Genomic DNA, 110490 nt, shown 5'->3' on the forward strand with positions numbered 1-110490 from the left:
TGATTCTCAAAGTATAATTCAGAGAATCCTGTGAGTCTCTAAAACTCTTTTAGAGGGTCTACAAATTGAAAATTACTTTTTATTTCTAACATGGCTTTTATTTATAAATATAACCCACATAAACAAAAACTTTGGACAGATCTTCAATAATTTTTTAATAGTTACAGAGAACAAAAATTTGAACTAGATAACCAGAGGTCCTTTTAACTCTAAGACTACACTCCTAAGATGTTGCCTTAAGCCCCGACAGATAAACTAAGCTATGGTTTTAATGGCAAAGAATGGTTTAATATCTTATCCCTCTTGGAGGAGAGTTACATTTAAAAGTTGCTTTTAATGATGACTCCAAGAAGTGACTAATAGTAAAAATTTTAGGTTCCTGAGACATGTTGGGGGACAAGGGAAATATCATAATAGCATAGATTTAGAACTGGAAGGAAGCTTAGGAAACACTTAATTCAATCTCCTTCTTTTACAGATGAGGAAACAGACTCAGGAAGGTAAGTGCCCAAAGACACACAGTAAGAGGCAGAGCCAGAAACCGAACCAATAATTCAAAATGTAGAGTCCTTTTCACTGCATTATGTAACCTTTATATATAAAGGTTATATATTATAACCTTTATATATAAATATATAATTATATATTTATATATAGGTAGCTCAGTGATGCAATAGGTGGAGTGTTAGACATGTGTTAAAATCTAACCTCAAATGCTAACCAAGTGATCCTGGACAAGTCACTTAAGCTTTCTGTCACAGTTTCTTCATCTGTAAAATAAGGGTAATAAGAGCACCTACCTCACAGGGTCATCATGAGGATAAAATAAGATAATATTTGTAAATTACTCTGCCATCCTTAAAGTGCTTTTAATATATTTATATAAATATTTCTTTATTTTAATTAATAAGTAATTTTTTATTTACATAGCAGTGTTTGAATAGCTCTTACTATGTGCCAGACACTATGCTAAATGCTTTACAACTATTTCTCATTTAATCCTCACAACTCTTGAGAGGTCGGTGCTACTAACTACTATTCCCATCTTACAAATGAGGACACTGAGGCAAACCTATTAAGTGACTTCCCCCAGGGTTACTCAGGTTTGAAGTAGAATATGAATTCAGATCTTTCTGACTCTAGGCCCCTCACTCCATTCCACTGGACTACCCAGTTTATGGGACTTCCCTCAAATCCTCAAGGCAATAACTAGTATTACTTAAAGGCAGTAATACATTCAAAAGGTTATTTGACTTGGAGTTAGGAGGCTTGCATTCCAGTAATAGTTATATCACCTTTTTTCAGCAGGACATTGGCAAAAAAGCCATCACCACCATGGATATGATTCTTCCCACATACAAAAAAGTGGTTGGAGTAGAGAGTCTCTGGGCCCTCTTTTCAGCTCTACAATCCTATATGATGTGGACAATGCTGCCTTGTAGCAATGAGATTGTAAAGTATTATCACAACTTAAAGATAGGATTCTTAGAAATGCCAAAGCTGTCATCTCCCCTCAATACTCAAAAGAGAGAGTATGTATGTAAAGGTATCCTCCTCTGAAAGATATAAACAAAGTCAGATAGTTATGTAAGTGACATGCAAATACCCATTTTATAAATGACATACAAACCTCCGATACTGCCCTGCCAAGTCTCCCAGATACTACCACAGAACCTATTATGAAAGGCCTTGGAACACCTTGAATCCTTTGGGTTTAAAAGCAAAGGAAAAGAGAGATTCTCAAAATAATAACACAGGAATATCTTAAAGGAGCTGCAGGTGGGAGCAATTTCACAGATTTATCTACCAAAATACCTTTTCCCAAATCATATCCCTCCTCTGTGTCTGTGTCTGTCACTATCTCTCTGTTTCTGTCTGTCTTTGTCCCCTCTTTGCCTCTGTCTCTATCTCTGTTTCTGCCTCTCTCTTTTTCTCTTCCTCTGTCTCTTTAAACAACTTTCTATTTCTGTCTACCTGGATTAAGGTATAAAAATTAATTACTTCAGTTACATTACCTTCTATCTATTTGTAAGTAATAGGTAAGATCTGCTGTATTAAAGGGAAGTGTGATTAGTGTGACAGGAGGAAATTATTTGGGATCATGGAACACTTTGGAAGGAATATAACAGTTTAGATAAGACATTCCTGCAGGTTTAGATCAAGATTAAAAAAAAAAAAAAAAGTTAATTTCTTTTTTTTTCTCGGCTTAAGGTGGATCTTAAAAAGAATTTTTAAATAGACAAAATTTATCTTGATCCTATCCCATCCCCATTAAAGATGGCATTGAAGAGAGAGAGAGGAATAAGGAAAGAGAATTGCACAGGGAGGTGGAGTGGGAGGTATTAACACTCGTGGACAACAAACTTGTTTTTGCTATAAAGCACTATTGGTTACCAGATCTATTTCAAAAGTAGTTCACATACATTAAGGGTTCATTCTTAAAATGAAGTCTGGGAATCTAGCATTATTTATACCTTTCTGACAATCAACTTACAAGTTTTTGAAAACTCAGTTGGAGATGATCTACACTAAATACTTCATTTTCCTCATCTGCAGAATGGAGCTAAAATCCCATAAACATGGAATAAGAGCTTATTAAAAAACAGGTCTCTATTATGTGTTGACAGATATAAGTCTGAGATATTTAAATATAACTGATATTTATTTCATATTTTATAAAACTTTAAGGTTTACAAAGTTCATTCTTTACTAAAGCCCTGCAAAGTAGACTGTATAAATATTTCATGTTCTATTTTGTAAATGGCTAATGAGAAATCAAGTAATTTGCCCAGGGTTATACAGAAATGTAAGTGAAGCCAAGACCCAAATGCAGAACTATTAATTCCAAAGAATTCTATCTAATATAATAGAACACTTTGGTTTCTGTTGGAGTTAAATATTCAAGAATACAGATGAAAGGAAAAACAACAACAATAATAAAAATAATAATATTTTGTATTTATATAATGCTTTGAAATTTGCAAAGCTTTTTGTAATTCTCATGACTTCTGTGAGGTAGTTGTTATTATAATTGTCATTTTATAAATAAGGAAACTGTAGCTCAGAAAAATTAAGAGATAGTAAATGTCTATGGCAGGATTTGAACCCAAGTCTTTTCTACCAAGACTAGAACTCTATCCACCATATTAATTTGCTATACCTACTTTATACTTTAAATGACATTTTTCTGAAAGATTAAGATGGACAGCAAAAATTCCTTAACCTGTAAAACTTAAAATCATTCCAGAAAACTTTGTTCATTAGATCTTCTGACTTAATTCTAAGCAATTGTTCATACACAGACAAATAAGACAAGACTTTTGTATAAGGCTAACAAACAGCTGTGCTGAGGTGTCTCAAGGACACTGTTCCAGCTATTCAACTATAAGGGAAGGTGGAGGGGGGGGGGGGGTGTAGAAGAAGATTAATTATCAGACCAAAGAGAAAGAAAGCTGCAATCAAATAAAAAGCAGAGGGAGGGAGTCTGGCTTTGTTTGTGGCAAAACATGGTGCATGGCTCCAGTTGAAAGAAAGGTCAGAAATCAATTCCAATGGATTTTCACTGTTCTTGAAATGAGTAAAAGAAATCTATCTTTTAGTCAAGACAAAAGAGTTATTTCTCCCTTCTTTCCCTACCCCTATCCTGGTTAGTTCATCCTCAACAATATACAATGATTTTAAAATGCTATGGATGTGTCCTTGAATTTGGGGGCTCTATATTGTTCTTCTGAAAAATGAAGCCAGATGATATATGAAGTTCCTTTCAGTACTAACAATTATACATTTGTGGAATGCTTATTACTCATCATGGTCACGGAATTTTAAGGCTAGAAAAGGCCTTGAAGGTAACCTTGTCCAATCCCTTCATTTTTCATTTGATGAAATGGAGATCCAGAGAGAAGTGACTTATCCAATAATATAGAACTAATAAGTAAAGTAGCAGACCTGGACTTCAGATTTAAGCTCTCTGATTCTAAATTCAATTTGTTATCCATAACATTGCCATGACCTGTTTCAGCATAACTAGGATGTGAAATTCAAGAACTCCTAGAATAGTGGTACCCCCCAAGCCACCTATCTGGCTATTAGCCAGACCTAGAATGCCATCCTCCTGGGAAACAAGCCCTATAGAGATGCAACCTGACCTGCTTCTGCAGGTGCTAATGCCCCACCTTTTCAGCAACCACAGCTATTATTGAAGCAGAAAAGAAAATTCTTGACATCAAAGTTTCTGGCACTGTCAAGTGGTTCAAAATCAGAACCAAATATTACTTTATAAGTAGAAAAAGACACTAGAGGAGATTCAAAAGCACCTGCACTGTTGTTATACACTGAAGGCTATGGACCCTTTTTAACTGACTGGAAGCAGAAACCACCTCTACATATTGTCTCTATTTTTATTTTTATTTAATTTTTTAACGTATAAAGAAAAAGACAAAATACACAAAATATTTATAACAAATATGCATAGTTAAGCAAAACAAATTCCTTCATTGGCTATATCCAAATTATTTCATTCTATACCCTGAGTCCATCACTTACCTCCCCGGTCAAGAAGTTCTATTAAAATGTGAGCTCCGTTTTTTCTATTTGTATTCCCAGAATATACAACAGTAATTTTCACCTAGTAAGGATTTAATAAATGTTTTTCATTCAATCATTCATTCATCTATCCAATGCATTCTCTGTTATTCTATGGTTTCATTCTATTCTATGCTCAACACTTAAATGTTTATTTTGTTTTCCCTCCCCTCTGAATTTTTTTTTACTCATTATTTTTCTCTAAGTAGTCATAAGCCTTTATGTGTTTAATTTGGGCAGTAGTTTGAAGAGCAGACAGATCATCATATCACGATATGTGACTTACTATTGGATTCTTGAGAAAATAAAATGCACCATAATCCCAGTACAGAATAATAATGTGTGTGTGGAAGGAGAGAGAGTGGGAGATAGAGGAGGGGAGAGAAGGGGGAAGATACTTTGATGTCCAGTGCAATATATTCTCTCTTTGTTTCTTCTGCCTTCACCTGGCCAGGAATAAGAGAGACTGTTGTAGGGAGCTTAGGACAAAGAAAGAGGAGTAAGAAATGATAGGAGAACAGTAGAAAAGGAACATGGATTGACTTGGGGGATAAGGAAGGAAGAGGAACAGGTGAGGTGAAAGTGGAAGGAGGAATGAGGAAAATACATTATAAGGTTTAGTGGAAAGAACAATGTTCATATATTCAGAAGAGTCTACTTCCCAATTACTGTCACTTAGAGGAAACTATGAGAGAGCAAGTTTCTTCCCCTCTCTGGGTCTCAGTTTGCTCATCTATAAAATGAAGGAATTGGATTAGATGACCCTTAGAGGTTGGATGAAAGGTCCCTTAACAGCTCAAATGATCATATTCTCCCACTCTCATAAAAGTCGTCTATGATCACAGGAAGTAGGCCTCCCATCAAGTTTCTATTGTTATAAATAGAGAGGATTGCAGTATTTGCTTTAGGAATCTTCTCCTCAAGGACCAATGTATCTATATTTTTTAAAATAAAATTTTCAAACCTATAATTTACATTTAAAACGAATTGCTTCTCCTGCCTATAACAGGTATGTCACCATCTCCTGGCTAGTTATGATTTTTGTAGTCCAAAAGAAATCACCATCTAATAGTTACTGATGGTTGTTTTTGGTTTGTGTTTTCTACCTCCCTTTGTTTCCCTTCCCTTTTTCAGCTAGTTAGCACTGGAAGCAATAATTATTCATAATCTAAACCATGCTTCTTTCCACCCTGCATGGAACATAAAGGTAGTATCCTAACTCAGACAATTCTCTGGATGTTCAGGTTTGGCTTTGAGTAAAGACAGATGATTTTTGAGGGGTGGAAGGGAGGGAGGGCAGAGAGAGGAATGCTTTTAATTTAGAAATTGCTGCCTAAACCTGGGCCCTAGCACTAGGAGCTCAGTTTTTGGATCACACCCTTTGCAAATGTTGAGACCTTAACTACCCCTTTGGAAGAAATAATTCATTAGAAGAACTCCTTACAAGTTCACATTTGCCATTTTTTATTTGCAATCGGTTGCTAAGGGCATAATATTGTTTTTCTGGTTCTATATCAAACATTAAACTCCTGCACTGTTGGCTTTGATGTGGAGTTTTTGAAAAGAGCTGTAGGGGGTTTGCATAAATGTTACCTGAGTGATCTCAGGATACCTGGAGGCCACAGAATTAAGATTCAAGATCTGAGCATTGGAAGCATTTGCTAATTCCTCCTTCTTTTGTCTGACTCTGTGTGAACTGTTGTACCTTGCTTTTATGTCCATACCTTGAGGTTTCCCCTGCTGGAATGCAAGGTTTATTATGGGTTTGTTCAATTTACTGTTTTGATTACATACTTGTTCTCTCTCACAGCCTCAGGACTTTAATATTATGTCAGCTACAGTTAACTGGTTGTGTTCTTATTTATTCCAGCAATAATTCAGCACAGAAGAGGTTAGATTTCCCCTCTCACAATTGAGACTCTTATCCTTGCAGATTTTTTTTTTCAAAAAACATCCTCTTATATATAGTTTTGAAGTCAACTGAGACAGAGTAAAACAACATAAAGACAGTTTAGCTCCACTAAAGAATCAGTTAACAACATCTAAGCAATCGTCTTCATTGGACTACTTTCTTATTAGCTGACCAGTCATGTCCAAGGATTTGGGATTTGTTTTTTTGTTTTTGTTTTTTGTGGGTTTTTTTTTTTTAAAACATACATTAATTGTTGATATCCTCATAGAGCACTGTGAAATTTAATTCAAAAGACCTAAGTTGGAATTTTTGGTTACCAGTGTAATAACAACAATAACATCATTTATATAGGGCTTTAAAGTTTACAAAGTGCTTTTAAAAGATTAAAGTTTACAAAATGCTTTTTTAAAAGATTTGATCCTCACAGTGTACCAGACACTGCTAAACAATTTACAAATATTATCTCATTTGATTCTCATAACAACCTTGGAAGGTAAGAGTCTATTATCTCCATTTATGGTTGAGGAAACTGAGGCAGGCAGAAGTGGAGTGACTTTCCCAGAATCACACACCTAGTCAGTTTCTAAGGATAGATTTGAATTCAGAACTTCTTGACTTCAAGACTAATACTCTTTCCACTTGCACCAACTAGCTTCCCCATACAAGCTATATGTGACCATGAAAATTCTGTTCTGATGCCTCATGTCAGGGAGGTGACCTTGAGTTCTTTAATGCTCTGCCAATTGAAACACAAGTTCTAACAGATCCTATCTAACAGAAAAGGCCTTGGGAAAAAAAAAAAAAAAAGGACACTATGGATCTGTTCTTAGAGTACTAGCCTAGCTAAATTAGGAAAGGCCAATCACTAAAGGACACAGGATGAAATAATAAACTTTTTCAAACAATTAGCCCCAAAGATCATCTACTAAGAAAGGGCTTTGATCTGTATTTATGATAAAAGCACAGAAACTTGGAGTATTGAAATAACCAAAGCAAGTCACTTAAATCCCTCAATTTCTTTATGTATAAAATGGGGATTTTTTTTCTCCGTCAATCAGTGAGTCAGTTAGTGAACAAACATTTACTATGTTGCCAGGCATTATACTACTTACTGAGGATAAAGAGGGTAAAAGCCAATTTCTGCTAGCAGTCTAATGGGGAGAGACAATTCACAAATAATTATTTACAAACACATTCACATAGGATAAATTGGATATAATCCTTCAGTAGAAGGAAGACACTAGAATTAAGGGGAAATAGCAAAGACTTCTTGAGGACTTGATTTTACATGGGATTTGAAGGAAGGCAGGAAACCTAGAGAGAAGAGATTAGTAGGAAGAGCATTAGAACAGTCAGTGAAAATGCCTGGAATTAGGAGATGGAATTTCTAGCTCAAGGAACATCAAAGAGACCAGTGCCACTAGATTGAAGGTTATATGGGAGGTAAGGAGACTGAAAAGGACAGGACAGGTTATGAAGGGCTTTAAACATCAGATGATTTTATATTTGATCTGGAAGTGAAATGGAGCTACTAGAAGTTTATTGAGAAGTTTATTGGGAGTATGATGCAGTCAGATCAAGTGGAGGATATATCGAAGTGGGGAGACATTTACAGCAAGGAGATCAACCAACAAGCTATTACAATAGTCCAGATCTGGAGCAATAGTGACCTATACCAGGATTGTGACAATATCAAATAACAGAAGGGGGATTATACAAGAGAAAGAGATGTGAGAGAGTAAGGGGGTAAGGATGACCACCGACATTGTGAATCTGGATAACTGGAAGTTTGGTAGTGTCTTCAACAATAATTCGGGAGTTAGAAAGAAGAGGGAAAGATAATGAGTTCAGTTTTGAACATATTGACTTAAAAATATCTAGGAGACATCCAGCTTGACACGTCTATTGGGCAATTAGAAATTTGAATCTGGAAGTTTGGAAAGAAGTTATGGCTGAATAAGTAGATCTGGGAAACATCAGTATAGACATGGTAATTGAAACCATGGGAGTTGATGAAATCACTAATTGAAATAACTGAAGAAAAAAAAAAAAGGACATTGGACAGAGTCCTAGGGGACATCCACCTTCAGTGAGCATATACTTGAACATCCAGCAAAGGAAACTAAGTAGGAGCAGTCAGACAGGTAGGAGGAGAAACTAGGAGGAGTTAGTCATGAAAACCTAGAGAGAAGAGGCTACCAAAGAGAAGAGAATTATCAACAATGTCAAAAGTTTCAGAAAGATCAAGAAGGTCAACAATTGAAAAAATGCCATTAGATTTGGCAATTAAGAAATCACTGGTAAATTTGCTTAGACAGAAGAGCAGTTCTGTATGATTCAAGGATATTAGGGGAACAAACAAAAGGATTTGGATTCCCCACTCTAAGTGGACCAAGTTCCAGCTATTCTTAAATATTCTAAACCTGAGTGTGTCATATGAGCCTTAATCACATGTCAATGGAATTCCTTTTCAAATCAAGGTCTGCACTCAAGGATATACTTCAGTCACTCTAGTTAACTCTATCTGTTTTTCCCCTTTCTCTCTCTGGGTAAAGGGCTTTCATCCCTTTCACTATTTCTCTCACAAAGTTGTTGTAATAATCGATGAGACATCATCAATAAGACAATGATGCAGGCTCATCCTGGCTCAAAGTCTTATTTGTCTCCTCTCTCTTCCCCGTAATAATAAAAATAAATGATATCTATAAAGCATTTTATGTATATTATCTTATTTGACCATCATAACAACCTAGTTGATGAAGTGATATAGGAATAGATATGAAGAGACAAGAGCTCAGAGAAATTGATTTTCATAAATAATGAATGCCAGAGGCAGAATCCAAACCTAGGTCTCTGCTAACACCAAGTCCAAAACTCTTTCCATTATACTATACTGATAATCAGTTGTAAGGTCTATGACCATAATACTGATAGGGGTTGAAGTCCCTTTAAGATTCCTTTCTAATTGCCCAACCCCCATTGCTGATCTTGATTCACAATTCCTTGTCAAAAAGCACCCTTTTGAATATCCGGGCCCAGCCCCCACTATCTGCTCAGCTTCCCCCCAGCCCCCACAAACTGTTTCTTCCCGCCAGAACTTAGGCACCACCCACAAAGCCCCTTTTAGGTATAAAAGAGCCAAGCCGGAGCAATCTCTTTGCAGGAGCCCTTCCCCCCAACACATGGTATCTTTCCAGCCATGTAAGGGTTCCTGCCCGCCTAGGGTCTTTCTAACTGAACTTTACTTCCAAATTTCTACAATAAACCTTTTATTTATAAATCTAAGTTTTGGGTCTGTAAATTCATTTACTGGGGACACTGCGCTTCATAGGATTATCTTACTATCTATGCGCCGACAAACGGGGTTTCCCCCTTTCCTTTCCCTCATCAATACCTCTCATATGTACTATACTCTTTTTTTTTTCTTTCTTTCTTTTTTTTTTTTTTTTTTTTTTTTGAGGCTGGGGTTAAGTGACTTGCCCAGGGTCACACAGCTAGGAAGTGTTAAGTGTCTGAGAACAGATTTGAACTCGGGTCCTCCTGAATTCAGGGCTGGTGCTCTATCCACTTCGCACCTAGCTGCCCCATCCTCTTTTTTTCACTAACAGTGCTCTGAGCAACCTATAGAATTGTATTTCCATATAGGTACAAGGACTTAGAGAAAGGTCACATCAGTTGACCAAGTTAGTTGTACAAAATAAGAAATTGAGCTTCTGAATTGATAAAGTGATAAAAATCATCCCAAAACAAGAAATGGGTTAAAGGTAACCGCACACATTGAGTGCACATGCTTAATGAATTATTTTAATTTCTTCCTAAAGGAAGAGTTTTCTGCCATTTTTTGAATATGGGTTGTATGATGAGGGAGGGGAAAGTCAAGGAGGAATAGGAATGCAATAGGAAGACCAAGAAATCTTTTAATTTGTCATCTCCAATGAGCTGTGAGAATTGAGGGCAAGAGATCCTCCCTGGTGAACTTCGCAGATGAGAGAGAATTCACAAATCCAAAGTTTGTGGCAAAAGGGGATTTATTTACACTAAGAAGACAGCTTTCTTTTTTTTTTTTTTTTTTTTTTGAGGCTGGGGTTAAGTGACTTGCCCAGGGTCACACAGCTAGGAAGTGTTAAGTGTCTGAGACCAGATTTGAACTTGGGTCCTCCTGAATTCAAGGCTGGTGGTCTATCCACCGCGCCACCTAGCTGCCCCAGAAGACAGCTTTCTTAGTCCTGTAGGACTATTGTAAAAATGGGTTTACACTGAGAAGAAAATATCTTCATCAGAAGGGCATTTAGTAAAGATTGGGGTTTCAGAGTCACCTTTCATTAGCCTCCTGAAGTCAAAGGCTTCTTTGAGCTTTGGCCCTGAGAAGGGGGGACAAACTCCTCAAGAATCTGAGAGATTTATTTTCAATTCCATTCAATTCAAAATTGAATGAAATTACTTATCTTGAATGGATGTGGCCCCTCCCAGAGGTCAGTAGAGTTTGAGACCCTGAATCATCCTTCCCCCACAGATTAAAGGGGACACAATTCACATCAGGGCCTTTCCAACCCTTCCTCTCAAAAGATCTCAGTTTATATTGATGAGGGTGAACCCTGAAACTGTGTCCTTTTTATCTGTAAAAGAAGGATGGTTAGGTTCTTAAGCTCTCCCCTGGGAAAAGCATACTTCCCAGACAACACTCTCCCCAAGTTAAGTGATTTTATTCAGTTGGAGATCTAGGCCTGATATTCTTATTGAGTGGCTCAAACCCCTAAGATAAGTGATCTCTTTTCAACTAGAAATCTAAGCCTGGGGCATTGACAAGATTGAAGGAATCTCATTCAATTTTGAATGGAAGTCTGAACCTCAGACTGATAATAAAAGACAACTCTGAACTCCAAATCTTTGCAGAAGTCTGAAACAAGATTATGTTTTGCCAGGAAGCTCTCTTCTTGGCAAAACTGCCTGCCAGGACTCTTGCCCACTGTGAAGACATTCTCTTCTCAGTGTTAACCTTTGTTATTTCCCTGATAGGACCTTTAGCTACTAAGAAATCTGTCTTCCTAGCAAAGCTAGCTTTTCAGTGCCAATAAAAATCCCCTCTTGCCACAAACAGATTTTGGGTTTGCAAAGCATTGGACCTACACTGACCAGAGGAGATACCCCACCCCTGTTCTCACATCTCTTCACTACCACTAGCCTCATCATTTCCAACTCATCAAAGTTATGCCAAATCCCTGAAATTAAATGTGCCCTATAAATCTGTCCATAGTTCTGGCCATTAAGGATGAATCCTTTTGGGTTAGTCCACCATGGCATTCTGCCTTATGGTATCTTGTTCCTTCTTTCTCCCCCACGCTTTATGGTGTTATTCTCCTTGTTATAGCTAACTCTTTAGAGTGCTAAATCCCTCTATGGATTTAGCCTGTCAATCAATGGCATATTCCCACCTCTTGGAGTATTTCCTTTCTCCTGGTTAATTGTGAGTTCCACTAGTGAACTTGTCTTTTCCATTGTTAATTGCTAAGACCCCTTTCTTTGCTAACTATATGCTCTCCCAAATCTATTTCCTATTTATTATATTTATTATATATTTATATTTATTTATATATTATATTTATTATATATTTCCTTATTTATTTATATCTATTGTATCTCTTCGTTTTGTCTGTAACTTCTCCTAAGTAAATGTCCCTTTTGGCAAAGAGAATGACCATTGTGAATTTTTCACATGACTGAACCCCAACATTTTGTGCCTACAACAGTCTCATCATTTGGTGATGAACCTCAAACACATCAATTGAATATGATTAAAAAGGACTAAAAACAAGTCTATGATAGTTCTGACACTATCCATAGAACCCTGTACAAATCAGTAAATCCCCAGGACACAGCATGGTGGAGTGGGAGGCCCGCTGGCTTCCAGTCAGACTCTGGGTTTAGTTCTTGGCTCTACTTCATCTTATCTGCGTGATCTTAGGCAAGTCATTTGGTTTGTTGGGTCTCAGTTTCACCAATTGTAAAAGGAGAGACAAAGAGAGGCTAGCTCTAACTCATTCGTGCTTCTTTTCTCATCATTTGTTGTGAGCATAGCATTATGGGAAAAAAACAGTTATTACTTTTATCATTCTGATACAAAGCCTTGCACATAGTAGGTGCTTAATAAGTACTTGTCTAATTGAATTGTAAGTAAAGAATCAGGAGGCTGGAGAAACAAAATAGCTGCTCCCAGGTAGAAGCAGAATTTCTCAATTCAGTAAGTCCTTTTACATAAGACAAATACTGAGCCATTGAATACTTTAGCAATCAGTTCAAAACTATAGACAGATAATAGAAAACTCTCTTTGGAAAACATTTCTCAAAGTGCTAAATGATTGAGAAATGAGCTAATAGTTAGTAATGGAGGTTGGCAATTCATTATTTAAAATTATAATTAAAAGACTATCAAATTGTTTTCTCTAAGGTGTAATGTCTGTGTCTAAATAAATACTTCTCTCTCTGTCTCTCCTTTTCTCTCTGTGTCTCTCTCTGTCTCTCTGTCTCTCTCTCTCTCTCTGTCTCTCTTTGTCTCTCTCTCTGTCTCTCTCTGTCTCTGTCTCTCTCTGTCTCTCTCTCTCTCTCTGTGTCTCTCTCTGTGTCTCTCTCTGTCTGTCTCTCTCTGTGTCTCTGTCTCTCTGTCTCTGTCTCTCTCTCTGTGTGTCTCTCTCTCACTCTGTCTCTCTCTGTGTCTCTGTCTCTCTGTCTCTGTCTCTCTCTCTGTCTCTCTGTCTCTGTCTCTCTCTCTGTGTGTGTCTGTGTGTGTGTGTCTCTCTGTGTCTCTCTGTCTGTCTCTCTGTCTGTCTCTCTGTGTGTCTCTCTCTGTGTGTCTCTCTCTCTCTGTCTCTGTGTCTCTCTCTCTCTGTCTCTGTCTCTGTGTCTCTCTCTCTGTGTGTCTCTGTCTCTGTCTCTATGTCTCTGTCTCTGTCTCTCTCTCTCTCTCTCTCTGTGTCTCTCTCTCTGTCTGTCTCTCTGTCTCTCTCTCTCTCTGTCTCTCTCTGTCTCTCTGTCTCTCTCTCTGTCTCTCTGTCTCTCTTTGTGTGTCTCTCTGTCTCTCTCTGTCTCTGTCTCTGTCTCTGTCTCTCTCTCTCTCTCTCTCTCTCTCTCTCTCTCTGACTCTACTTATCTCTGTCAGAGCCTCACCATTTTTCCTAAGGATTTAAGGAAATGACTACCCCAGCGACAAGAAATTTATATAAAACACAGTTCCAGCAGATGATTTTCCTTCCCAGAGGTTTTTAGTCCAGATGTTCCTATGACTAGGCAGAACGTTGAACGTAGTGAGTAAGGAACCATATTGGGTACAGCATTACTGGTTGTGAGACCATGGGCAGATCTCTCTCAAAAACTCTCTCTCTCTCATTTGTAAAATGAGAATAACGCTTGTTCCTGCTACCAGCATGGCTACACGCACACACACCCCATGGTGAGGGAAATCATTTGTAAATGTGTAACTCTTTAAAAATAAATGCTTAATTCCCTTGCTGTGGGAGGAAGTAGGCCCAAAGACCGTAAAGAACAGAGAACTCTGCTCACGGTGTACTTTTCTAGGTCGCTGGTGAGAAGACTGGGAACCGGGCCTCCCGACAGTCCCTCTCCATGCAGAAGCGCTTGCTCACACTATAATGCCTCACTCTGCTACGAGTTAAAGAGACAGAAAATTGCAGTCAAGGACCTCACCACTCTAATAGAAGAATTCTGCGCTGGGAATGCACATTAGGAAAAAGTCTAAATCTGAGGTCTCACTAACACAAAGAACTTTCGCTGGGGGGATCCATGCAATATCAATGCAAATAAGGCCTTTCTTTGCGATTTAGACTGAGGTGCCACTGAGAGATTAAAGTTGCACAGCCAGTATCAACCAAAGCTGGGATTTGCAGGAAAGGAAACAAACATTTATTAAGCACCTACTATTTGCCTTTATATTATCGCATTGGATTTTCACGACTCTGGAACATGGATGCTATTATTATTTTCTCCATTTTACAGGTGTGGAGACTGAGACTAAGGGATTAGTGCAGGAGGCTGGATTGGAACGCTAGGTTTACCGCTGCACCACCTAGCGGTCTCTAATACTTTGTAGCCAAAGTACCTCTGGTTCTGAGGCAGGCTCCTTTACCACCCACCACAGCAGTACGCTGTTAACACGCAGTACACCCGGCGTTCCCTGTGGCAGTCCCAACTTCGGCTTTTCCAAGTCAGACCACGCTTAACAAAATAGGGACTTGCACAAGTCGACTAATACAGGAATGTGAGCACGCATGCGCACACAGTTGTTCTCGGGCTCTCACGTTTCCTCTTTTCTCACCTGGGATTGGCTGGTAGGTTTTCCTTTCCTCACCTGCGATTGGTTGGTGTAGGGAAAGCAGCCTGGGGCAATTTTGTGGAGGCGTAAGAGAGCGAATGACTGGGAGCCCGTCGAATCCCGGCACCTGGGCTTCTCCGCTTCCCTTCTCCCTCTGCCCAGTGGTGCTGGATGGCGTTTGCGCCCATGGGCCCGGAGGCCTCCTTCTTCAGGGCTTTGGATCAGCACAGGGTCTCCCTGGTCGAATCCCTGAAGGAAGGCCGAGGGGAGGGCCCCCGCAAGGAGGCCTCGAGGTAGCGAACTAACGGGAAGTGTGGACGGGAGCTTTACCGCCAGCTTCAGCCCGTGGCCTCCCCAGCCATTATCTCCACCAGTCCATTTGACTTCGAAGGAAAGGGGGGAAAGTAGCCCCATCAGCTTTAGCTTTAGCCTTCCCTTAATTTATATTTTCACCCCAGAGGGAGAAACCGGCTCTAGCGTCTGTCAACTTCAGTCTGGAAAAAGCCACGTGGTGGCCTCTCTCCAAGTTCTGAAAGGCGCTCCTCTTCCCTTCGGGATGCAACATGTCTTCCCGCTACCTGGCGCCGCCTAGGTCCCCGTTACTGACCACTGAAACCTTACTGGGCTTTAGCATCACGTGGGAACACAGCTAATATGCGCTTGCATCTTTTTTAAACAGTGGGTTTTTTGTTTGTCTGCTTTTTTCTTTTTTTCCCTTTCTTTTTCCGGTGAGATAGTAAATTGCCTATGCATCAGTCCCTTTGGGGGTGTATATCTTGTTCAAAAACGAAATAAAGGGCAGCTAGTTGGTGTGGTGGATAGAGAAATCAGGAGGCCCTGAGTTCAAATGTGACCTCAGACACTTAACACTTCCTAGCTGTGTGACCCTGGGCAAGTCACTTCACCCCAGCCTCAGGAAAAAAAAAAAATAAATAAATGACCAATTCTAGATCATCCTAAAAGATCTTAAGCTGTATACTTATTTAAAAAGAAAGAAAAAAGTGACATTTCGGGAATTTGTTTGTTTAGATCAAAGGGAAAATGATGACTGAGAACCCCATAAGTGTGTTCTACTTTAATACTTAATAATGCTTTAAGTATTCTTGAAAGTTAAGACAGTGTTCATATGAAATAAAAATCTTTTTTTCCCCAGTGGCTGGGGTTAAGCTTGCCCAGGGTCACACAGCTAGGAAGTGTTAAGTATCTGAGACCAGATTTGAACTCCGGTCCTCCTGAATTCAGGGCTGGTGCTCTACCCACTGCGCCACCTAGCTGGCCCGAAATAAATATCTTTATAATGAAAATAATGGGGCACCTAAAGTTGGTTCGGTGTTACCTCCCTGTAGTATAACCATTATTTTTTGAAAAGCTTTGTTACTACCATTCACTATTGTATTTTCTTGGTTTATTAATGTCTCACACTACGTGGTATAAACAAGTAACTCTTCTAGGAGAAAACTTCCTAAAACAAAACAAAATGTCTATCAGAATAATTCAATTTTGAAAAGAATTAAAGGAGAGTGAGGGAGGGGGAAAGGAAACTCCTAGTTTTAAATTGTCAATTTACTTGATTTTAGAGATTAACATAACTTACTGGAAAATCATAATAGGTTTTTAAAAACTAGTTCTTCCCCAACCATTTTTCCTTTATTATAAAGACTTCTACAATTAATTTCCTAGAGCATACTTTCCCAGTGACAGGAATGAGGTTTTGTGTAGTTAGTCTGGAGTATATTTTATCCATTTTATAATTTCTTACTTTGGAAATTGAATTGATCTGATTTCTGGCCAAAGTCAGTGTAACATTTGAATGAAAATATCACTAGAATTTCAAAACAAATTTGTATTGGTAACAGAAGGTTGAAGCAAGCGAATTTCCTTGTCTAACAATTATAAATACATTCATCTTTCTTCTCAATGGTTTTGTCTGTGTACAAGTTAACACCTTGGTTATATCTATAGTTTTTCCATAATTTAATGGAAGAAATGCAAATACATATGCATATATATACACATATGTCAATATGTACATAGAGAATAATTTTTTTTTAATCCAAAATCCGGAGGTAATTTTTGAAATACTGTTGATTTAGGGGAATTTGATATGTTATTTGGGTTAAAGTAATTATTATAATTGCTATATTAAATCATTTGTTCATAATTTCAGTTCTGAGGTTCTTACATCTATAGAAAATATCATCCAAGACATCATCACAAGCCTGGCAAGAAATGAAGCACCATTTCTCACATTAGACAACAGATCAAATTGGGAAAATATCAAGTGGGCATTATTCATATTTGTTTTAAATCAGTATAAATGTCAATGCTAATATTGTTTTATTGAACTTTGTAATCAGGATGATCCTGTATTTTTTTAAATTAGAAAAATCAGCAACTCTCAAATTTATAGACTTACTCTACTAAATCACATTAGAGTATGAATGAAAGGACGTCTATATTTTATAATTCAATTGATTTATTTCAAACTTACCTTGTCCAAAACAGAACTCATTCTCTTTCCTACAAAAGCCTTTTTTTTAACTTTCCAGTTTATGGTGAGGGCCCAATCCTTTTTGCTCATGTTTTCAATTTTAGCATTATCTTGACCCCTACTTTCTCCCTCATGCCACATGTCCATAACAAATTTTGCCATTTTTCCTTCTACAACATCTCTGACATCTTTCCTTTCTCTCCATTGACATGGCCATCACCCTAGTTCATATCTTCATCTTCTCTCATAAGGATCATTATAAAAGCATACTAATTGGTCTATTTATTTCTTCTGTTTCTTCAGTTTATCTTCCATATATCTACCAAAGTGATTTTCTTACAATGCAGGTTCAACCATATCATTCTCTTAATAAAGTTGCCTCCAGGATCAAATAAAAATGCCTCAGTTTGATTTTGCAACCTAACTCCAACTTCATTCCTGTGTACTGGTTATCTTTTCCCTATTCCTGGAATATCATTTCCCTTTATTTCTACCTTTTTGAATCCTTTCTTTCAAAACTCTCTACATAATATTTTCCCAAAGGAGACTTTCCAGAGCCACTAAACTACTGGGTCACTCTTCCCTTATCTGATGATCTTGTATTTATTGTGTAGAAAAGAACAGAAAATGGATCTATAATCTTATTGATATAGGGAAATCCTAGGTAAACAAACTTCCTCTATAATGCGGAACAACACTTTCTCTGCTACTTAAGTGTTTTCAAGAATTAGCTAAGAGCTTTGAAAAGTTGTGACTTGCCCAAAGTCATATAGCCAGGGGCACAATAGTGAACTGAATGAAAGTCTTTCTCTTAAGGTCAGCTCTCTAGCTACTATGCCACACTATCTCACTCTGTCTGTCTCTCTGTCTTTATATACATATCTATAAGTCCATATATACAGATGTATTTATATGCATAGACATATATGTATATGTTGTCTCCTCAAAGAGAATGTAATCTTTTTGAGAATAATGTCTGTTCTATTTTTATTTGATTGATATATCAACAGAATAGGTAGCTCTTTTAGTGTAGTTCTTATAAATTTAAATCATTAATTTATTATATTAAATAATTTAAATTTATACCACATTTTAGAAGCAGCTTTGGTTCAGGATCTTTTTGTTTGTTTGTTTTGTTTTTTAACAGTATTGACACTTGGGCATGTTTTTACTGTGCTTGGTGTATTCTGCCACCTTTAGGACATATTTGGTATTTCAGTAAGGTAGCAATGCAAAAGTTCTGCATCGTGTAAAGAACAGTATTTTTCAGTTAACTATGGAAAGAAATTAACATACAATTTCAAAGTAAATATGATCATAAAATTAAAATATAAGGTACATAAGACATTTCATAATACTGTGTTTTCCCATGAAAGTAATTTTATGTAACTTTTTTTGGGAAATAAACTAATAAAGGTCTTTCCCACAAAGAATATATCTGGAATACACATTGAATTATGAAATATAAATTTAACATTAGAACACTTTTAGTGCTCATTTTGTAACTTAAGTTTTTTTTATAAAGTAGCACAATTCAGTATATTATTTGACATTTAAAAAAATTCCCCCCCACTTTGTTTTTCTTTTTTTAAAAAAATAAATTACTAGATTTGAAGATTCTGTGGGTCTACAGATGATACATCATTGTACCACCAAAAAAATCAAAAGTGATTCAGCACAATCAGCCCAAAGATTTGGTAAAATAAATATTTTCTTAGATTTTTAAGGTTAATGAATACATAAAATAGATTACATCTTTAATGTGTATTGTATTCTTTAATTTTAATTATTTTAATACACCATATTTTCTTGGAAGTAAATTTGTTACAATTTTGTGTTGCCAATAATTTTGATAGTAATGCTAGAATGAATATTCTTTCAGAATATACTATCCTGTAGAAAATAAGTTTCACAGATTTTTTTGTTTAAAAGTCAAGTGCTTTTAATCTGATTCTTGGGACAACTCTTATCCTTTATTCAATTCTTCTTTGGGAATGTATTTTAAAATGCTGTGGGAAATAATTATGGTGTTATATAATTTAAATTAACTTAGCAAATGATTGTTTTCTTTTAGGTTATTGCATTTTTCTTATTTGTATAGCTTTATTTTCTAAAGAAAGGCATTATAGTTTATGCTATTAATACATCCAATGAATTAGTAGTGGATAGAATGAATAATATGTGGGGTGATTTTCCTTTCCAGCTCTAATTCTTAAAATATTATCTATGATCTACAAATTAGTCCAGAGCGACACTTATGCAACCAAAAGGTAACTATATCATGATTATAAAACTACTCTTTAAAAAATAACATGAAGATTTGATTGAATTAAATATAGAACCACTATGTTCTTCACCTTGTGGATAACCTTTGGTAAAGATACAATTGTATGTCCTTTTGTTTAGAGTATTTAACTATTTCTGATGGCATGGTGATATATTTTATTCATGGAAATAGAATTATTGGTAATAAAACAAAAATATTTTTTCCATATGTTCATGTCTTTAAAGTATCTTCTCCTCTGAAGAAAATAAGGTTAATTAATTAAGGTATTTTATTTTCATAGAGACATATATTATACTGACATCCAACTTTTTGGTAACCAGAGTGTTGTGGACAACATAATCAATGATATTTCCTGTATGTTAAAAGTACCAAGGAGAAATCTGCATATTGTAAGTACTTTCTAAAATATTTTTTTCCTGCTTGACCAAAATATTTTATCCTGTAATATATATATATGTATATAAATATATATATATGTACATATATATATATATATATACATATATATATATGCAATATCTTAATTAGAATAAAAGTTTTCTCAAGTCTCATTTTCCTGTGATAGATTCTTTATCATATCTACATATAAAGGGATTAAAAATGTAATTTATGTTCATTATTCAAATATGTTTTCATTTAAAGGAGCACTTTTAACATATACTCTTGGTTATATTTTGGTTATATTTTATTCTCCAATTGAAGTATGAATTATCTATCCCATGAGAATTTATATGCTTGGTAATGTCCAAATACGTAATATTTTTACCTTTACTTCTTGAATTGCAATAGACATAAATATATTTCCTTCTATATTTTTAAAATTTCAAGATATATTTAATACATTTAACAGGCTTTTGAGTTTCTCATATACTCTTTTCTTATTCATTGTATAGTAAAATATTTGTTGACAATTACTAATTTCATAATAAAAAAGACAATTTAATAAATTGGAACCTTTCATTAAATATACATAGTATACATAGTATTACAGATGAACTCAGGGAACATTGATCAAATATGTTTAAATTTTATTTTTCTAGCTGTCTACTTCCAAGGGTCTAATTGCTGGTAATTTAAGCTATATTGAAGAAGACGGTACCAAAGTAAATTGTACCTGTGGTTCAACGGTATTTATCAGTAATGCCTTAACATATTTTTGTCACACTTTTGACAACATTTATATATATTTTTTTAACATTAAATAGTTTGTGTTATTTCAGATTGTAAGTATGTTCTTTTGAAATTTAAGATTTCAAACATAAAAGTGAAGGAGAAGATATGACTAGGTACTAGTATATTGTTTTATATATATTTATAATTTGTTTTGGTGAAATTCCAAATGTCAATGACAATGATAATATAATTTTTACCTTAATGTACATATATTATGTTTTTTTAAATGTGTTGTTTAAAGATAGAATGTTTCCATTTTTAGCATAAAATGTCATAATATCTTTATAATGTGTGGTAATATGCAGAAATACAATTTAACATTGTAACTATATTCTAGACTTTTAAAATGAAGAAAGCATATAACAGCAAGAAAAGGTCAATTTGCTAAATTGGAGGCATAGATAATGAAGTTAAATAGATTTCTTCATAAGAAATGAAGAATCTGTTCTACTTTGTGCCATTAGTTTCTGCTTTACCATCCATACTAGTCAAGATAGAAATAAATTATAAGTTCATATGGGAAATAATCTGAATCAAAGGTTTCATTTCCTAGTCAACTCTAAATCTCCTATGATTAATGTTTGGCCAGGAGTGGGAAATAGGAGAGTGGGAGTGGAGGGAATGATAACCATATAATTTTGTTTTTAATTACTAAATATGGGTATCATTACTTTTTATTCCAAATGACATTATATATATATAATAAATATATATATATATGTATATGCATTTAGGTAGTTGCTGTGCCATCTAATATCCAAGGAATTAGAAGTATCCTTTCAGTGGAGAATTAAGTTGAACTATTTTTAAATGCTTAAGAAAATAATGTTTTAAAAGTTCATTTTCATAAGCATTTTTAATCTAAGATTAAATTAGGAAAACTATGGTTGCTTCTGAATGTTTAATTATAACATTAATTTTTCAGTTGATTATTAAAATTGAATATTCTTGCTTTCATTTTACACGTAATTCTGCCTTAACATAGAAGATTTGGCTACAGATGCTAAGTTCCTACTAATTGTAGAAAAAGATGCAACATTCCAGCGACTTCTAGATGACAACTTTTGCAACAAACTATCTCCATGCATAATTATTACGGTATATTGATAGCTTTTTTTTTAAGTTTCAAGATTCTATTATGCAAAGCATTATAGAATGTTCTTAATATTCTTAAGAGATTTCTATAGTTTCCATAGTTTTGCATTATTTAAAGGATGTTTCCTCACATTCTATCTTATGTTATTCTTTTCTATATTTATGACTTATCATTGAAGTTGATTGGGAACTCTTTGGGAATGGGCACTGTAGTGTTTATAGCTTATCTCTAGAGGCTAGCAGTGTCTTGCATAGTGTAGGCGTTTAATAAATTTTTGTTAAATTTAATATGTTGAATAAATAGTTGTAATAGTAAACAGACATGTCCGTTTAAGAAATGCATTTATATTTTAGCAAAATTTTCTGTCAAAATACTTTCTTTGTCCTTTTTTGGTCTATATCCATGATATCATTGAAGTAGGAAACTACTGGAGAGTAAACTCCCTCAAATAAGGCAAGTTGACACCAACTCTGTAACTTTGCAAGTCTTTGTAGCTAGTTGGACTACTAAGGTATTAATTCACATGCTCAAGATGAGACAACCATTGTAGATCAGAAGCAAGATTTAAATCCAAGCTATCCTGACTTTGAAGCTGACCCTCATTTACTACTCCATACTGATTCTCATTTCTAACATATTGTCATAAGATTTACTACCACAATTTACTGTAATGAGTACCCATAGTGGATAGTCACTTTACCTTATTAAAGAAATGTGTGTTCTAGGTACAACATTCAGATTGCCAATATTGCACCATTTTCAACTTTGGCCATTTATGACAAGGTTACTACAAGCATATATTTTAGAAAGATTAGTACTATGAGATAGTTTTGATGCTCATTTCACTACTGAAATCATCGATATTGCCTTTTACTTACTGATACACATTTTATGTACTATAATATTTTAATATTAATCAATCAACATATATTTTACTGGGAAATAGCTATGGCCTAATATTAGGTGAGGCACTATGAGAATACAAAATAAATCAAGTGGCTAGATAGATAGAGAACTGGGCTTGGAATCAGGAAGATTCATGAGTTCAAATCTAGTGTCAGACACTTACTAGTTGTATGATCCTTGGTAAGTACTAAACTGTTTGCCTCAGTTCCTTATTTGTGAAATGAGCTAGAAAAGGAAATGGTAGACACTCAGGTATGGCAGTAGGATGGATAGGAAGAGGGAGAAATTGGTGGCAGAGAGGCCAATAAGGGGGCTGTTGAAGTAATCCAAATATAAATCCAATAAATCCAGATGAAGTCTTGAACTAACATGAGTATGGAAAAGAAGGGACAAATAACCAGTTGAGAGGAAAAACAAAAATTATGCCTAAGTTTTTAGCCTACATCACTGATAAAAAGAATAATGATGCCACTGAAAGACAAGAAAGTAAGAAAGGATGTTATTTGGAAGTAAAAGACATAAATTTAATGGTGAGAATAGTTAATTTGAGATGAAAGTTAAAAAAAAAAAGTACAAACATTAAATGGCTAGAGATAAATTAGAATTTAGATGAAAAGACAGGAATTCAGATTTAAAATTCAGTTAAAGTTTTCCCAACAAAGAAAGTAGAGTAAGAAGATGACAGAGTTGTAAAGACTATATCTTGAGAAAAATGAGCATAGAATAGTTAGATAAAGCATGGCCAGAGAAAGAATGAAAAGATAATTATAATTTATTCTTGGGGCTTATGTTACCTCAGGTAATATATTGTGCTATATGTAGGGTTATTAACCTGGGGTCTATGAATTTAAAAGATGCAACTCTATTTCAATATAGTTGGTTTTGTTTTCTATGTATTTTTATCTTATGCAATTAAAAACAGTATTCTGAGGAGACCAATCACATTAACCAGACTGACAAAAAAGATTAAGAACCCCTATTATAGAATATTGTGTCATTTTCATATGGTACATAATGCTATGTTTTTAATAGTTGATAAATATATCAATAATATGTAGAATTCTTAGAGTTATAAAGACTCTTAACAATCCTTTAGCATTTTGGTTCAGTAGCACATTTGCTTGTCAAGTCAATTCAAACTGCTATCTGTAAAAAGAATTCCATGAATCATAAAATATAATTAAAATGGCTTTCTTTAAACCACTGATAAAGTTTGGAACTTATTTCTTTGGCCTAATTTTACTTTTACTAATGGATATCTACATTTATTCTCAGGGCAAAGGAGTACCAGATTTGAACACAAGACTTCTAGTAAAGAAACTGTGGGATACATTTCATCTTCCTATTTTTACTCTTGTGGATGCTGATCCACATGGTAATTGACTGACTATATGAAAACAATAGTAATTCCACTATATTTACAACAGAGATTTTTTTCTCTACTGTTTTTGGGAAGTCTGTTCTCTTTAAATTAGTTCTTTGGAAAGAAACTTATTGATTTTAATTCTTAAATAGTAAAATAATTTATTAAATGCAGTTAAGGAGATAACAATAATTTGTGACAAGTCTTTATTGCTTTTTTCCTATTATATTCTGAGAATCAGATTATCAAATTGTCTTATGTATAATATCAATGAAAATAAATTTTAAACATGTATATACTAAATGAAATCTGAAAACATTGATTTTCAAAGTTAATTTTGTTTAACAGGCATAGAAATAATGTGCATCTATAAATATGGATCTATGGTAAGTATAGCAAGATATTTCCCTTACTGTTCTATTTCTTTACTAAAATAATATAATAGTCATACTAGATAATTTTTTTATTAATATAGAATCACTGATTTAAGCAAAAGCTAGGAAATATAGTAGCCAGCCTCATTGTAGGTTCCATGACTGAATCTATGTTTAATTTATTCTGATACTAGACACCACAGTAACCAGAACAACTATTATAGTATTACTATTAGACAAAAGATATTTTCCATTATCAGTATGATCTTGTGGGTCAGAGTTGTAGCAAGTTGGTAGGAGTACTATTTTCTGGTCACAATGGAGCTATTTGGAATCCCATTTCTTTTCTCTACAACCAAGAGGAAATTGCTACTTTTATCAAACTGTCTGTGTTGTTTTACTATTAGAACTACTGAGATTAAGAAAATTATCATATATAGTTTTACATTTATAGTATTTTTCTTCATATGACCAAATTTTAAAAAAATATACATTGATATGAAAAATTGATTAAGAAGAATCAAAGAAGGCAATAATAGGAGATGAAGTGAAAGAGGCTAGGTACACTGTCATATTGGTTTCTAGGGAAAGATTAATAGACTCAGAAATACTAAATACTATTCTTCGTAAATGGATTCTTAATTTAAAATTTTACTGCTACTTCTGATACTATTGCACATTTGAAGGTAGGAGAGGGAGCATGTAAAAGGTAAGAGCCATATAACATTACCAAGTCCTTCTAAATATCATAATAATATGGGCTTTTGAAATGAAAATAAGAGGCATCTATGTGATACAGTGGATAGACTGTGGAGTTAGGAGGACTTGAGTATTCAGACTCAAACACTAGCTGGCTAAGTCATTAACCTTAATTGTCTCCAAAAGAAAGGAAAGAAAAGAAAAGAAAGAAAATGGCAATGATGCTAATATTCTTTGAAACTTTGTCTTATTTTAACATATGCTTATTTTTTTATTTTAGTCCATGTCTTTTGAAGCTCATAATCTCACAGTTCCAACTATTAGATGGCTTGGTCTTCTTCCCTCTGACATTGAAAGGTTAGCAGTTTTAGCAGAAATGACCTTTTAAAAACAATGTATGTAACTGTAAACTGAATAAATCAATACAAGAAAATTTTTGAGAATTTTCCATTTTCATAGACTACTTTGAATTATTTTATATAATTTTGAATTAAACTGTTCATTACTTCAGATTTACTTAAATGTAATGTTTGTTAATAGAGTACTCTGATTGACTCACTACTTTACTTAATTTGAAAGTTAATCAGAACATTTGTTTTAGCACTATAAATTGAAAATCTAAAATGCATTAACACACTTACTATATGACATAAACTAAACTTAATTGAATGGTCATCAGTATAATTAATCATTATTTGCATAATTCTATATATGTAGAATTCCTAGGATATTGGTCTAAATGAGTATTGGCTCTATGTCATAATGTAGAAATTGCTTTTTTTTTTTTCCTACTAAATCCCTGATAAGAACTTGCTTTCTTGTGATTTCATTTTCTTATGGCAGCAGAATAAAGAAAAATACAAATAAATGATAAATTATAGATTATAATAATGGATTCAGGTAAATGAAGTTTCACTTTATTATGGCAGGGTTAATGGGTACCTGATATGTACTCTTTTAAAAAAGTGTTATACATGTGACTAACAAGCCACATATTGCTCACAACACTCCTAGGTGCTGCTAGAATCAGATTAAAATGTAGTTTCTATTTGATTTTAATGTTTTAGTAGATTACCAACAACAATATAGATCTCTATCTATCTATCTATCTATCTATCTATCTATCTATCTATCTATCAATCAAAACATATAGTTTCCTAAATCAAGATGCAGCCCTCAAGAATTCTTATCCATTGTTTAGGAGCCTTCAATGTCTGTTTGAGTTTGGCAATACTGCTCTATTGGATATATTTGGTATGTTCATCAGCAATCAAAGAATGCTTTCCCATATTTCCCTCTAAAAATACTGCTCTTCCCAGGGGAATGCATGCTGCAGTTTAGCAAGTTTAATTCTATCTCTTTATTTCTGAGCCTACAAATTTTTCAGGCACAACAATTATATCATATTTTGATTTTCCTCCTTTTTTTCCTCTTTTTCTTTTGCTTATCCCTTATTTTATTCAATAAATCAATATTCTACTTTGTATAACATGGAAAGGAATTCTTTTTATATATTTTTATTATTATTATAGCTTTTTATTGACAGATCATATGCATGGATAATTTTTGCAACATTGTCTCTTGGAAATTTTCCCCTCCCCCCTCTGGCAGTTAACATGTTAAAATGTTAAAGTGTGTCTTAGATATGATATACATACAGTATCTAATAGATGTGTGCAGATCCATACAGTTCTCTTGTTGCACAAGAAAGATAAGATTCAGAAGGTAAAAATAACCTGGGAAAAAAACCAAAAATGCAAGTAGTCCACATTCATTTCCCAGTGTTCCTTCTCTGGGTGTAGCTGATTCTGTCCATCATTGATCAATTGCAACTGAATTGGATCTTCTCTTTGTCGAAGATATCCACTTCCATCAGAATACATCCTCATACAGTATTGTTGTTGAATTTTATAATGATCTCCTGGTTCTGCTCATTTCATTTAGCATCAGTTCATGTAAGTCTCTCCAAGCCTCTCTGTATTCATCCTGCTGGTCATTTCTTACAGAGCAATAATATTCCATAACTTTCATATACCATTTACCCAACCATTCTCCAATTGATGGACATCCATTCATCTTCCAGTTTCTAGCCACTACAAAAAGGGCTGCCACAAATATTTTGGCACATACAGGTCCCTTTCCCTTCTTTAATATATCTTTGGGATATAAGTCCAGTAGTAATACTGCTGGATGAAAGGGTATATATAGTTTGATAACTTTTTGAGCATAATTCCAAATTGCTCTCCAGAATGGCTGGATCCATTCACAATTCCACCAACAATGCATCAATGTCCCAGTTTTCCCGCATCCCCTCCAACATTCGTCACTATCTTTTCCTGCCATCTTAGCCAATGTGACAGGTGTGTAATGGTATCTCAGAGTTGGCTTAATTTGCATTTCTCTGATCGATAATGATGTGGAACACCCTTTCATATGAGTAGAAATAGTTTCAATTTCATCATCTGAAAATTTTTCATATCCTTTGACCATTTATCAATTGGAAAATGGCTTGATTTCTTATTAATTAGAGTCAATTCTCTATATATTTTGGAAATGAGGCCTTATCAGAACCTTTAACTGTAAAAATGTTTTCCCAGTTTATTGCTTCCCTTATAATCTTGTTTGCATTAGTTTTGTTTGTACAAAAGCCTTTTAATTTGATTATATCAAAATTTTCTATTTTGTGGTCAATAATGATCTTTAGTTCTTCTTTGGTCATAAATTTCTTCCTCCTCCACAAGTCTGAGAGGCAAACTATTCTATGTTCCTCTAATTTATTTATAATCTCATTCTTTATGCCTAAATCATTTTGATCTTATCTTGGTGTACGGTTTTAAGTGTGGGTCCATGACTAGTTTCTGCCATATTAATTTCCAGTTTTCCCAGCAGTTTTTGTCAAATAGTGAATTCTTATCCTAAAAGTTGGGGTCTTTGGGTTTCTCAAAAACTATATTGCTATAGTTATTGACTATTTTGTCCTGTGAACCTAACCTACTCCACTGATCACCTAGTCTATTTCTTAGCCAATACCAAATGGTTTTGGTGATCGCTGCTTTATAATATAGTTTTAGATCAGATACAACTAGGCTATCTTCATTTGATTTTTTTTTTATTAGTTCCCTTGAAATTCTTGCTCTTTTGCTCTTCCATATGAATTTTGTTGTTATTTTTTCTAGGTGATTAAAATAGTTTTTTGGGAATCTGATTGGTATAGCACTAAATAAATAGATTAGTTTAGGCAGTATTGTCATTTTTATTATATTCACTCAGCCGATCCAAGAGCACTTAATATTTTTCTAATTGTTTAAATCTGACTTTACTTGTGTGGAAAGTGTTTTGTAGTTTTGTTCATATAATTCCTGACTTTCCCAAATATTTTATGCTATCAACAATATTTTTAATGGAATTTCTCTTTGTATCTCTTGCTGTTGGATTTTGTTGGTGATGTATAAAAATGCTGAGGATTTATGTGGATTTATTTTATATTTTGAAACTTTGCTAAAGTTGTGGATTATTTCTAATAGCTTTTTAGTAGAATTTCTGGGGTTCTCTAAGTATACCATCATATCATCTGCAAAGAGTGATAATTTGTTTTCCTCATTATCTACTCTAATTCCTTTAATCTCTTTCTCAACTCTTATTGCTGAAGCTAGCATTTCTAATACAATATTGAATAATAATGGTGATAGTGGGCAACCTTATTTAACTCCTGATCTTATTGGGAATGGTTCCAATTTAGCTCCATTACATATAATGCTTACTGATGATTTTAAATAGATACTCCTCACTATTTTAAGGAAAAGTCATGGACAGAAATTCTAAGGGAGATGCTACTTTGATTTCTATCCTCCTTCATACCAAAATTAATGGCTATTTATATGTTCAATTTTTAAAATTTATTTGGCCAAAAGTACGTTTTAATTAGAAACCATACATTGCTGGATTTTCCTTCCTAATTTTATCATTTATTATTTCTGGGTATCATACATTATTCCTTCAAAAAAATTTTAACCTTTTTTTCATAGATGCAAAATTTATTATTCTGGAGCTAACTTGATAATAATAAGCTTTTCTGAATTTGACTAGCCTAATCATCTGATAGAGATACAGTATCACAGAAGCAATAATATAGAAATAATACATGATACTATAAAAGAAATCCAGTTGTATCATAAATGTAAATCACAAAAATATTTTGCTTTTATTATTCTTTTAACCTATGCTTTTTTCCAGATTAAATATACCTAGAGGTACATTAATTCCACTGACTAAACGGGACCAAAGGAAACTTGATAGCATCCTGAAGAGACCTTATATTACATGCCAACCATTTTGGAAGAAAGAAGTAAAGAATCTATTTGATTATAAATTGAAATGTTTTGTGTTATATTTTAATGTATTTTTAGTCACTTCAATAGGAAGAAAAAGTTGCTGTATTCTGACATACAATATTTAGAAAATGTTGGCTGAGAAGGTTTTGTAAGCATCAACTAGATGTCACAATTGGTTTCTTTTAGGGAACTTTCAAAAATATTTTCTAATACTTGATGGATGACATTTTTATTTTAATTCCTTTAAAAATGCTGGTGGGAATGAAGATAATTTTTTTTCTTTATCTTGGTTATATAGAGCTTTAAAATAATATTTTGGAATTTTAAGGGCCTATTAAGGAACCCCAATCTGTCTAATTTTAAAAGGAATCATAGTTGAATTTTCCTTACATATTCTTTAGCTCCAAAAGTAATTGATAACTATTTCCCCCAGAAGAAATGCATATGTATATGTAGTTTGGCAAAAGATCAGGGAAAACTTAGAGGGAACAAATTATTGATATGTCATTGCTATATAATAAAGGTGTTTAATATGACTATTTTATATTTATCTACAGATGGAAATAATGGCAGAATTGAAAATGAAGGCAGAAATTCAAGCTTTGACATTTATTTCATCAGATTATCTTTCCCGAGTATACTTACCAAATAAATTACAATTTGGAGGATGGATATAAAACTAAGTAAATCTAATAAAACAACTAATTTATATATTTTGAGAAGGATACATTTTCTTGATAAAAAAGACAAATTGAAACAAGCTTGCACTTATTCAATAAGACACTTTTCATTTTCTTTAGACTTCTTTATCTTATTCAACTTCATAAATATTTATCTACATTTTGTGATAATGTTATATGGAGATTATATGATATAAAGAGAATTTCATCTACAATTCTGTTATTTTGACCATTGTTGAAGTTATTTGAACAAATAATCATTTTATATACATAGTCAAAATCTGAAGAAAAGATTTGTTCTTCATGTAACTATTTAAAAATTTTATTGATCATTTCATACAAAAAATAATTTTTCTAAGTATACTTCAAGTTTTTGCAAATTAATTGTAAAAGCTACAAGATACTTTCTGATTTAAAACTTTATTTATGGGGCAGCTAGGTGGCGCAATGAATAGAGCATCAGCCTTGAATTCAGGAGGACCTGAGTTCAAATTTGATCTCAGATACTTAACAATTCCTAGCTGTGTGACCCTGGGCAAGTCACTTAACCCCAGCCTCAGGGGAAAAAAAATTTAAAAAAAATAAAAACTTTATTTACCCTCTTATATAGAGGTTATAGCTTCATCAGAAAACCAGTGAAATCCAAAAAGAATACTATGATTAAATATCAGGGCATGAACGATTTGTTTTCTCATATAACATGTATTTTATTGAAAAAATATTATTTAGAAAACATTGAAGTTTATTAGCTTATCACCTGTTATGGGTCAGAACTCTGAACTTGAAACAAAGGATTCTTACAAGGTGCTAAATCAGTAGAATTGATAGAGAGACAATGGTTATCTAATTTAGCATGGTTCAGTATGATAGATTTAATCTTACAACAAATAATGGTTTTCTAGTGATATAATGATTGGTTTATACTCAGTGCAGATCATATAAGCTAAGAGCCTTAGCCAGGATTGATTTGGAGAGAGACAGAGGCAGAGAAGACAAAGGATTGGCAGCAGGAGTTTAAGCTCTCAGAACCAAGGGTAGAAATTCAATTCGATCTTCGATTTTCCTGGTGGCTGGCCTGACCTCCTGCATTTTCCCACTGAGACCAGTCTGGTCTGAAAGACTCTCCAAAAAGCTGCCCAACTCCAGGAAGGAGATAATAAAGGATCTGGACTATAAAAAGCTAATCGGGCCCCAGGAAAGGAGACAAGACTTTGAAAGAGATAATATAGGATTTGGACTTTAACCCTTGGCTACTAGTGTGGTGATTACTGAACTGAAAAGAAGGCTGCCCCAGAGACCCCCAGAAAACCCAAAAGAGACATTACAATCACCAACATTTGAGTGATCTAAATTACCCTTTAGTCTAATTTAAAACAATGAATAAATTAGGAAATCAGTACAAATTGTAAAAGTATCCATTCCTGCTATTTAGGAATGATAGTAGAGAAGTGATCACTACCTTTTGAATTTTGTGATAATGGAAAGGAAAATCAGGCATATTTTGATATGCATCCTCAATTTTGGGAAAACAGGTTTCAAAGGGTTCAGTGGAAAGATAGGCAGAATTCCATGAATTAATATTCTATAAGGGAAGTTCACTCAAGAGGAAAGGAAAACTCAAGAATGAAATTCTTGTGTGTGTGTGTAATGAAATTCTTAAGATAGAAAGGAAACAATTCCAATGAGGAGTAAAAAATAGAAATCATCTAAAGAATTTTATGTTGATGCAAAGACAAGTCATTGATCAATTTAGATTTTAAACATATATACATACATCAAAGGTAATATAATAAAATGGATAGAGAAATTGTCTCAGAGTCACGAAGACATAGATTCAAGTCCTGCCCCTGATATTTAATAGCAATTTGACTCTCAAAATCCCAGGCAACTCTTAAGACTATAAATTGCAGAATAAATGCTGACCTGATGATTAAGAGAATTTTCCTATCAACATTTCACAGGTTATATCAAGAAAAGATACAAGCAAGCATAAGTAGCAGAAGATGAACACAAAAAAGAGTCACAGTCCTATAGGAATACTACCAGGAGGCTAAAAACTTCAAATGAAATTAGGTTAACAAGGACCACACCTAAAGCATTCTGTTCAATTCTGGGTGCTATAGTTTGATAAACTGGAATGTGTCCAGATGAGAGCAATGAGAATTTTGAAGGACTTTCAGTCCTTACCATATGAAAGCTGTAAAGAAACTAGGGAAATTCAGACTGACCAAGAGACTTGTTGAGAGAACATAACTGTGTTTGAGTATTTGAAGGATCATCATGTAGAAGAGAGTTTAGTTTTGTTCTGCTCGACCCCGAAGACAAAGATCAGAAACAATGGATGGAAGTTGCAAAGAAGTAAATCTAAAGAATGTAAGGAAATTAGTTCCTTAATGTAAGGAAAACTTTCCTAAAAGAGAGTCTGGTTATAGACCAAACCATGATGGGAAGCAGTGGGCCCCAGTATATGAGGCTATTTAAGCAAAGGCTGTATTACCATTTATCTGTCACCTTTTTATGTATGCATTGTCTGAACTATATAGCCACTGAACACCCTTTCAAGTCTGAAATTCTAGAATTTTGTAATGGTTTTCAATCTTCAAAAATTTTTGTTTGCACATCCTTGAAAAATTAAAGACTGGATGAATTCACAAGTTTATTAACAATCCATTAATGTACTTGTTTTTCCACCCTGGTCCACATCACCATCACATACCTGGATTAATGTGATAGATGATTGTTCTGTTTGTTGGACTGTAAGATGGTCTCCCTGCCTCAAATCTCTTCCCACTCCACTTGAAACTCCACTTAAGCTGTTAAATAGGTCTTTCATTGACTTTCCCTGAGGCATAGAACTCTCTTTAACTCTTAGATTGGCTTACTTCAAGTCTTTATATTATAATTATACTTTATACTTATTCCTTTTAATACTAGCACCTTTCCCTTGTTAGTTCTCTCCAATTTATTTTGTATGTATCTTTTGTTTATATTTGTTTGCATGTTCTTATTCATTAAACTGTAAGCTCCATCTTTTGTCCTGTGCTTTGCACAATGCCTGGCACATAGTAGATAGTTAATAAATGCTAGCTGATTGACTGATTGACTGATTTGGAAGTTCTAGATTTTTACAATATTTCTGAGAGTTTTTATTTTGGTGGGTTTTTTTCAGCAGATGACCAGTGGCTTCTTCTTATTTTTACTTTATCCTCTGATTTTAAGATTTTATTTGAAATAAAAAGAATCAGGAATATAATTTTTTTCCCCCCTGAGGCTGGGGTTAAGTGACTTGCCCAGGGTCACACAGCTAGGAAGTGTTAAGTGTCTGAGACCAGATTTGAACTCCAGTCCTCCTGAATTCAAGGCTGGTGCTCTATCCACTGCACCACCTCGCTGCCCCATCAGGAATATAATTTATGCAACAATAACAATACTGTAAAGACGCCTACTCTGAAAAACTTATGAACTCTGATGAACTTTGCAGCATAATGACCAACCACAATTCCAAAGGATTCTAAATTAACAATTAGCCAACTATTCCCACATATATTTTACATTAAAGATGCAAAAACCATTCTTAGCTTGCAGGCCATACAAAATAGGTGATAGGACATATAATTGGTGATTTAGAACATATTTCATATGATTGTTCATAGCTTAGATTTTTTTCCTCTGATCTTTATTCTTTAATCATTTATCATTCAAAGAATCTTGTATTCTTTTAAACTTGAATCTTATATATCCTAGAAATGAAACCTTTTTAGGAGAAACTTGTTACAAAGATTCTTCCCCCATTTGCCACCTTCCTTTCTAATTTTAGCTGCATTCATTTTATTTCTTTGAAATCTTTTAAACTTCATGAATGAAAATTGGCTATTTTATCTTCTGTGACCTTCTGTCTCTTATTTGGTCATGAACTCTTGTCTTGTCCCTAGATCTGACAGGTAATTTCTTCCTTGCCCCTTTAATTTGTTATATCTAAGTCTTATACTCATATAGTATAATGTAAGATTGGTCATATCTATACCTATGCTTCCAGACTGTTTTCCATTTTCCCCAAGATTTCTTGTTGAAAAATGAGTTCTTCTAGTATGGAAGAAATTAGGTCTAGGCCCATACCTAACACCATATATCAAGATAAGCTATAAATGGGTTCATGATTTAGACATAAAGAGTGATATTATAAGCAAATTAGAAGAATATAGGATAGTTTACCTCTCAGATCTGTGGAGAAGGAAGGAATTTGTGTCCAAAGAAGAACAGGAACTCATAATTGAACACCAGATAGATAATTTTAATTATATTAAGTTAAAAACTTATTTTACAAGCAAAACTAATACAGACAAGATCAGAAGGGAAGCAAGAAATTGGGAAATCATTTTTACATTTAAGGGTTCTGATAAAGGCCTCATTTCTAAAATATATAGAAAATTGACTCAAATGTATAAGAATTCAAGCCATTCTCCAATTGATAACTGATTGAAGGATATGAACAATTTTCAGATGAAGAAATTAAAACTATTTCTAATCATTTGAGAAAGTGCTCTAAATCGCTATTGATTAAAGAAATGCAAATTAAAACACCCTGAGATACCACTACACACCTCTCAGATGGCTACAATAACAGGAAAAGATAATCATGCAATGTTGGAGGGGATGTGGGAAAACTGGGACATTGATACATTGTTGGTGGAATTGTGAATACATCCAGCCATTCTGGAGAGCAATTTGGAACTATGTTCAAAAAAAGTTATCAAACAGTGCACATTGTTTCTACTGGGTTTATATCCCAAAGAGATCTTAAAGGAAGGAGGGACTTACATGTGCAAAAATGTTTGTGGCACCTCTTTTTGTAGTGGCTAGAAACTGGAAACTGAATGGATGCCCATAAGTTGGAGAATGGCTGAATACATTATATTAATGTTATGGAACATTATTATTCTATAAGAAATTATCAGAAGGATAATTTTAGAGAGGCCTAGAGAGATTTACATGAACTGATGCTAAGCGAAATGAGCAGAACCAGGAGATCATTGTACATGGCAACATCAATATTATGACAATTATATATATGATAAATGTGACTCTTTCCAACACAATGCGATGATTGAGGCCCAATCCAATGATCTTGTGATGAAGAGAGCCATCTACATTCAGAGAGGAGATTGTGGGAACTGAATGTGGATCACAACATAACATTCTCACTCTTTTTGTTGTTTGTATTTTGTTGTCTTACTCATTTACTTTCTTTTTTTTTTTTTTCATTTGATTTCTCTTGTGCAGCAAGAGAATTGGTATAAATATGTTTTTGCATATTGGATTTAAGATATATTTTAACATATATTGGATTGCTTGCCATCTAGGGGAGAGGGAGGGGGGGAAGGAGAAAATCTGAAACACAAGGCTACGCAAGGGTCAATGTTGTCAAATTATCCATGATATGTTTCAAAAATAAAAAGCTTTAAAAAAATTTTTAAAAGTGAGTTCTTGCCCCAATTGTTGTAGATCATATATAAGAGTACTGTGCTCTTTTGCTTCTGTATATTGTATACTTAATCAGTTCCACTGATGAATCTATCTCTTGTCCAATAGCAAATTATTTTGATGATTGTAATATTCTCTCTAAAATGTAATGTTCACTTGTTGGGTTTTTCTTGGGGTCTCTGGGAGCAGCTTTCATTTCAGTTCTGTAATCACAAGTGCAACCAGTTATTAAAGTCCAAATCCTTTATTGTCTCCTTCAAAGTCTTATCTCCTTCATTTGGGGCTCACCTAATTTTCTGGAGGCCTATTTCTCTCCTTGGTTCCAAGAGTTTGAGCTCCTGCCTGCCTTCTCTAGCTTCTGAATCTCCCCGACTCCAAAGGTTTGTGTTTCAGCCTCCAGCCACTACAAAGTTGGATGATGGAATGAGTCTGTCTCAGCCTTTGAGAGCTTCTAGTGTGCTTCTCTACTCTGGCCCTGAGAGCTTCTAGCCTATATATGCTCCACACTGAGTACAAACCAATCATTATTATCACTAGGAAACCATTATTTGTTTAGGATTAAATCAATTCTAAACTAGATTTAACCATTGTCTCCTCAATTCCACTTAGTACCTTGTTTCAAGTTCTGGCCCATAACATCTCCTTGTAGGATTAAATCAATCATATTGAACCATGCTAAATTAGATAACTATTGTCTATATCAATTCCAATGACTTAGTACCTTGTAAGAATCCTTTGTTTCAGGTTCAGAGTTCTGGCCCATAACAGATGATTACTACTTTTTTTTTTATTAATAGTTTTTATTTATCAGATATATGCATGGGTAATTTTACAACATTGATAATTGCCAAACCTTTTGTTCTAATTTTTCCCCTCCTTCCCCCTGCCCCAGATGGCAGGTTGACCAATACATGTTAAATATGGTAAAGTATAAATTAAATACAATATATGTATACATGTCCAAACAGTTGTTTTTCTGTACAAAAAGAATCGGATTTTGAAATAGTGTACAATTAGCCTGCAAAGGAAATAAAAAATGTAGTGGACAAAAATAGAGGGATTGGGAATTCTATGTAGTTCTTTCGCTGGGGGTAGCTGGTTCAGTTCATTACTGCTCTATTGGAACTGATTTGGTTCATCTCATTGTTGAAGATGACCATGTCCATCAGAATTGATCATCATATAGTATTGTTGTTGAAGTATACAATGATCTCCCGATCCTGCTCATTTCACTCAGCATCAGTTCATGTAAGTCTCTCGAGGCCTTTCTGAAATCCTCCTGCTGGTCATTTCTTACAGAACAATAATATTCCATATTTATATACCACAATTTACTCAGCCATTCTCCAATTGATGGGCATCCATTTAGTTTTCATTTCTGGCCACTACAAAGAGGGCTGCCACAAATATTCTTGCACATACAAGTCCTTTCCCTTCTTTAAGATCTCTTTGGGATATAAGCCCAGTAATAACACTGCTGGGTCAAAGGGTATGCACAATTTGATAACTTTTTGAGCATAGTTCCAAACTGCTCTCCAGAATGGCTGGATGTATTCACAGTTCCACCAACAATGTATCAGTGTCCCTGTTTTCTCACATCCCCTCCAACATTGTGCATTATCTTTCCCTGTCATTCTAGCCAATCTGACAGGTGTGTAGTGGTATCTGAGAGTTGTCTTAATTTGCATTTCTCTAAATTAATAATGACTTGGAGTATCTTTTCATATGGCTAGAAATAGTTTCAATTTCTTCATCTGAGAATTGTCTGTTCATATCCTTTGACCATTTAGATGATTACTACTTTAAAATATAGTTTGAAATCTGGTACTCCCAAGTCTAATTTTTTCTAGTTCTATAATACAATTCTTAGGTGGTTTGATTGAGATGGCACTGAATAAGTAAATTAATTTCATAGTACAGGCTGTTACAATTAATGTGAATTTGGATAATGTGAAAATTGTTTTAGTGTGAATTGTTAAGTGATACCAGGTCAAATTCAATGTGAGCCAAACTTCAATTGATGTTACATATGTGAGTCAATTGAGAGTTTTAACATGCTGTTAAGTCATCAGACTACATTCCTATCATTTCATGTGAATGTGATATGCTGCTGTAAACCATATTATCAACAATGGTGGTAGCATTTAAAAAAATATTCCTTAGCAAAATGGATGAAAGGAAAAATACTTCAAGAGGAAACATTGCCAACACAAAAAAAGAAGCTTGTTATTTTACAATAGAATGAAAGTTGATATAATTTAACTATAGTACAAAGATATTGTAAAATCTACAAGTGAAATAAACAAAAAAAGCAAAACTGCATCAATTTTTTATGGTTTGCAAGTAACTACAAGGAATATAAGTATTACTATGTTAAAAATGGAGCATCTTGTAGCTGTATGAAGATTACATCAAAAACATATTCCTCTTGATAGAACATCCATTTAGACAAAACCTTTAAATTTGTTTAAGGCAATGAAAGAAAATGTAAATGAAATGGATAGTGAAGAACCTTTTGCTTCAGGAACTGATTATCTTTGTAAAATTTGAGGACAATTACATAATATTAAAATTGCCAGAGAAATGATCAGTGCAGATGAGAAGATGGCAACTAAATTCTAGAAAAAAACTGAAGAAGGTGGATGCACTGGCCACTACATTTTTAATGTCGATGAAATAGTTTTATTCTCTAATAGATGGTTTCCACATCTTACATTTCTCAGAAAGAAGACTTTTGACTTTTAAAAATATTTCTTTTTACATTTTTACATCCAAAGGATCTGATAAAGGCCTCATTTCTAAAATATATAAAGAATTGGCTCAAATTTATAATAGTTCAAGACATTCTCCAATTGACAAATGGTCAAAGGATATGAACAGACAATTTTCAGATGAAGAAATTGAAACTATTTGTAATCACATAAAAAGGTGCTCCAAATCATTATTGATCAGAGAAATGCAAATTAAGACAACTCTGAGATACCACTATACACCTGTCAGATTAGCTAAGATGACAAGAAACGATAATGACCAATGTTGGAGAGGACGGACGTGGGAAACCTGGGACATTGATGCATTGTTGGTAGAATTGTGAATGGATCCAGCCATTCTGGAGAGCAATTTGGAACCATGCTCAAAGAGTTATTGTGCAAACCCTTTGATCCAGTGGCTTATATCCCAAAGAGATATTAAAGAAGGGAAAGGGACCCACATGTGCAAAATTGTTTGTGGTAGCCCCTTTGTAGTGGCTGGAAACTAAGTGGAGGCCCATCAATTGGAGAATGGCTGAATAAATTATAGTATATGAATGTTATGGAATATTATTGTTCTGTAAGAAACAACCAGCAGAATGATTTCAGAGAGGCCTGGAGAGACTTACATGAACTGATGCTAAGTGAAATGAGCAGAACCAGGAGATCATTGTACTTGGCAACAAGAAGACTATACAATGATCAGTTTTGGTAGACCTGGCTGTCTTCAACAATGAGATGATTCAAACCAGTTCCACTTGTTCAGTGATGAAAGAGAGCCATCTACAACCAGAGAAAGAACTGTGGGAACAGAGTGTGGAACACAACATAACATTCTCACTCTTTTTGTTATTTGCTTGCATTTTGTTTTCTTTCTCAGTTTTTCTTTTTCTTCCTTCTTGATCTGTTTTTCTTGTGCAGTAAGATAACTGTGTAAATATGTATACATATATTGGATTTAACATGTATTTTAACATATATTGGATTTAACATGTATTGGACTACCTGCCAGCTAGGGGAGGAGGTAGGAGGAAGGAGGGAAAATTTGGAACAAAAGGTTTTGCAAGGGTCAATGTTGGAAAAATTATCCATGCATATGTTTTGTAAATAAAAAAATGTATTTCTTTTTGTTCCATGAAGTGTGACATCCATAAAAAGTCTAACTTTTCAAGGTTTATGAAGTCCTCCTCTGATCAAGGTAGAGAAGGAAAGGAGACAGAAACTACTCCCTTACCCCCAAATAATTCCCTTTCAAGAAATTAGATGGAAATGCTTTACTTCTAGTCTGGCTTGGTTCTGGAATTCTTGGATTCCAAACTGGCTTGCTGTTTTAAATCCAAACCATACAGGAAGTGATTGACATTCCTCTACCACCACAATACATTTCTATGAAGTTCATTTGCTTTTATCTAGTAGCTTAAAAGTATTTCATTCTTCCTTTGAATGATTGTTCAGACCTTATCTCATTTCTTTGACTGATTAATTCAGTAAAAATATCTAGGCTGTATGCACACCTAATTCATAGCTCTCTACATGGTTGAGAAATCTGGGTCTCTGTAATTATTGAGATGGGGTTATTGAACTCCTTTTACACTCTCCCCATTCAGTTTAACATTTGCTTTTTTCGGGAAACCAACAAGAATATTGGCAGCAGGTTGTGGATTGGGTCAAGGACAAGACTTCCCAGGAGAACTTCAGGGAAGTTGGAGGAGATTCAGAGTCAGGATTCAGGAAGAAGGGGGTTTGAGATTCTACCTTTGCTTTGGCTGGAAGCTCCAGAAGCCTCCCAAGAAACCTGCTCACAGAGAAAAGGATTTACAGAAAAGAAACCTCCTCCCAAAGAAGGATTACAATTGAGAGACAACAGGACATTACTAAAGATGAGTATCATGGAAGGTATATGTTTGTTGTGAGCAGGTTGTAGCACATAACAAAGACACTTCAAAGAACAGAAGTAAAGATGTCATTAAGAAATTGTATGACAGGAAAAGATGATGAACTGGTCATGTGGTAATAATGCAAAATGACAGACAGGTAGACAGACTGTTTCACTGATATTCTTAAGGTATTGGAAGAAAAGCAAGGAAGGCTTCTAATACATTGGATGGACCCCCTGTGCTAAACTATTAGGGAAGCAGGGAGTTGCATAGTTTGGGAATTCTTGCCTGTATTATTGGAGGCAATTCTCAAATCACTGAGATTACAGAACCTTTAGAAAAGAAATTCTTAAATTATTGTGCATTGTGATAGTTTGGTAAAGTATATGAACTTTTTCTCAGAATGTCTTAAATAAAATACAAAGGATTACAAAGAAAACCAATTATATTGAAATACAGTTACCAAGTTTTTGTTTTTTTTTTAACAAAGCAAGTTTATGGACTACAAATTAAGAAATCTGTTTTTAAAGTTTTTGAGCATTCTTATAACCAAGGTTTTTTAATATATAAAAATTAATAAATTAACATAAAAATAATTACAAGATATGTTAACAGAAACAAAATCTAAACTGTTTTCCACAAAATGGTTAAATGTCAAATATCCATGTAAATTAAAATGGCTCATAGAGACATAAAAGTACTTAAACAAAGGTAAACTTAATTTTTTCTTATTAAATACCATTATATTAAATCAGCAGGAAGATCAATAGATATAGGCAATTACCACAAGTTGGTAGCTCTCCATCTTCCTTTTTATTCTTGAGCAAGAGCTATACTATCCATATAAGTGCTGTGCAAAATATAAATCAAAAAAACTTCTGGACAGCAAAAAGGTCAGCTTGCCAAAAAAAAACCAAAAAAAAAAAAAAAAAAAAAAAAAAAAACTATGCTTTGGGACCAATATCAAATGAAGTCATATTTTAAAAACAGCGTTGTTTTTTATGTCTAGTAATCAAATTTCCCTGGATAAGATAGACCTTGTTATACAAATTATGTGTTTCATTATTTAAAACTAAATAAACACTTACATTGAGTTATTTAGCTAATGTAAGATAATGTAATATATGTAACTAGGAAGCTATTTAACTCTAAGACCCCTTCACCATAAAAAGAAGATAGGAATAGTTCCATTTCCTGTATCACAAGGCTGCTGTGAGAAAAAGCATTTTGGAAAATGTAATTAATGTATAAACATAGATTATTATGTACTAAGAGTTTGGTATTAAATAGTTAAGGGTAAAAATAGCTTTTTCTGTTAGCAATCCAGTCAGTGCTTCAAGGAAACACCTGAACAATTCCAGCTGTAATGCATTATGATTCCATTTACACAGTAATTATGATGGCATACCAGTGTCAGAAACATAGGTAGTATTACTAAAGTGGTAGGCTGCAATCAGGAGGAGTTTACAGGAGGAGATGAATCAGTAAAGGTCTATAGGCAAAATATTGATTAAAAAAATCAATTCAATTCCATTAATTTTAACAAGCATTTTTAAAGCATCTGCTATGTGGCAGGAACTATGCAAGGTACTGGGGATATAAAGATTAAAAACATAAGTAGTTTATTTCAAGAAAAAAAATTGTACATGGAAAGTTAAATACAAAATTTATTGGAGAACACTAGCAAATGAGAATAATTTTCTTTTAAAAGACAGCATTTGAGCAGATATTTGAAGGAAATTAGGGGTTCTTTGAGGAGAGACTACATATGCCAGGTAGGAGAAACCTGCTTTTGCAAAGACAGATATGGAGATGGAAGTTCTGGAAAATTTGGAAGGAATGGACCATGAGGAACAAGCCTGGAAAAGCAGGTTGAAGCTAAATTTATGAAGGTCTTTAAATTCCAAATACAGAGAGGTTGGTTTGTATTTTATCCTAAAGATAAGGACCTCTTGGTCCCCTGGCTCCTGGACAGATTTCAGGAGTCCATCAATTTGAATTAGAAGGAGACAAAGAGAATGAATTTAGATGTTTGTTTTCACTAACCTATAAATAAAATTTATCATTTTTTTCAATTATTTAAATTTTTTTTCTTCTGAAAGGAAAACTGCTACAAGGTCAGTTGACAAACAAAATAATAATAATAATAATAATAATAATAATAATAATAATAATAATAATAATAATAATAATAATAATAATTTCCTGAGCAATGGAGGGCCTTAAAGATAAATCGGAACAGTGTTTTTCTTTTAAGGTTTTTTGTTTGTTTGTTTGTTTGCTTGCTTGTTTTTAACCTCGGCGCCGTAATTTTATCTGTGCACGGAACTTACGTTGGGGAAACTCCCTCTACCTACGCAAACAGGACCAGCTCAGTAGCGTGTTCTTAAATGAGGTCTCTTAGCTTGGGATTCCATGAACTAGGTTTGTTAAAGTAGTAACAGCTATATTTCGGTATAATCGGTTCTTCCTTAATCGCGCGTGCGCGTGTGTTACTGTACGTCTTAGAAAAGATTACTCTGGGACAGGTTCTACAAATTTTGAAAGTTAACTCAAAAAGGCTCCCGATTAGATTGTAATTTTTCAGCGTGAGCGTCCCCCCTCAGAAAGCGGCAAACGCTGCAATTTTGGGCGTTATTTATTGCTCAGTTGCTAGTGTAGACGAAAAAGTGATGGAAAAAACGCCGGCGATGCAAATTAACCTCTGAAAGCTTGTCACTTTTTTCCAGCAAAGCCGGTGGTCAAACTTTCCCCAGCACCGCATGGAGACTGGGGCATTTTGCAAAAGACAGTTAAGAACCACTATTTCAAAGAGCGCTCTCCAGGGCGCGAAGATTTGGTGACAAGAGGCAGGGCTTTCACGCTTGATTCTGTGGCAGATCCTTATCCTCCGCGCCGCCCCGCAGCAAGATAGCTGACTAACATTCATGTGAAAGGGAATGTTGAATTCTGTAATTGTCTTTACTTGAGATGTTTCTCCTCACATCGGGGTACCCCTTCTGACAGCCAATAATACCAGGAACGGAAGCTTCCGTTTACCTTCGGCAAAGCTTTTGCGCATGTGCGAAGGCAGCCTATCCCCTTTTCTCTCCCGCTTTCTCCCTCTTTCCGGGAATGAGGCACTCAGCTTCCGACGCGCATGCGTGGTCGACGGTTCTGGGGCCATCCCGTATTTTCGGAGGCCTCCCGGACGGTGGAGAATCCTAGCACCTACCCTTGGTCTCGGCTTCTTGTCTCCCGCTTCCTTCTCGTCAGGCGCGGGGCGAAGTTCTCTTAGTTCTTCCTGCTGTCTGGGCGCGGCCCAGCTTTCAGGTAGGCCTCACGCGGCGCCCTCGGAGGGGACTTTCCTCAGCCCGAACCCCGGCGTGGATGAAACGGCCCGTGGCCGAGGGGCTCGCGGCCTAGGAGCCCTCCTCCTCCTTCTCCTCCGTGCTCCGTTCTAGATGTGCAAGGAGCCCCTTCTCCCGCCCCTCGCTGTGCCACAGCTTAGCTCTCCGCCCCCCAGCCCCACACTGTACCCCACGCTGCTCCGGCGGGCCCCCGTTGTACCGGGCCCTCCTCCTCTGAATCCCTTGGCTCACGCCGAGAACTTTCCTAAGGGCTTTACTAACCGCATCCCTGCAAGTGAGACGTTCCCGTTTTGCAAAGACGAAAATCAGGACCCCCTTTGGGGTCCTCTTTAGGTGAAGAGGTCGCCCCTCAGTCATTGCTGAGAAAGGACCGACCATGGATTCGAACCATATCCTCCTAACCCTTAAGTTAGTGTTCTTTTCCCTGAGCTTTTGAGAATTAACAGTAATAGCGATACTAACGCTTACATAGTGCTTACTTTGTGCCAGACCCTTTGAAAGGATCTTTTTTTTTTTTTTTTTTTTTTTTTTTAATTTTTACAAAAATTGTATGCATGGGTAATTTTCCAGCATTGACAATTCCAAAACCTTTTGTTCCAACTTTTCCCCTCCTCTCCCCCCACCCATGGCAGGTTGACTAATACATGTTAAATATGTTAAAGTATAAATTAAATACAGTATGTATACATGTCCAGTTATTTTGCTGTATAAAAAGAATTGGACTTTGAAATAGTGTACAATTAGCCTGTGAAGGAAATCAAAAATGCAGGCGGACAAAAATAGAGGGATTGGGAATTCTATGTAGTGGTTCATGTCATCTCCCAGAGTTCTTTCTCTGGGTGTAGCTGGTTCAGTTCATTACTGCTCTATTGGAACTGATTTGGTTCATCTCATTGTTGAAGATGGCCTCGTCCATCAGAATTGATCATCATATAGTATTGCTGTTGAAATATACAACGAATTCCTGGTCCTGCTCATTTCACTCAGCATGAGTTCATGTAAGTCTCTCCAGGCCTCTCTGAAATTATCCTGTTGGTCATTTCTTACAGAACAGTAATATTCCATAATATTCATATACCACATAGTTATTCAGCCAATCTCAGTTTGATGGGCATCCTCTCAGTTTCCAGTTTCTGGCCACTACAAAGAGGGCTGCCACAAACATTCTTGCACATACAGGTCCCTTTCCCTTCTTAAGGGATCTTTACAGTTTTTTTTCCCTTTGATCCTCACAGTAATCCTGGGAAGTGGGTGATATCATCCTTATCTTATAGATGAGTAAATTGAGGCGAACAAATGACTTGCCCAGGGTCACACAACTAGTGTGAGATCATGTTATAACTTGGGTCTTACAGGCTTCACCCCTCACTTGGGCTTCATGAACTTTAAGAGAGGGTCTTTCCTGTTTCTCCCCAAGGAGCCTTCCAGGTAGGGGTAAGAAGTACTTCGAAGGGTAATCATCCTTTCCCCCAGTCTCACACTTTACAAGTGAGGAAATTGAAATCACAAACTTAAAACCTTTTTTTTTTTTTAAGAATCCAAAGTAAGGAGCAGTTACACTTCAAATCTGACCCCAAATTTTTGGTTCCGTACATTGTCTTAGGAAGAGCCTGTTCTTTACAAAGTCGTATGCAAGGTACTGTAGACTGTATGTACCAAAATAGAAAATAACTATCACTGACATTTCTCAGGCACTCTGAGGTTTGATAAGGACAGGTAGCTTCTTTGTGCAAATGAATGAGGCCCAAGTGACTCCTGCACGGTAGTTAATGTTCAGGATAGGAGACAGAAGCCACATGGGATTCCATGACCAGTGAGTGTTCTCACACAGACCCTCATCCCAATGAGGCTCCTTCACATAGGAGCAGCTACTGTCACTGTCCACATCCTCTACACTCCAGAACTCCCGTCTGACTTCAGCTCTTCAGGTTGCTTCTCATCAGAATAGCTGACATTTGCCTAGACTCTTAAGGCTTCCAAAGTTGTTCTTTATCTCTCATATAATCCTCGCAATAATTCTGAGAAATCTAGGCTACGATATGATTAGTCCCTTTTTTACAGAGGCTGTTCAGATGTTCAGAGAGGTGACTTGCCCATCCAATAACAGGGTCTGAATTGGAGCCTCTGTCGTCTTGACTTCACGTCTAGTGCTGTACCTGTCACATTACATAGCTGTTCTATGTTACATACCTTCCTCCACTCTTTTTAAAAACTTTCAGTGCTCTTTTTTGCCACTCAGTTAAATAAAAACTCACCCTACTATATAAAGCCTCTTGCTTTCAGGCTCCTACCTACCTATGTCATTGTTGTTTTTTGTTCATTGTATAAGATAACCCATTGATTTTCTTGGCAAAAACACAGGAGTGGTTAGTTTGCCATTTCCTTCTCCAGCCCATTTTATAGTTGAAATGAAGTGACTTAGCCAGAATCTCACAACTTATAGGTGTTAGGTCAAATTTAAACTTAGGAAAGTGTCTTCTTGATGCCAGGCCTGGCATTCTTATCTGCCGTACCAGCTAGCTGCACCAGCCCTTTAAGATTTGCAAAGTGCTCAGCATGTCTTTTTTTTTTTTTTTTTTTTTTTTTTCCTTTTATCTTTAGTCAATTTGCACTACTAGATATTCCTGATCTTCTCTTACCCTCTCCCCCATTTCAGGTTGTCCTCAACTTTGCTTGTTGAAATTCTTAAAGTAGTTTATGTGCTAAGATAGCTTCTCTATGAAGTATTCTCAGATCTCTTCCTTTCCACACCTTCCACTCCTCCCACTCCAGCTGAAAGCAGTCTCTCCCCCAGATTTTCCTAGATAATTATCTATGTCTTTTCTTTGCTCCATTATTTCTTCAGTCACTGTATGACCTAGAGCAAGTCACTAAGCTGCTGTTTGCCTCAGTTTACTCATCTGCAAAATGGGGATAATAATAATAATGACTACCTTCCAGGGTTGTTGGGAGGATCAAATAAGATAATTCTAAAGTGCTTAAAACAGTGCCTGACATGTAGCAAGTTCTATATAAATGCTACCTGTTATTATAAGGTATTGTTTTTTTACAGTATTCATATCTGTGTTCTTGTTCCCTGCACCTTAGCAGATTGTGGGCCAGAGACTATTTATTTCTTTTCATTTTTTTTAATTTTTTTTTTTTTATCTCCTGCATCTAGGACAATATCTTGGACATAACAGGTGCTTAAAATAACTATTATTTGTATTAAAGAGAAAGTAAGTATCAAGAGAGAAGTTTGAGTAGAATGATCATTTTCATGTGATGTGGAGTTTGTTGGCTTTGGGGGTGTGGTTTCTTAGATAAAGTGGCACTTTGAGTTGGCTAGGGTTGGGGGAGACAGAGAGTGGAGGAAGAGTAAAAGTGATCCAGCTATTGGGGATGATGTAAACAAAACATGAAGACTAAGGGCATGGTAACAAAAAACAGAATAATCTAGTTAACAAGAATTGTTGGATATATAAAAGGAGGTTGTATGAGAGAAGGCTGAACTGGGAGATTAGGGCAAACTCTGGGCCTGGCCCGCCTCTACTACTTGACAGAGAACTTAAACCATTAGGATCATGATCTATCAGGGTTTCTGTAAGAGAAAATAACATTGTGTGTAATGGAAAATGAACTGAAATGAGTCAGGAGTCCTAGGTTCTAAACTGTTCACTGTAAGAATTTGAACAATTCTTTTTCAAAACATCAATTTCTTGCCCCTTAAAATTTGGATTTGATAATCTTAAGGTCCTTACAACTTTGACATTCCTATAAGCAAAGTTCACATTTTTGCAGAACTTTGTAAAAGTACTTTTTCATAATAACTCTGAAATAAGGCAGGAATTATTTACATCATACAGAAGTGAAATCTAAGACTGAGAGAGATAATGTGACTTACCCATAGTTATAGGACCAGTGTTAGATTTGGGAATGGATCCTTAATCTTCTAACTAAATCCATTGCACTTTTCATTATTCAATACTGCCTCTGGGAAAGTTGGTTTCTCTTGTGGGTCCAACTTTGTTCTAGTTGCTATGAAAGGAAAACAAAGATTGATGTAATAGATTTTTTTTTTGCCCTGAAAGGACTTTTGGCTTCTTCGGAGAGAGAAAATTTGCCTGTATGAAACAACTATTTAGTTTAAAATACTGTTTTAAATTGTGTGATGCAGTCTACTACATATGTTATTTCTGGAAAAAAATTCTTTTTTGCCTAATTATATAGAAAGAATAGATTTTTATTGTTCCTGAAAATTCCAACAGATCTACTCTTGTTAGTTTAAAAAATAATTTATTGTCATCTCGACTAAATTCGCGCACTGGTTAGGAATCTATTATTGTAATCTAGGGGAAAAGTGATAAGGATCTGAACCAGGATAGTGGTGATTGTGTGAATAGATACAAGGAGTTGGATTCTAAAAGTATGGTGGTGGAAGCAGCAAGATGATTGGCTATGTGGGGATGAGGGGAAAGTGAAAAATTGAAGGTAGTACCAAGATTAAGAACCTGAAGTCTGGAAAAATATGAGAGTTTCTTCAGTAGAAATCAGAAAATTTAAAAGAAAGATGGGTTTGCAGGGAAATATGAGTTCTGTTTTGGACAAGCTGAATTTGATGTATCTGAGATACACAATTTAAAATATCACATGGACAGTTACTAATACTATTTTGATTTTGAAACTATACCTATCCTATGAATATTTTTGAACAAACAAATCCCTTTTGACATCTTTAAAATATAGTCCTAATAATAAAAATGTCATAGTTCGTTCCTTTTACAGACAAGCAAACTGAAGTATGCTACGGCTGATGAGTGGCGTACTGTTATGAAACAGAGTTTCTGATTTCCTGCCCATTGCTCTCTATATAGAATTCAGCTCTCATTATTGAAATTTTTCTCTTCAACTTTGTAACTTTTGAGAATGAGACCATGAAGCATATCCAGGGTATATTTTTTAGGCAAAGATCATCAAATCATCAAATTATTAATCATCAAATATTTTATCTATGGATGTTTCTAATCTGTTTATCCTCTAGGGTAAAGCAAACTGGGGGTCATGACCCCACATGGAGTCTTGTAATTAAATGTGGGAGTCACAAAATTATGATTTACTATCAGTAAATGTTTGATTTTTGTATACCTATTTTACATATATGTATAACCAGGATTATGTAAAAATTCCTCAGGTTAGAAGGGGGATCACAATTGAAGATTCCCCTGCTTTAAGGAAGATATGAAGCCAAGAAACACAACCCTTCTTTTTACATTTAGTTGTTTTTTTTTTAATAGCTTTTTATTTTTCTAAAAATATGCAAAGATAATTTTCAACATATACCTTTGCAAAACCTTGTGTTCCAAATTTTTCTCCCTCATACTTCTCTTCCTCTTCTCCTAGATAACAAGATAAACATGTGCAATTCTTTTAAACATATTTCCATATTTGTCATAATGTGCAAGAAAAATCAGATCAAGGGGAAAAAACCCATGAGAAAGAAAAAAAAAAACACAGGCAAACAACCAACAACAACAACAACAATACTGAAATACTGTTTTGATCCACATTTCCATAGTAGTCTCTCTGGATCTGAATGGCTCTTTCCATCATAAGTCTATTAGAAGTGCATTGAATCACTTCATTGAACAAAACCCTTTTTTAATCCATTATATATATTCGGTTTGATTATAGTAATTAACATGTTATTCAGTTGTTAGTCTTCTTATAGATAATGCAGTAGAGGGTACCTAGTTTAGCAAATTGGGGGGAAAATTGAGAGCATCAGATAAGTATTACAAGATAATAACCAGATTTGTGCTCACAAAAATTATCATGGAAATTCAGTATCAAATAATATAAAATCCCCACCATACCACTACCAAAAAATCCAGTATTCTTGGTAGATAAACAAAAGAAAATGTTTTTTAAAGTCTACATAGTCTGAAATGTTATTTGGATTAATGGCTTACTTTATTCAGTTCATTGCTAGAAGACATACATACATGTGCATTAATTGCAGGGCTGCTGCAGGCAGTTCTTAAAATGAAATTTATTGTTTTCAGTGAGCAAAAGAATCTTTTTTTACACACCCACCAATATTCCACCACTGCAGGAAAAAGAAAACACCATCCTTGTAACAAATAGACATAATCAAGCAAAACAAATTCCTGTAATGACAATGTTCAGAAATATATGTGCCACAATCTATATACTAGAATCCATTGCCTCTCTATCAGGAGGTAGGTAGCGTGGTTCATCATGGGTTCTCTGGAATGGTTGGGTGTTAAAAGATTTCTTGAAATTGTCTTCAGTGTATAAATTGTTCTCCTGGTTCTGCTCACTTCACTCTGCTTTAGATTATAATGTCTTTCTAGTTTTCCCTAAAACCATCTCCCTTATTTTTTTTTCCTTTATTATTTCTTAAAGTACAGTAGTAGTATAGTGTATCTATATGAATGTCTGTATTTTCGATACCTTTGTAGTTTCCAATTCTCTGCTGACACAAAAAGATATACTAAAAAATTTTGCACATATGGGTCTTTTCTTCCTTTTTTTAATGTCTTTGGGCCATTCTCCCATGGAGTTGTGTATTGATTTTTTTGAACATGGTTCCAAATTGTTTTACACAGTGGTTGGAACAATTAACAGCTCCATCAATAGTGCATTGCCTGTTTCCTGCTTGTACTCCAACATTGTTATTTCTTTTTTGTCAGTTTTGCCAATCTTATGAGTGTGAGAGATAGAACCTCAGATTTGCTTTCATTTGCATTTCTGTGATTATTAAAGATTTGGAGATTTTCCCATGTGGCATGCATAAATTGGTTTTCCTCCTTAGAAAATTAGGCCTGTACATCTTTTGACCATTTTGTTGACTAGGATATGGCTCTTATAATTTTGGATCACTTCCTTATCTTAGGAATGTTATCCATAGTAAGAAAAAATTTTCCAGCTATCTCTTGTATTTCTAATTTTAGCTTGTATTATCTTTCTACAAAATGTTTCAAATTTTTATTTAAAAAGTGCATTTTATCTCATAATTTCCTTGTTTGGTCTTGAACTCTTCCCATATCAGATCTGAAAGGTAATTTCTTTTCTTGTTCTTCTAATTTATGATGCCATCTTTTAGGGCTGTTATATATCCACTTGAAGTTTATTTTGAAAAAACTGTGAGATAGTTGGTCTCTACCTAGTTTCTGCAAAACTGCTTTCCAAGTTTTCTCTGTATTTTCTCAGATAATGCTGTAATTGGTGGATTGATGTTCTAATCAGTAGATTGTGTACTTAATCTGTTCCACAAATCAGCCTTTTTATTTCTTAGCAGTATTATTTAGATGATTACAGCTTTGTACTGTACTTTGTAGGTCTTTTCCTTGAGATTCCCTTAAGATTCATTGACTTTCTTCAGATGATTTTCCCCCTAGCAATATAAAGTATGACACTGAATAAGTAAAATTAATTTTAGAGATAGCATTGTCATTTTTATTGTTGACTTGGTCTATTCAGCCATTAATAATGAAAATTAATATTAACATTTTGGAGAACTACATGGCAATATTTATTAATACCCTACATTTTGATCCCAGTAATTCTACTTTAAGCATACTATCTTAAAATCATCATTAAAAATAAAGAGTCCTATTTTAAAAAATATTAATAGTTGCTATTTAATAGCAAAAAAAGCATGTATTTCCAATACTTTGAGAATGACTGAATAAATTAGGGTATTTTAATGCAATAGAGCAGTGATCCTTAAACTTTTTAAATAGGGGGCCAGTTCACTGTCCCTCAGAGTGTTGGAGGGCTGGACTATAATAAAAACAAAAATTCACACTCTTTCTCCACCCCTAAGCCCATTTGCCATAACCCAGTGGGCCGTAGAAATGTCCTCAGCGGGCTGCAGTTTGAGAACCCCTGTAATAGAGTATCAAAGTTTTTTTTGTTTTTTTTTTTTAATGAAACAAACAACTATAGAAATAATGTATATGAAGTGATTTGGAAGGAAATCATCACTATCAGAACTGTGTCTTTGCTAATTACAACTATATATATTTTTTCTTTTCTTTCCTTTTTTTTTTCCCCTGTCTCTACCAAAGATGACAAATATCATTAAAAGTGGTAGAATTTTTGGACATTCCTAGAAGAGAATATAAACAAGCCAAAAATGCTTTTTTGTTGTGCGTTAACTCTTTTGTGTTTTCCTTGTTAGAGGCTGGGGAATTTAAGTAAGATTTTGCACTTTATCTTATATGTTTGTTTTTTGCTGACAGTTAATTGTTACTTTAATTATACATTTAAAAACTTTATTTTTTTAATTTTTTTATTTTTTTGAGGCTGGGGTTAAGTGACTTGCCCAGGGTCACACAGCTAGGAAGTGTTAAGTGTCTGAGGCCAGATTTGAATTTGGGTCCTCCTGAATTCAAGGCTAGTGCTCTATCCACTGCGCCACCTAGCTGCCCCCCATTTAAAAACTTTAAAACAAATAGATTAGTTAAATTGAACGATCCTTTAGGTAAATTTCATAAAGAGAATCCTGCTATTATCTGAGAGGGACTACTCTTTCCTCCTTCATTCATTGTAAATGCTATTTATGTCCAGAGTATAGTATTCAGAGATAGGAAGGTAAGACAAGGCTTCCTCCTCTTCTCCAGTAGATGGTTACAACACAGATGCAAATGACTATAACACAGAATAGATCATGATGAAATACTTTAAATTAGTGGTACCCAATTTCACCTTATTTTCCTCCCAAGGATATTTAATATTAAGAAAAAGCCTGTCATGAATTCTTTCTTTTTTTCCTTTTTTTAGGACCAAAATGAGCTTGTTTGGAACAACCTCAGGTTTTGGAACTAGTGGAACAAGCATGTTTGGTAGCACAACAACAGATAATCACAATCCTATGAAGGTAACATGACCTTTTCCTGTAATTGGCATCCACACTGAAGAAAATAGGAATTTGGGTTATGAGAGAGGCTACATTACAATTTCATCGTCATGTAAAGCAATACTGTAAATCATAATTAAAGCAAGTGAAGATTGTCATATCTTTTACAGTAGAAATGAAATTAACACTTGTGCAATATTTCAGCCAGAGGATCGTTCAAAGTTAGGGACATGGGGAAAAAACTTGGATAAATTGATAAAATCCATATACAATAATGAAGCCCCTTCTGTGTGCAAGGCATTTACTTGAGTTACAGAGGCAAAAATTAACAGCTCCTGACCTCTGGAAGCTTATGACTTATTATTTTAGACAACATGTATACATAAGTTTATTCAAAATGATTTATAGATTAAATACAAGAGAATTTTGGAGGGGAGAGAGAAAATAGAAATTTGGAGAGCAGGAAAGGCCTTATAAGACATTTGGTGCTTAAGATTAGCTTTAACATAATATTCACAAATTCTCTTTACAGGATATTGAAGTTACATCATCTCCTGATGACAGTATTGGATGTCTTTCTTTTAGCCCGCCTACCTTGCCAGGGAACTTTCTTATTGCAGGATCCTGGGCTAATGATGTAAGTGATAGCTAAACAAAAGTTAGATAAATGACTTCTTTTTTATGTGAATCATTAATAATTCATTAAGTTTTGGTTTTGGCAGTACTTGACATATTAGCTATGGCATTTATGCTGTAATTGATAAAACAGTACTTCATGTACAAAGAAAGAAATCTATATGCATAGTCTTTGACTAATGTTGAATCTATAAACCAATCACATAGTAGGATATTATCCTGGTTCTGCTTATTAGCGGAATAAAATTACAATCATATGCAACTTTATATCTACATCCTTCAAACCATTTTGATACTGAGATATATGTGTATGTATATACATAGTACATACATACATAAAAAGAGAGAGATTTGCATTCCTAAACTGTGTGGTGTGTATTTCATTGTTTGAATTTGAAATTATCAGATTTAGTACACAGAGACCTAAACACCCTATTTTGTACTGCTCTAAATGGATAGTTTCCAACCATCTGTTGTAAGATGTTTTAAATTACAAATACACCAGTAACATGATGAGCACATTTGTTGTACTTAATCAGGGTACAAAGAATTCTGAGAAGGGTAAAATTTTCCACTGTGGACCAGATTCCTTTTATGCCCTTGTATAAATGATTGCACTGCTGCATTTTTTCCAGAAATTAATAAAGTATCTCAGAGTATAGTTGTACATTTCAGGATAGAAAAATAATAGCTTATTAGTCTCTATAAGCCATTATAAGTATTATTATGTAAACTTTTTTCCTTTTAACCTCCTATATTTTAAAAATTGTATCTTTAAGTTTGTTTTTTTTGTCTGGATATAGTTAAATTATACATTGTTGATTCTTAAATGCTTCGGTGGATCCATGATTTTCTTGATGTCTTACAGAGTACAAATTGCAACCCACCCATGCCTTCTGATTTTATATGATTTTTTTCCTTATCCTCCCATAAATCTTCCATCAAAAATCTAGCCATTATCAGAGTATCTCAACTTAGGCCTTTTAGCATTCTGTGGGCACCAGTCTTCATCCTTGCTATATGAGCACCTGCCTCCTTTTTTCAGTAAATATTTTTCTGAATGAGATCTTGAACACCACTGTGGGTCTCAGTCATCATTGGCAATTTGCTTACCCTTAACCATGGGAATTGCCATTGCTCTTTAGCTTACTTAAAATTAATTTTGATTCTTCAGGGATTCTGATGTTTAATGACTTGCAGCTATATCAGCATCACTGAAAAACTATCAATTTGGAAATATAAGTAGCATGCAATTTCCCAAAGGTAGTCCAGTTTGCTCTCTTACCCAGTTTTAGATATAATTGTCCATTTGCAATCTTTTTTTTTTTTCCTTTTTCTGAGGCTGGGGTTTAGTGACTTGCCCAGGGTCACACAGCTAGGTATTTGCAATATCTACTCCAGTTATGTGCATTAATGGATTTACTTATTGGGTTGCCCATCCAACTTAATATCAATCTGTACAATAGGCATTCTTTATCATTTTGGTTTTTCCTGTATGGATTGTTAGGCGTATCTCTTTTGCATGATAATAGATCTCATTGAGGAAATTCTATGGTATTCTGGAATTTTATGCAGTCAGCACTGTTACCTACAAATGGCATCTGGAAGACCTTACTATGTATGGAAATCCCCCTTCTGTTTGGATTCTGTATAGAGCATCCTCTCTGACTTTTTGGTGAACAAGAATGCATATGACTGTGTTCTGCCTTGTTGGCTATTAATAATCAAAAGATCATTAAATAAAGATATTTTTCTTTTCTTCTTCTTCTTTTTTTTTTTTAATAGTTTTTATTTACCAAATATTTGTATGGGTAATTTTACAACATTGACAATTGCCAAACCATTTGTTCCAATTTTTCCCCTCCCCCACAATGGCAGGTTGACCAATATATGTTAAATATGTTAGAGTATAAATTAAATATAATATATGTATACATGACCAAACAGTTGTTTTGCTGAACAAAAAGAATCGGATTTTGAAATAGTGTACATTTAGCCTGTGAAGGAAATCCAAAATGCAGGCGGACAAAATTAGGGGGATTGGAAATTCTATGTAGTGGTTCATAGTCATCTCCCAGAGTTCTTTCGCTGAGTGTAGCTAGTTCAGTTCATTACTGCTCTATTGGAACTGATTTGGTTCATCTCATTGTTGGAGAGGGCCATGTCCATCAGAATTGATCATCATATAGTATTGTTGTTGAAGTATATAATGATCTCCTGGTTCTGCTCATTTCACTCAGCATCAGTTCATGTAAGTCTCTCCAGGCCTTTCTGAAATCATCCTGTTGGTCATTTCTTACAGAACAATAATATTCCGTAATATTTATATACCACAATTTATTCAGCCAATCTCCAATTGATGGGCATCCACGTAGTTTCCAGTTTCTGGCCACCACAAAAAGGGCTGCCATAAACATTCTTGCGCATACAGGTCCCTTTCCCTTCTTTAAGATCTCTTTGGGATACAAACCCAGTAGCAACGCTGCTGGATCAAAGGGTATGCACAGTTTGATAACTTTTTGAGCATAGTTCCAAATTGCTCTCCAGAATGGCTGGATGTATTCACAGTTCCACCAACAATGTATCATTGTCCCTGTTTTTCCCACATCCCCTCCAACATTCTGCATTACCTAATAAAAATATTTTTCTAGTTGCCCTAAAGAATCCTGTATGCACTAGAAACACCTTGTTAATAATAGTCAGTCTTTGGGAATATTACTTTACGTAATCAAATGCTTTTTTATAATTAACAATAAAAACTAAAACAAGTTATTGTATTCTCTCCTCCTTCTAGTTAGTTGTGTGACTATGAAGATGTGGCTTACTCTAGAAAATCATTTAGAAAATGATTTTTTTTTAATCCAGGATTCTATCAATGCATATTTAGGTCATTAAAAAAAAATGAATGAAATCTTGTATTTTTACATCACTTGTTTCCAAACTTATCTCTCCTTTCTCCCTGACCCAGAGAATCATCCCTTATAACAAAGGAAATTTAAAAGAAAAAAAAGAAATTAAAAAAAAAAAAAAAAAAACAATGAATAAGGGGCAGCCAGGTGGCAGAGTAGATAGAGAACTGGCCCTGGAGTCAGGAGGACCTGACTTCAAATCCAGCCTCGGACACCTGATACTTGTTAGCTTTGTGACCCAAGGCAAGTCACTTAATTCCCATTGCCTCCTCCTGTCCCCCAAAAAATCTCCAGTTAAATCAAACTAATATATCAACTTAAGCTAGTAGCATATGCAGTGTTCCATATCCATAGTCTCACCTTTGCAAAGAGGTAAGGGAGGTACATTTTAAAAAATCTCTTCTTTGGGACAAAGCTTAAATATATTTATCATTACCATAATGATTTTTAGAGATGAAAAAGTAGGTTTAGGGTCCATTTTTATTGATGTCCTAAGTCCCTTGCTTTTGGTGGAGGAGATAGTAATAATACTATCTTTTTTTTTTTTTTTTTTTTTTGGTTTGTTTGTTTGTTTGTTTTTTGAGGCTGGGGTTAAGTGACTTGCCCAGAGTCACACAGCTAGGAAGTGGTTAAGTGTCTGAGATCAGATTTGAACTCGGATTCTCCTGAATTCAAGGCTGGTGCTCTATCCACTGCACCACCTAGCTGCCCCTAATAATACTATCTTATTATCAAATGTAGTTGAATGTAATGTGAATTGTTCTAGTGATATTAATTATTTTTAATACAGGTTCGATGTTGGGAAGTTCAAGATAATGGACAAACTATTCCAAAAGCCCAGCAAATGCACACAGGACCCGTACTTGATGTCTGTTGGAGCGATGTATGTTTCTATTAATTTCTGCTATTGAGTAGTAGAAGATTTTTATCCACAATTCATTACTCAAACTGGTTAAATTTCAAGAGACTCCTTCATTACACATCCAAAGAAGTCCCTATTTCTCAGTATAACTTTAGTTTGGAATTTTCTCAAATTTGACAATATGTTATTGATACTTCTTTGATCTAGGATGCAAAGAGCTTTTTCTTTGTAATACATATCTCATAAAGAAAAAGATGAACTTTTTGTTAAAAAAATGCTTAATGTACAAGCTTTTCTATCTAAAAATATTGGTAGATTTTTTTCTTTTAAAATTTATACTGCTCAGAATACATTTTTCCTTGATGTAGCAATTGTTTAAAATGCCATCTTTTGATATTCATTTTATGAAATTTTCTTAATTTCTGAGTGTATTTTAATACATGTATTTTAATATAATACCCATTAAAATGACAGTTGAATTTTTAAAGATTGAGCCCAGTTGCTCAGAAGAAATCATAATTTAATAAACATGCTTTCATGTTTGAAAATGCTATTTTTATACTTTAAATTCATATAGCTATGACTGTTGTGGACTAAGATTTTGAAAATTTGGATGATAGTCCAAAATAGAGCATTAATAAACAATATAGCCTTATCCAAAGTCACTGTTACTCCCGGTCTCAGTTTCCATGTGTAAAATGGGAAATTAGCAGAATAACCTATTCTAAAAATTTATTTTTCATATGTGTAAATAATTAACTTTATTCCATTTTATTCCATATATTCTATGTGGAAAAAAAATTATTAAGTATTGAAAGAGATACAAAGAAAATTAAGACATAGTTTCTGCCCTTGTGGAGTATTATAATTTAGCAGGGATATCCAATATCATACAATGATTCTTGTGTGGAATATAACTTTTTCAGGGGACATGACCTGTAATTTCATTAATATAGGGACATCCTGTTGAGGATGTATTTAGTAATATACACCAGCAACTATTCTGCAATGTTATAACTAAGAGATTTTTGGGACGCTTAGAGGTTGTGACTTTCCCAAATTACAAAATCATTATGTATTAGAAGTAGGATTGAATCCAGTTCTTCTTAAATCCCAGACCAGTTCTTTTACTGCCTCTCAAACAAAATGTAATACAATAAACTAAGAAAATAAAGTACAAAATTCTACCTAAGTCAATGTAAGGAAAGATCATTTCTGATTGAAAATCCCCAGAGGTTTTTTAATTAGATGTGATATGAGCTGAATCACAAGAGATGGGTAGAATTTTAAAAGCTAAAGGATACCGTACCTAAGAATACTAAATCTATGCAAGGGACAGAAGGTATTTTAGTTTGGCTATAGTAATACCAATATATGTTAGTATGAAGTAGTATGAGAATTATTGATTATTAGGGTATAAATATAGTCTAAAATGTAGTCTGGAAAAATATAAAGTGACATATAGGGTAATAAAATCTTATAAATCATAGAAATCAATACACTACATTTTACTTATTCTAGATAGCATTAATTTAACTTCTATAGAATCTTAGATCTAGTACATAATATATGAGCGTTATATAAATGACCAAGTTATCAAGCTCCTATATTTGCCCATTAAGTCCTTGGATAATATCCTCTAGGAGATAGTTGAAATCATAAGTTCATGAATGTGGAATTAGAAAAGATCTCAGAGGCTCACTAATCAGATACCGCTCCCCCTTCCTCCCCCCCCCCCCATTTTACCAATGAGATTGATAAGTGCCTTTCTCTTCTAAATCATCCATACAACCTTCCATTTGTCAGCTGGATGGTGGGAGCTAATGGAGAAAGGAGAATAAAGTCTCTTAACATATTACTGGGATGGTGCAGTTCTTGTGGCTTAGATGAAACCTGGGACCATTATAGATATTTTTGTCCCTTTTAAAGATATTTAGTATGAACACAATGGGACAAATTAATTGATCTCTAATAACAAATGATAGTAAAAACAGAACTTAAAATAGAAGTTAAGGCAGTGAGTATCTTTCATTTTCCAGAGATAAAAATCTGAATTGCTTATATACTTACAGTGATCTTCACTCTTTTTCTGCCCGTTATAATAGATAAACCTTCCTCACCACCTTTCTAAATGGTTCTCACTCATTTTCTTGCTTAGTCCCATAATTGATCGCCCGAGGAATGGAAGGTTGTTCTTCACCTTGAAAATTATAGACTTAAAGGATAGCTGACCATCTCATTTTCAATGATGACAACAAAATTAATGGTGTCTGCAGTTAGATCTAAGCAACCAGAAATAATAATGTTCAGAGAACACTTTGAAAGATTAATGTTTTACCAGTGATATCTCTAAGGACATATGTAGAATTAATCTTATACATTTATGAAATATGGAGGAGAGATAATTAAGTTTTACACATGGAGAATTGTAGATACAGGACTAAAGGGGAGAGATGCGGTGATAAATTTCTGTTGAAATTGATGTCTTAAGTAGTTGTTATTATTTCTAATATATTACTCTACTTAACTGAGCTAATTTAAAGGAGTTAAAAAGTTTTAATAAATTTATTTATAGTACCAAAAATGGTATGGTAAAATTAAAGTTAGTACTTACTCATACTTTATAATTCAGTTAGCATTTTATTCTGTTTTATTGAGATTTTCTACATTTGCTTATAGAAAGCAAAATGAAAGACAGTGATAATTAAATTGAATGAAGCATGACATAATTAAAGTGCTAATTTTGGATTCAGAAGATATAAGTTTAAATCCTGGCTCTGTTACCTTACTATTGTGTGACCTTTGAACAAGTCTTTTAAATTCTAGTTAGGCCTCAATTTCCTCATATTCAAATGAGGTTTAATTAAGGATTAATTAGGGATCTCTTATTTCCCTCCCAGTTCTAAATTTTTGTTTCTCTGATTTTAGTCATGTTCTTTTCAGTATTTTGATTCTGAAATACATAATTTATTTGAAATTTTTTTTGAAGGAAAGTTGTTTGTTGACTGTTTTTGTTATAACAAATAATCACTTCCTTTGCCTTTTCTTTTTTAGGATGGGAGTAAAGTATTTACAGCATCTTGTGATAAAACTGCCAAAATGTGGGACCTCAACAGCAACCAGGCTATACAGATTGCACAGGTAACATAAATGTAGTCTCTATATAGAGTAAAAGGAAGATCAAAAGCCTTAAGTAATTTTATCAAATAAAAGCTCTTTAAAGATGATGTATTTAGAATGCATATTGAGGTTTTTTTGGAGGATGGTGGAGAATAAGATAAGACATGATCAATGCAGGAATTTGGTTTGCTTGATTTTATATATATATATATATATATATATATATATATATAAATAAAACAAGTTTTGTTTTTCTTGCTTTGAGAGGAGGCCATTAGAGTTGGAGGAGAAAGGAGGGAGAGAAAGCACATCTGAGCATAAAATAAAATTGAATTAAATAAAAATTTAAAGCTCTTTCAAATGAAGCATTTTGGTACATTGAAATGCTGTTTGGCTTATTATTATTTAAGAATATAATAGGTAGCTATTATTTAAGAATATAATAGGTAGCCATTGCAGAATGTTCCTTGCCTTATTTACTATAGATTACTAACTTTAAGTCTTTTTTTAAGTGATGATGTATATATAATAATGGAATTGAATCCTAGGTGGCTTGTAAGAAAATTTTAATTGTAAGTAAGGTCTTGCTTTTAAACTTCTCTATATATAGAACTCTATATAAGTTCTGTAGTCTAGAGCAAGTATTTTGTCTCATTATTACTAGTAAGGAAGTTATTGATAGACCTCCTTCCTTTTTTTATTCATGAAAACACAACCCTACTAAACTTGTTAATTCTTAGTATTCAGATTCAGTTCTAGAAACTCTTAGATCTACCCATGATTTTTTTGGCAGTGCTGCTTCTGCCTGTGCAGACTATAAGTCTATCCATACTTTGGAAAGTAGAGTAATCCTGAGAATGGTGGATTTGGAACATACAGCTTCACTTCCTGACACAGCTTAGCAGAACTGTGTGACTTTGGCCAGGTTATTTATTATCCTTTGTGGGTCTGAGTTTCCTTCTTTGTAAAATGAGAGGATTACATTAGATGAAATTCTAAGGCCTTTCTCATCCTTTTTAAGTCCTCTATGGAAGTTATAACCAGTATGACAGAAGCTTTCCTATGATGTTTTCACTTCTCATGGGTAAGTAACCATTGCAGGATTAGCTGTTGACCCTCACTCTCACTGACCAGTCCACCTCCTATTCAAGTCATTTATGTTCCTCTTTTTGTGTATATTTAGATAGATGTAGATGACTGTATTCATATCACTACATGCACACCATTATGAAAATGGTAAATTTGATATTCATAGTCAATCAACATGCATTTATTAAGCCTATTGTCAAACACAGTAGTTAGGCCTAAAAATACAGGAAAAAGGTAAAAGGTACTGTAACCCTCAAGGTCCTTACATATATGTAACATAAATGTGGTTTTATACAAGATACATAGAGAGTAAATATAAGACAAAAAGAAGGTATTAGCATCTTGGGGAACTAGAAAAGGCCTTTTGGTGAAGGTGGCATTTGAATGGAATCTTGAGAGTTAAGGATTTTGAAGTGGAGATGAAGAGAGAGAACATTTCAGGAATAGAGAATTGCCATTATGAAGGCACAAAGATGAGAGATAAAGCATGGTGTGGAGAGGAACAAATAGCTTAGTGTTGTTGGACTATAGAGTGTGTAAGGAAGAATAACATATAAGAAGGCAAGAAAGAAAGAGGAAAAGAGAAAGCTAATTGTAAAGAGCTTTAAATACTAAACTGGTTATAAGTATCATTACATTTACATTCCAAATAAATACCAAATATTTCTTTCTAGAGGTAATAAGGAGCTATTTTAATTTTTTAACTAAGATATTATGGTCAGACTTATAATTTAGCAAAATCACTTTAGCAACTATAGAAAATGGATTGGAAGAGATTTGAAGCAGGGAAATCACTATTCGAAGTGTTTTTTAAAATGCTACTTTTTGTCACATCACATTTTTTTCACAGTACATTATGAAAGAAAATGAATTTTTGCCCAAAGAGTCCAAAGTGCTTCCTTGCTTGATGACACAAATAGGCTCATAATTATAGTATTAAAGATAGTAAAGAAGCTTGAACTCTTCTTGCTTTTATATGCCATTTGTAGAAAGTTTTAGAAGAGAGACTATAAACTTTGTAGGAGTAGGAACTATGTAGTTTTTGCCATGGTATGTGCAACATCTCCATAATTCCTTCCACGTAATGGACCCTCAATAAATGTTTGTTGAATTTCACAAAATTGAAGTTGATTTGTGCTTTTAAAATTTTTATTGGCAACAAGTGCTACCTTCTTGCTGCAGCAGCTCATCTGCCCCTGTTTTCTCATGATAATAATGGCACTGAGGCAGAAGAAACCTGAATGAGAATGTGGAAGTTCTAATTTGGCTAGAACACAGAGCTCATGAAGAGTAGTAGTATAAAATGCCAGAAAAGTAGATTGGGACTTCATTTTGGAAGGCCTTGATTCAGGATCTTGTATTTATATTTCATTTTGCAAGCTGGAGCTAGTGAAGGTTTTTGAGTAGCAAAGTAATAGCTGACTTAACATAGCTAATTCAAGGATTCATTAACTAGAGATAGACTTAAGACTATAAGTAGGGCCAAAAGAAATGAAGGCCTGCACTAGGCAGGTTTCAATTAATTATGGAAAGGAGAGCACACTTGAGAGAGTTGTTGCAGAGAGATAATCAATAGAACTTGACAGCTATTTGAATGTTAAGAATAGAATGAATGAATGAATGAGTGAATAAAATATATTTACTGTTTTCAAAGCACTGTGCTAAGTGCTGGGCATACAAAGAAAAAGTAAAATACCTAATTGTCAGAGCACTCACATTTTAATGGTGGACACACCATAACATGTGGAAGGTTTCAGCTGCAAGCCAGATGGAAAAGTCCTATGATCCTTAGCAGCAAAGCAGATGGCCTTTTTTTTTAATGACATCCCACTAATGAAATGATACCCTTTTTTGATGTTAATGGTGCCAGGGACTTTAATGATAGCAACTTTCTTTTCTAAGTCTTCAATAGAGAAAATCTTTCCTTCAGAAGTTGTTACCAGGTTGTATCTTCATAAGGTTTGCTTCCCAAGGAGATGGTTACAGACACTCTGAATAGGGGTATTGCTATCCCAAAAGCTGTTGGGTTCACAATCCTTAGCTGTCTCCATCAAGGTTTTAAAGCAGATGGTGGTGGTGTTTATCCATTGGGGGCTCTCGTTCATTCAGCTACACTACAATCCTTACCTTATGAGTGGTGGTTGCTTAATTGGTGGAAATGACTATCCTTTCTTTCATAGGAGCCACCTCCTCAGATTATTATTGAGAGCTAGCCTGGATGGCATGACAAGAATCAAAAATTACTCAGAGATTCTGGACCCAGAGTGAATGGGAAAGCACTGGTACCATTAATAGAAAAGCAATTTGAAGGTAGTTTGATAGGAAGGAAGATTGATAATGAGCTTAGGGTTTTGTTGAAATATCCAAGTGAAGATGTTATGAGACTAGAGCTCTGGGGAAAAGTCAGATAATAGATATCTGATTGTAGGATATTGTGATTAAAACCATCATCATGGCTGAGATCTCTAAAGGAGAGAATATAAAGATGAGATGAGAGCCAATGATAGAACCTTGAGATCACCATTGTCTCAGGATAGAGTAGTCAAGTGCATTGAATTTGAGGGTGAAGCTTGGGTTTGGATCTCAGTTCTGCTATATACTATCCATCTCTCTAGGCCTCAGCTTCCTCCTTAGAAAATGAGGGCCTTGGTTAACTAGTCCTCCTTCCAGCTCTAAATCCTTTGTCTGTTTTCATGAAAATTATCATATGTGGGGGCACTGGGGCATAGGGAAGGAGTTGCTAAAACCTGAATGTGTGAGCCTCATTGTTTTTTATATTAGCATTAATTGAATGTTCACTTGAAAAAGTTTTTCACTGAATCTTGAGGATATTTTATATTCACTATCAATCTTTTCTAATAAATTTTTTTGTTTGTTTTTTATGAAAAGCATGATGCCCCTGTGAAAACTGTGCATTGGATCAAAGCACCAAATTATAGCTGTGTGATGACAGGAAGCTGGGATAAAACTTTAAAGGTATAACACCCTGGCAAGATAATGTTCCTGCAGTTTAACAGATATAACAAGATTCATATGATTGGTCTGTCTGCTCTGATTAACCAAAGGCTCATTGTTCATTTTATCTAGTTTTGGGATACACGGTCACCAAGTCCTATGATGACATTGCAGCTGCCTGAAAGATGTTACTGTGCTGATGTGGTAAGCCATTTCATACTTTCTAATTTCTTTACTTTAATAATATCCAAACCATAATATTTAATAATAAATTTGGAGACTGTATCATGGTAAAGTAGAGCCACTGTAAATGATCATTAATTTTAAGTACAAGAACTTCTCCCAAATGTTACCCTTCAGCTTATACTAGAATATGTTAACAGTATGGAATGATTAAATTCTCACTTGAAATAATAATGGTGTCCAAATTTGTAATTTTATGACAGACTAGCAAACATATTCCTTCATTTTAAAGGAAATTACTTTTAAGAGAGTGTGTTCAGATTCTAGACCATGAATTTTCATCTTTTCCTTATGTCTGGTTTTAGGTCTACCCCATGGCAGCTGTAGCTACTGCTGAGAGAGGACTGATAGTTTATCAATTAGAGAATCAGCCTTCTGAATTCAGGAGAATAGAATCTCCTCTTAAACATCAGGTAAGCAGCAACACATCAGTGAATACTTACAATCTCTTATATGAAAGGTGCTATGCTTATAAATAATATAGTAGAGAACATCTATGTCTTAAGGCCACAGAAATTTTATCTAAGTTATAGGAACATAATTTAATGTCTTACATTCAGTCTGAGCATATTATGGTTACATATATCTATATTAGGAAAAAAAAAACAAACAATTTTTTAGGTAACCAAGATTTTATTGTTTGAATTAGGGGAATGCAACTGAATATTGCAATGATTTTTTAAAAAATGGTTTAGATCCTTATATAGTCATTTGTCTTTTTTTTTTTTTTTTCCCCCAATTTTTATGATTGACATTTGAAGAAAAATAATCTCCTATGGCATGGGTGCAGTCCTAGGTTCTTAAATATTCTGCTAGAAGAGCATAAAGTCTGACAGATTCTACCATTCTGTCCCTGGTAATGATATATATGTCTTTTGTATGAGGACCAGTTGCCTAAATATAGAGATGCTCACATGTAGAAAGTCTCCTTTAGGATTGAAATTTGTGTTGGTGGAAGGAATACCCAAAACAGTAAAGTGATGAATCATTAAAGTATTGAAGAAATATTTATTTCTCAGAGTTTTAAAGATTTTTTTTGGACCATAGTTTTCTCTTAACTGGTTTGTGGCATGATAGGATACTACTATAGAAAATGAAAGAAAAAATAACCTATATAATTGGATTTATGAAATAGCATAGGGTCAATATGCTTCTCTGGGAATTGATTTCCTCATCCCTACAGTGAGGGAATTGGATTAGATTGATCTCTGACAACCTTTCTAGCTCTTAAGTCCTAAAATAGTCATTACAAGCGGGTAAGTTACCCCTTTAGTATATACCCAATCGTATAAAAATAAACAGTTGTGTCTTTGGAGAAAAACTCCAGTTTTTGAATCTTAGTTCTGTCACTTAGTGTTTGAGTGATCATTGAGTAATAAGTCATATCATTTTTCTGAGCCTCATTTAATTCAGCTGTCAAGATACTGATACTCGTATCATCTACCACATTGGAGTTATTAAAAAAATCTTACCTAGACTCTCAAGGGAAATAATGAGCAAAGGTATAAATGAAGGGGATGCATAGCATTATCAAGCCATAATATATGCAAAGCCATCAACACTATTTGATGTAATGGAAATAGATAAGAAACACACCAATCAAAAATAACATCCCATTTGATAAATCTGACAACTTAAATTGCTTAAGCTTTTTGATAAGAATTGCTGAGAAAACAGAAATTAGATTTAAATGAAGAACTAGAACCATTTGCCATAGTAAACTCAAAATGATTAAGTGATCTAAATATATGTCCATAAAAAGTTAGAATGAGATCAGATGCCTTTTACAATGAAGGCATGAAGACTAATTAACTAGTTCTTCTAGTTAAGGTAAAGGAGATGATAAAAGAAAAAAAAGAAAGTTTTTTTTTTTAATTTGCATGAATAATTAGAAATATTTGCATCAAATATCAATGAGGAAAGTTTTGATATGCACAATTTTTAGGAAATAGATGCAAATATATAGCACCAATTAGGTTACCTAGTAGATAAAATGGCCAAAGGACATAAATTTATTAAAACACAATAAACCTATTATATGTTAACATAAATAACAGGACATTTTGAAAAATATTATACCAAAGAAGCCAACAGTAAAAAAGAAAGGCCCCATATACACCAAAATACACACAGCACTTTTTTTTTTGTGGTGGTAGCAATGAACTAGAAATAAAGAAGTCTGTCTACTAGTTCTCCTGTTACATAGATGCAATCCTAGGTTCTCAAACATTTCTTTTATCCAATAGAATGGATAACCAAGTTGTACAATGTAAATATAATGTGTTAAGGCTGTGCTCTCAGAATAGCTGAGTACAGATGGAAGAAACAAGATTAGCTGTCACAAAGGAAAGTAAGAAGAACAATATACATAGTATACAGTGATGTACATATATACATATACAGTGATGTAAATGAAAAAAAAAAATAATCAAAACTGAAGACCAAGGTTGATCCCAGGGAAAGAGATATGCTAAGGCATTTTGCTCCTTTAAGTGAAGGTCTGTGGTATGAAATCCTGTTATTTGGCTCTGCTGAACCAAGAGATGGCTATCTGGGAGAAAATAGAGGTATATGTTGAGAAATGTAAATTGTATAAAAACTATATCAGTAATGCATATTCAAAAGTAAATATAATTTTCACTAGCTTTCATCTTATTATTTAAGAGGGAGTTAAATAATTGATCTTATTTAATTATATTTTTAGCATCGCTGCGTTGCCATTTTTAAAGACAAACAGAATAAGCCTACTGGTTTTGCTTTGGGAAGTATTGAAGGAAGAGTTGCTATTCATTATATTAATCCACCAAATCCGTAAGTATGATTGAATCAATTTCAACTATTTTTTTTTGAGGTTTCTTAAAAAATTTTTTTTTAAATTAAAATGATATTCTCTTTCAGTGCCAAAGATAACTTCACCTTTAAATGTCATCGTTCTAATGGAACTAATACTTCAGCTCCTCAAGATATCTATGCAGTAAGTATTTAGAGAAAGTGGCTATGATTTTTTTTAAAGTACAACTAAAAAACTACAACTTCTGTACACATTTCCCTAACATATTGAAGGACATTACAACTGTGCTTAAATTCTTCAGTATTTAAAATGAATAATTTTTTTGTTTTTTCTTTTTATTAATAAGAGTATAGAGTTATATACAGAATGATTTCCTTCCCATTTATGTATGTTTAAAATTTTTTAGTCAGTAAAAGAAACTCAGTAATTTATGTCATTCCTGCCTGCTATATATTGATACTTCACGTTTATGCTTAGAAAATAGAAATTGTTATTTTCTACAAGTAAATAGGAGTTTTCAACTTACATATAGTTGTAGATTTGCTTCTATAATTCTTAGCCCATTCATCTATTGTAACTCCAGTGTTGGCTGGGTCAAATGTAAATTTATGGTGTCTTAATTTCAACTGGGCCTTCATTTCCAAGAGACAATCTTTTTAATCTTCTCTGTATCCCACTCCTCAGCAGCCATTACATGCCTTCTTTTCTTAAGCCTCCCATGCCATTCCACTTTCCTGCTAGGAAATAACTTCATTTCATACCTTATAGAGAAAATAAAAGGTTATTTGCTTTGAGCTCCCTCTTCTTCCCAGTCTTTTTCTCTACTCCACATCTGAAAAACCCTTCATTCTCTTTTCCTTTACTTCTGAGGAAGAGATAGTCTTTCTTGTCAAAGCCAACTCCTCCACTTGGTTGAGCTCATGTCCTGTTTCTTTCGAGAGACTGACCCTGCAGTCATCATCCTCTCTACTCTTTATGTGTTTGCTCTTTCCTTGTTGCTCAAAACATACTTAGGTCTCCTCAGTTCTTAAAAGTTTCATTTGATACTATCATCTTCAAGCTGTCTTGCACAGTCGGAGTTATCTGTAACCTCCATTTTCTCAGCATTCACCTGAAATTGCTCTCTCCAAAAATATTAATTATGTCTTAATTGACAAATTTGATGCTATTTTCTCAGTTTCAGCCCTTCCTGACATCCCTGCAGCCTTTATCATTGTCCCTTCCTGAATATTTATCCTCTCTAGGTTTTCATGATACTTATTCTATCAAGTAGATCACTTTCAGTCTACTTTGTTGGGTCATCATCCACTTCATCCCCCTCTTCTCTGCTTTGGAATCTCTTCTCTTGCTAGTGGCCTCATCAGAACCCACTTACATAGTTTTTCCATGTATAGGATTTCCAGAACTTAGCTCCATTTTTCCATTACCAAAAAAAAATACATATGCTTCTAGCTATGATTGGTCAAAGGTAAGAATTCATATTCTAGTTTTGTCTAAGATAAAGTTTTTCAGTATATATTTTTTAAAACTTAGTTTATAAATTCTGGTATGAATGTAGTATTATTTGGATACTCGAACATTTAGAACTGGATGTCTTTTAGATATCTGAAACTCAACATGTTCAGAATAGAGTTCATTATCTGTACTCTACCTTTTACCTTCTTAATTGCCCTATTTTTTGTTGTTTTTATAATTGTATCCATTGTAGCTACACACAGGACCAAGTACTTAATAAACATTTTTTTAATTGAGGCTTTTTAAGCATGCTGCTCACTACTTAAGAAGAAGCATTTCCTTTTTGCCTTCAGGATGTTACTCATTTTGAAAAACCTTTCAGAATCTGACTCTAGCTAACTTTTCTATGCTTATTGCACATTTCACCTTCCCTTCATATACTCTTCCATGCATGCTGACCTACTTAACTGTTCATTAGGCACAGCATTTTTTTTTTTCCCCTGAGGCTGGGATTAAGTGACTTGCCCAGGGTCACACAGCTAGGAAGTGTTAAGTGTCTGAGACCAGATTTGAACTCTGGTCCTCCTGAATTCAAGGCTGGTGCTCTATCCACTGTGCCACCTAGCTGCTCCTAGGCACAGCATTTCTTTTCTGGCTTTGCCTCAGGTATTTCCTATGCCTGCAAAACACTCCCTTATACTTCATCCTAGTCTTCTTCCATAGCTCAGAACAAGCACCTCCTTTTTTAGGAGGCCATTCCTGAACCTCTCAACTGCCCCTGATATTATCTTATGTTATGTTTATTTTGTACATGTCTTTATTTACTTATGTGGATACTTCATGAGAATGCAAGTTCCATGATAGCAGGTATGATTTCATTTTTGACTTTCAATCTCAGGATGGCTAACATTAGAATGATAATGGTCTTCTAATAGATACTTTAAAATATTGATTTTAACATTTTCCCCTTGTCTTTCCAAGTTAAGCTTAAGGATATGTGCAACAATAGAGAATACCTCTATTTACTATTATTCTCTTTCTTAAGATATGTACAATTTTTTGCAGGTGAATGGGATAGCATTTCATCCTGTTCATGGAACCCTTGCAACTGTAGGATCTGATGGTAGATTCAGCTTTTGGGACAAAGATGCAAGGACAAAACTAAAAACTTCAGAACAATTAGATCAGCCAATTTCAGCTTGTTGTTTCAATCACAATGGAAACATATTTGCATATGCTTCTAGCTATGATTGGTCAAAGGTAAGAATTCATATTCTAGTTTTGTCTAAGAAAGATTAGGTTTTAAGTATACATTTTTTAAAACTTAGTTTATAAATTCTGGTATGAAATGTAATATTATTACTTGGATAAATAAAACTAGTAATTGACCTTATTTACATGATATCAAAAAAATTTAAGATGGAATTAGAAGTGTTTTGAATATTTTCTAACTCTGGAAAATTTAGATCAGTCCTTTGTATTTATCACATCTCCATCTAAAAAAGAAGGCAGCAAAAGAACTGTTCATTTAACATTCTGGGGCTGTTTTGAATTCTTACTAAATTAAAATGGATGCTCACTTGTTTAAGAATTGAGTTCTCAAAATGCAATTTTTTTCCCTCTCTTTTAGGGACATGAATTTTATAATCCCCAAAAGAAAAATTACATTTTTCTACGTAATGCAGCAGAAGAGTTAAAGCCCAGAAATAAGAAGTAACAAATATAAAACTCATAAGTTGAGCTGGATTGTTCTTCCTCACCCCAGTATGGTTTTGATCACTAAAATGTGATGGATTCTCAACTGTTGCATTATTCAGATCCACTGGAGAAAACCATTTGAATCATGCTACCTGCAAGAATGCCAGATGTCCACAAAGTGACTTGCTGTTTCTACTCCACTATAATACTGCCTGACAAACTGCTCTATAAATTTAAGAGGATTAAAAGTACTGCTGTACAGCTTAGATTTATGTGGGCATTTGCATAGATATTTTACAATCTTCAAGGTGTGTGAGTTATGGGAGATTGAAACACAATCTATAAAGACTGTATCATATTTTGTAATAAACTATTTTCAAAATTGCCTAAAAAGTTGTTTTTTTCCTTAAACCTCTCAAGTATTTAATTTCTATAATGTACTATTAGACTTTTTTGTAATTTTGGAAATGTCCTATTTGGAAAAGCAAAACTCTTGACTCATAGGGGAAAAGAATCCTATGATGTAATTGTTCATAAAATAGAGAAGAGTTGGAAATTCTGTAGACTTCTAGCAGACAGTTTGAATTCAATTATTTTGCTTATTTTTTTCTTCTACATGTTCACAGTGCATAATCAGTTCTGCTGTACAACTTTTTTAATAAGTCCTTAACAGTCAATGTCTTTATGCCAAATTATATTTAGTTTAGTGGATAAAACTTCCAAAGTTATAGTGGGTAATGTAACATATGGTCTTCAAGTTATAACCCAGGTCCCTTGCCTAAGAAGTGCTCTTAACTGTTTACTGCTAATATCTATACAGTTTTTCATTGTATTTTCACTTCATGTAATTACAAATCCCTAAGTGTTAGAAATGGAATAAACTTTAAAATTTAGATATAAGTATTGGGCATCTAATGAGCTTCAAATCCTGGAACTTCCTTATTGTGGGACTGGTATATGACTTAAAGACCTGCTAAGTGTAAAAGCCTATTGCCTTTATATTGTAAGATATATTTGCTGATGCACAGCTAAACATTTTAAGTAAAATTCTTGTAATTTACTAACTCAATTTAGTTTTGACAATTGTTTTCCAAAAATTAAACTGATAGATAAGAGGGGAAAAAACCTGTTTAAAAAAACAAACAAACAAAAGACAACTGTTTCATTATGAATTATCCCTATGCCTGGGAATTCTATTGATCCTGTTGACCTAAATGATTTATTAATAAAACATTCCATAACAAGGGCTGTTTTATGGAAAATAGTACTAGTCTCAATTAATGTTCATTGTCATTTCTTGTAAATAAATTGTTATTGGCTTTAATTCAGCCATAGTATTTTACTTTAAAAGTTGTCTTTTTTCTCCATGTCAACTGCAGAATTCATGATTGAAAAAATAAATACAAAATAAGTTTGCCAATATTGTGAGCCAGATTGCTCTTCTGGTTCTGTTATCTAAGATTATAAAAATGTTATAGTGTTGAAGTCTAATTTGCAAACTTGAAACATGTTACTAGACGTGGAATTAAATTTCTAAATAACACAGATTCTTTGCTTCCCCAAACAAGATGACGAGAAGATTTTTTTTTTTTTTAAACGAGTCTTTCCTGAACAAGAAATCAGTTTAATTGTTTAACTTTTCCTAAGCGTCCCTTGTTTACCCAGTTTGGCTGATTTTAAGTCTGTTGAGAGAATTATTTTAAGCTGCTTTCTAAAAGAAAAATTCACATTTATATAGCACGTTAGGTTTACCAGGTATGTTCCCACATTGCTGTGACATGGTACATGATGAAATTTTTTTTTTTCAAATGAGGAAGCAGTCATCAAGAAAAAGATTGAGTATGGGTAGAAGTCACTCGTTTTGACAAGGCTAGCATTTTTTTTTATTCACAATAATTTGTGCATACTCAGTAAATATAGAAGTAAATGTGGTAAAAGTATAAGTGCATAAGATAGATTGTTTACGGGTATAATATTTGGTTTGTGTATAGTAAAAAGGTCCCTCTAGGACAGATATTCCCTCCAGTATTGCAGATTGCAGCTCATTCTATATGTCCCCCTTTAATTTTGTCCAGGGAGTTAAAGTTAGCTCAGAAAGCTGGAGGCCTTCTTCAAATTCTCTCAAATAGGAAGAGGATACATACAAGTGAAGCACACCAAAAATAGTGTCCATGGATTCTTCACTCACCAACAACCAGCTGAGCATCTTTTTCTGGTTAGATGTGTCTTGGATGCCATTTTCACTCTCCTATACCTGTGTTCCTTATTTTGTGATTTTCAGCATGAATTCTGCAGCAGCTGAAGTGTTCCCTAGAGATACAGCCATAAGCCACCAAAGGAAGAAAATGGATATCAAAATCAGGCCTTATGATAATTTTTCAGTTTCCCAAAATCAGTCAGTCTCTTATTCTTTAGTTGACTATCAAAATTTATACAAAGTGCTTGTGCTGGTAGGGTCTACTACAGTGGATAGTGCCAGGCCAGACGTCAAAATTCATCTTTTTAAGTTCAAATCTGGCATCATCTGTGTGACTCTGGACAAGTCATTTAACCCTGTTGCCTCAGTTTCCTCCTCTGTAAAATGAACCGGAAAAGTAAATGGCAGATCAGTATCTTTGCCAAGAAAACCCAAATGGGTTCATGTGGAGTTGGAAGAAATATCTCTACACAGGATAAAAAGCTCTTATGCACTCCATTATTATCCTTCCGCAGTTCTCTCTTGTACCTATTTAGCTTAATCTCTCTCTTGACCCCCAGTATCACATGCCTATCGAGCGTCTGAAGTAGATAGGTTATAGACATCTCAAGCTCAACTCATTCTCACTCCACTAATCCCTCCCTTCCTCTTAACCATAGGGCTCCTGCCGCGGGTGTCTCCATTCCTGGTGTGCACCTTCATTCCTCCTGAGCCACCCCTTCCCATGTCCAATCTAATGCGAGTCTTGTATAGAGTAAACAACAAGACCTGTGGGACACCTTGTACGTCCTCCACTTCTCCCATGGCCGGCTAACGCCCTGGTCTCCCTGATGCGGGGCTCCCCACTCTAGTTCTTTCTCCACCTAGTTCTCAATGCAATCTCCAGAAGCACAGTGTCAGCGCCTTACAACAACTTCCAGCGGCTCCCTTCCGCCTTGATGTAAAATCCTACAGATGCTCTTGTTTGCATCAAGCCCAGAACATTAATAACTTATAAATAAGTCTAACTATCCATGTAGGAGAAAACAAGTGGAGGAAGGATGCCTGTTATGCTCACTGTAATGGGCAACTGAATGTACAAACAGGATCTCAAATCTAGATACTGTGTATATCTTGGACAAACACTGGAAATGAAGGAGTTGAGCCCCGAACTGAATCAAGCACAGGGATAACAACTGATATTAGCCAGCTACATCTGTAGCAGTAATGTGGCTTCCAAGAAAGGATTGTAAAATAGATTGCTGTCCAAAAATTTTTCATTGGTTAATAGGGCTTATAAAAGTCAGATACTAGTTAAATATCTTTTTAATTGCCTTAGAACAATGGTGTCAAATAGACACAGGCCCACTAAATAGTACATAAGAAACTCTGCTGGTCTCATACTGCCTTAGCAAGTTATATGTTAACATTATGTTATATTGTATTTTTATTTAGTTAAATATTTCCCCCCCTCCATTTAAAAAAAAAATTATTGTTTTTTTTTTTTGGTGAGGCAACTGGGGTTAAATAACTTGCCAAGGATCACATAGCTAGTAAGATTTAAGTGTCTAAGGCTGAATTTGAACTTAGGTCCTTCTGACTCCAGGATCAACACTTTATTCACTGCATCATCGAGCTGCCCCCCCAAGGTACATTTTAATCTAGTTCAGGTAGCACTAGGTAGCTTATTTGACACCTCTCTTTGAGAACATGCTAAATATATGATCAGTCCTGGTTACCCAGAGTACAGTTAGTATTTATAAAAACCTTTCTAAGTAATTAGTTTCCTCATCTGTAAAATGAGCTGGAGATGGAAATGGCAAACCACCCCAGTATGTGCCAAGAAAACCCCAAATGGGGTCACAAAGAGTTGAACAGGACTGAAATAACTGAAAACAACACCAATAAAAAGTAATTTTTGGTTGGTTGTATTTGCCAGACTCCCTGTGAGATGCCTGAAATTTAAAATAAAACTCTGTGTGTGTGTGTGTGTATGTATGTATTTTAACTCTAGATGGTGTGTTACAGAACCATAATTATGATTTTTGCCCCTTGGCCAAGAAGCAAGATGAAACTTCACGGCTGCAAAAAATGAATAGAACAAGACAGACTCAATGGTATGAAAGTGGTAATGGGAATGTGGGATAGCTTTATCCCTATGAACCATCTGGTAGTTTCACATTTTAAATATTTTTACATTTTAAGTGTTAGGCCATGAGAAATTGGACTAAATGCCCCAATATGGTGAGTGTGGGTGGGTAGGGGAGGGAGCTCTAATATGTTTCTTAATCACCTGCCTCTCACCTTCCACTAATGATGTATAAGGCCTTCTTAAATAGAGGATGGCCAGGAATGGTGAAGAGGAATAATTTACAGGACTAAACTGGACTAAGTAATCTGTGTCTGCACAATTTTGCATCACCCTGGTTATGAATAGAAGATATGGAATAATAAAGAACATTATTCAAGAGAAGGGAAACAGAGCTTTTGGGACTGTCATTCCTCAATGGTGACCCCTGGTGTCAGTTTCCTTCCATTCTTTGGGGATACACAATGAGAAAATCTAGGACCTTCAAGTGAAAGAAGAAGAAAGTTTATTGCAGCCATGTCCCTTGAGCCCAGATGACAAGGTTCTCCTCCAGCTTTAGTTCACCTAGGGAGGGGTTGGTAAATTTTTAACAATCAGGAACCCTCACTTAAAATATTTAATCTATAAATCACATAAATCCTCAGCATTTTTATATACCACCAAAAAAAATGCAACAGCAAGAAATACCGAGAAATTCCATTTCAAACAAATGTTGAGAGTATAAAGTATCTGGGAATCCATCTACCAAAGAATAGTCAGGAATTATATGAGAAAAATTACGAAACAATTGCCACAAAAATAAAGTCAGATTTAAATAATTGGAAAGACATTCAGTGCTCTTGGATAGGCCGAGCGAATATAATAAAGATGACAATACTCCTAAACTAATCTATTTATTTAGTGCTATACCAATCAGACTCCCAAGAAACTATTTTAATGACTTAGAAAAAATAACAAAATTCATATGGAAGAACAAAAGGTCGAGAATTGCAAGGGAACTAATGAAAAAAAAGTCAGAGGAAGGTGGTCTAAGTGTACCTGATCTAAAGCTATATTATATAGCAGCAGTCACCAAAACCATTTGGTATTGGCTAAGAAATAGAACGGTTGATCAGTGGAACAGATTAGATACAAAGGACAAAAAAGGGTACATCTATAGCAATCTAGTCTTTGACAAACCCAAAGATACCAACATTAGGGATAAAAATTCATTATTTGGAAAAAACTGTTGGGAAAACTGGAAATTAGTATGGCAGAAATTAGATATGGATCCACACTTAACACCATATACCAAGATAAGATCAAAATGGGTCCATGATTTAGGCATAAAGAATGAGATAATAAATAGATTAGAGAAACAGAAAATAGTCTACCTCTCAGACTTGTGGAGGAAGAAGGAATTTATGACCAGAGGAGAACTAGAGATCATTATTGATCACAAAATAGAAGATTTTGATTACATCAAACTAAAAAGTTTCTGTACAAACAATATTAATGCAAACAAGATTAGAAGGGAAGTAACAAATTGGGAAAATATTTTTATAGTTAAAGGTTCTGATAAAGGCCTCATCTCCAAAATATACAGAGAACTGACCCTAATTTATAAGAAATCAAACCATTCTCCAATTGATAAATGGTCAAAGGATATGAACAGACAATTCTCAGATGATGATATTGAAATTATATCCACTCATATGAAAGAGTGTTCCAAATCACTACTGATCAGAGAAATGCAGATTAGGACAACTCTGAGATACCACTACACACCTGTCAGATTGGCTAAGATGACAGGAACAAATAATGATGAATGTTGGAGGGGATGTGGGAAAACTGGGACACTGATGCATTGTTGGTGGAGTTGTGAAAGAATCCAACCATTCTGGAGAGCAATTTGGAACTATGCCCAAAAAGTTATCAAACTGGGCATACCCTTTGACCCAGCATTGCTGTTATTGGGATTATATCCCAAAGAAATACTGAAGAGCGGAAAGGGACCTGTATGTGCCAAAATGTTTGTGGCAGCTCTTTTCATAGTGGCTAGCAACTGGAAGTTGAATGGATGCCCATCAATTGGAGAATTGTTGGGTAAATTATGGTATATGAAGGTTATGGAATATTATTGCTCTGTAAGAAATGACCAGCAGGATGAATACAGAGAGGCTTGGAGAGACTTACATCAACTGATGCTGAGTGAAATGAGCAGAACCAGAAGATCACTATACACTTCAACAATGATACTGTATGAAGATGTATTCTGATGGAAGTGGTTATCTTCAACATAAAGAAGATCCAACTCACTTCCAGTTGATCAATGATGGACAGAAACAACTACAAAGAGAAGGAACACTGGGAAGTGAATGTAAATTGTTAGCACTACTGTCTATCTACCCAGGTTACTTATACCTTCAGAATCTAATATTTAATGTGCAACAAGAAAATGGGATTTACACATATATATTGTATCTAGGTTATATTGTAACACATGTAAAATATATGGGATTGCCTGTCAGGGGAGGGAGTAGAGGGAGGGGGGAGATAATTTAGAAAAATGAATATAAGGGATAATGTTATAAAATAAATAAATAAAATAAAATATTTAATCTGCATTATTTACATTTTCTTCTTCACTTTCTTAAGTCTTCTGAAAACAATAAATTAAACCGGATTTGTAACATTCACTGATTTCTGAAGTGTAAATGCTCACACTGAAAAATTTAACAATTGCTTCTGGTTCTTAAGAGCTGTTAGGAGCAGGGAGCTGACTCTAGCACAGCACTGAGTACACCCCTTTTGCCCCTCCATTTTAACCTCCTAGCATAGAGAGAGGTTCTGAGCTGATCCACAGTGGGTGGTGAATAACTGAGGTTTGTCTCCCTCTCAGACTTGATATTTTCTGCTGTGCTTATCCTTACCTTCCAAGTTAGATAGGACCATCTGTCTCTCAGCTCATTATCGGGAGGCAGCCAAGGTTCTGAAAGAAGAGGTCCCACCTTGACTTTTCTCTGACCTCTATGAAGTGGTGGAGCACTGTGGCTAGCCAACTGTTTGTAGAAGCTGGAGGGGGTGGAACTGGTTTTGGAAGTGGGGTTATAACTCAAGTGTGTGGGAAAATGGTATTGGGAAGTCCTATCCCTCCCACATATAAACCTGCAGCCCACTTACCCCACGTGAGGAAGTAAAGGTTACATTATGTCGATTTTGGTACAAACTGTATATCTAAGATCACAGACTTTTATCTGACTATGGTCCATTAAAACGAAACCAAACAAAATTACTGTTTTCCTGGTTATACACAAATAGGTAATGGTACAATTTGACTGATCCCTATATTCTATCAGTCATTAAATACCAAGTACCTCCTGTATTTGTAGCTAGAGAAGAGAAAACATTTAGATAATAAATAATCCCTGTTCACATAAAGTTTATATTCCAAAAAAGGAACAAACTAGTCAATGATAAATGTTAGAAACTTCTTGGTATATATCAATTCAGCAGTTTTTCTGCTGCTAGTCACTATTCTTAAATGAGCAAAGGATGAAGTACAACTATGACACTAATATAAATTGTTACTCTTTTCACATTCTCTCCCTTGGTGATCTTAACTCCCATAAGTTCTATCATTTTTTCATAGCTGACTCTCAGATCCACATGTATAACCCTTTTCCTCCTTTTCTCCCTGAACTCTAGTACAACATTTCCCACTGCCTTCTGGAAATCTCTACTTGAATATTGCACCAATAGTTCCAATTCAGCTGATTGAAAACTAAGCAGATCTTCCCCTTGAGATCTGCTCTTCCTCCCAACTTTCCTGTTATTACTGATGTGCCACCATCCTTCAGGGCTTCTGGACTCTGTTGGCAGTCTGTGAAGTTTATGGATCCTTCTCAGAATAATGTTTTAAAATTTATAAAATAGGGAGCCAAGATGGTGAAATTAAGGCAGCAATCAAGCTGAACTCTCCTAATATCCTCCTTTAAACAACTTTTAAATAATTCCTCAAATTATATTTTAAAGCAACAGAGCCAAGAAGAGGTCAAGCGAGGCACTTTCCAGTTTAGGATAATTTAGGAGGTTGGTAGAAGAATTCAGTGACTTTGGATGGGGGATTAAGGGTAAGCATCCTCCAGCAAGGCAGCAGCAGCAGCAGTCTTGGGAGCTCTCAGCCCAGAGATGGTAAGAAAATTAAACAACTGATCAAAAAGAAATTACAAGGGTCCCTTTGCTCACTGGGAGTAGCTAGCACTGGTGGACAACTCAATTGCCCATATGCAGTTCTAGGTCACAACTGTTGTAAAGTTTTCTTGTTTCCATCTTCATGATATCTCTCCTATTTATCCTTTTCTCATTCACACCCTGTTACTGGACTTTATAACTCATGTTCAAATTATTCCAATAGCCTTCTGATTGGTCTACCTGCCTCAAGTTTCCTCCCCTGACAGAACCTGTTGGACTTGGTTGTTAAAGTTGACTTTCTAAAGGGGAGCTCTGACCATGTCACTCAACTACACTCATTTCCAAGAAAGAACAGAGCATTTGTGGTCAGTCACTAGAGAGGGACCCTGGTCACATTTCCAAGATGAAGAAGATCCCTATATATTTTCAGCTTCAGAAGAGAAGGACCTGAGTAAAGCACAGAACATAGACTAGGAGAGGAATGACCACATCTCTTCCCACATCACACCCCCTTGAAAACACCAAAAACTTGCTGCCCAAACAGCTATCTCTGAAGACAGCAGCACAAAAAAGCCCACACACTCACAGGTGAGCAGAATCCAACTTGATCATAAACTTCAAAATCAAGAAATAGACTGAGAAAATGAGCAAAAACGACAGGAAAGAACTTGACCATAGAAAACTACTACAGTGGCAGTGAAGACCAAGAAGTAAACTCAGAAGACATCAAAGTGAAAACAGTTATAAACAAAGCCTCAAAAGAAAAATGCCAATTGGACTCAAGTTCCTTTGCCCTACCTCAGTCATTGAAGATTTAAAGACAGAAATGAGTAACAGAGAAAAAAAGTAGGGAAAGAAATGAGAGTAAGAAAATCATGAAAAGAGAATTAACAGCTTGTAAAAGGAGAACAAAAAAATACTGAAGAAAATGACATTTTAAAAAATTGTTATAGTGATAAAAGCTACACAAAAATTCACTGAAGAAAAGAACTCATTAAAAATCAGAATTGGCCAAATGGAGGAAGAGGTACAAAAGCTCTCTGAGTAAAATAATTTCTTAAAAATCATAATTAGGCGACTTCCGGCCAAGATGGTGGCGTGGAGGCAGACAGCTGCTTGAGCTCCTCGTTTTCTCTCAGAACTTACTTCATGACAAGCCTCTGACTTAATGCTTGACCCAGAAAGAAATCCACAAATAATCACCAAGAGAAGACATCCTTGAAAGTCGCCAGAAAAGGTCTGTGTTTGTTCGGGGGAGGGTCAATCAGACTGGGCGCAGACTGAGGGCAGACAGCCAGAGCAAGACAGGCAGCTCACACAGCTCAGACCGGAGGGGGAGGGGTGTGATCTCTGCCATTTCTGTGAAAGGGCTTTTGCCCCAGTGTGGATGCTCCGTCTTGGCAGCAAGCCAGGAGCGGCTGAGAGGGTGTAAACACCGGAGGTGAAGATTAAAACCCCAGAAAGCCAGCGTCTCTCAGAGCCCGGCCACCCCCAACCCCCACCTGGACTGACTCAGTGTGTTCTCGGAGCCTCAGAGCTCAGACTCAGTACAGTCATTGCTGTTCTGTTAGTGGCTTTCTGCTGCCCTACCCCCAGTCTGTAGAGGAAGCCCATTAATACCATCCAGCCCCATCCCCCGCAAAACAGACCAATTGTTTCTCTTGTCAGTTTGTTTTCTTTGATTCCTACTCTGACAAAATGAACAAAAAATTCAAAAGGGCTCTAACCATTGACAGCTTCTGTGTGGAGAGGGAGCAGAATTCAAATGCTGAGGAGACTAGGAACAGACTGTCCCCAGAGGAATCCCCTAAGGGGGAATATGAGCTGCTCCTCAATACAAAGGAACCTCATAGAGGAAATCAAAAAGGCTCTCACAAGAGAGCTGGAAGAGAAATGGGAAAAGGAAAAGGAAGCTTGGCAAGAGAGCCTAGAGAAGTCATCCCATGCATTCAAAGACAGAGTGGATAAAGAAATCAAATCATTGAGAAACAAGATTAGTGAGCTGGAAAAGGTAAACAACTCCAAGGAAAACAGGATTAGTGAGCTGGAAAAAGAAATCAGCTCTCTAAAAAATAAAATGGATAAAATAGAAAAAAAATTCCATAGAAGATAAAAACTCAATTGGACAATTACAAAGAGATATAAAAAAAGTGAGTGAAGAAAATACATCATTGAAAATTAGACTGGAACAAGTAGAAATGAATGACTCAAGGAGAAACCAAGAGGTAGTCAAGCAAAACCAGAGAAATGAAACAATTGAAAAGAATGTCAAGTACCTTACCAGAAAGACAACAGACCTGGAAAACAGATCCAGGAGAGACAATTTGAGAATAATCGGACTCCCTGAAAAATGGGAGGAAAAAAAGAGCTTGGACACCATTTTCGAGGAAATTATCAAAGAGAACTGCCCAGACATTCTGGAAACAGAGGGTAAAATAGACATTCAAAAAATTCATCGATCACCTACTGAAAGGGACCCTAAAATCAAAACGCCAAGAAATATAGTGGCCAAGTTCAAGAACCATCAGACAAAGGAAAAGATATTGGAAGCTGCTAGAAAAAAACAATTCAGATATGGAGGATCCACAATAAGGATAACCCAGGATCTAGCAGCGTCCACATTGAAAGAACGCAAGGTCTGGAACATGATATTCCGAAAGGCTAAGGAACTTGATATGCAGCCAAGAATAACTTACCCAGGAAGAATGAGCATCGTTTTCCAGGGAAGAAGATGGACATTTAACGAAATAAATGAATTCCATCTATTTTTGATGAAAAAAACCAGACCTACATAAAAGGTTTGATCTTCAAATACAGAACTCAAGAGATTTCTAAAAAGGTAAAAAGAAATCTTGAGAACTATACTTCTGTCAAAAAAATATGTAAAGAACATATGTACAATTTGTCTTAGAAACTAGAGGTGGAAAGGAGATTATATCATTAAAAAGTGTAAAGTGGTGGTACTACATCTCATGAAGAGGCAAAGGTAACCTATTATATCTGAGAGAAAGAAAGGAGGGAGATGAACATAGCGTGTATCAATAGACATATTCGATTTATGGTGAAACTTCTTCCACTTCATTGAAAAGTGAAAGGGAAGGAGTAAGCTAAGGGGAAGGGAATACAGTAATTTCGAGGAAAAGGGGTAAAATAAGGGGAGGATCTTTAAGGTGGGGGAGGGATCCTAAAAAGGGAGGGCTGTGAAAAGCAAGTGGTGTTCACCAGTTTAATACTGGATAGGAGGGTAAAAGGGAAGGAAAGGGGAAAAGCATAAGCAGGGGTTAATAGGATGGCAAGCAATATAGAATTAGTCCTTCTAACCATAAATGTGAATGGGGCAAACTGCCTCATAAAGAGGAAGCAGTTAGCAGACTGGATTAAAAGTCAGAATCCTACTATATGTTGTTTACAGGAAACACACCTGAAACAGGGTGAGACATTCAAACTAAAAGTAAAAGGGTGGAGCAGAATCTATTATGCTTCAGGCAAAACCAAAAAAGCAGGAGTAGCCATCCTCATCTCAGATCAAGCAAAAACAAAAATTGATCTAATTAAAAGAGATAAGGAAGGGCATTATATCCTGCTAAAGGGCAGCATCAATAGTTAAGCAGTATCAATATTAAACATGTATGCACCAAGTGGTGCAGCATCTAAATTCTTAAAAGAGAAATTAAGAGAGCTGCAAGAGGAAATAGATAGCAAAACTATAATAGCGGGAGATCTCAACCTTGCACTCTCAGAATTAGATAAATCAAACCACAAAATAAATAAGAAAAAAGTCAAAGAGGTAAATAGAATACTAGAAAAGTTTGATATGATAGATCTTTGGCGAAAGCTAAATGGAGACAGAAAGGAATATACTTTCTTCTCAGCAGTTCATGGAACCTATGCAAAAATTGATCATATACTAGGGCATAAAAACCTCAAAATCAAATGCAGTAAGGCAGAAATAGTAAATGCATCCTTTTCAGACCATAATGCAATCAAAATAACATTTAATAAAAAGCCAGGGGAAAATAGACCAAAAAATAATTGAAAACTAAATAATCTTATACTAAAGAATGATTGGGTAAAACAGCAAATCATAGACATAATTAATAACTTCACCCAAGAAAATGACAATAATGAGACATCATACCAAAATGTGTGGGATACAGCCAAAGCAGTAATAAGGGGAAGTTTTATATCTCTACAGGCCTACTTGCATAAAATAGAGAAAGAGAGGGCCAACGAATTGGGCTTACAACTAAAATTGCTAGAAAAGGAACAAATTAAAAACCCCCAGACAAACACAAAACTTGAAATTCAAAAAATAAAAGGTGAGATTAATAAAATTGAAAGTAAAAAAACTATTGAATTAATTAATAAAACTAAGAGTTGGTTTTATGAAAAAACCAACAAAATAGACAAACCCTTAGTAAACCTGATTAAAAAAAGGAAAGAGAAAAAGCAAATTGATAGTCTTGAAAATGAAAAGGGTGAACTCACCACTAATGAAGAGGAAATTAGAACAATAGTTAGGAGCTACTTTGCTCAACTTTATGCCGATAAATTCGATAACTTAAATGAAATGGAAGAATACCTTCAAAAATATAGCTTGCCCAGATTAACAGAGGAAGAAGTAAGTAGTCTAAATAGTCCCATCTCAGAAAAAGAAATAGGCCAAGCTATTAACCAACTTCCTAAGAAAAAGTCCCCAGGACCAGATGGATTTACAGGTGAATTCTACCAAACATTTAAAGAACAACTAACTCCAATGCTATGTAAACTATTTGAAAAAATAGGGATTGAAGGAGTCCTACCAAATTCCTTCTATGACACAGACATAGTACTGATACCTAAACCAGGTAGATCGAAAACTGAGAAAGAAAACTATAGACCAATTTCCTTAATGAATACTGATGCTAAAATCTTAAATAAGATATTAGCAAATAGACTTCAGAAAATCATCCCCAGGATAATACACTATGACCAAGTGGGATTTATACCAGGAATGCAGGGCTGGTTTAATATTAGGAAAACTATTAGTATAATTGACCATATTAATAATCAAATTAATAAAAACCATATGATCATCTCAATAGATGCAGAAAAGGCATTTGATAAAATCCAACATCCATTCCTACTAAAAACGCTTGAGAGTATAGGAATAAATGGACTATTCCTTAAAATAATAAGGAGCATATATTTAAAACCTTCAGTAAACATCATATGTAATGGTGATAAACTAGAATCTTTCCCTGTAAGATCAGGAGTGAAACAAGGTTGCCCACTATCACCATTACTATTCAATATAGTACTAGAAACTCTAGCCTTGGCAATAAGAGCCGAGAAAGAGATTCAAGGAATTAGAGTAGGAAATGAAGAAATCAAATTGTCACTTTTCGCAGATGACATGATGGTATACTTAGAGAACCCCAAAGACTCTGCTAAAAAGCTATTAGAAATAATTCAGAATTTTAGCAAAGTGGCAGGATACAAAATAAATCCACATAAATCCTCAGGATTTTTATACATTACCAACACAATCCAACAGCAAGAGATACAAAGAGAAATTCCATTCAAAATAACAGTCGATAGTATCAAATATTTGGGAATATATCTACCAAAGGAGAGTCAGGAATTATATGAGCAAAATTACAAAACACTTGCCACAAAAATAAAGTCAGATTTAAATAATTGGAAAGACATTCAGTGTTCTTGGATAGGCCGAGCGAATATAACAAAGATGACAATACTCCCCAAACTAATCTATTTATTTAGTGCTATACCAATCAGACTCCCAAGAAACTATTTTAATGACCTAGAAAAAATAACAACAAAATTCATATGGAAGAATAAAAGGTCGAGAATTGCAAGGGAACTAATGAAAAAAAAGTCAGAGGAAGGTGGTCTAAGTGTACCTGATTTAAAGCTATATTATAAAGCAACAGTCACCAAAACCATTTGGTATTGGCTAAGAAATAGACTAGTTGATCAGTGGCATAGGTTAGGTTCACAGGGTAAGATAGTGAATAAAAATAGCAATCTAATCTTTGACAAACCCAAAGATCCCAAATTTTGGGATAAGAATTCATTATTTGACAAAAACTGCTGGGAAAACTGGAAATTAGTATGGCAGAAACTAGGCATGGACCCACATTTAACACCACATACTAAGATACGATCAAAATGGGTCCAAGATTTAGGCATAAAGAACGAAATCATAAATAAATTGGAGGAACATGGGATGGTTTACCTCTCAGACTTGTGGAGGAGGAAGGAGTTTGTGTCCAAGGGAGAACTAGAGACCATTATTGATCACAAAATAGAACATTTTGATTACAACAAATTAAAAAGTTTCTGCACAAACAAAACTAATGCAAACAAGATTAGAAGGGAAGTAACAAATTGGGAAAACATTTTTACAGTTAAAGGTTCTGATAAAGGCCTCATCTCCAAAATATACAGAGAATTGACTTTAATTTATAAGAAATCAAGCCATTCTCCAATTGATAAATGGTCAAAGGATATGAACAGACAATTTTCAGATGATGAAATTAAAACTATTTCCACTCATATGAAAGAGTGTTCCAAATCACTATTGATCAGAGAGATGCAAATTAAGACAACTCTGAGGTATCATTACACACCTGTCAGATTGGCTAAGATGACAGGAACAAATAACGATGAATGTTGGAGGGGCTGTGGGAAAACTGGGACACTGATGCATTGTTGGTGGAGTTGTGAAAGAATCCAACCATTCTGGAGAGCAATCTGGAATTATGCCCCAAAAGTTATCAAAATGTGCATACCCTTTGACCCAGCCATACTACTACTGGGCTTATACCCCAAGGAACTACTAGAGAAGGGAAAGGGACCTGTATGTGCCAAAATGTTTGTGGCAGCCCTTTTCATAGTGGCTAGAAGCTGGAAGATGAATGGATGTCCATCAATTGGAGAATGGTTGGGTAAACTATGGTATATGAATGTTATGGAATATTATTGTTCTATAAGAAATGACCAACAGGAGAAATACAGAGAGGCTTGGAGAGACTTACATCAACTGATGCTGAGTGAAACGAGCAGAACCAGAAGATCATTATACACTTCAACAATGATACTGTACGAGGATGTATGCTGATGGAAGTGGATTTCTTCAACATAGAGAAGAGCTAATCCAATTCCAATTGATTAATGATGGACAGAACCAGCTACATCCAGAAAAGGAACACTGGGAAATGAATGTAAACTGTTATTTTTACCTTCTGAATCCAATTCTTCCTGTGCAACAAAAAATTCGGTTCTACACACATATATTGTATCTGGAATATACTGTAATATATTTAACATATATAAGACTGCTTGCCATCTGGGGGAGGGGGTTGGGGGAGGAAGGGAAAAAATCTGAATAGAAGTAAGTGCAAGGGATAATGTTGTAAAAAATTACCCATGCATATGTACTGTCAAAAAATGTTATAATTATAAAATAAAATAAAAATTAAAAAAAAATCATAATTAGGCAAGTAGGTGGTAATGTTTATATGAGACATAAAAAACAATAAAACAAAGTCAAAAGAATAAAAAAAATAAAAGAAATTATGAAATATCTCATTAGAAAAACAATTACCTTGAAAACAAATTAAGAGGGGATAATTTAAGAATTATTGGATTAGGCTGAAAAGAGCCTAGACATCTATTTCAACAAATTATTAAGGAAAACTGCTATGATATCTTATATCTAAACAAAAAAATAGAAATTGAAAGACTTCACTGATCATTTCCTGACAGAGATCCCCAAATGAAAACTCTCAGGAATATTATAGCCAAATTCCAGAGTTACCAAGTCAAGGAGAAAATGTAAGCAGTCAGAAAGAAATGATTCAAATATTATGGAACAACAGTCAGAATCACAGAAAATGTAGTAGTTTTCATCTTAAAGCAGTGGAAAGCTTGGAATATATTTTGGAAAGCAAAGGAGCTAGGATTACAATCAAGAATAACCTATCCAGCAAAACAACATAATCCTTTGGGGGTAGGAGAAGAATGGATATTTAATGAAAAAGAAAACTTTCAAAAATTCCTGATAAAAAGACAAGGGCTGAATAGAAAAATTGACATTTAAACATAAGACACAAGAGAACCATAAAAGGTAAACATGAAATAATAATAGTAATCATACTAGATTCAATAAAGTTAAACTTTACATTCTTACATGGAAAAATGATACATTTAACTAAAATACTTTATTATTATTAGAGCAGTTAGAAGGAGTCTTAGAGGGCATGAGTATGAATTTATTATGTTGGGATGACCTCCAAAAAAGAAAAAGAAAAAAAAAGTGTGAAAGTAAGAAAGGGAAAGCATTGGGAGAAGAGAGAGATAGAGTGAGGAACAAAAAGAGGCTTGCAAGGAAGAACTTTTATAGTGAAAGGTTAAGTAGAAGATGTTGAGCAATGCTTGAATTGGTTCAAAGGAAGAAGACCATATATGTGTATATATTTATATATACTCAATCACTTATAGAAATCTATCTTACTCAATAGGGAAATAAAAGTGGAAGAGAATAAGAGATAAGGGATAAAGGGGGGGTAGATTAAGGGAGACAATTAAGGGAGACAACGGTCAACAGCAAAACATACTTTTGAGGAGGGACAGAATAAAAAGAAAGAAAAAGATAAATAAGAAAATGGGATGGGGGAAATCTATAATGATAAATCATAACTATGAATGTGAATAGAATGAGCTCAACCATAAAAGATACAAAATGGATTAGAAATAAGAATCTAAGAATTGTTTACAAGAGACACACAAAACAGAAAGGGACACAAAAAGTTAAAATAAAGGGCTGGAACAGAATCTGTTATGCTTCAGCTGAAGTATAAAAGGCAAGGGTAGCAATTATGATCTCAGACAAAGCAAAAAGAGATAAGCTTCCCAAATAGTCTCTAGTTTCTCCCTTTCTGGAGTTCATCCTTCAGGAAACTAAGAAAATATTTTTTTTTTTAAATCTACTGGTTTAAGAGAGCCTCAATATCAGAAAATGAGAGGCAGTAGCAGACTTGGTACCAAAGAAAATACATCCATAAGATATTCTGAGTAGTGCCAGCTAATCTCAAGCATTCAATAGTACTTTAGGTCTTTTGTTTTTGTTTTAAGTGTTGAGACACTTAAGAGGTGAGCACCTGCTTGACATGCAGTGCTCCTTCTGGGTGTGGCTTATCCCCTGGCATGTTGGGCTGGAGCCAAAGGGTTGATGCTAGGTACGCATTCAAATCTACCCTTAAGCCTCTGCTGCCTCTACCCTCAATTTCCAGTGTTTGATAAGTCATGGAAGCTGGCACCACTGGTTTGGTACCATGGGTCTATATTTCCTCTGCTGGATCATCATTTTTTTTTTTTTTTTTGCCCTCAAATAGCATTTGTGTTTCTCCCAAGCATCAGTGTCTCTCAAAACTTTTTGTGAACATCATTCTTTGCTCTCTGAGACTGATTACTTTGAATAGTTCTGTACCACTTAAATCTAATTCACTTACAAATCATCATCCTCCTGGTGTTGTTTATTGGTCTTTGAAAATAAAGGATGAACAACAACTACTACTGTCTCTTGCAGCATTCAGTTGGCACCATGGATAGAGTACTGGGAATGGAGTCAGGAAGACCTGATTTCAAACAGAACCTCAGATATTTTCTAGCACTACCTTGCAAGATTATGAGGATCACTCGAGATAATATTTGTAAAAAAAATTAAAGTGCTTAGCACAGCACCTGGCACACAGTAAGTATTTAATAAGTGCTTATTTTTTTCTATCTCATTACTTTTTCTTAAACTCAGCAGCTCCTATAGGTTTTCAATTATCATTTTATCACAAATGACTCATATGGAGCCTACCCTGTTTCAGACTCTCTGTACTAACTATTGCATTAGCCTCCTGAGTTCCCATATCTTCTTTCTCCAATTACTTGTCAACATAGCTGCTGAATTAACATAGACAATGAATAAGTCTGTCAAAGTCACTCCCTTACACAAAAGTCTTCAGTGATTCCCTATTGCCTCTAGGTTAAAATAGAAGCTTCTAATTGTGACGTTCAAAGCCTTTCATAAAATGGTTATCTTTCTAGATCCTTCATATTTCACATTCTATATACTGACCAATAAGATTAATTAGCAATTCCCTGACTTAACATTCCATCTCCAATCTCTGTGTATACAGGCTATATGTCTCACTCCTCATCATGTTCTCACTCATCACTTCTGTCACTTAGTATCCTTTGCTTTTTTCAAAAATCAGCTCAGGTAATGTCTCCTTTGGGAAGTAATTCTCAATATTCATTCTTCCAACTTTTAATATCTCCTCAAATTATCATGTATTTATTTATGTGTGCACATTCTATCTCCCCAACAGAATTTAAATTCCCTGTATCTTTTTAATAAATATAAACTCTTTGAAGTCAGGGACTGTTCATGTTTTTTATTTTGCATTCTCATTCTCTTTCACAAATTTGTGCACAAACATTATGTGTGTGTGTGTGTGTGTGTGTGTGTGTGTATATATGTCAAGAAAGGTATAGTACCCTCCAAAATCTATAAAGAAACAAGGAGGGAGGGATAGGTGGATGGGGAAGCAAAGGGTGAGGGAGAGATCCCTAGATGGTAGGAAGTTAAGTAGTAGTAAGACAAGTTATGGAGCAGAATTTAATGAAAGAATCAGCAGGGATAGTAAAAATGTGTATAGATGTGGTATGTGGGTGGGTGAGTGTGTGTATGCATGTATATACAGATATATCTACATAAATATCTTTTCTTAATTGTAGCTTTCTTGGGGGTAGGGGTGAAAGGGAGATATATGTGTGTCTATGTGTCTGTATGTATATGTATGTGTCTATATATGTATATATAAATATATTCTTTCTTTGCTATAGCCTGTTAGGGGGTGAGGGAGATGAAAGGGGGAAAAAGAATAAAGTAAATAAAGTGTGCAGCAGAGAACAAAAGAATAGTTTATAAGAAAGTAAAGATGGACATTCATGTATATAATTTCTTCTACTAATACACACACACTTATACTTTTTAAATTGGTATTTGTTGTCATATATTTTGAATCCTCCCTGACGTTCTGCTGCGCACATGACAATGTTCCCTTTTGTTTTGTATTGCTTTAATGTTTTTCTTTTTGCTTATTCTGTTTCTTCAAATTAAAAAAAAAAACAAATTTGTGCACAAAAAGTACTTAATAGAGTTTTGCTTTCACTGAAAAGAATATTGCTTCTTTGTTCAAGAATATTCAGTGACTCCCTATTACCTATGAGAAAAAAATAAACTTTGTCATTTAAGATACCCCAATCTATATCTTTTCAACCTTTCAAACCTTAATTTACACTGCTCACCTTCATAATAATCTTTGCAACCATATTGTTAACTATTTCTAAATATTATCTGATTTTCTTCTATGCATTTGCTTAGACCATTTCCCATCTCCCTTCCCCAGATCTGGAATATATTTCCTTCTTATCTGTATCTACTGAAATCCCTTCTCATCTTCAGGTTTAAATGTTACTTTCTTCATGGATCCTTCTTACCCTCCTGTCGAGCCATATATGAAAGTGATCTCACCCTTCTCAATTTCCTAGGGCACTTCATCTGGCTCACTTCTTTGCCCTATCACATTCTCATTGTATCACAATTATTTGAGTACTTGGCATATCTCCCAAATTTAAATGTATACTGCACACTAGAACTGTATTATTTTTCATATTGGTATTCCCATTACCTAGAAAAGTTTTGAATATAATAATTACAAATTGTTAACAAATAGACCAAATAGACTAATAAATCTCTATTGATTTCAATATGGCAATTTTTTGAATTACAAAAAGTATATAGGAATGAATACTAGATTTGTAATCTGAGGCTTTTTGGTTTGGAAGTCCCTTTCAAGGGATCAGCAATTAGATCTGGAAAGAACTTTAGTGACCACCTAATCAAACGCTATCATTTTATATGAAACTCATCTGCTACTCCTTCCCTATTCTCCAGATCACCATCCCCCAAATCCCAACAACCCAAACCTTGGATTCACATGCATTAGGTTCAAACATAAAGATTGATTCCCCCAAAAGTCATTGTTTTCCTCCATTTGGTTCATTGCTTCCATCCTGAATTTAATCTAAGAAAAATTTGAAATTAAAGCTAAAGCTCCATCTCTTACACTGTTACTCTATGTACAATATGGATATTGGGTATGGTACAGCATTTATTTCATTCAAATGCACAAGATGCTAAATGTAACCTAAGCTTATCTGAACACTCCCAGTTCAGGCCCCAAGGAAGAAGCCTTGAGGGATTTTTGGAGCATGTGCAGATTGCTTCATGCCCCACATGGAAGACACCTTCTGCATTCTGTATCACGTGAGTGGGTGTGACCTTCATCTTTAAATCTGACAAGAGGAGACTCTTGCTGCTGCTCATCTGCCAAGTCCAAAGGGATCATAGCTCACCCAAAAGCTGGGCTCCATGCATTGAACCAGTGAAAAGGGAAGGATTTTCTTTCCCCTGTGTCTCTTTTTAATCCTGGCTTTAACAAATGGGCCTGGATTTTTAAAAATTTGTTTCTGTTCTTTGTGGTTTGTCTTCCTCGTGTTTGAGCAAAGGTGACCTTGGAGCCAGGATTACAGACTAGATGGTGCAGCCAGTCAGTCATCACAGCATGGCGTCTTGGAGAAGTCAATGTGCCTGGGACTGGAACGTGATGGGGGTCAGGGGTTTGGAACTGGGCTCTATGGCAATCAAGCTAATCCCTTCCTCCTCCCCAGAGACTGAGGGGGCACAGTGGAGTAAGATTATACCTTCTGTGAGTTGGGAGGAGAGAGTTTGTGTATCTGTGATTATACCTTTGGAAGAAAGCAACAGTGACTCTGACTGTTAGTCACCCTCTACAACTGAGGAAACTCCATGGGCGGGAGCTGAAGTCATGTGCAGAAAGCCTAGATACCCCGGCCCCCTTTGAGGACACTAGAACCCTGAGGATGGAGCGAAATCTAACCTACTGAATCTTCCATGGTAGTCATGTTACAGAATTCACAAGAACCTACGAAGAGACACTTAAGAATAAACACTCAGATAACCCATCATCTACACCTGGAAGGCCATTGAACATAGGACTGATAGGACATCTGCAGTCCTTCCTTCCTCACGGAGCTCTATGTAAGGGATCCAAAATTCATAGGATAAACCCCGTACTGGAGTCTGACTTCCCACCAAGTTCTTATCTCGCTGGACTTGTACTGTCCAAGTAGCTCACTAGCTTTGCTCTCCAAGGAGGATGTTCTCAAAACTGTGGCGGCGCCCCTGGCCCCAGCAAGCCCTCCCGAAGAGGCGGCGCTCACAAGCGTTAGGGTTCTCAGGCACCCCCTGAGGTTGTGGGCCACAACCAGTGCGGAGCCCAGTCAGCGCAGGGCGCGTGAGGAGGTGGGCCCTTCAGCCCAACGGGTCAGAGGGCTTCCCCACGCACTCATTCTTTGCGGGAGAAGACAGGCCCAGTGGGGTCCAGTGTCTTAGCCGGACGCAGAATCTCTAAGAGCTGAACGGGGATTGGAACGCTAGCCGTGCTGCTACTCGTTGGGCAGCGGAGGAAAAAGTCTGGGGCTCGGGAAGCCTTACGTTCAAACCCAGCTTTGGACACTAATTTGTGATCTTGGACAAGTTACTTAACCCGTTTGCTTCTACTTACTCATCTGTAAAATAGGGATAACGATAGCACCTACCTCCCGGGATTGTTCGAGGATTAATGAGATAATAATTATAAAGCTCTCAGCACAGCGCCTGGCACACAGAAGAGGGGGTGGGCGCTGCTGTCACGTGCCCACCACACCGTTCTTTTCCGAAATTTAAGGGACTAGATCTTGACGGTCACTTTTAGCTCCGACCATGCGACACAATGGCATTCTGACAGCTGGGGCAAAGTGTGGTTGGGAATGTGGCTCGCTTAGCTTTCCACTGGAGTGCACTTCTGCACCTTCAAATAAGAGGCGGGCAAACAGCCGGCAGAGCTTGCTTCGGGCGTCCCTTTCTGCCGTCTAAAGACGGAGGAACCGCTCGGACTAAACCAACCGACGAGTTTTCCATCCACCCCTGCGAGCAATTTCATAGCAGGCCACTAGGTGGCACCAGCGACAGGTTCTGGCCCCAAAGTTGGCCCGAAGGCCCAGTTTCCCTTCCCGATTTATACGGTGCCTGCCGCTCCAAGTGTGAGGTCTCCTCAGGCGGTGGCCGCGAACCTAACGGAATATTAACGGGGACAGAACTTAAATCTTCTCTAGTCCGGGGCAAACGCGCCACGGAAATGAAAACGCTCTTCTTTTAGTGAGATTAGAGACCCGCGCGGAATATCAGTCCGTGGAGTGCTCTGGCCTCGTCTTCTCTTCTTAAAACCTGAATTCCAGGTGCGCTTTGTGGAGGGACGTGTGAGCCCAGGTCACTGAAGTGGGCTCCATCGGCTACACGCACTGGCGGAGGCCCCTAGGGCACTAAAGGTGCGCATCTTGGAGTGGGAGGAGACAGCGGGGAAGGTGGGCGGTCCACTCTTGGATAGAGACCTGAAAAAGAGGTGATAAAGCTGAGGGAGGGGGGAAGGGGGGAGGGAGGGAGGAAGGGAGAGAGGGAAGGAGGGGGGAGGGAGGGAGGGAGGGAGGAAGGGAGGGAGGGAGGGAAGAGGGAGGGAAGAAGGAGGGAGGGGGAGAAGGGGAAAGGAGGGAGGGAGGGAGAGAGGAGGGAAGGGAGGAAGGGAGGAGGGAGGAGGAAGGGAGGAGGGGGGGAGGGAAGAAGGAGGGAGGGGGAGAAGGGGAAAGGAGGGAGGGAGGGACGGAAGGAGGGGGAGGCAGGGAGAGAGGGAGGGAGGGAGGGAGGAGAGGGAGGGGGAGGGAGGAGGGAGGGAAGGAGGGAGGGGGAGAAGGGGAAAGGAGGGAGGGAGGGACGGAAGGAGGGGGAGGCAGGGAGAGAGGGAGGGAGGGAGGAAGGAGAGGGAGGGGGAGGGAGGAGGGAGGGAAGGAGGGAGGGGGAGAAGGGGAAAGGAGGGAGGGAGGGACGGAAGGAGGGGGAGGCAGGGAGAGAGGGAGGGAGGGAGGAAGGAGAGGGAGGGGGAGGGAGGAGGGAGGGAAGGAGGGAGGGGGAGAAGGGGAAAGGAGGGAGGGAAGGAGGGAGAGAGGGAGGGAGGGAGAGAGGAGGGAAGGGAGGAAGGGAGGAGGGGGGAGGAAAGGAGGAGGGAGGGGAGAGGGAGGAGGGAGGGGGGAGAGAGGGAGAGAGGGAGGGAGGGAGAGAGGAGGGAAGAGGGAGGGAGAGGGGGGGAGGAAGGAGAGAGAGGAGGGAGGGAAAGAGGGAGGGAGAGAGGAGGGAAGGGAGGAAGGGAGGAGGGAGGAGGAAAGGAGGAGGGAGGGGAGAGGGAGGAGGGGGGAGGGAGGGAAGAAGGAGGGAGAGGGAGAAGGGGAAAGGAGGGAGGGAGGGATGGAAGGAGGGGGGGAGGGAGGGAGGGAGGGAGGGAGGAAGGAGAGGGAGGGGGAGGGAGGAAGGAGGGAAGAAGGAAGGAGGGGGAGAAGGGGAAAGGAGGGAGGGAGGAAGGGAAGGAGGGAGAGAGGGAGGGAGGGAGGGAGGAGGGAAGGGAGGAAGGGAGGAGGGGGGAGGAAAGGAGGAAGGAGGGGAGAGGGAGGAGGGAGGGGGGAGGGAGGGAGGAAGGAGGAAAAGGGAAAGGAGGGAAGAGGGAGGGAGAGAGGGGGAGGGAGGAAGGGAGGGAGGAAGAAAGGAGGGAGGGGGAGGGAGGAAGGGAGGGAGGAGGAAAGGAGGGAGGGGGGAAGGGAGGAAGGAGAGGGAGGAAGGGGGGAAGGGAGGAAGGAGAGGGAGGGAGGGAGAAGGGAGGAAGGGAAGGAGGGAGGGAGAAGGGAGGAAGGGAAGGAGGGAGGGAGGAGGGAGGAAGGGAGAGAGGAGGGAGAGGAGGAGGGAGGGAGGAGGGAGGAAGGAAAGAAAAGAAAGTAGGAAAGGATGGAAAGGGGAATAAAGGGAAGAAAAAAGGGGGAGAAAGGGAAAGAAAGATGGGAGATAAAAAAGAAAGAAGGAGGGGAGGAAAAAGACATTTATTAAGCAGCTATTATGTGCCAAGCACCAGGCTAAGTATTTTACAAATATCTCATTTGATCCTCAAAACAACCCTGATAGGCAGATGCTATTATGATTCCCATTTTACAATTGAGTAAACTGAGGCAGACTGAAGTGACTTGTCCAGAGCCACAAAGCTAGTAAATGTCTGAGGCCAAATTTGAACACAGGCCCTCCCAGCTGCAGACCAAGTACTCTTATCTTCTTTGCCTCCTAGCTGGCTCTTGTTAAGTGATTAAGTATTTATCATATTAGTTACTGGGCAGCTAGGTGGCGCTGGATTTCAAGTCAGGAAAACCTGAGTTCACATCAGGGCCTCAGAAAGTTGCTAGCTGTGGGACCCTGGGCAAGTTGCTTAACCTGGTTTGTCTCAGTTTCCTCATCTGTAAAATGAGCTGGAGAATGAAATAGCAAAACACTCTCTATACTTAAAAAAAACTCCAAATGGGATCATGAAGAGTCAGACAGAATTGAAACAACAGAACAACAAAATTAGTTATAATAAAGTATTCTATAATAATGAAAAGCAGTGTAATATAATGAACAGAACACTGAACTTGAAGTCAGGAGAGATCTGGGTTCAAATCTAGACTCTGAAACCTGTCAGACCTTAGGCAAATAATTTCCCTTTGCAGAGCCTCAGTTTTTTCACCTATAAAATGGAATCATACATTTATGCTCTGAGGCTCACAGGGTGGTTGTGAGGAAAACATACCATAAACCATAAATAAAACCAGGTGAACTCTTCCTTTTACTTTAGGGTTATCTCTTAGTCATATTAATCCTAATTTGGTAGTGTTATTGCTGGGAGAGCTATACATTTGTATTTACCCCTTAGAATAGTGGTAGCCTAAAGTATATAAGGAAAACATGGCTCCTCTGAGATCTTTGTTGCAGAATTTCTGGAGAGAGAATCAAAATGCCAGGGCTAACTTGGCTCACTACAGTTAACAATATTTCAAATTTGTGCTAGGATTCATTTCCTAACTTACAATATCATGGATCTATAGAACTAATCTATAAAGAAAGAAAACCAAGAAGCCAGAAAGTTATAGTTTTAGTTTATTTAACCTTTTTGAAAATGTCCCATTTCCAATATTCCAATATCTCTGAGATCTTGATGTGGATATTCTCTCTAAAGAGGAAATTTACTTATACCTGCTCATCTCATGGAACCCCTGTCCATATCATCCTATAATCTCCTGCAAGTACCAGCACTGTGTAAGGATTTTCCTTTTGTTGTCTTGACAATGAATGGAAATATCCTTTATCTCTTCACCATATCTTTTTCCTTGTTTTCCATTTATCTAATGACATCTTAATACCACTTTTCCAGCATAATTCCTAGTCTCTCCATTGCCATCTGGAGGAGTTTAAACTCTAGTTCTTCAGAGCTTCCATGATATATACTATCACTAGAAGGATATTTGTTTCAGAAACAGAAGCCTTTGTTATATCAACAGTTAGAGCAATTAGTGTTATACCAACATAATCAATCAACAAGCATGACAGCTAGTAAGTATGATAGGATCTAGTAAAGGTTCCAAGCATGGGCAAGAGGGAAGGATCCAATAGATAGGAAGCAAATGAATCTTAGAGATAGTGAAGTGATGATAATGGAGAAAATCTGTTAGAGAAAATGAGAAGGGATGGGATCAAGGAAAAACACAGATAGATGGACAAAGAGAAGAGTCACTTCTTCATCTAATTAAAGATGATGTCAAGGAACTATGAGATAAGGGGGAAAAAGGGAGCTCAAAATAAATGGGCTCTGTTTTTTCAGATGATTCAGATTTAGATGATAATGATTTAAGGTCCTTAGCTGAGAGATCAGGAGAGGAGCTCATGAGGGATATTTTGGAGAGAGGAGAAAGTTTGGAAAAACTGATATGGTGACTGGGATAGGAAATCAATTAGGGAAGAGTAAAAGGTTGCCTTGTGAAAGTCCAGGAGCCGTTAAAATTATATAATACAGTTTGGAATAGACCAGTAACCATAGTTGTATGTCAAGAATAAAGAATAATAAAAATAAAAGGATCTAAGAGGCTAGTGATGTAAAGCAAATATAACAGGAATTATTAAATTACGAATATGTGACTTAAAACTCTAGGTTAGGGGAGAGAAAAAAGGCAAAAAAAAAAGAAATTTACTAGATAACGTGTATATTTGGAAGGAATAGCAAATTGTATGTACGTGATAGATTGCAGTTTCACATGCAGTTGTATTTTTTATTGTACTGTGTTATGGAAATGAGTTTTTGTTCTGTGAATTGAAAATAAAATATTTTTTAAATAGTGGGGTTTTTTTCAGGAGTGGTGAGGGTAGAGAAGGTAGATACTAAGAGGTAACAAGTCAAGAAGAATAGACATAAATGATAGGAAAAAGTTACAGATGTACTTCAAGCCTAGTTTTCATAAGAAGAGAGAAATAAATTCTGGTCCCTTAAGTCTACCTGAAAATAAAGTACTATCAGATCCTGTTATTCAAGAATATATATATACTACTTTGGTTCTTTTCATAACCTAAGATCTCAAGGAATGAGACTCCACAGACAAGAAACAAAACTAAACAAATAAATGTAGAAAGTAAGCTCTGACTTCATGCTGTTTGAGAGATGCTGGCTAGGGGAGAGATCCCCTCTTCAGGGTTCTAGGACATTCCCCTGAGAAGCTGGGCTATCTTTCCCTAATTCCATCTGCTCAAGCCTCTTTTCCAGCAGCTCCCTCTCCTGACTTTTCACTCAAGGCTGTTAACTCAAACTTTCTTCAGCTGAAATGAATGAGCAAATGCTGAGGTAAAAGCACTGAAGTCCATATTCATGGGGCTACATAACAGGTTCAGAGGAAGAAATGTGAAGCCCCTCTCCTTAAAACATTGTCTCTCCAATTTGGAACTATGCCCAAAAAGTTATCAAACTGTGCATACCCTTTGACCCAGCATTGCTGTTATGGGGCTTATATCCCAAAGAAACACTGAGGAGGGGAAAGGGACCTGTATGTGCCAAAATGTTTGTGGCAGCTCTTTTTGTAGTAGCTAGAAACTGGAAGATGAATGGATGTCCATCAATTGGAGAATGGTTGGGTAAATTATGGTATATGAAGGTTATGGAATATTATTGCTCTGTAAGAAATGACCAGCAGGAGGAATACAGAGAAGCTTGGAGAGACATCAACTGATGCTGAGTGAAATGAATAGAACCAGAAGATCTCTGTACACTTCAATGTTGTATGAAGATGTATTCTGATGGAAGTGGATATCTTCAACATAAAGAAGATCCAACTCCCAGTTGATCAATGATGGACAGAAATAACTACACCCAGAGAAGGAACACTGGGAAGTGAATGTAAATTGTTAGCACTACTGTCTATCTACGCAGGTTACTTATACCTTCGGAATCTAATACTTAATGTGCAACAAGAAAATGGTATTTACACACATATATTGTATCTGGGTTATATTGTAACATATATAAAATGTATGGGATTGCCTGTCATCGGGGGGAGGAAGCAGAGGGAGGGGGGGATAATTTGGAAAAATGAATACAAGGGATAATATTATAAAAAAATTACTCATGAGTATATACTGTGGAAAAAAATTCTAAATAAAATTTAAAAAAATTAAAAAAAACAATAACAAAAAAAACATTGTCTCTCCCTGGATACCATCTGGCAGGAAGTCCGAGTAAAAGAAGGTCAATCCAAGGGAGAAGAGGCTGGAGCTCTGCTGGGCTAGACCTTTTGAATACATCTCCAGTCAATCAAAAAAAAAAAAATCCTCACCATGTGGTTAGCGGACTGAAGTTGAAGAATGTCTCCACATGCCCATAAGTTTCTCCAAGGCACTTCCATCATCACAGTGTTCCCAGAAACAAGCTCCCTAGCTTCTTCCACAAAGTGAATTGCACCAGCAGCTACTCCCTGCATGCTTATAAAGATAGATTCATTGGCCAGTCCCCTATTAAATGAAAGAGATGAGAAAGGGGAGGGTGGGCATTTCATTGCTCTAACAAATAAAGTGAATTAACCAAAACTTTTGTTTTGTAAAAGTTCTACCTTAAATGACCTACAGAGAGAATAAAAAACACTTTAAATGAATAGCCTATGCATGAGATGCTAAATTTCAAAAAAAGCTAAAAAGGGAGAAAAAATTAAAGAGACAGGAAAAGCTATCCTTTTTAAATAATTTATTTTAACTTTTTTTTTTACATTACATATTCATGGTTAATTTTTTAAAATAGTTTTTATTTGCCAATATTTGCATGGGTAATTTTACAACATTGACAATTGCCAAACTATTTGTTCCAATTTTTCCTCTCCTTCCCCCCCCATGGCAGGTTGAGTTAAATATGTTGGAGTATAAATTAAATACAATATATGTATACATGACCAAACAGTTGTTTTGCTGAACAAAAAGAATCAGACTTTGAAATAGTGTACATTTAGCTTGTGAAGGAAATCCAAAATGCAGGCGGACAAAATTAGAGGGATTGAGAATTCTATGTAGTGGTTCATAGTCATCTCCTAGAGTTCTTTCGCTGAGTGTAGCTGGTTCAGTTCATTACTGCTCTATTGGAACTGATTTGGTTCATCTCATTGTTGAAGAGGGCCACATCCATCAGAATTGATCATCATATAGTATTGTTGAAGTATATAATGATCTCCTGGTCCTGCTCATTTCACTCAGCATCAGTTCCTATAAGTCTCTCCAGGCCTTTCTGAAATCATCCTGCTGGTCATTTCTTAAAGAAAAATAATATTCCATAATATTCATATACCACAATTTATTCAGCCAATCTCCAATTGATGGGCATCCATTCAGTTTCCAGTTTCTGGCCACCACAAAGAGGGCTGCCACAAACATTCTTGCACATACAGGTCCCTTTTCCTTCTTTAAGATCTCTTTGGGATACAAACCCAGTAGTAACGCTGCTGGATCAAAGGGTATGTATGCACAGTTTGATAACTTTTTGAGCATAGTTCCAAATTGCTCTCCAGAATGGCTGGATGTATTCACAGTTCCACCAACAATGTATCAGTGTCCCTGTTTTCCCACATCCCCTCCAACATTCTGCATTACATGGTTAATTTTTTAACAACATTATCCCTTACACTCCCTTCTGTGCCGAATTTTCCCCTCCTTCCCTCCACCCCCTCCCCTAGATGGCAGGCATTTTCATACATGTTAAATATGTTAGAGTATATCCTAGATACAATATATGTGTGCAGAACCGAATTTTTTTTTTTGCACAGCAAGAATTGGATTCAGAAGGTAAAAATAACCTGGGAAGAGAAACAAAAATGCAAAAAGTTTACACTCATTTCCCAGTGTTCCTTCTCTGGGTGCAGCTGATTCTGTCCATCATTGATCAATTGAATCTGAATTACATCTTCTGTTTACTTCCATCAGAATACATCCTCATACAGTATCACTGTTGAAGTGTATAATGATCTCCTGGTTTTGCTCATTTTACTCAGCATCAGTTCATGTCTCTTCAAGCTTCTCTGTATTCATCCTGCTGGTCATTTCTTACAAAACAATAATATTCCATAACCTTCATATACCATAATTTACCCAACCATTCTCCAATTGATGGACATCCATTCGATTTCCAGTTTCTAGCCACTACAAAAAGGGCTTCCACAAACATTTTGGCACATATAGGTCCCTTTCCCTTCTTTAGTATTTCTTTGGGATATAAGCCCAATAGTAGCACTGCTGGATCAAAGGGTATGCACAGTTTGATAACTTTTTGGGCATAATTCCAAATTGCTCTCCAGAATGGTTGGATTCTTTCACAACTCCACCAACAATGCATCAGTGTCCCAGTTTTCCCACATCCCCTCCAACATTCATCATTATTTTTTCCTGTCATCTTAGCTAATCTGACAGGTGTGTAGTGGTATCTCAGAGTTGTCTTAATTTGCATTTCTCTGATCAATAGTGATTTGGAACACTTTCATATGAGTGAAAATAGTTTCAATTTCATCATCTGAAAATTGTTCATATCCTTTGACCATTTATCAATTGGAGAATGGCTTGATTTCTTATAAATTCGAGTTAGTTCTCTATATATTTTGGAGATGAGGCCTTTATCAGAACCTTTAACTGTAAAAATGTTTTCCCAGTTTGTTACTTCCCTTCTAATCTTGTTTGCATTAGTTTTGTTTGTACAAAAGCCTTTTAATTTGATGTAATCAAAATTTTCTATTTTGTGATCAATAATGATCTCTAGTTCTCCTCTGGTCACAAATTCCTTCCTCCTCCACAAGTCTGAGAGGTAAACTATCCTATGTTCCTCTAATTTATTTATGATCTCGTTCTTTATGCCTCAATCATGGACCCATTTTGATCTTATCTTGGTATGTGGTGTTAAGTGTGGGTTCATGCCTAATTTCTGCCATACTAATTTCCAGTTTTCCTTGCAGTTTTTGTCAAATAATGAATTCTTATCCTAAAAGTTGGGATCTTTGGGTTTGTCAAACACTAGATTGCTATAGTTATTTCCTATTTTGTCCTGTGAACCCAACCTATTCCACTGATCCACTAGTCTATTTCTTAAAGCTATCTATTCTTGAAAAAAAATGGCTCCACAGATGAATGTTGTTAAGTTTAAAAAATGTACTGAGGTTTTGGAAGGTGGAACCGGAAAGATCCTGAACTTCTCTTTATCTGCACTGAGAAGAGAAAATAATAATTTAAACAAGTTCAAGAAACTTGGAAGAGCTTAGAGAAATAGAAGGAAGTAAGAGAGTCCATGGGAAGAAACTGGGATCAAATTAGTATAAGAAAAGCTAATCGTAGAAATCAAATGGTAACTTAAAAAAGAAGGGAAAATAAATATTAAATAATTAAATGGAGAATAAAAATATAACAACCAAAACCTTAAATATGAATAGATTAAATAAACTTTCATAAAATGAGGAAATGGGAGAATTCATTTTAAAAACTCAACAATTTGCTGCCTGCAAGAAAAACACTTTGAAATTGCTCTTCATAATGAAAGTGAGGATTGGAATAAAATTTATTATGCAGCAGACAAGTCCTAAAAGTAAGAGCTGCAATGAAGACATCAGACAAGGCAATAATAAAATTCACAATGTCAATAAGGTAAGACAGGGGAAATACATTATGTTTAAAGTCACCATAGACTATGAAACAAAAGTATATATGCACTAAAAGATATAATATCTAACTTCGAAAAAGAAAAGTTAACTGAGTAGTTTAAAATATATATAGTTAACATATCAATTGCTGAAACATTTAATGTTCCTTTTTCAGAGTTAAATATCTAATAGAGAAACCATATAATATTATGGACTATAAAAAAAAGAGTTATATTCTGAGTGAGGATAAGGCTGAATGATTTATTCAAGGTCAAATAGCCAATATGTATCACAGGTAAAATTTGAACATAGTGTTTTGCTCATGCACAAATAAATAGTAAATAAATGTAAAAAAGACCTATTATAAATCACAAGACAATAGAAATAACTATTATTAGGAAAAGAAATAAAGATATGAATCTATATGAAGATGAAGTAATAGATTATAGAATAATGGAAATAATTATTTCAAAGAGAATGACAAGAAGCTGATCAGATATTAAAGATTTTAGAATATTGCTAAAGCAATCCTCAGAGAAAAAAAATTATATAATTATAATAGCCAGCATTTATACAGCACTGAAATTTACAAAGCATTTTATAGTGGCTATCTCATTTGATCCTCCCAATGATTCTGTGAGTTAGGTATTGTTATCTTCTTTTTACAGATGAGAAAACTGAAGCTGAGAGAGCTTAAGTGATTTGCTGGGTCACAGAGCTGATCAATATTTGAGACAGAATTTGAATTCAGTTCTTTTTGACTCTAAAACCAGTACTCGTATTCAGTATGCCATGTAGCTGCCCAGAAAACATCAGAAAAGAGAGGATCAATGATCTAAATATGCAATTAAAAAAACAACTAGAAAATCAACAAATTAACACATCTCAAGCATAAAAGCAGAAATCATGAAAATCAAAGGAAAAATAGAAGTGAGAAGAAAAGACTTTAGAAGTGATAAATATCAATATCTGTTTTTTAAATTAACACAATTCATATCAATTAGGTAATTCGAAAAAAAATCAAATGGCCAAAATAAGAAGTAAACTACATTAATTTACTTAGAGTTACAATAAAAAGAATTATCAGAAATTATTTCATCAAATTGTATGACAAACAAAACAAAGCAAAAACCAAAACCATGCAAACATAAAGGGATGGCTACCTACAAAAAATATTTAAAATATTCAAATGAACAAAATAAGAACCAGAATTCTTTAACAACTCAAATCATAGGAAAAAAAATAGAATAAGAGATAAGAAAACTATGAAAGGGAAGAAAGGGAGAACACTGATCCAGATGTACTTATAAACACAACATAGCTAATACATATCATCACCAACATCATAGCTAGCATTTAACATAACATTGAAAGTTTGCAAAGCACTTTAAATATATAATTTCATTTGATCTTCCCAATAACCTTGTGAGGTAGATGATATTATTATTCCCATTTTCCTGATGAGGAGCTGAGATTGAGAGGTTAAATATCTTTTCCAGGGTGACATAGCTACCAAATATCTGAGATATCAGGTTCTCCTGACTCTAAGTCCAACTTTTTATTCACTCTGCCATTCTATCAAGTATTCAAAGAAGAATCCATATATAATTTGGAAATACATAAAAAGGAATACTAATCTGTTTATGTCCCTTGACCCAGGAATCATATTTTTGGGACATAATAATAAAAATAATTGCCTAGAATAGAATATTCATAACAGCATTTTTTTCTGGGAATGGTGCATATATTGGGAAATAGCTGAACAAACTGTGGCATATGAATGAATGTAAAGAGAAATATTATTGCCCAAATAAAAATGGTGGTTTGAATGATTTAGGGAAAAATGGGAAGATTTACCTGAAGTGTTAGGGACTATAAAAAGCAGAACCAAGAGAAGCATATACACACATAATAGTGATGATAACAAATGATAGCAATGCATTAAAAATAATTAAGCTGATGGTGATGGTCTTGGACTCAGAAAACCCATCCTTAGATAGACCTTAGTTAGAGAGGTGAGCCTTGGAGATGCAGAATGTGCCTCATGCATCGTAAGACAGGGACAACAAGTAGATGGTTTTTCTCTTTGTTAGGAGAAAAGTTCACTTTAGGGGTTAGAGAGCATTAAGTGAAATACCATGTAAAAATAAAAGGCAGAAATAAAACCTAAAGAGAAAAAAAAACCTAAAGAAGGAACAGCATCAGTGTGGCTATCTCATCATCATTTTTTGTATATTTCTATTTTTCAGTACTGATCTAAATGGCAGATTTCTCCTTTGACATATTAATGTCACTTTTAAAATGCAGCACAGCATCCTTTTTAAATGCACTGTCAGTATTACTCTAGATTACTTTGCAGGTTTAGTGCTAATGAAATTTCACAAGGTTAACTGAGGATTTGTAATGTGAGCAGTTATACTATATTAATTATGGCTTGCAGTCAGTGGTTAAAAGAACAGATTGTGTTTACAGTTTGAACTATGCACCTGATATTGATCTTGGAATAGAATTGTATACCTCATTATAGAGTGTATTAAAAAAAATTCTGGTTCATTCACTTATAGGGCAGTGAGGTCTTCCTGATTAAAGTGATCAGAATGACATCTCTAGTCTTATCCAGGTCAATGGTATTTGACACACCCTGGTGGAATAGTGTTTTTGTTTTCAAAAGAATAGAATTTTTCAAAGGAATTGTGTTTTTGTCTGCTTTTTTAATATGTTTGTTTTTTTTTAAAAAAACTTGAAAAATCCAGAATACCATTTCATATCCTACATTCCCTTAGTTTCTAATACATATTTAACTCAAAATTTTTTTATACATAGTAGTTGCGTGTGTGTGTGTATGTGTGTGTGTGTGTATGTGTGTGTGTATGTGTGTGTGTGAAAGAGAAAGAGAAGGACAGACAGACAGACAAACAGAAACAGAGATGGAAGCAGAGACAGAAAGAGAGAGGAGGAGAAGGAGGAAAAGGAGGAGAAGGAGAAGGAGAAGGAGGAGGAGGAAGAAGAGGAGGAGAAGAAGAGGAGGAGGAGGAAGAGGAGGAGAAGAAGAGGAGGAGAAGGAAGAGGAGGAGGAGGAGAAAGAGGAGGAGGGAGGGAGGAAGGAAAGGAGAGAGGGAAGGAAGGAGAAAGAAGGAGGAAGGGAGGATATTTAAAGTACACTTTCAGATGGGGAGGGAAGGGATGGAATGTTGACATAATATTGCTCCAAAGAGGCAGACAAAAGACCTTGGACAACTAGTATGAAGTCATTGCAAGGAGCAAGAGGAGCTTCCATTTTAACTAATTATTCTTACTAATTAGGGGCAAAACTTTGTTGTTTCTGCCTACTGGAGGACTGCTGGTGTTTTGCCTTGAGGCAAAGCTTTATTAGTGGACTCTTGTTCTATGTCTATTCTTCATTACTCAAAAATCCATTATTTCATCACTCTGTGTGTCTTCTTTCAACCAGTGTAAGCCATAATAACCCTTTCATTCTTTAACTGATGATTTTCATGAGTTTTGACAGAAAAAAATTTATCTTATTGCCAACTTCCTGGTGATGAGCCTCTCTAGGACTAGCTGAGCTGGTCCTTGGTGGACAGACACACAGTCCATCACCAGGCCCACCTAGGAAGGTCTTCTAACTTGCTTGACAAAGTCTCTGAGAACATAGGCAAACCTTTGAGAACCTTCAAGCCATTGGGAGACATCTGAGAAGAACCTTAATGAAGGGTTTAATTTCTAATGTCTTCATGTAAGAGAAATCCATTCTTCCAATTAATTCAATGAAAGAAAAGGTGTTGAAAAAAAAATAAAACCAGAAGGATTTAGGGAAATAGCACTTTTTAAAATTTAGTATTTAAAATTTTTCTCCAGTTAGATGTAAAAACAATTTTCAACATTCATTTTTTAAAATTCTGAGTTCCAGATTCTCTCTCTTCTTCCCTTCCCAATATAACAGTGTACATATTATATATGTGTAGTCATGTAAAACATTTCTATAATAATAATGATGTGAAAGTTAAAAAGTATGCTTCAGGGCAGGTAGGTGGTGCAGTGGATAGAGCACCAGCCTTGAATTCAGGAGGAGCCAAGTTCAAATCTGATCTCAGACACTTAACACTTCCTAGCTGTGTGACCCTGGGCAAGCCACTTAACCCCAGTCTCAGGGGGGGAAAAATAAAATAAAAAGTATGCTTCAATTTGTATTCAGCTACCATCAGCTCTTTCTCTCATCAGCATTTTTCAACATAAGTCCTTCAGAGTTGTCTTGGATCATTATATTGCTGAAAATAATTGTGCCATTCACAACCAATCATCTTACAACATTGCTGTTAACTTTGCATTAGTTAATGGAAATCTTTCCAGGTTTTTCTGACAATATCTTGCTCATCATTTCTTATATAGCACAATAGTATTCCAGTCATAATCATATACCGCAATTTATTCAGCCATTCCCCAATTGATGGGCATCCTCTCAATTTCCAATTCTCTGCTTCCAGAAAAGAAAGCATATAGGTGCTTTTCCTTTTTGTTTTTTATCTCTTTTGGAACACAGATCTAGTAGTGATATTACTAAGTCAAAGAGTATGTACATTATTTTATAGCCCTTTGGACATAAGGGAACCAGCATGTCACAATAAAAAGAGAGCTGAACTTGGTGTTATGGGGCTTGAGTTCCCAGTCCTGACTCTTCATTTTACTATTTATGTGATTCTGAGTAAGTCAGATTCTGTGAGATCTAATTTTCCTTATTTTAAAAATAATGACATCAGATTAGATTAGAAGTGTCATGTTTCAATAAAAATGGAGGCAACTAAGCCATATAGAAGGATCCCTGATGTATTGACATAAAATACATATGTTTATATATCTTTTTTATTAATATTTCAATACATTATAATCAGTTAGGAGTGATATTTTAATCTTGTTTAGGCTGCACTTGGGAATATTGTGGGCCACCTATTTAGTACCTCTGGATTAGTGACAGCTAAAGTGTCTTCCCATTCTGGATCTAAAGTCCTATGATTAAAACCAAAGCCAATCAATCAATAAATATTTATTAAGTGCCAACTATATACAAGGCCTCATATTCCTATAAAGGATTGCTTATGATAAAGATAAATTACTGATTTTCATCTTTTATTGAACCCTGAGATCTATCACAATGTGTGAATAACCTTGTTTTCTATAAAGGAAAATAAACCAACCAATTCCCAAAGAGACATGATCAGGGAGTCTATTTCACATGACAGTATTTTGACTCATTCTGAGCCCAGATCTTCTGCTCTCTGCATGAATGATTGAAATTCAAGCTAAGCCCAGTCATTCAGGATGAGAAAAAACTTGTCAAATAATATTGTTAAAATTGCCTTTCTTTGGCTTTTTCTTCATGGCTTTAGGAAGTGTTTCCATAGTAACTGTGTATATTTAGCCACATGGTGTGCAAAAGAATGCATGGATATTTTCAGTGAATCTCCTAGCTAATCCTCTTGTCCTTGACCCCAACCCCCTCTCCCCACAAAAAGCATTTAATCTTGTATGCACTGAATTTTAAAAACTCACTTTGCTTTTTTTTTTGCCATAACAAAATGTCAGATATCCATTGTCTAGGGAATGATTGAACAAATTGATATATACTAATACAATGGAATATTATTGTGCCATAAGAAATGATAACTATGAGAAATGTGAGAAATATGGTAAACCTGACATGACTTGACACAGGAAAAAAAAGCATAATCAGGAAGACAATATTTACAAAGGCCATAATGGCATAAAATAAAACACCATGTAATGAGGGCCTGCATTTGGATGAATGTAATCATTGATAATGAAACATCTTTCTCATCTCAACAGAGAAACATCATCCTATCTCAAGGGTCAATTATGGCTATGGTTTGCTGGTTACACTGTCAGATATGGTTAACATTTCAGTTTTGCTCATCTGCTCCCCTTCCTTACAAAGAGAGTTCTCAAGAAAGGTACTTCTACTAATAAATGATAATAATGTAACAAAATACAAAAAAACAAAAAAAATCTCAAAGACACAATGAAATATTAAAAAATAAACACATATTGCAACATTTCCACTTGGTAACACTCCATGTGGTTCAAAGTTTCTAACCAATCCAGAGCCAAAAGTTAAACTTAACCAGATCCTCCCAACCTGGTAGCAAAGAGCTGGATTTGAAGTTAGAAGAGATATTGATCTGAATCCTGATTGGGACACTTAACTATCTGTGATGGAAGATGAGTTCTTGAACTTAATTGATACATACTGAACATGAAAATGCCTGTAGAATGACTGCCTCTGAGATGAAAGACAAGCTCCTCAGAATGGTGTTTAAAGTGCTGTATAGCCTATGGTTTAACCCACATTTCCTGATTTTCCACATATTACTCTCTTCACCAATTAAATGATGCAGCCAAAATGACTTAATTGATATTTCCCAAACTCAGCATTTCATTTCCCATTTTCTTACTGTCTTTTGTATAGAATTTTCTCAATGTTATGTGTAGAATATATCATATGTCTGAAATAAACTTCCTCCTTGACCCTGGCTCATAAAATCAAGTATCTTCAAGACTCAACTCAGGCGCCATTTCCTACAAGAATTCTTTTTGGATGTCCCATATTTTAATGGTCTCTTCCTCTTAAAATTAGATAGAATTGGCTTCTCTGGATACATGTTGTATGTCTCCCATAACATGTAAGCTCTTTGAGGACAGGCATTATTTTTGTGTGTATGTGTGCCTAGCATAAGGGTTGCCATATAGCAGGCACTTAATAAATGTTCACTGAGAAGCACCTACTTCACAGGGCTGCTATCAGGATAAATTATATGTGTGTGTGTGTGTGTGTGTGTGTGTGTGTGTGTGTGTGTACACATATACATTTATATGTGTGTATATATGTATGTATGTATATACATATATATGTTAAATTCAAAATGCCATTTAAATATTAACTTTATCTTGAATTTGGACTTTTCTTTCTGTTTTTGAGCTATTGGAGAATAGGAACTGTCTTTTCCCTTTTTTGCATCTCTTTGATTAGCACAGAGTCTGGCTTAATAAATGCCTTTTTTGATTATTTCATTCAATATATCATTATTTCAGAGGATAAGAGACCTAAGAGATTATTTAATATAATCCCATCATTATCTTTATAGATGAAGAAACTAGGTCCAAATTAAGGGAGTGATTTACCTGAGACCACATAAGTAGGATGTAGCAGAACCAGGATATAAACCCAGCTCTGACTCGATATCCGATTTCCTTTTCTTGAGATATTTTTTTTTCTTACAACTAAAACCATAAAGTTGTGTGATCATATTCTGAGAGAGAGAGAGAGACAGAGAGAGACAGAGGACAGAGACAGAGAGAGAAGGAAGGAGGAGGAAAGGAGGGAGAGGGAGAAGCAGGGGGAGAGAGAAAGAAAGACAGAGAGAGAGAGAGAGAGAGAGAGAGAGAGAGAGAGAGAGAGAGAGAGAGAGAGAGTGTGTGTGCTGTCAAATACAAGTGACTTTCCTAAAGCACAATTCTCATCATGGTAACTGCTTCCTCATCTCTTGCTCCTTTCTCCCACCACATATACATACTCCATAGTAGCCTCCCTATTACTTCCAGGATCAAATAAAAAAATCATCTATTTGCCATTTGAAGACTTCCCCAGCTCATCCTTCTACTTTTCTAGTCTTTTAGACTTAACACTCTATTTATCCAGCTATACTGAGCTTATTTGCTTTTTCCTTATACACAACACTCCATCTCTTGGCTCTGGTTCTCCCCACTCCTATCCTCAACTGGCTTTCCTCAAGTCTGAAATACTCTGCCAGCTCAACTCTACTCCCCTCACTTCCTTTAAGGCATCTTCAAATTCCACATTTTCCCCCCAGATGGCCTTTCCTGGTCTCTCTCAGTGCAAATCCTTTCTATTAAAGATTACCTTCCATTTATTCTCTACATGTTGATGATGTTGAACCCCCTCATTAAATGTTAAGCTCCTTGAGGAAAGGTTCAGTATATTTTTGTATTTTTTTAAACCCATAAATCCTAGCACAGCACCCCAAATTAGTAAGTTCTTAATAAATGCAAGTTGACTAATTGACAGAGAGTATCTGGGCTGTGTCCTTCAAACAGAAATGTGACAACAAGGTGTGAAAATGATGTGACTGACTCATCTTTTCCCTGTGGTAGCTCACCCTTCACCACCTGCAATCAAGGATTTCTAAATTTCACAACCCTCATGACTATCACTCCATCATTTTATAAGTGTCTTGGGGTATGGGACTGATTTGGAAATAGGAACCAGGTGATAAAATCTGGTTATCAAGAGATAGTTGAAAACCAAATCAATGCCCTCAATTTTTTTATTGCCTGTGGCCAGTTTGGATTGTGGTTCTTTTCTCTGGAAATGGAAACTTAGCATTTGACATGGGCACATCTATTTGTTTGAGGTGTTATATATTTTTTGGTCTCTTAGTGCCAGATAATTGGCTGCTTATGAATGCCTCAGGATGTATACAGAGCATTTTTGACCATAT

At 35.6% G+C, this 110490-nt stretch overlaps 2 protein-coding genes and 1 long non-coding RNA gene across 6 annotated transcripts; 2 read left to right on the forward strand and 1 right to left on the reverse strand.

Moving 5' to 3' along the window:
- The first annotated feature begins 14918 nt into the window (after window positions 1-14918).
- Window positions 14919-30247, forward strand: SPO11 (SPO11 initiator of meiotic double strand breaks). The gene is made up of 13 exons (XM_074285064.1): window positions 14919-15109; window positions 16984-17097; window positions 18916-19004; window positions 19511-19577; window positions 19875-19983; window positions 20635-20721; window positions 21502-21538; window positions 21756-21865; window positions 24045-24144; window positions 24481-24518; window positions 25486-25562; window positions 29439-29550; window positions 30094-30247. Exons 1-13 carry the CDS (start codon window positions 14988-14990, stop codon window positions 30211-30213), a joined length of 1182 nt encoding a protein of 393 aa, XP_074141165.1. The 5' UTR covers window positions 14919-14987; the 3' UTR covers window positions 30214-30247.
- Window positions 30248-41767: 11520 nt separating this feature from the next.
- On the forward strand, window positions 41768-70688 carry RAE1 (ribonucleic acid export 1). 4 transcript variants are annotated; one of them, XM_074288671.1, is made up of 12 exons: window positions 41768-41911; window positions 52462-52558; window positions 53070-53174; window positions 56873-56965; window positions 59999-60085; window positions 64043-64129; window positions 64241-64312; window positions 64657-64764; window positions 67056-67162; window positions 67250-67325; window positions 69663-69857; window positions 70228-70688. In XM_074288671.1, exons 2-12 carry the CDS (start codon window positions 52469-52471, stop codon window positions 70312-70314), a joined length of 1107 nt encoding a protein of 368 aa, XP_074144772.1. In that variant the 5' UTR covers window positions 41768-41911; window positions 52462-52468; the 3' UTR covers window positions 70315-70688. The 4 variants fall into 4 exon arrangements, with proteins under 4 accessions (XP_074144772.1, XP_074144774.1, XP_074144771.1 ...); XM_074288673.1 differs by lacking the exon at window positions 41768-41911 and adding an exon at window positions 43435-43636 and having other exon boundaries at window positions 69663-69880; window positions 70194-70688; XM_074288670.1 differs by lacking the exon at window positions 41768-41911 and adding an exon at window positions 43435-43636.
- Window positions 70689-72151: 1463 nt separating this feature from the next.
- LOC141555640 (uncharacterized) lies at window positions 72152-93286 on the reverse strand. Its single transcript, XR_012486286.1, has 2 exons — window positions 92477-93286; window positions 72152-72605 (listed from the first exon to the last, which is right to left on the reverse strand). It is a non-coding gene; the product is annotated as an uncharacterized LOC141555640 (long non-coding RNA).
- Window positions 93287-110490: the final 17204 nt, after the last annotated feature.

This window comes from Sminthopsis crassicaudata, chromosome 2, assembly GCF_048593235.1.
Source record: "Sminthopsis crassicaudata isolate SCR6 chromosome 2, ASM4859323v1, whole genome shotgun sequence".
In the NCBI taxonomy this organism is placed as follows: domain Eukaryota; kingdom Metazoa; phylum Chordata; class Mammalia; order Dasyuromorphia; family Dasyuridae; genus Sminthopsis; species Sminthopsis crassicaudata.

Excerpts from the sequence above, each read along its gene's own strand:
- SPO11 (XM_074285064.1), top strand. The coding sequence starts at position 14,988 with ATGGCGTTTGCGCCCATGGGCCCGGAGGCCTCCTTCTTCAGGGCTTTG. Across the intron at positions 15,110-16,983 it reads CCCCGCAAGGAGGCCTCGAG|TTCTGAGGTTCTTACATCTA; the intron begins GTAGCGAACTAA and ends TCATAATTTCAG. Across the intron at positions 24,145-24,480 it reads TGTGGATGCTGATCCACATG|GCATAGAAATAATGTGCATC; the intron begins GTAATTGACTGA and ends TTTGTTTAACAG.
- RAE1 (XM_074288671.1), top strand. The coding sequence starts at position 52,469 with ATGAGCTTGTTTGGAACAACCTCAGGTTTTGGAACTAGTGGAACAAGC. Across the intron at positions 56,966-59,998 it reads TTGATGTCTGTTGGAGCGAT|GATGGGAGTAAAGTATTTAC; the intron begins GTATGTTTCTAT and ends TTTCTTTTTTAG. Across the intron at positions 64,130-64,240 it reads GCTGGGATAAAACTTTAAAG|TTTTGGGATACACGGTCACC; the intron begins GTATAACACCCT and ends CATTTTATCTAG.